Genomic DNA, 144,179 nt, shown 5'->3' with positions numbered 1-144,179 from the left:
CGGACAGAGCTCCCCATACAGCGCAAAACAGAATGAGGTTTCCTATTCCTGTGGTGTGCAGCACCTCTTTCCGCAGCCATTATGTTTTGCTTGCTGTTGATAAAAGGCTGTGTAAGAAACCACAAGTGGACACACAGCTCCACCACGCCGCTCAAAGCAAGAGGAAACTCTGTGAGACCTTTTTTGCTGCTGCTCCCGTGTTTCATCTTGCAAAGCTTTTTCAGTGGAATACCACGTATGGTCTCATTCACTAGTGACTCTGAAGCTCTTTTATCTTTGGAGAAAAGGCATTACAATGACAACTATCATATTCCAATCCTATATTTATCTCTGGGTGCCCAGTGCAGATGGAACTAGAATTTGTGTGTGTTATCCAGTTCAATAAAGAGCAATGTAGTATTCTCAGCAGATCCCTGAATGACCTTTCTAAACTGTAAAAAATTACATATTCAGGTTTGTTATGCTTTTGCAGCATCATCTTCTACTAATATTTTCTCCTTGACTGGAAAACCAATGCCAAATTACTCAAGTAAAGGAAGCTGTATGTGTTTAATAACCTTAGTCATCCCTGTCTAGCCCATCATCCTCTAATCGAAATCTCATTTCAGCCTGTAGAACTATGTGAAAACGCTTTCTTTTTTGTTGCTGTTGTTCTTGTCTGCATTTTTTTTTCTTTAAAAAAAAGTGCTTATTAATTTGTTTTTTATTATGACTGTGTATTTCCACTTGACACTAAATATCTTGCATCAATTATAGCATCTACTGTGAACCTAACACCACAGAAACCAGTTTAAACCAACATAATCCACTGATGATGTTGTTATTCTGCTCTCTAAACAGGGAGCTTGCTCTCTTTTCAAATCTACATATGCAAATTTCCTGATGAACCTCCATAGGTTTCCAAGGAGAACCAAAAACTTAGTACCTTAGAAAAGTAAGCAAGAGGCATGCATCCCTGAGAAGAACAATTATTTGTAAATTAGCAATTGTCTGCAAGAAGTAGCCAGTAAAGAAAGGCCACATCTTTCAAAAGGATACCTCCAAAGGGCACAGGTTTGGGTGGATAATAACCAGACCAATAGCCTAATGTGACACTGATGGATAGCTGCTACTCTCCTGGTAGAGATAAGGAGCAATGTGTGCCCATTTCAACTCACAGACACGAGTTCAACTGACATGCACAAGAAAGTGTAAGGTAAGTACAGAAAATCAATGAAAAAATTAATTATGACCTACAAAAGTGTCTCTCTCAGTAATTTTTAACCCTTTCTGAGTTTTTTGTGTTTCCAAACACAGATCAAGGATTTAGAGAGTGAGGGTTAAATTAGATGACACTTCAAATTGTAGTCTAACAAAAGGACCTGTACTCTTCATTTGTTGCTTTGCTTTACATTTGTGATTCACAGCTGGGGAGGTGGGGGGCAGAATTATCACCTCCAATGATCTCATTGTACTGCTGAGTTAATTTTCTGAGCCCTGCAGTCAGTAAATGTGTGTCTGCAGCGTGCCATAGGAAGCTGCACTTCCCAAAGCAGACCAAGAGAAGTGCGTCCCTTGGGCACACTCTCTCCTCTGTGTGATGGGGAAAGAGGCTGACTACATTTCACAGTGAAAGAAGCCAGAGAATTATTCCAGTAATGTAATGAAGACATTTGAATTCTCCTAAGGGGAGGGCACCTTTGGGTCAGAACTGCTGGATAGGGATATATTAGTGGAAACTGTAAGAAGCTGTCAGGCACAGAGACACTGACACAGGCAAGGAAAAGCAAATTAGAAGAATGTAATTGGTCCAAGTAAGTAGCACTGGCTGAAAGTATGGATAGTCAGACCAGCTATTGGAGTGAATTTATACCAGTAATTTGACCCTTTCCACTCATTAAGAAGTGAAACATAAGGCAGAAACCAGCCAAGATGTTGAATAAGACTCCTCATTATTCCAGTCAGTTCAAGCAGGGTAAGGAGCTGGAATGTACTTCAAAAGAGTGACAAAGAAAAAGGAAGAAGCATGAGAGCAGATATGCTAAGCTGTTGCCTCCTGTGTAAGTGCAATATGGATATATTCATATGAAGGAAAGGAAATGTGGGGGAAATAGAATAGACCAGGAAGGTCTGAGATGACTCTCTGCTCCCAGGTGGACAAGAGTGGTTGTCAATAGTTGCTCTATGTTAAGAGGGCCTTGATGCAATGTTACTTTTGGCAGATGACCAAAGGGCACAAAAATGGCTCCTGATACCCAGTAATAAAACAGCATGGCCTCTTTGATGTGCTGCTTCTTACTCATTTGGATCCACAAAACTTTATTGCTGGAGTCAGATCCTAAAACACATACATAGAAGTTAGCAACTTCTTCTTTCTCTGTGGTGAGTCAGAAATGGGACAAAAACAAGCCTGTCTGCTGATAAGATGGGCTGAGGGAAACACAGCCACAAAGAAAACATATGGCAGGGGATGTTCCTGAATTCAGCTCTCTCCTAATGCCAGGATGAACTCCCTTTTTCTCTTAGGCACCTAATCTGACTTTTGAGTGCCTTTCCTCCCCACTCTGCCTTTTAGAGGGCCACAGCAGGGAAGAAAATTGACATTTTCAGGGTAAGGAAGGGCTTGCACATAGCTTAGTGAAGAGAGAAAGGCAGGGTGGGAAATGAGTTCCCACCCTTGCTCCAAATCAAATCAAGTTCTCTTTTCGCTGGGCTGCAGGTTCACGTTGCCTCTTGCTCTCTGGTTTCCCTGCCTTGGAAATCTTCTTTGCTATTCGCTGGTCCAGCTTTAACAGGCGGACTGCATTATCTTTTCTTTTTTCTTCTTTGCTGTCAGTATCATGATAGATAATAGAAAAACATTTTTACTGTTAGGGTGGTCAGCCATTGGAATGGGTTTCCTAGGGAGGTGCTGGAGTCACCATCCCTGGAGGTGTTTAAGCGGCATCTGGATCTGGCGGCAGGCGATGTGGTTTAGTGGTTCACTGACTACAGTGGCAGTGCTGGGTGGGTGGTTGGACTCAATGATATTAAAGGTATTTTCCAACCTCGATGATTCTGTGATTCTGCATGAGAACACAGAGAGTTTAATCAAGTTGCATACATCCTGCTCTGCTGGCCCAGCAACTGAATTGCAGAAACCACTTCACTAGGCATGTCCTAAACAGCTTTGAGAAGCTACTTTCACTCTTGCAAAACTTCTGCTGATTCCAGTGCACACACCTGTACAAAGATAAAAGTCATATTTAAATATAAGTTTTCTTTGAAGAGTACATCTGTGGAATTCTAATACACAAGATTGATTTTTTTTTTTAACATGATATATGGAACTGTTAAAATACCACTAGAAAATAATAATAATAACAACAACAACAACAACAACAACAACAATAATAATAATAGTGGAAGAAAGTGTTAAAAAAATGTTGAAATACCACCTGATTGGTGAATCTATCTCTATTAGTGCACATTGTTATTTTAGTAACTAGCTCATGACATATGTTTGACCCTCTGCTTGGAAGGAAACACTCCTTTTCTGCACGATCATTTATTTATTTTAGCAGGACCTCTAGTGATAAAATCAGCTGGGCAATGTTTCATGAAGAAGTAACTGCTTTTATAACCAGTTTTCTGTTTGTAGAAATTGAACTTGTGAAATAATGTCTTAGAAAAGTGACAGTGGAAAAATGAAGAGAGGACTAAAAGAAAGGCCTAATGCATTTTTACTTTGAATCAAGTCTGTCAACCTATCAAATTTCCATTGCCTAATTTTCCTTTGTCCTGACTGCCCAGAACATCTCTCAGCATAGCAAGCAGTAGCAGACTTGGGCTTTTAATAAAATGTATTTTAACCAAACAAGACCTTGGAAAAACTTCCTCAAATCCCAGCTATCCTGGGCCAGAGCAGCAGAAGCTTTTGTTAGAATTACACAACCCTTTGGGGCATGTAAGAAAAGCCTTGTGATGTGTAAAGTGTAGCCACTGTATTTATAAGGGATTGCAAATGAATCCCTTTCCCACAGTGGCCATCTGTAATAATGTCACGTTAGAGGGATCTTCCCCTTGCTTTTAACCAGCATCGTTTAGCCATGGAGGCCGTACAACATGCACTTGCATGCAGAGCCTAAAGAAAAGGAGTTTTTGAAGGTACTTGGGTTTCATCTCTTTCAGATTCCCTCAGCAGACCTGACTGATAGTTTTCTTGCAATTTCTCTGTGTAAGAAAGCACAATGCCTTGGCTTTGTAATCCACTGTTAACACACATATCACCTGCCACAAGCAGTGCTCTGCCAATCTGCCAGGACACCTTCATCATTCAGAGGGGAGGGATGTTTCTTCATGCCTTGGCCAGGGGTGCCTTGTAGGCCTTTGGATTAAATGACCAGAACAGTGAGGCACAAGTGACAGCAGAACTTCAGAGCGATGTAGAGAGCTCGGTTTTGCACAGGAAAGAGTGAAGTGAACCCTCTGTTGAGAAAAATCCACTTGTTACATCTTTGTCAGCCACTTCTCTGAGCTCTTCCACTATTCTCCCAATAGGAACAGAATTTCTTGCAGAGCAGGGATATTTTTCATAGAATCAAAGCTGAAAAGTTTGTTTTATGCAACAATAGTGTGGTGTATCTATTATGCTACAGGCTATTCTCAGTCATGTTCGTACCAGCGCTGCTTTTCTGTACCCCTTTCTGCCACCTGAAAGTATAGAATTCCAAGTAAAGGTCATACAAAACTCACTATTTTGAAGGCCATTTTACTTAATTATCTGTGATTTAGAAACATTGGCCTATTCTCCACACTTTTTTGAATGGAAAATTCTCCTTCCCTATATATCAAAGAAAAGTCCAATTTAATATTGTCTTTATAGTTTGTGAGACCAATTCTTGCTTCTTAACAGGTGAAAAGCAATTCTGGTCTTACAGAAGCAATTTTTCAGCATTCATATGTCCAGAAACAACTGGTGACAGCAGCACCTGTTGAAAGAAAGACAGAGAAGAAAGATTTTCAGAAAGACTCTTTAACAGAAAAAAAAAAGAGAATATTTTATGTGACTGGCAGGTAAGATTTTGTGTCACCAGGCCACCGGCCACCACCATAATGGAAATGAATTGGCAGCTTTTCCTCATGGGTGTAGTTAAATTGATCCAATGATACCTAGCAACATTAATTCAAATAAAGTGTTAAATAGAAATGCAAAAATGGAGGACAATATTTTGAGGATGGCTATAATATTCCTTTTTTATAAACATCTGTAATGGTAAATTATCATAAAAGATTTTTGTATAAACTCTGTTTACTTTTTTCAGGCCAGGCATTAAGCATCTGCTGCCCTAATTGCACTAAAATATAATTCCTTGATATAAAATGAGGTTTCTCCTGTGCACAGCTTGTAATTTTTATTGCCTTTCACAACCCCAGCACTTACTGTGTAAATACTTGTGTATTTATATTTTTGATTATTCTATTCAAAAATTAACAATCTCATAGTTAATAAATAAACATTTTTCTTTTTTCCCCCACTGGGCATTTGTTACTAAAAGAAGAGATATACTTGATGTGTTAGTTAAGACACATGGATGAGACCAACATGCAGAACACCCAGAAATATCCAGACACATTTAACACTGGCAGCCACTTACAAAACTGTCAAGTGCCTGTCGGATTTCAGATGTTTTCCTTGTGAGGCCTGGTAGTGCCTATGAGCACTGCCAACAGATTGTTAAAATAACCCCAGGAACACACCCTTTCTAGGTCAAAACCAACTGTGAAGCTGAGTGCACTGTAATTATAGTGCACTTAATGAGTTACAGCTTGAGTTAATCACACCCCACTGAACTAAAAAGCTGTAATTACACAGGGAGATAATGTGAGCTTGGCAGGATCTCCTATGGCAGCCTATGGCTTTGAGGGAAGGAAGCTTCAGAGTCAGTTTGCTGGTCATTATGAGATGGGACATAACTGGGAAAATTTATAATTCAAGAGGTAAAATCAAGTTTGTGGTCAACAGAGAGCAAAACTTAGTAGCATTTACCCAGCTAATACAAAAAGGGTTTCTATTGAAAGTTTATTTGGAATTAATGATTTTTGTCAAACCAACCAATATGATACTGTTTTTATGACAGTATTGTGCTGTTTGAAGGAAACTAATATAATTTATTGGTATAACTAAATAAAGAACTGGGGCTTCTGTGTTTTTCTAGTGTTCCATCTGTTCCTCTTATGTTCCACCTATGAAAGGGGTGTCTGGATGAATAATTAAATTTAGGGCTTCACATTTACTTCTTGATTTCCTGAGTTTCCGAAGGTCTAAATTTTACTTTCTATTTCTGGAAAGGTACAAAATATTATTTGTGCTACTAAATTTTTAATTATTGGTCAGATCTTAGTGAGTGGATGGGTTTGGTTGTGTTTGTGATGCTAATGGGCTGTGTTACAAGTAGAACATTTGACATACTGGACCTCCTTAGCACCACAGAAGTCTCACAGAGAACAGTTCACAGAAATAACTATGTTAGTGTTCAATGAAATGCCAGATTGTTGTATTTCAGTATCCCATGGTGACCTCCTCTTCACAGAGGAGGAAAGCTGTGATAAATATAAGCAAGAGTGGAAGTACTTAATTTATATTTATCAAATATCAGCAGCCTGATGTAGTTGAAGCTATCCCTGCTTATTGCAGGGAGCTTTGACTGGATGATCTTTAAAGGTCCTCCCGACCCAAACTATTTTATGATTCCATGGAAGAAGAGGCTGGAGAAGGAAAAGTCATTAATGAAATGCTGTGTGGCTAATACAGCAGAGAAACCATACTGCATGGGCTGAATCCAGCCTCTTGCTGGAACATTTCCAAAGACAGCCAACGGGAGGCAGTGGTCTCAATAGTAATGATTTTTAGTCTTGATGCACTCTTTTAATTGGTGGAGAATTGAATTTAGACTTTGTATTTATTCATACTGTATCACATGCAAATTGTTCTGCTACAACAGTATCTGCTCCAAAACCTTCTGTCTGCCACAAGTATCACTGTTGCTGTTAAACACAATCTGATAACTCAGTCAACTAAAACGCAGCTTTAAATTTAGCGCCTGTAGGCACTTCTTTTTACCAGGGGATGTTGCTATGTCACATTTTAGCTGTCCCCTTTGGCCACTAGATCAGTGCAACAGGAGTTGCTCTAATTTTCTGGAAAATGTTGATGAAATGTGTACTAGAAGAGAGAGGGCTATGATAACTATCGAGATTTTCAGGATGCCCACATGGAAATGAGTGCCCATGAACTCACATCCTTAGCAGAAGTGATTAGTTAGGACTTTGGTTCATTTTTTTAAAGTCTTCTTGTTTGTTTATATGTATGAAGGCAAAAGACTCAAGCTAAAAATCTGGAGAATGAGAAGTACCATACAAATATTGAACATAATTAGGTATTTATATTTTACATTTTTATAAACCCAATCCTTTGTATTTTGGCATTAAGGCACTGCCTAAATGTAAATATTAGGTTAGTTCTAAAATTTATACAGGTATTTTTATGCTATAAAGAAGGTTGCAAAGTGGATTTTTCTTTTTTAAAATCTCCACTACAAATATCTGGCTTCATTTTTTTATTCTTAATGTCATTAGCAAAATGATCAATGTGTGAACAACGGCAGTTCTGCACTTGCCTTCCCCAGGAGTAGTCTCACCTGAACCTAAACTACAGCAGTTCCCTGGAGCCTCAAAGTGCTACAGCAGCATTGGAGTCCTGCTGAGACAGGTAATGCAGGACTAAGCCACCTCCACGCCCTGCATCATTGGAGACTTCTCTGGTTCTGTGGAGACCACTGTGTGTAAGATGACTTTTGAACCATCACTGTAACACAGGAAGGCCATGGTCATTCAGAGGCTTTCGAAAGTTTGGTTTTGAGGCTATGAGTCAAGGTGGTCAGGCGCTGGAAAATGGATCCTCCAAGATGACAGACTCTCCTTCTTTGGAGATGCTTAACTAACTCTTGATGAGATTCTGAACAATGTGTTCTAGCCAGGCTTTCTTTGAGAAGGCAAATAGACTGGGTGACCTCCAGAGGGCCCTTCTAGCTTGAATTATTCCATGACTGTGATCTTGGCAGAAAATCCCTCTCTACTGGGTCACATGTAGGAATTTACATTATTTGTAGATAGCTAATAAAAAAATGCTTTTATTGCCTTACTTGTTGGAAATACATTTGGTTTCTTGTTACTGTAACTCTTAATAGTGTCTGTACTTGTTTGACCCCACTGAGGGGGCAATAGAGGTCTCCAAGGCACGCTATCCATATACACTTTTTAATTTAAACTTTGTGCTGCAGGATGCTGCTAGCTTTTCCAATTTTCTCTTTTACCAGGGCATGCAAGCGTTTATGTCCTAAGCTATATAACATAATAAGGAAAATAGCAAATTAGTTTCTTTAAGAAATTCTCGGCATTTTAATAACAGTACTCAGGCTGGAAATTCTTTAGAGCATACAGTGAGAGTTATTTGGTGTCCAAGGCCATTATGAGAATCAATGTCACAGGTTTGAAAGCATGGAAGACTTGCATATTGTTTAGATCATTTTCAGGATACTATTTCCAATTCCCTTACATGCATGGAAGAGTAAGATATTCGTGGTGTATCAGTTCAGTGGGGTTACATCTAGGATAATGTTTTTTATCTTTCACTGTCAACTGGGGGATATTTCAAGCTGAGACCCCAATTAAGTATACAGTATTCATGAGCTATGCGTGTGTTATTTACAGGATTGCACTTCATTAATAAACGCAATTCCATATTGCATGGTTAATGACAATCAACATAATTACTGTAACCTGGGTAGAAAATTGCTTCTGAGTTATAATGAAGCATTTTACAAAAAAATAAGATTACTCCAAGTCTTGAGATAACAGCTTTAATGGAACATTACTTTTTTTTTTTTTTTCCCCTCCCTCAGAACACTTTTATCTGAAACTCCAGTACTTTTAAAGCAATTCACCTCAAATGTGCAATTTAGAACACCATAATCAGCAAAGTGGAGGACTGGAAGGCTGGAATTTATTAAGATGCTATCTTTAAAGCACTCACATGTCTCTGGTTCATCCTTACTACAGTAGTAAAAGCATTATCAAAACATAGAGAATTGTGTGCGTCTTTGTGTATGTACACAATCACCCAGACTTACACATGCAACAGCATGACCAAATACTTCAAGGAAGAAAAAAAGTAAACTATTTGGTCAAGCTATTACTAAAGGTCATTCTGTATCAACTTGGGGCATTTGATAGCTGAAGCCTGTTTTTTTGACAGGAAAGGGAAAACCAAAGGGAAATTACTGGCTATTGCATTCAGTTACATGGTCATGCAAGATTTGGGTAGCATAAAATGGTGTAGCCTCATCAGTACAAGGAGCACTTGCTTTCCTTGGTCATGTACAGCTGAAGGATGGCAGCAGCAGCATAATCCCCTCAGCCAGCAATTCCCTCGCACATGGAGATGTCACCACCTGCATCTGGACCCTGCAGCTGCTCTGTGCTCACACAGCTTCTCTCGCTGCTTTTGTGTCTCATATCAGCTTCATCCATCCAATTTTTCCAGAACTATTAATGGGTTTTAACCTTGATTGCTAGGTTATTTCCCAAACTGTATACCGAGATGTTTAATTTTAGCTACCAAGATCCTAAGTTTATTAAAATTTTTCAATCCTTGTTTCAATTTGCAACACAGCTGTTCTTTCCTGAAATCCAATTCTCTTCCTTTCCCCCTACTAAAAAAGTTAATAGTCATGCTTCCCCAATTATTCCTTATTGCAAGGAAGCAACCATTAATCTCTGAGACCACCTGTACCAGTATTAATCACTAAACCACTGCCTAAGATAAAAGTTCTAGGCACCTCTTAAAAATTATTTTATGGAAATTTGGGCTAGATTCCCCTTTTTGCTTTAGTCAGCGTAGGGCTTACTTGAAAATGATTTGTTAATATATTTTCAGGATATATCATGAATGACAAACTAAAAATCTTTCATCTCTTGTTTGTACATAGTTACAGCAGCTTGTCAATAAGCAATTTGGATTTTTCCCAGTTCTTGCAATGAAAGGCTGAAACTTCTAATTTAAGTGAAAAATATTTACCCTGTACAAATAATGGCATATTAATTACATATGGATTCTGAGCATACTCATTTAGATTACATTGATTTTCTTCCACAGCCTAAAGATTATTTTTTTATCTTATCTAGGTATCATACATCTACTATAATTTCTTTGTTATTGAGTCACCACTGAACAAAGCTATCTTTTGATTTTTTATTTTTTTGTGTGTGTGTTTTGTTTGGCTATTGTATTGCATTTGCATGACAAGTGCTCTGGTAGCAGAGAAGTGTAGAGGCTCAGAGAAGCTGATTTGGTTACATCCCCCCTCCCCTCAGGCTGCAGTGTGACCTGGGGAGCTACAGGGATGACATCAGAGAGAAGCTGCAAGAAGCTTCCCCCATATCCAACAGAGCCGATGCCAGCTGGCTCCAAGATGGATCCACTGCTGTCCACTGCCAAAACAATCAGTGATGGAAGTCATGCCTCTGTGATAACATATTTAAGAGGTAAAGTTATTGTGCAGGAGTAAATGCAACCAGAGAAGAGAGCAGTGAGACTGTGGGGAACGAAGTCTCTGCAGATACCAACACCAGTGAGGAAGGAGAGGAAGGAGATGTTCAAAGCCCCAGAGCTGGGATTCCCCAGCAGCCTGGGGTGGATGCAGTCTGTCCTTCTGCAGCTGATGGAGATCCATGGGGAAGCAGAGTTCCACCGGCAGCCCATGGAGGAGACCCATGCTGGGGCAGGTGGATGCCCAAAAACATGTGGTGGCCCTGTGGGAAACCCGTGCAGGAACAGGCTCCTGGCAGAGACAGACCCATAGGAAGAGGAACCCACACTGGAGCAGGTTTGCTGGTAGGACTTGTGACCCTGTAGGAGACCCACACTGGAGCAGCCTTTTCCTGAAGGATTGCACCATGAAAGGGAACCATGCTGGAGCAGTTCATGAAGTACCATAGCCCATGGGAAGGACTCGAGTTGGGGAAGTTTGTTGAGGATTCTGGAGCAGAGAAGGGCTCCTTTCCTCGAGGAGGAAGCAGTGGCAGAAACAACATGTGATGAATTGACTGTAACCTCAATTTCTCGTGTCCTTGCACCACTGAGCAGGAGGAGGTAGAGAATCAAGAATAAAGTTTAGCCTGGAAAGGAAGGATAGGTGGAGGAAAACTGGTTTTAAGATTTATTTTACTTCTCATTATCTTACTCTGATTTTGATGGGTAATAAATTCAGCTGATTTCCCTAAATGGAGTGATTTCCCTGTAATCAGTGAGTGATCTCTCGCCAACCTTATCTCAGCTCATGAGCCTTTTCTTGTATTTTCTTTCCCCTGTGCAACTGAGGAGGGGAGTGATAGAGTGGCTTCGATGGATACCAGTCCTTTCAGTCAGGTCAAACCACTACAGTTATACTTTGTAAGCATTTTCTTCTCACCTTTGCTTGAACATAAGCAGTGGAAGCAAAGTTAATGAACTTTCTTAATTTCCTTGCCAGATGACTCAGGATGTTCATTGTAACACATGCAAGAGAAGAAGGGTATATTCCACTTTGGGTAAGATTTAATGTTGACAGTCCATGAAGAGATAGAGAGAAAAAAACATACAAATCAAGAAAAAAGTAGGATTTTAGTTTGGGGAAAGGGGTGTCCAATATGTACAAACAGGTTTCAGAATAGTTAGCATAGTGACAATACTCAAAGCATGTTTCCATACACAGTTGCTCAAAATGGATGTGCAAGGAAAAAAAAAAGGTGAGAGTCCTGGGGGAAAAAAAATACACAATGCACACTTTAGGTGTTAGAAAAAAGGAAGTGGCACCCCTGTGCCTTTTGCCTGGGATTTAATGCTTGTTGCTTCTCAGCAGAGCCAAGTGAGTGAGCACTTTCAGGCAGGGAGCTGAGCTCTGTTCAGCTGGTTCCAAGTCAGTACTGCTACATCACGCTCCATTGTGCTTTATAGACACAAGAGAGAGAGCTGAGGGATTCCCTTAGGGAATCTCTGGCTGAAAGCAAATGGTAAAATAGATGATGCTCTGCCAAAGGGGAAAATGAAGGAACAATCGTGACGGAAGGCACAAGCGCCTACATGAAACAAAATCACTGAATCCATCTGTAGGATAAAACCAACATTACATTTAGCAGCTCTGATGGGTGGTACTTATTAATTAGTGCCAGATACAAATATCTTAACATCACTGCATCCCAGTTCAGTGAAGAATAGGAAAAGAAACAGGCTGAAAAATGTTCACTCTGAGGGTAAAACATGCAGCTGACTCATTTGCTTAGTAGCAAAAATTAGTCAATGCTAAAGAAGTTTTTGAGCAACAAAGATGAATATGGATGGTTAGGCAAGGGTCTGTCAGGAAAATGCTGGGCTGAGTGGCCAGGAGCTTGGTGACATGTAGGTTGGTGACCTGATAATTCTTTGCTAGAATCAAGTTACACTAAACCTTAAGGAAAGGAAAAAAAAAAAAAAAAAAAAAAGAGCATGTTAGGGTAGTATTGGAAGTCTCAACCACCTGTACTGGGCAAACAAAAGCCACCAAAATTAGGAGCATGAAAGTCAAACTGGATAGTTCTCCCAGTTGCTGAGGAAAAATAAATTCAAGCAAGAAACAGCTTTTCCAGTCTAATTAAGCACCTTGTTAATTAGAGAAAAATTAAGGGAGCAATGACACAAATCTTGTACATGGGGAAGAGTCCAGATCTGGCCACTGCTTTATTAGCTGCTGTTTTGTACCAGGAGATGCTATATTTTTAAGATCCCAGTAAAAAAGCCATTCAGACTCTGACAAGCTTTTTTAGAATCGATGTTATAAAGACAGGTAGTATAGATAATCTTATGTCCTTCCAGATGCTGCTAATGCTGTGTTGCACAGCTCCAGACAGGCCTCCAGATCCCGTCCATGTAGAACTTTACACCACCTTTTATTTTTTGTTAATTCCTGCTCTTTCAGGATTTTCTTAAGGCAAAACTCTATTCTTTGTGCTGTCAGATAAAAGGATGCTTACAGAACACCTGGTTGCTGCAGTTTCAGATAAAGGCAAGGACATGCAGATGGTGTGATTGCTGATACCAAGCTGCTTGCAGGCTCCTCTGTTACAAGCAAGCACCCAAGTTTACCCTGCAGCAAAGGAACCTGTGCAGTGCAGCATGGGTCAGAAAACGAAGCTGTAGCAGGGCATACCTGCTCAGGTGAGATGCTGTGTGGATCACTCATGCCTCAATGTTTAGTGATCTTCTGGTCATGAACACAGTGTCTGCTTGCTACATCTGCTTTCTGTAAATCAATATATAAGCTTACCATTTCTGTTATCTTGATATAATTAGGCAATTTTTACGAGCAAATAATATAAAATTTACCACAAATAAGAAGGAATGCAATTGCATTTTAAATAGAGAAGGTGATTGCCTAAGTCAGTCTTAGAGTTCACTTGGCAGAATTATGTATTTGGCACATGTGAAGGAAGAACTTTAACTGAACCATAAAGGTTAGAGAGGTTAAACCTTTGAAACATGGTTGCTGGCAGGTTCGGATGCTTTTCCCTGGAGACCCTTTAATAAAAAGCCCTGTATATTGGTCTACTTGTGCTGTGACAGCCATAAATATGCCAAGTGAAATGCAAGCTAATTAGAAAGCACTTATTCGAGTCCTCCAGAGTATAATAAGATGGAAAGTTTCACTTTCAGTCTACAACTTGCTCCTTTCTTACTCAGTCCAATTTTCCTGTTGTATTGCTAAGATTCTCATCTCCATTCAGTGACAAGGCAGTGTATCTAGCAGACTTTTCAATGTAGATTCCTTTCTGTGGTCCTACTGTGGTCCACAGAGTGGACTGACTCTCCCCAGTCATTGTCTGGGGAGAGTCAGTCACAAAAGTCCTTGAGGAAGTGTGGCATCAGCTCCTTTCCCATCCAAGATTGATGGATTTCTCCCCCTTCCCCAAATCAAACACACATATCTCTTTGAAACTTAGAACTGGTGGAACTGGGCTACCTCCAACTGGGACTATGGATTTGTTAGACTTAATAAAGGTATTAGGTCCCTGCTAGTGCTACATGCTGCTCCCCAATGGGATAACATGGTACTGACTCTCCTACAGCTACATTAAGACTACTCAGCCAATTTACTTGGTGAATTTGGTAAGGCAAACAATCTAATGAGATCAGCTACATTTATTTAGTGACAAGCAAGTTAGTTGGAGATAGAATAGTGAAGTTATTCAAAATTGAACTAACAAAGTTAAATGAAATTTACATTACTTATGTTTTTGAGATAAAATATAAACATCTAGAGTCCTTATAATTAAACCACTCTCTTCTACAACATTTTCCTTTCCTGTGGTTCAGTTACTTGAGTAATACTTCAACTTTGGTTCAGTCTACAAATTGATTCAAATTGACTTGCTTGAGCTATTCCTTACAAGTGAAAATATTTTCTCTATTGAAGAGGGCTGGCATTTCACTGAAGGTGCAGTTGGAAAACGGATTGTTTGTGCAGTGATCCTATTTTTCTTTATCTGTAATTAAGACAAGTGACCTCATCTCTCTTGGCCTTGTTTGAATACCACCAGCTTGAGAAGCAGAAAGTAGCCTAGGCTGGGCTGGAGTGTTTGCGTCTTAAAGTTTTTTATTTTCAACTTTAGAGAAATGGAAAGGGACTCTGGCCATTTTTGCTGCTGTTGAAGGTTATCTGGCTAGAGTTTGACTGGAATTGGAGCTAGATCTGTGGGAGGAGGGGTATTGCCAGTAGGAGAAGAGAGAAGCCTTTGAAATGTTTGGTCCTCTGACTGGCTTTTGGGCGAATATGAGGACAGGCTGCTTGGATGAATTTGAGTCAACTGTCTGGGTAAGTGTTAGTGGACACAGAGATTAGGTTTATTATTTCAGTTTTAAACACTGAAGGCCTTGCAGCTGAGGATCTACAGAGGAGAGGGTAAGCTCCTGGACTGGGTCAGGTGTAGGGACAGCACGTCAATCACTGCATTGATCATGTGACTGAGTCAGATGATGCACAAATCTCCCAGTCACTTGCTAGGTTTCTGTGAGAAGCAGCTCTCAGGTTTGACCTGGAGCAGGTAAATTTGAGAGGACAAATGAGGGAAAGTGCAATCTCATATATGCCACAAAATCTGAGCTTCTTATTCCTGAAATCCTCTATTGTAGGGGTTATTTGGCAATGCCTCCACAAGGTATTGGCACAGAGAAAGGCCTGTGATCCACTTTCTCTGACATGTAATAGGATTGGCCACAACAAGAGCTAGGTCAGGACCACACTCTGACAAATCTCTCAGGTAGCTGGCTGCAATATCTTGCTCACATTCCCAGGGCCAAACTAATTGTTAGTTTTGGTGTTTATTTGAGGGTTAAATTTTTCCTTCACATCAGATTGGCAGAGGCTCAGCAGCTATTCATTTCCTATAGGGCACAGTGCTGGGTCCATCTGCTAGAAATTCTCCAGGGATGTTTCAGTAATGGCAGTGCTGTGCCTCTCTTATGTTCTTTTTAAAGTGGTGCCATGGTGTAAATTTTGAGGCTTTTTGCCTTTTGCACTAATAGTCTTTCAACTGTTACGCAGTCTGTATGTGTAAGCCAGGATTGCTTTGTGTTATGAGGTTTAGATGAGGGAGAAGATACACTGAGGATCTATCTGATCCTAATGTCAATGCCATGACAGTGTGATTACAGGGACTTGAACTCAGTAATGCAGAGGCTTTTTCCCAGTCCCACCTGCTGCCTCACCCACTGCAAGCTCACAGATACTGTGCCCCCCTTTCTGTTTAATTTTCTTATGTATCTGATGCTCTTCAATTTTCTCTTTACATATATGCTGCTCTGTCTGGTTAGAAGACTACCTAACAGTCTCAACAGAACATTTCTGAAATAATTGAATATAGTTAATAATAGCAATCTTGGAAATTGTATTATTGTAACAATTCTCACCTATATCTTCATATTTCTGAATTAGCTTTGGAGCCAGTATTTCCACAAAGTGGTGGAGTTGGAATGCTTCATATAGCTTGGAAGCTGTGACTGTATGTTTTCAGATGAAACATGGCATTGTTTCAAACATAAATCACTTGGAGGCAGCAGTCACTTAAATTGGGTCAGAACCAGTGAATCAATGCAAGCAGAGAGGATGTGAACGTAATGTGATTTCTATCTTGAAACTCTCATGAGCCACTGAATCTAGAAAACACGCTGCTGTACATCTTTGGAAGACTGGATGGGATGATTAGCCTTCTAGTGGCAGACTGCATTGATTTTTTTGTTCTTAAAGATATCCTGTGTCATCAATAGTCAATGGATTTTCAAATCAGGCAAACACACGGGCCTTTTTCTGGACACAACAGGATGTTTTGTGCATCTCAAGTGTCTTGAACCACTTACTGGGTGTCATCATCCCTGGTGAAATAAGGACTACCCAGCAGGAGTAGTAAACTGAAAAATCATATTCAGTATGATATATTCATATCATATTCAAATCATAATCAGTAAACTGATCTTTAAATAAATACATTTTGTATTCATAGTGTGGAAGAGTAAGAAATGCAGACTTAGATATATATATGTAAGGAATTGTCTACATGGGGCTTTCTTTTTGAGAGGAATGACGGGCTTGTCTTTACAAACAAGCTGTGGGTCCGCTGATAAGATGCAGCTATCAGTGAGAGACAACAGAAACAATGGGATGGATTCCACTAAAAGATCAAAGAGGCACTGAAAGAACACTATGAATTCCATAAAAGTTAAGAATTAAGAAGGGATTATGCATTGAGGGTGGGGGGGAAGGTATCGCAGGTATCAGGTGCTCTGGGAAGTCTGTACCTGTCAAGTGCCTCAGCCTATGGGGAAAGAGAAGGGACAAGCGGAATGAAGATAAAAAGGAGGCTGCGCCCTCCAAAAATTTGAGAGACCCCAGCGGAATGCCCCATGGCCTCTCCCTTTATTTGAATAAAGAAAAAAGGACTTCTCTGTCTCCTTTTCAGACATAAACCTCTGGCGTTTGTGGATTAATTTTCCTGACATTTTCAAGGGGGTACATGTGGAGTGTAAAGCTGCTCTTAAGCATGCACTTGTCAGGCAATGGTACTAATGGCACACAATTATATATAGTGCATAGAGACATCAGTTTTAACAGCAGCCGCTTGGTTAAAAAAGGAGGTTCTTTTGCCTGATTTTCTACTTCTGTATACATTGTTTTTGGAAATATCCTTTATCTGCAAAGCCCTGGGGAAGAAAGTATATTCTTTTCTATTTTTGAGTGTGTGGGATTTGAGACACTAGAAACAGACCAAAGCTTTGATGCTATTCTTGACATTTTGAAGTCAGCTAAGCTAAAAGTCAAACACTGTTTAATCACAGAGAAAGAAAAAATTATGGCTAGTATTGCACTTCAGATGCATGAGACCCCATGGCCTTGTTCCCTTGCTCCAGCCTGCAGGCTGTATACATTCTGTAGCAGAAGATTTGGTACAGCTGAAAAATTACAAAGCAGTGACTTTATGATTAACAAATACTTCATGAAAAAGAAAACTTTGTTTCAAGAGAAAATGGGTTAGAAATCCCCTATTCTTTCCATAGCCTCCTTTCTTTTCCTCTTTAGTACCTTTCTTTCTCTACCATTTGCTGCCTGTTGTAATGGTTTGTCTGCAAATCTCTCTATTTCCTCCAAAGCTTTACAGACTCGTATTATTTCCTTTCTACTCAAGGGTCTTTTCCTGGTTTCTCACGTGCCCCCCCACTCCTTAATGGGAGCTTTCTCAGTTCCTCTTTTTATTTCTCAACGTAATTATTGAGATTGCTGCCAGGTTAAAAAAGGTTACTGGCAGAGGGCAGGACCTCATAGGTGAGCTCTTTAAGGAACAAACAACTTAAGAAGTCATTAGGCTTCAGTAATCTGCACTGTGCCCTTGGAGAAAGAACCACTGAGGTTCATTAGTGCCTAATACAATAAGCACAATTACGAGTGGCAACTTGTCACTGCAGCAAAAGGGAAGAGTAGATGCTGATCTCCAAGCATTGATTAATGGAAGTCTTAAGTGATTTAATTGATATTAATCATACTCATCATAATCAGTTATCATACTGTCTACACCAGTGTTTCCAAAGATACACACTGACCCTTTTACTTAAGAAAAGATCCCTGCAAATACTGGGCCTGACTCACAGCTGTCTGCTGAAATTTTGCACCAGCAGAGCTTTGGTGCTCTCAGTGAAGGTAGGCCAAGTTCAGTGATATGAGACCAGGAGCAGCAAACCTAGCCTGTACATTTTCTGAGGGTTTTCTGAAGTCTTCAGTTGTATTTTCAGAGTCTCTGCATTTCTGTTCAAATTCAATTATTCATGTTTGACAGAACCTGCTTTGGCACTATTGTGCTTTTGAAACTGAAAACTCCTCCAAGGTATAGTACAGAAAAAAAACCCCAAACCCACACTATTGTCCTTGAAGGAAACACTGCAAGGCTGCTGATTCTGGTATTTCAAGCAGACTGATAGCTTTTTGTCCTATTGTGTCCGTTCATAGTTGCTGAATATATTCTAAAACATCTCAATTACTCTCTATTTTACAGGCATTTTTATTAGATCTATAATCTCATGCCTCATATCCTCAGAGGGTCGTCAGTGCTCTGCCATTGCTAAACAATTATCAGGGGGATGTATTTTCTCCCTGACGGATTATAAGCTTTTCTTCCAGAGGCTAGATTTTATTGCACATTTTATGTCAGGACAGCAGAGGCTCGTTGTTTCTTCTATATTGTTCCCACCAGAAGTTAAAAGCGTAAATACAGAAAGAAGAGCTGGAGTGATAATCCAGGGAAGAGAGAGCAAGCAATTTTTGATGTCCAACATTCTAATAAAAATTCATTTCATGTTCCTGCTGACCTCCTTCTCGTTGATTCATGGCAGATAAACAGAACACATATCTCTTATTTCCTCTGTCATAATGCATCAGAGAGGCCAAGCTCCTCTATTAGCCAGCCTCTTTACTGCAGAATAACAGGCTACAGGGTGGAAGGTAATTTTGCAAACTTTCTTATTTTTGCTGTTCTTTCTGCCCATGTCTTTCACTTCATCCTCTTCATATCCTGAAAAACTTCATCCACCATAGGTAGTATTAACTCCACAAAAATCTGAAAAAGCATGTTAATGTTGTCCCCAGAATGTGATTTTTCAGATGTCTGTTGTGCTTGCACTTTCCACAGCAAAACTACACAGAAATATATTCCTGTCTTTCAGATAAAGGTGCCAAATTCATTAATCAGCTTTCTAATTAATATTAAGTCTAAACCTCCATTGTCTTTCCTCCAGTCATCACAGTAGCAATGTCATAGATAAATAAGACTTAGAAGCATTGCACATGACCTGTTTCATTCATATAATGTGCACTTCCAAATAGATATTTTAAGGAAGATATATCTTAATGGATTGAAAGGATAGCATGTGAAGGAATCAAGCCAGGCTTCTCAGTATCAGTATTTGGGAGATTTCCTACCAACTGGCTGCTATGAAGTTGCCAAGACTACAGACTGCTGACATTCTTTAGGATCAAAGGAGAAGATGGGGAACCCAGAAGTCCACAACTCTTCGAGAAATGAAACAGCAAGACAATGACAATAGACTTTCTTAACATAATTCCAGTGGGTCCTTACAGAAGCAAGAGTGTAGCATTAGATTTTTCACTAAAAGGCCAATCACTACATTGATTTTACTGATTTTGCTGAAAAAAAAAAAGATTTATGTCTGCAAAAGTCTCACAATTTGAGGCTACTGCTGCTAAGTTTTTTCATTTACTCTTCCTTCTGAACACCTTATTTGCCATGCATTTGACAAACACTTGAAATACCACTACAAAACAAATGCACACAGATTTAAGCCATCAGCCTTTTGCATAAATGTATCATCTTCAGAAACACCTACATTACTTTGGAGCCAAAACAATTTTTAAAAATATCCTTCAGAGGAGTGATAGGGTGAAATGATATCACTCTCCAAAGTGATTGCAGTAGCCTCTGTTGGGGGTCACTCACGAAATCTCCCATCTTAACAAAGTGTCTGTTAGGTTGATGTGTGAACAGTGCTATAGCTTTCACAGGCAGGATGTAGGGTCTCTCTCACCACCATAGAAACTGGCTTTTATCTACTTTGGTTGCATAAGGAAGTTGGACCAGGTCCCCCATTAACCTATCTCACCAGTAAAACTCTGAGATGCTTCATTCTTGCCAAGCAGCAAATTTCAGAAGGGGATAAATACTCATGGTCAATATTAAAATATTTTATGTTTCAAAATCATGCTTGGGTTTTCTCCTACCTAATTTCTTACAAAGAAAGTTACCTACTACCTCCTTCCCAATTCTGGCAGCTGCCTATGTGTAGAAAAAGCCATGTCTTAGTAAGAAAGGAGTTCATAACCGTAGATTTGAAGTGCTCAAGCTTGATAAGAGGTAGCTTTCAGGTTTAGAAGGACCACAACCCTAATGTTGTGTGTCTTCCTGTATTGCTTCCTTAAAAGAATACTAATTACATGTGGCTGGCTCCTTTTGCTATATTTTGGATTTCTGATCTGCCTTCCATTTGGATCTACCCGGGTCTTAGGATAGGAACTGCACATTTATGAAAGGCAAACTATGAGGGCTGACTGAGTTTCCAAGCAAACAGGACAGTGCCTTGCACAACATAGCTTGCCATGAGCTGTGTGTCTGTGGAGTGACTGCATTACAATGTCTGAAGTCTCTTCATTTTCTCCTTTTGAGATCTCTTTTGATTTGTTGTCTCTGTCTTGCAAAACTAATGTTGTAAAAATGTTTGGGACATGGTTCTGATGTGCATCTTTGACCACATGCACAGCTGGCTCTGCATGATCCCAACCCCGAGCTGGGTTCACATGAACAGGCTCTGCTAATTCTGGAGCCGGAAGCCTTAGGGTGTTACCCAGCTGGCATCTGCAGAAGTGCTGCTCAGTTACTCCTTGTGCCACTCAATCCACACAGTGGCTCCATGCTGCAGCAGAGGGATGCTTAAGCTCAGGTCAGCCCACACCAGGGCTCTCTGTGCCCTGCTCCATCCAGCAGAGCTCTGCCCATCCCTCCTTGTAATGCACAGTAATGCATGGAGAGGTCTTGGGGCACTTTAGCTGGGTTTGACTCTGTATCTCTGAGTAGCAGAACCCACCTTGTGATGGTGGACAATTGTCTGCAAAAAGTGCAGGTTTAGCTGTTTTCATCTGCTTCAGTATACTACCTTGGGCAGAAATGGTAGGAAAATATTTGCCAAAAATTGTGAGGGAAAATGGAGTCAGAAGAGAGGATTTTATAGATCTACTCAGTACATGAGGACCCCAATTGGACCTCCCTGACTGTCCCTGTCCACACTCCTGGGGCTCCCCCACACTGTCCACCCCACATCAGCTCCCTAGGGCCATACCCCTGCTCCAAGGATGTCACAGCAGCACCAGCCTGCAGCTTCCTACATCTCTGTGCATCCTTTCCCCATCCCCAGGGCAGCGACTGATGCTGGTGCCCCCTCACTTCCCCTCTCCCAGCCCAGTGGGTACCCAGGCAGCAGCAGCTCTCCTCCTTTGCCTGAAGCTGTAGGACATGATGCTAGGAAAAATTACTGAGTTAGAAACTGGGAATGCCAGACATGGGCTGTCAAGAAAAATGAAGATATTCATAAGTAACTAAGCATATGGCTACTAGGTCTGTGTTACATTTCATTTCACCTTCACAGAATTACCCCTTCTCCCTGTGAGACAGGCAAGGACTGGGTTAGTGTTGCACAGGGGAGCTCACATCTACGCAACCGCCAGAGTATTCTCAGCTGCAATACGCCGACCTGCAACTTCACAGATGAAATGATTATTTTTGCTGTCAGCCCCCTTCCTGCTATATTAAAATTCAATTTTATGTTGTAACTTTCCCTATGGACATGTTTTGTTATTTGTTTCCAAGACATGACAGAAACATTCATGTGCTTCTAGCAACTGCTGAAACCAAAGAGAAAGAGCTTATAAATTAGCAGCAGCATGCTATAGTATAATAAACTCCTTACTTCTTTTGCTACAATATATGAGCATTTGTAGCAGTTTCAAAGCCCAGATATATACTCATCTATTAAATACCATTCTGTGTGCCAAACCTTTTACTCTTTTACTTCCATTGTATTAAAGCATGAGTGAGACATTTTCTTTTTTTTTTTTTTTTTTTTTTTTTTTTTTTTTTTTTTTTTTTTTTAGGACCACTAAAAGCACCAGCAGTAAATGAAGCCCAAGGTGACCAAGGTCCTGCAAGTTCAGAAGAGTTGCCACTTTCCATTACCATCAACATGTGCAGTTAGAGTGCTGGGAAATCTCTTAAGTGATGATTCTCTTGAGAACAGGTGAGAGTCCTAAACTTTGCAGCAATTCAAGGGAAGTCTGTCTCATCAAGCTGCAAGAATCATCGATGCTATTTTGACTGTGTTACCTCAGTATCTGAAGGGAGGGAGATAATACAGTCATTGCATTGAAAATGTCTTGGCATCTAGAGACTTTTTTTTTAGAAAAGAATAATGAAAGGGGGTTAAATCATCTGCCTCTTTCTGGAATTATCTACATTGCCCACGGTTTTTTATGTTTCTGATCAGGCATGGTTTTTGACTTTGATCTGCAAGCTCAGAAAGGCAGACTTGGAATAGTGCATCTGTAGATTTCCATCCTCTCCTAACCCAGATCTTTGCACAGCAGATTAGAGCTGCGTAGCAGGGCTGTCAGCTTTAATGTGACAGCTCAGTTCGCCTGCATTTATTCCGAAAACAGTGCCACTGGTTTATTCCCCACAGCTTCAAGATTGGATTATACCAACTTTGCACCTCCTATACATTTTGATGTCTTTTATGATTCCCAAGTATACCATCTAAACATACAACTTTCTGAACTCCAGGCTTGTTTATTTTATAATCATACAGCATGATATTTAACATAGTGTATTGAATATTATGGATGTTTGAGTTTGCATTTCAGATTAGCCATTTTCATCCAAACCTTATGAATGATGTATTTTACTTACTTTATTATTTTAAAGACTGCTTGTGGGGATTATTTCTTCATTTGGTACCTTCAGTATTCTGGCAGTCTTTATATGAATCTAATAAAGGAATTTTCCCCCACTGAATCAATGAGTCAGTGGAAGAGGTTGCTGGTATGTATCCTTGCTTAGTCAAGGGCAGAAAACTGCTCCCACTCTTTCCCATTAAAACACAGTCGAATTTATATTGGCCCCTACATTTATTATACTTGCCTGTGAGCAACCGTTAGTAATTCACCATAAATTCAGCAAAAACCTAAATAAGATGGTAATTCATGCAACACTTCCCATCACATTTCTGAAAGTTTTCGTAAGTGCTGTTGGCTTATTTTGTCTGTCCTTAATTCCAATCTAATAAATCTAAAATACCTGCATGGCATGCTTTATGGACTTCAGTAAGCCAATTAATTGTTCTCTACAAAAACAAACAAAAAAAACCCCCAAAATCAAAAAAACAAATAAAACCAACCATAGAGAATTTAAATATCTCCCATGAAAAGCAAATACCCCTGAGGTGATCATGCATTTGGACTAGTTGATTATTGTCTCTTTGAACTGAGCATTTCTTGTCTCTTGTTCTTCTCTAATAATCAGAAACTTTCTGGGTTTAATATTTAATTTTCTTTTTTACTGCTTTTGATAAAGTTTCTCTCTTTTATATTTTTTCCTGTACTATTCCTTTTTTCTCTTCTTATATGAAGGCAAAGTACCTTTCATGGTCAATGAATGAGCAGGTCCAGCCCTGGCAATACACCTCCCTTGACAGTGGGCTCTATATATTCACTGCCATGATCATGATGAAAACAATTCCTGAAGAGGACTATAAAACAGTAGCATTCTACAACCATGCTATTTATAGAATTATCTTATTATTTTATGTTTGGACATCACCTTGGTTACTGAAAATTATTTTAATTCAGCTAGAAAATGCTCATTTGTAAAGGGGAAGGGTGTTAGTCTACCATGTTCCTAAGTGCTTGCTTTAGATCTGAGCAGGGAAAATATTTACTTCATTTGATATAAAGTACCAAAAATAATTCATTTATTGGCTTTCAAACAAAGATCATAAATGAAACTCTTAACTGTTATTTTTCCTCTTATTTTATCATTCAACTCACTTCAACATAAATTCCTGAGGATTCAACACTTCCATAAAACCATTGTTGAATCTTTATTGCTTCATTCTCAATGGTATCTTTTTAAAGTAGTGGAATTACTATTAATTTTATTTTATTGGTTTGTCACTGATTTTCATTTTGGCAGTGAGTTTCTGCCTCAGCAACTGCCTGTGTTTCAAAAATTCATTCTTCGGATATATTCTGCACCTTCTCCAAAGGCAGCTGGAATAATCAGCCCAACTCAAAAGATGTAAAGAGAGGTCCAGGAGAACAAACCATAATGAAAATGAGAACAAAAAAGGAAAAAAGTTCATAAAGTATAATCCAGTCTTCAGTTTCAAGTCTGTTCATTTTCCTTTACAAATATGGAGCATAATCCAGTGTCAGCTCTTGTACACGGCTGCATGACAGAGTCCTGTGATTCCCCAAAGCAAGAGCACAGGCAGATCTGTTCACAGCACAAACTGGTACGTGTGGCATGTTACTGAATGTGCCAAAAACAAGCTCTGGGGGAAAACTCACAGGAGACTAACAGACTCAGGTAAGTTAAACATTATTTTAATGCGACTATTAGATCTACCTAGTCTAAATAATGAGAACACTAAGTAATAGCCACTTTGACTATAATGAACAAAGAAAGGAGAGATGTTCCTTTGACATGAGAGAGCAGCAAAGTCATCCATGAGTATGATATAGTATCAAAATCAGATATTTAAAACACGAGTGGGAAATAAAAGATTATCATCTTAAAGAAAAAAAAAAGGTGGGAATAAAAAGTCAAGTTAGATAACCCCACTCTTTTTCTGCACTTCTAAATCAATGCAGAATTTGTCAGCGTGGAATTGCATCAGCAAAGATAATCACCTAGGGAAATAATATGATTGCTTTATGTCACTCAAGGGCTATACATATTTCATGCTAATAAGAGATATTATTTTGGCATAAAAAATATGTACAATAAAATGCAAAACCACCAAAAATTAAGAGCAAGGATGCTATGCTTAGTAGCAGCTTACATTTAGTGCTTACCCCTCTGTGTTCAAATACCAAGTAATGATTCTAAAAAAAACTTACTTGAAAGCAGCAGAAAGTGACAGAAAGAATCTCTCCAGAAAGAGATATCAGATTCACAGGCTGATGTGCTTACTGTTTTGAAAGCACAACATTCATTTAGACATTTAGGATTCAACAAATACAACTAATTCAGGGTTTTTTTAAAATAGATATCTAGCACTTTGCAATTTGTTCCTGTTTTCTCTATGTGCTTATGTCATCAGCTTTATATTTCAATAACTCTACAGGGAAATCTCCCTGAATACAACTTGATACAGGGATTTGAGGTCCAAATATATATATTAATACATACAATATAATTATGCTGTGGGAAACTACATGTAGAAAAGGCTCCCTTTAAATGAAATGGGTGACAATTTCACCACTGGAGGGGCATTTCCAGCTTCCAGTAGTCAAATAGAAAAGGTTTGTTCCCTTAAGGAAAGTGAAGGGGAAATAGTACAAATATGTTATTTACCTGATGTTTTATATCAAACATTGTCATTAGGCCTTTTTTAAGATTAGCAACCTCCTGGACTGTTTCCAAGGGAGAAAGAGACTACGTAGCAAAAGAGAAGACTTCCTTAGGCAGAGTCATCCCTTTCTGCAAAAGCACCTATCATTTGCAGACCAGCAGACAATATTATGGCTTCTTATCCCATCAAAAGAAGTTTGCCCCCAACAGATACACTCAGAAGGAGTAGAGAAGAATGTGACTTTCCCTTTCACGACCCCTGTCCATGCTGTGTATGCTAAAGGCTACAGGGAGGACCCAGACATCAGACGACAGTTCAGCTGGGATTTTTCCAACATTTTTCGCCCTGTTTTAGGAGGATTGCTTCATGGTATCTAAAACTGCCTGGCATAATATGCAGTGCTCTTTGGCAAATATTAAAGGGTAGCATAAACACAGTGTCTGACTTTCTTCTCTTTACAACAATGTAAATCAAGATGACCACCACTAGAATTCAAAAATGCACTGTTACAAAACTGGTATAAGAGAATTGCCAGGCTCTCTTTGGTGATGCTTGGGAACAAACTGCCTAACACAGCCACTGTGACTAATCCTCTGCACTGGCTGTGCAGAGAAGAACCTGACTGCGCTTGGTAGTGAGGGAAATCACATCACCCACTGCTGTCTTGTACCAGCAGCACTGACTGACATGTGGCAGCACATTACATGGTCACACGGTCGAGTGGCTGCTGTCCCCAGTCATCCTGGCTGACAGATGCTGCCACCGCTGAGTAAGGACACTTGATCCCCTCATGAATCCTCTCCTGAACTGCCATGGCTTTCAGCCCAGGATGCTGAAAGCTCACGTTACCTTAGAAGAGAGGGCTGAAGCTTGCAGTGGTTCAGGATTGGACCTACAGCGAGATCTGATGGATCTGCCTTCCAGGATACTCACCCCTCTCAAGAGGGCAAGGCAGCCAATCGGAAGCAAAACCAGGTTTAGTCACAGGTTTCATTCATATCCACACAGCTGTCAGAGCCCTGAGATACTAGAACAGAAGCAGTGCTTGCAGTTAGAGAAGGCACTGTATTGAACAGTTTCACTATTTGATTTCTGTCTTCAATCATGCATATTTAATATTCTCTTAATGCACTTGCTTTGAGAGCATTTTCAGCTGGATTATATTTTTAAAGACAAATTCTGAAGAGCTGTCATGCAAACTCACAGCCTTGCAGTCACCCAAACCGGTCCAAACCTTGATGGGGGGGATGTTCTCCATGTAGGAGTGAATGCAGAGAGAAATCATAGACTTGGATAAATCCATGCAGAATGATAGGTTTCATACATTCATTTTGGTGCACACATTTAGATAGGTGGGTATGATTTCCAATACTTTAAGCACAAGGCTCAAACAGTAACGTGATTAGAAAATGAAGCATGGATAGAAAATAATAAAATAATTACTGATAGCCCCTCTGCAAACATACTCAGAGGACAGGACCATAACATGCCTTCTCCAGAGATCTTAGCCCTGGATAATGAAGCTAGTTTTTTTGATCATTATGCAAGGGACAACTATGCAAGGGAAAATTTCAGAGGCACCTCGGTATCGTGGCAAATGCACCACATGATTTATTAATTACAATAGGATTAATCAAAACTATGTATGGAAAGTGAAGGACATGCACAACTCTTCTAAAGATACACATTCTTGTAGGGTTAGGTAAGGTATATTTGACTTACTACCTACTTACCTATTATGTACTAAGACATTCCGATATTTTCACTTTAAGTTTTGACCTGCCATGAGAATAAACACTTAGCTTTAATTGCAGTATTTTGTTGCAAAGTTAAACATTGTTTATGCACACTTTTAGTTGTTTTCAGTGTTGATAGCATAATACAAAGCTACTACTAAGAAATGTGTGTTAAAAGTCTTATTTCACTGTCACATTTCACAGCCTAGTGAAATGTGTCTAGAAGACAGAAGCTAAAAAAGCTGCAGTTATGCCTACATGTGTAGCCATGTGTACAGACACGTATTCCATAAATGTGTTTTGTCTCTGCTGAAGGGTTTTCTTCCTAATAGCTTGTTAAAGAAGATAAAATTCATCGCAGAATAGAGAATCATAAGACTTTGTGCTACTTACTTCCCAGTTCATCTGTTTTTTGGCTTACTTCAAAATTAAAAGGTATCCAGTCCTTATGCCCCTTTCCACAGTGATTAACATAAAGCAAAACAGAGGCAAGAAAATCTATGTGTCTGTGGTAGCAGTGAACTGTTCTCCTTTTGTGAGAATACGACCTAACATAATTTTCTAGTGTGTGTGGTGTTTAACCAATATTACAGACTTGTCCCTGTAGCAGGCCTAGTTAAGTAGAACTGGATAAAACCTCTTTGGTCAATACGGAGAGCACTTCACACATCAGCTATGGAGCATTCAATGCAAGCACACGGAAGGGCATTTCCTGCCATTGATCAACAATAATTCCTGGCATTTAGAAGGCGTCTTTAATCAGAGATAAAATTGCTCTGCAATGGTAATAAATTCCCAGATTACCCCCCTGAACGAGATGACAAAGTTTTTGATTTACAAGTGAGAAAAATAAATCATAGAGAAGTGAAATACTTGCTCAAGGTCAGATAGCAAATTTTTTGGCAGAGTCCAGAAAAACATTTAACCTTACAGCCTTTTAGATTTGTGGGAAAAAGGAGTAAACTTTGTTACTGTAGCAGATTGTTGGGTTTGTATCTGCCATTTACTTACTCTGCACAGACCATAACTTCTCTGTAATGACAATGCAAAACAATGAAGAATCATGTTTCCATGCAATTATGTTAGATTATATGTAGATTAGGAAAGGACAAGGAATGTTTGAAGTGCGGAAAACTTTTTAAACTTCTGAACCACTACTAGCTTTTGAATGAGGAGCTCTAATGCAGAGGCACAGTAGCACAATCCCGTATTCTAGTTCTGCTGTTACTTGGCAGTAGAAGGGACACCCATTCTGAAGAAAGATATAATAGGCTGCACACAAACTATACTCACAGATGAGGCCCCAGTTTAAACAGCAAAAATTCTCCATACAGACATATCTGGGAACAGAATTGGTTTGCTAATGTGGAGATCTGTGAAGAACAGGCTATAAATACCTAGACAGGTGTCAGAGTATTTGTTTACAATCCAGTTCAGAGCTGTGGGACAAAGCATAACTTCTTCAGAGTTGCAAGGAAAAATAATCTGCATAGTGAAAATACTATAAAGATTTTTAGTTATTTTATCACTCTTGCTTTTATTATAAATAGGAGTGATGAACTGTCATGATTAATAGGATTTCTATTTCTGGAGGCTGTAGGGGGTTGAAAACCCTCTTCCTCATGCAAATCAAATTGCAAATTATATCTAAGCCCCAGTACATTTAATAATATAGAGAGTTAAAAAAAGATCCTCTCCTGTATACTCTGTGTCTTGTTCTGCTCTTTTAGCACTTCAGTCCTTATGGTTTCAAATTTGTGCTTTGAGACCTGTTTCACACCCCCGGTTTCTAAATCTTATGTCATTCTTCACAATTTTGAATTTAAATACAGGAAAAAAAGGACATTTATGGTTTAACATTTTAATAATGCTGCAGTCAGATTTTATTAGTGCTTCTCTGTTACATTTTGCATGAGATAGGAAAGAGTAATGAAGAGAATATCATTGTAGGGTTTTAGGCTTACGAGCTTAATGTATTATAATACAACAAAATACATTATCTAAAGGTCCCTTTCTCACAAAGGCAAATGAGAGCACCATAGATATAGAAATATAAAGCAGCAGTCAAACCAGCAATAATATTCTGTAATTGCAAAGCCATTTTTGATTAAAATGTAATTTGTTAAAAAAAAAATTAAAAAAAAACGCTTTAGGATTCCTTATCTTGGCTGTATGGGCATTACACAGCCTGTGAGAACAGAAACGACCAGCTAAACAGAACCAAGCCTATTTTGTAACTTGTCCCCAAATCCGCAGCCATCTGGGCAGTGCTCGTGTGTTGGGATGCGAGGAACCAGAGGCCCAGTAGGGCACAAATGGTTGGAAGGAATTGCTTCCTTAGGAAATCCTCAGGGCTGCTGGGGGGGTTCAAACACTCCTGCAGCTGAGAGCAAAAACCTAATTAAAACTTTCTTGCTTTCTTCCCATGCTCTCTTTGCTACCCTAGCAGGCATGAAGATAACTCCCAAGGAAAAATGGATAGACATTGCTTAGTATGGAACCAAATCTACATTAAAGGTAGAAGGTGAAGGGCTCTCTTTTCACTCGCATTCCAACTTGCAATGAACCTTATTCCTCATTAGGAGTATCTCCGCAAACCCATGCTATGCTAAATATTGACTCCAGGAGAGCCGATGCAGGTACCCCCATAAATTGGGGGGTGCATATAGCCATAAGCAAGTGGCACGGCTAAAGCACGGGCAGTGTCCCTACAGCAATACACACTCCGTACCCACAGCTCGCCACACACGGCCACGGCCCTGCCGCGCGCGGCCCCTCAGAGGAAGCGGCGGCGCGCGGGGGCGCCGCGGGCACGCGCACTACCCGGCATGCAGCGGGCGCGGGGTTCGCAGGAAGATGGCGGCGCCGCTGGAGGAGTACGAGAAGGAGGCGGGCTGCGTCCCCATCCTGCACCCGGAGGTGCGAGCGGCCCGCCCGAAGGGAGCGGAGAGCGGGAGCGGAGCTCGGGGCGCGGTCAGGACGGCGTCCCGCCGTGGGGTGGGGGGAACGCGGCTCGGCGGGCGTGCGGGCGGGCGGGGTGCACGGAGGGCGGGAGGTGCGCCGCCGCCCCCCGCCGCCGGCCTGGGTGTGCGCGGCGGCGGCGGCGGCGGGCCGGGGTAGGCTGGGCCGGGCCGGGCGGGGAGCGGTGCAAGGTCCGTCTCCGGCCCTCCGTGCGCTCTCGCCGCCGGTCCCGGCCGCCCCCGAGCCGGGTGGCGAAGCAGCGGCGGGGACAGAGGCGCCCCGGGTGGTGCCGCGGCACCGGCCCCTGAGGGGCAGCGCTCGGGGCTCGGCGGCCGCCCCGGCCCGGCTGCCCGGGGGGAAGCGGCTCGGAGGAATAAGTGTTTCCCTCCCGTTTGGATGGCACTGGTCTGCAGCTCACCCGCAGGTCAGGGCTGGCCCCATCCAGCCCAGCGCTCCCCGGGTGGCGTGGGCTTATTTTGAGAGCAAGCGGTGTGTTTATTCCAGTGTGTTGGTGGTAGAAGGAATGTTTACAGGTAACATGTAGAGGTCGTTTCGTGCCATTTTTTTACCCTTCTGTTGTGGCGTCCACCTTTGTCAGCAGCATGTGTGTATTCGTCAGGACTAGAATGACTGTTTTGAAATGTATTTTAAATAGTTTAGAAAAGCTTTTACATGTGGACTTGTCCCCTGATGTGTAAAGAACTGTAAGAATTGATTTTTAGCCTACAAAACAGATAAGTGCATATGTTAGGCTCCAGTTTCTGTTAAACAGATGGTATCTTTTCCTTAAACAGTATCTTGAAAGACTGTTAGTTTATTTGATGACTGAAAAGGCTCTGTAGGCCTTTGTATGTCTTACCTACCCTACCTCTCTAAACTGTGCTCATGACTTTTTAGAATAGACCAATCTGTTCTGAAAGGTAATTAGCTACCAGCAAACCCCAAGTAAGTGTCTCGATTTTTTTTGTTGTGGTTTTTGGTTGGGTATTTTTTTTCTTTTGTGTGTTTTATTTGGTTTTGGTTGGTTGGTTTTTGAGTGGGTTTTTTTTTGTTTGTTTGTTTTTTGCAGATTTATTTTAAGGGGTGTATGTAGACTGTTGCTACATTTTTAAAGCCTAACTGAAGTCAGACTAAATGCAATACCCTTGGTAGCAGTGTCTGATGATTTTCAGAAGAGACACAAGCTTTCAGCAGTGATCCAGACTGTAGGATGTTAATGTTCTTTGAAAGAAAGTGTTCTTAGCTTGTGGAAACTTTAGATAGTCAATCTAAGACTGGAAAATGGAATAAAAAGCATTTACAGTTTGTCAGAAATCCATTGTATTTTAAAGATTGAAGTCTAGAGTTTATTAACTTTGAGTAATTACTGTATAGCAAACTAAAATCTCTCAATTTAAATTGATAGTCTAACTAGTTAATGTGGTAGAATTTTATACTGTTCCTCTGATGCATAAAGTTGAATGTGTGCACAAAAGATAAGGGAAAGGCTGTTAATATATATTGTGTGCTGTAATATCAACTGGAATCTTGTAATATGCAATATCTCTAGTTTGGAGGGAGTTTTATTTGATTTTTCCAGAAATGCTGATTGTCTGACTAGATCTTACAAGATAGTGTCTATGTGGATTTCATTGAGTGTTTCCTTACTCCCTAAAGTCCTTGTACAGACAAGCTTTAAAAGAGAAGAATGTTTTTCGTGTTGGTGGTGAGGCAGACTAGCTGTTAACAGACACTCCAGAAATGCTCCTTTAAAAACTTAAGGATTGTGTGCCATAGCAGAGCTGTATTGTCACAGACCTGCCCACTGAACAATGCAGTGCATCTCTATTCAATCGTTTTTGAATGTCAGGGGCCTTAATACATGGTGATTTCCACCTTTTAAGAAAATAGCACCATGTCCTTATGTAAGTAGTGACGTTTGAGCATATAATCAGTTTCAACATTTGTATACATTTAAAACCGATGCTTTTGATGGGACTGTCAAAATCTTAATTTTTTTTTTTTTTTTTTTTTGGTTTCATGGTGCTGTTTATTTTGGGTTTCTTTTTCAGGTGTTTCTTGTATGCCTTTTTATGAGGCTTTTGCTTATCTTTTTGTATTAACTAATTTGGATTAGTTTCAAATTGTTTGAAGTTTTTTGTTTGTTTTTTGTTGTTGGTTGGTTTTTTTGTTTTTTTTTAAGGACTGTGTTTATTTTTATTTGGGCTCGAAGGCTTTGTATTTTGCCATGAAACACTATGAATACAATATTAATGTTGTAGGAAAGAGGTTCTAAGGAATAGGGAAAAATACTTAAACACTGTCATTCTGGGAGATCTGTTTATTTGTTTATTTATGAAGGATTCAGTGTAAAGTGATTTAGTCATTTCAGTAAGAAAAGGTAGAAACTAATGGAAATATGAATTCTTTAGGGAACTTATGGTGGGAGTGCTTTTGATGGGGCTTGTGTGGTACCTTCCTGACTGAGTTCTTGGGCTTCCCTTGTTGCCTCCATCATGAGTGCAAGCTGAACTTAAGTATTAGATATTTCTTTCCAAGCATATTTATTCTGCCTTATGACAAGTTCCATTTAGTGTGACAGTGTGGATCCCACTTTGCTAGCTGTAAGATTGCTGGTGGAACAACCAAGCTTTTGAAGATAATTTTAGTGAAGAAGTACAAATAATATTAATTGCACATGTGATACTTGTAGAATGATCTTGTAGTATGTAATAAATGCTTGGAGAACTGCTGGCTAACTGATACATCTTGGAAATAGTTGTTAGAATTACTCCTGAATTTCATTTTCCTAAAAGTCTTGGAGGAGTTAGTCTACTAGACTTGGATTTTGTTTGTAATGATTTGGACATAATATCAAAATTGTCAATAATAAAACTTGGAGACAAATAAGATGGATGGATGCTAAGCAGGGAGGATGGAACTGTACAAAGCCATCTAGAATTCACGTGAAATTATGCTGGTAAAGCAAGGCACACCTTAGTGTAGCTATATTCAAAGTAGTGCACTGAAAGTAAGGAGCATATGCATGGGATTGTATCCCAAAAGTTATTGACTGATAGGATACAAATATGAACAAGCAGTTAAGCAGAAGTTCTCAGTATAGTGCTTTGTTTAAAAATGTATAAGAACAAGGAGATGATTTTTCACTGAACATGTGGTAATGCTGCTGATGAAGTGTTGTCTTTAAAAATTACTGTTAAATAGTGAAGAGTATGGGAAAGAATTAACAATTATTTTAATAATGCCTTATGGTAAAAGGCCTGCAAAAGCCCTATTCACATCAGCTGAAAAAGTGAGAGAGATCTTTTTTTTTTCCCCTACATGAATATTTTCTTAATGAAATCCAGTGCTGTGTTCAGTTTATGCTTAACAAGATCCAGTAACTGGAAAGTGAATTTGAATGGGATCAAATTGAAAAGCACAAGTGGTAAACACTGAGGGTGAGTAATCATTGTAATGAAGGAAGGAGGGCAGTGGTGGATTATCCAGCTGTTGATGTTTTCAGCTGGAGTTCAGAGATCTTTCTATAGACCAAATGCAAGTTTTTTTAATTCCGCAAATGGGTAACTTAGCAGTGTGTCAAATATGTGAATAGAGAGGACTGTAGACTGTTGGAGTGACTCTGACTGACATACATGAATTCTTCAGCAGGATTGGGAAGTGCATGGTTTACCAAAGGAGCCCCGTGGGTGTAGGTCTCGGAGTGGAAATGGCACTGGTTGACCCGCAGTGTGATCCGGTAGCTCGCTCCATTATGAGGGATGCAGAGCACTCTACGATGGCAGAGTAACACTGGGCTAGGTAGTCCCTGCTGTTTGTTTCCTTCTCCCTCTGTTTAGATTTCTGGTGACAGAGTATCTTGCTCTGCTTCCTTTTATACAGTAAAGCCCTGGTATGGGACTGCTGCTCATGCTGATTATGTTTGTTATCCTCTGATTAAATTATTTTAATAGGCCAGCAGACCTTCTGACTTTAAATTCCTTTGGTCTTACAAATAAGAGTGAATTCCTGACTCTTCTGTGGTAGGTGATGATAGGTTTGGATGTTTTATTCTGAAATTTGAGGGGTGGGGAGGCAGAAGAATCCTAGAAAATGGATTTTGCTTGTAATGCTCCTTTATATTTGAAAAATATTCTAGAGATGTGCCTAGTATGGCCCTAACTGCCAAAGTTATTGCAGCTGTTGAGAGCTGCATCTCTTCCTAGATGGTAAGAACTATTACTGGGGAGGAAGATCTGGTTATTTCAGTGTAGTGCATTTAGTGTAGTGTCAGGTGGTGTAGGATATAGTTGAGAAAGATGGAAGTTACTGTTTATTACAGACATCTCTTGGCATTAAAAAAGTCTTGTCCAAGAACAATCTTCCAGCAAAGTTGAAAAGCAATTTTAACAGTTGCAGGCTCTGTTTGACAGGAATTTTTCCAGATGGAAGCTGTCATTCATATCTTTGTTTCTCTCCTTGTGGTTCAGTTTGTAACTACCTAGGAAGTTTGAAGTATATATGTTTGTATTCCTTGTTGGTGATTTGAAGAAAACAAGTAAACCTACTGTGAATAGCTTTGCTGTAATTTTTTCTGTTCAAAATTTCAGTGAAAGGCCTGACTTTACAATCCAGCTCTATTCTCTTTGGAGTTCCCTAGATAGTGTTGGGGCTGTATTGGAGTGCAGATTGTTCTTAATTGTCCTGTTCAGATACAGGACTTACTGTGTTGTTTAGTCAGGATCACTGACTAAATTAGAAAAGAGACTAGTCTTGCATCTGTGAGCTCATTCAAAGATCAGGTGTCACTTATTATACTGCTTAGAAAGGATAAAAGAACTGTAAAGTCTCAGATGAATTAGCATACTTGATATTGAAGGTTGAGCCTTGCTTTGTGTATCTTGGGTAGCTTCAGAGGTTGAGGATGGAGAGGACTGCAGATAATTCAACCTTATATCACAGGCTGAAGTTTTTTTAACTAATTATTTTTTATTGCCAGAGTACTAATTATAAAGTAAAAAAGAAAATAAAATCCTACGGTAATAGGTCATATTGCATAACTGGGAAAGTTGCCCTCAAATTTAATTAGTCTGTATAAGACTTAAACATGTTTCTAGTCTGAATTTAATTTATTTCTGTTCATTACATCTTGCGAAATATCTATCCAAATATAGGTCTGTCTGTATCTATTTAATATGCTGATGATTATCAGATCCCTACACTACTGTTGTGGTCTGCAGTCCTCCTGACCCTTTTGAGTCTCGTGTTCATTTGTTCTTTCTGTATTTTGATGGCTTTGCTCTCAGTGCAGTATCTTTTGCAGAACTTAGGAGCAGAGCACTTTTCTGACATTCACACAGCTGTGGCAGTAAGCAGCCTCTGGATGGCCCATCCCTGGAAGTCATCAAAGCCAGGCTGGATGGGCTCTGAGCTTTTGTGACAGGTGTCCTTGCTCATGGTAGAGGGGTTGGAACTAAATGGGCTTCAAGGTCCCTTCCAACCAAGGCTATCCTATGATTCCTGCTCATCATTCCCCATACATATATTTGTACTGGTCTTGTTGGGAACTCCATCATGCTAGAAACTTGTACTCAGGTAATGACCATCCCTTTGAGATAGTTTCTAGATTAGATCTTTATTTTAGATAGGACTTTGGTTTTGTTGATATTTAAAAAACCCTAATTTTGTTCTGTCCCAACGTACCCCAAGTTGTATCAGAAAGAGAAGTATTAGTTATTCCCCTTTATCTCCCTCCACACACTCCCTGCCCTCCCCTCCCAGTAAGAATTATCTCTAACTGTTGGTTTCTTCTAGGTTCCAGACAATGGTGAAATAGGGTGGGCCAAAGTACAGCCTCTGAAGGATGCTTTGTGTTTTCACATTGACACTTCTCTGGGGATTTAAAAATGGAAGCTACTGAAAAAAACAAGATGGGTTTTTTTTGGCATATTCCTTAACTAGGAGAGTATGTATAATAGTCCCAAAGCAAATCATAAGAATAAAGCTTGCTTACCTGTAGTTTTTAATTCACGCAAGATAGACCACATTAACTTTCATTGTATTCTAATTTCTTTAGTCCAAATATCAGACACTACTAACCCAAAAACTTGGGACATTAACTGTGTTTGACCATTGCTACTAATTTATCCAATGAAAGTGACAGATTTAATTTCCTGTGAAGCCATGGTATTAGTCTTTGCTAGTCTGCTATATTATTAGTATTTGCTGTTTTGTCACTTTTATATCAAAACCTAGAAGAGCCAGCAATTACTAAGAGTGGTAACAGTTTATAACCCATGTCATCTTGTATCCAGACTGCTGGAGTTTGTTCTGGCTTAATGAATAGCAATATTCACATATTTTGGACTATGTGATTGACCCAACCAACCTGTATTTTACAAATGTTTAATACTTGTTTTTCTATAGAAAACATTTTATTGGGGCAATTTAAATTTTCTAGCCAGACTTCCTGTTTTGCACTTACCGAACACTTTCAAATTATGTGGGTTTGTGTTTTTATGACAGTTCTGTCATTCTTACTTTATAATCTTGACAAATTTTGTTAATTTCTTTTATTGCTGGGACAGTGCTTGCACTTCTAGGGGAAGGAAGGTATTATATCCTTTTGCTAGCATTTTGTTTTTTCATATTTTTGTTATTTGTCAAGCTCATTGCCAATGCTTCACTTTCCATTCTTACAAGATTCTTTTTACAGTTGTTTTGTTACAGTTGCCTTTGTAAGTGGTGCAGCTTTCACCACTCTGGTCTTTTTCTCAATGGTAAAATTCTGGCTTCTTGGACATCTGGTAAAACACTTAAACTATTTAAACTATTTACAATTTTTGTTCTACATACCTTCTTCTGATTTGGGCAGTAATTGATTTTAAAGTTAAATTTTGTTTAGAGACAGGCTCTCTTAATGCATAAGAGAAAAAAATGTCTGGTTTGACTCAAATTTGTGTTGATTCAGTTTGCCTTTACTTATTGAGCACAGGCCTTATTTCTCTCAGATTTCACAGAAGATTAGTCTTTAAACAGTGTTTGTTTCACTGTGTTTGCCTGTTTGCTTAGGAGAGTACTGAGACTTTATGAATATGTAAGAAAATTTACAGAATTAGGGAGGAAAATGTTTGCTGTTTGCTTGAAAACTGAATGATATTGCCATCAGTACTGGCATGTTTAGATAGCAGCAGCCTTAGTAATTGATATTTCAGCATGCACACTGTCCTCTGTGGCTTTTCAAAGACAGTATGAGATAAAGATTTGACTTTCATGGTATTGGTCTAGTTGAGAGAAACACTGGAGTATATTACAAATGAGACTGTGGAGTGAAGTAGAAAGCTTCCTCTGGAGTCAAAGGGAGTCTGGCTGAATTGAAGCCTCAGGCCTGCCACACCCAGTATGTGGTGTGACATTAGACTGCAATTTGTCTTGTGCAATTCTGAAATCTAGTAATTTCTTCCTACACTTGTAGGATGCCCTGAGGTATGTAGAAGTGTTTCCTTGGTTCTTTCTATAAGGGAGAAGGTGCCACAAGTGGAGGGTAGTGGGAATGCTGTGGTCAGAGCTTGGAAAGCCGCTCAAGATCTGAGTCTGAGAAGTCCGAGTCAAGATCTGAGAAGATGACTCAAGAAGGAGGAAGGACATTAGAGCATACTCTGAGAACACTTGCATTGCTGCCTCTGGAAGATGTGATTTTTATGATTGAGTATAAACTGATCTCAAGCCATGGTGGAATCCAGACACAGCTCCTCACCCTTCTTGGGGTGAGCTCTTACAAGTATGTGGGCAGTAGGTGACTTGGGGTGGTACATGCTTGAGTCTGTGGTGGTACATGGTGAGTCTGTGACCTGATCGGACACCTTTACTCTGCTGTTGTGAGAATGGGTAAGAGGTAATGGAGAAGGTGTAGCCAGGACCAGGAGTGTGATCACCTGCCTGATTGCAGGTCACTTTTAGCTTGTCTTAAGCTGGTTGTGATTTACATGCTTCCAGCTGCACTCATATGCCAGTGATGCTAGTCTGGTCCCAGGATGAGCCAGTTCAGGGAAGTAAATCAGTAGAAAATGCATCCAGTAAAAATCCTCTGTGAAACAACTTTGTGCCAGTTCACTAAGATGACTCATGGAAGGGTCAAGTGCACTAAAAAACTGACAGAAGGTAGATGGTAAGCTAGCAGTCCTGGTTTGAAAAGTGAGAAGTTGGAGGGAATGGGACCCTTCTGCAGTGTTAGACCATGGATTCACTATCTGTCTTATTTGCTGCGGAAGATTGTCTATCAGCATGACTAGAAACACCTTTCATGCACTTCCTAGTTGTGGTGGGTTAACCAGGCTGTGTTTATTAGTTGTGGGAGTTTGCTTTGCTGGCTGTTGATGTGAGGCTTCATTGGCTGCTAAACTGTTGAGATGGGAATGGTGAATTGCAATTTTTTTGTGAGGATCAAGAACAATTTGTACTAACTTTTTTCTCTGATTCTGCCAAGGAGGAAAGAACATCTGTAGCTAGGCTGATTGCTTGTTCTTTTGTGTGCTCTTGCTGGTGATCTAATAATTGATGAATGGAAAAACTGTTTACCTTTGAAAAAGACTTTTTAGAATATCCTTATCTGTGAATTTGAAAAAGAGGACTGTTTTTTCTCCCAGTAGCTGAGTGTCAGTGTTGAGCTCGACACATACTTGGGTGCATTTTTGAAGTTCAGTCCTTTTTAAAAGAGTGAAGTATGTAAATGGTTTTACATTAATCTCATGACTGACTCAATGCTAGGTCTTTCAGGGATTTTTTTTTTTTAGGTTGATGGCTCTGTAAGCTCATGTATTGTGAGACCTAGACCTGTGTAAATCACTTGGAAAAAGAATAGTTTCATTTTTGCCAGAGTCCTGAGATTTTTGGCTGAGAACATAATGTAACACTCCTTGAAAAGAAAGCCAAGAAGATAAATGTACATGTTAATGTAAGTTGCTGACTAAGCAAAAGCTTTATTGTGAGCTTTACACCACAGCATTTTAAGCTTTTACTTTTTTTAACCTTTATAAATGCTAGTAAATATTACTCTTTTAAGTAGCACTTGCTTTTGATGCTGTGTGTGCAAATACAAAGCCTCTTGAAAAGCCTATTTGTGAAGTTATGGCTTCCTAAAGCATAACACTGTTCAATTTTGGAGCATCTTCAGGAAATTACTAGAAAACAGTTGACTTGTTTTGGATGTTTGTTTTGAAGAAACAAAACTTGCCATGATCAGCTGTGCTTTAAATCCTATGAGCTCTGACCTCTGCATAAAGTGGTTGGATTAAGGGCTCTGGTTGAACATCTCTAACATGTTATGTAAAATATTAGATCTATGTTGGCGAGTATGCAGGGTTCTGCTCTCTTTGTGATGCTGACTTACATGTGGGTGGAAATCTGTAGCAGCAAAGGGACTGCTTTATGGTGTTTGAGCTGAGGCTTTTCTCAATCTATTTCACTGCTTTAAAAAAAAAATTGTCAAACTATAGCTTGATTAAAAAAAGACTGATTATTAGGCACAGATTTATATCTATTGTTTATGTATTCTATAAGTAGCTTCTCTAGGGATTTTCATAAATGCATCTTTTCTTTTAGTATGTCAAGAAACTGCAATTAGACCAAAATTATAGGACGTAAAATGAACAGACTTCACAAAATGCAGTAAAATGTAAAAAATAATGGAGATCAGTAACAGAAATACCATTGAATGGAAGTTTATTTTATCATGTCATATTGTGTCATTTAGTGCTATGATAGGGGCAGGGAGAATCCTAATGTTAATGGTTAAGGATTAAAGTAAGGTAAGTCTCATGGTACATATTTGCAAGCCAAACACTGAACTTTTTTTTTTTTTTTTTTTTTTTTTTTTTAATGCATAATTTGATCAGTTAATAAAGTGGTATGCATGTTCTGGGTTGTTTTTTTTTTTCATGGAGAATGTAGTCTGATTTAGGTGGAAATTTTCTAGCATGGATTAGCTAAACTGAAGGTGTATATGAATCATCCCAGTCCAGACAATCTAGCAGCTCATAGCCACTGAATACTCTGGCTCCTCAAAGTTATTAACCTACGTAGCTCTAGAGAATTCTTAATTTTCTGGGCTAGGTGTTTGTGTGAATATGAGAAGAATCAGACTGTCCCTGCTTGATGACCGTCAACAATTAGATTAGCTGTTGCAGCAGTAAATATTGGGAGAAACCTAGTTTCTAGAGAAGAAAAATCTACTCTTTTTATTCCTCTAAGGAATTTATTGTGATTCTCTCTAAAACAAAGACATTTTGCTTCTGTTTTTGTGGCTTTGTGTGTTGCAGAGTTAGCTAAAAGGGTAGGGGAAGGAAGTTATCATAAACTTAAGAAGAGGATCTTCCATTAAAAAAAAATACAAGCAGTATCTCTTTTTTGTTGTTGTTTGTGTTTGATTGATTTCCTTGTATTTATTTTGTGAGCAATTTTCTATTAATGTTAGCTCATGAGTGACTAGTTTCTGTGTATATAAATGAATGTGGGTGTTTATAATATGCAAATAACTAATATAATTTTGTCTATAGATTCTTGCACCTTTTAAAAAGTAGGAGGAAAACTGGGAGAGCAAACTAAAAAGCACTTATTGTAATAAATGAAGAACAGGGAAATTGAACACCCCAAATATGGGGGAGGAGTTCTTTAATACCAACCTCCAGTAGTCCCTGCTAAATGTAACACAGATACATGAGGATTATTATTTGGCTTCCCTGAAACAGTTGCAGTCATTTCCAATTTTATTATGATTATCTGACTACAGCCAGATACTAAAATAGTGCAGTCATCAATTAAAAAAGAAATTATTTTGTTTCTATTAAGAAACAGAGGAAATGGTATGCAATATTTATGGAAGGTAATACTTCTATTTTGAAGTTTTTATTTTAAAACTTGTTTGTATTTTCTCTTTAAGTCTCAGTGCTCTTGGTCACCACTCAGGATTTCTGTGTCTGATTTTGATCGTGGTATCGCTTCCTTACAGCAACATTGTATAACGTGGAAGGAAAAGCAGTCCTAGCCATCTGTTAATGCCTACCAGAGCCATGTGTGGCAGCTGTAAGCAGCAGTTCTTTCCTCCCTTCCTTATGTCCAAGCAGGCATATTGACCTATTCATATCCTCTTGCTATGTATAATTGTGAATTATGAAATTGCTATCTCAGAATCATTCAGTCTTGGTCATCTTATTCTTTAATGCATAACTTATTTCTTTTCTATAAATACTGTTCTCAGAATCCTTCTAAAGCTTGTTTCATTTAGGCTGTTTTATTGGAAAAGATAAAAGCTTTTAGTGTTGAGGGGAAATGAGCATAACTTTACTTATGTGCTTGGTTATGAAGAGGACTGATTGGAAATGCCGATATTAGCAGAGCTTCCAAACATAAACACTTATCCCCTCTCCTCTCCCTTGTGCTTCATACTTTTTCCTTTGGTGTTATATTTCATATTTTGCATTATCTTCTCTTCCCCCATCTTACTGGTCCTGTTTTTCAGAGGAGGTTTGATTTTTTTTCGTGTTGTTCCTTTTTTACAAAAAAAAAAAAAAGTCTTTTGTTGTTGTTTTTAAAATGTTGTTCTCTTTGTGTATTTTTTTTCCCCCCTGTGCTGCATTACTTGTGCATCTGTGCAAGCAGTCTGCACACTTTGTGACTAATGAGTAATGACAAAATAGTCATATGATGCATGAGTGATTAGGGCCTTGTTAAAGGATAGTCACTGAAGTGGGAAGCTCATCTAGAAGTGATCCTTGGTAGGAATGGCAGGACCAAATATTGCTCTTACAGATGAGCAAAATTTGCATTTCTTGCAACCTTCCATACCAGCCAACTCTAGCAATTTCTAAGCAGAATAATTTTCTTCAGCCTGTGAGCCCAACTTCTTGGTTATATAAAAGATGAAATGTCTTGTCCATGATTACTTGATCAAAATAACAATTAGCAGGTGCAGAAATGTTCCTGCTACCTTCTGTTGGCTTGCTTTCCCTCTGTCAGTGTCTCTGGAGCCTGTGTTTTAACAGGAGAAACAGATTCACCTCGCTGTTCTACTAAAAGATTGAGTTTTTTCTGTTTCTTGTTGATCCCCACTGACCTTTTCCTCTAAGGAGAGGAGTGGGTGTGGTGTGACCGCAGCTCCAAGTACCAAAGCTGACTTGAGTTAGGTAGCAGGAGCATGGAACCAAGAGCAGTGGGGAAGAGTGGGCAGAAAAATGACCTTTCTCTTTCAGCAAAGGTAGCAGTTTTGGCTCAAGTCCTGCTTCAAAATGGTTCCTTGAAACAGGATGAAAGAACTAGAAATCTAGTGTTTGCAGCTTGCCTATTTTAAATAAGTGACATAAAGCTCTGCTACCTTCTCACTGATTTTCCTGACTCAGCTGGGGAGAGCCATTGTCACTAAAGATCAAAATAGCAAAAAACAAATGCACTTGGGTTTCAATTAGCTTTTTGTCTTTTAATTGGCTGTTAAGGTTTTTTAACAGCAGATCATCATTGAAAAATTTTATTTTCCTAGAATAAATATTTTCATCAAAAAAGCGAAAATATTTTAACACTTGGGAAGTGTTGTTGAAGCCATTTGTGAATGCAGTTTATACTCTGGGCTCAAAATGTTATGTTGCTACTTTATTATCAATCTGTCATATCATATGTTTTTAAAAGTCATAGTAGTTTCAAGAATTTAAAGTATATTCCTAAAATTTGTGTGAGGGTGTATGAATTTCGGGGAGGTTCATTCTTTTAAGTGGGAACTTAAAAGCCTATGTTCATAATTTTTTACTTTCTTGTGCTAATTTCTGTTCCTTTAATATAGTGGGAGGCAGGTAATCTAGATCATTGTAGAATTTTAAAGTTGAGCTTTCTCTTCTATCCAGCAAATTGGAGGAAGTAATCTCTATTTTGTGTGTTACTATTTTTTGTGAACTCTGAAAAGAGATACTGTGTAAATATCCTCAGTGTGATTTCTTTCTAGTTCAGCTGCCAATGCAAAATGACCCACATGGGCAAATTACCCCTGTTGTAGTAGCATCACTGCAGTTGGTCCTGCTGGGCTGAGCAGGCTGTGTGATGCCTGGGCACAGGGAGCTTTGTTCAGGCAGCCTGCTGTCCAGTTAGAGAGTTGCCTGGGTGTGTTACGGTAGTATCTGATGGTTGTGCCTGCTGAAACCACTGTCTGTGGTAGCAATGCATAGAAATAGAGATTGTGTTTAATATCGACAGGTTTTTAAATAGCGGTCTTTTAAATTGCTATGCTAAACGCTTAGAAATGGGAAATGTGCACCCTTGAGCAGATCTCTGGTTTTCATTCACTCATTGCAGGTCTTCTAAAGGTCTTCTACTTCAGGCTGTCAGTTTTTTCCCTGTTACTGGTAACTTGCCCAGTTAGTGGCATAAACCTTTGTTGCATTCTATTAGTTTTAGTCTTTTCTTTCTAAAGTCTATTCTTTCTAAATAATTCTTGCCAGAATATTTAGGAGTACTCTTCTACATTTGTATTCTGGTGCCCTAGCCCTGCATGAGAATTTCAAAACCTTGAAACAATTATTTTCAGTTGCTAGCTGCTACCTTGGTGCTTTCATTTTTGCCTTGTGTTGTGTTGTGTGTAACAGCATTATTTGCACTGACTTGGTCCAAATCACCTATCGCCAGGTGTATCAAGTATTACTGTGATTCACAAAATCCAGGTTTTCTTTTCTCCTGATTCCTGATAGCTTTTTGACTTAGGAACCCAGAGGTTACTCTGCAGTTGACGGTCATAAACTAGGCACTCATAATGCCAGGTAAGAGTTGCCCCTGTAGAATGGCACTTGAAGTGGCCAACATGCTACTGTGAGCCAGCATGCAACTGTCAAGTTGCCTAGCTAATAATGAGTGATCTAATATTGGGAATCTATGTCCAGGCTGCAGAAAATTGACTGTATTGGATGAGAATTCAGATTTTATATGCTTTGCTGTGATTTACTGTTAAAGATTTACTTCCAAAATGAGCAGTGTCTGCATATTCTTCTTAGGCACATCTAAAGTCATCCTTTTTCCACAGCTTACACTGTGGTATAGAAGACTCCATGATGTGATTTTGGAGGTTGTAACGTTCATAAAACTTCAGGGATTTTAGGAATTGTTTCAACTAGTCATAAACATAAAATATGAACTCAACTCTCTCAATAAATTATGAAACATAGGGTTCATTTTAAGTTTATATTTGTTGTGAGTCTTAATATTAAACAAATTGATTGTAGCTGCTTATGTTTGTACTGGGGGATAAAAGGGAGAACTGTTTTTTCCTTACTCATGTGTCATGCTTCACCTGTGATCACCTCAAATGTTCTTTCACTTCAGCTATTTTTCATTAATGTATACTGAAACTTTCAAACTCTGTTAAAAAGTGTAATTCAGAGATACTATTGGTACAAAAGGCATATATATTTTTTAAAGTTAAGGGTACTGTCATTAGCTTTAAGTTATTAGAAAACTAGTATAGCAGGCGCTAATATCACCTCTCACTTTTTTGAATTTATGTGGTGAATTTATTAATTAACACCTAAGGTTTTGTTGTATTCCCGTAAACCTTTTTGTGAAAACATAAGTATCATAAGTGATTTCATGATCATTCTAGGCTGACATAAATGTACACTGCTTGGGAATGCTCTCTTCACTGGCTAGTGTAGGCTCAAGGGAACAGAAACTGGGTTTGCATGCTTGAAGTGGTCAGGAAAAATCTCTGGTACACGAATATGTGACTGAAAAACAGCCCGAGTTTCTCAGTTTGTTTTTAATAAATGTTAGATGAGAGACTTTTTCCCCTTCCAGGAGCTGTGGGAAGCTAAAAATACATCAAATTACTGTCTCCTCACCAAGATGTTCCAGGACAGTGAATATTTTTTTTGTTCAAGTCTACTTATTCTTAAAGCATTTCTGGGTCTGAGCGTTACGAGTTGGTACGCTGCCACAGCTGTGTGGTGTAAGAATGGGTTAACAGAGATGGTATAAATCCTGCTTTTTTCCTAATATGATGGAAAAGAACAAAAATCATGTGGGAAAAAGTAATGAATATAGCCTTCTCTTATATTTCACTTTCTCTTTTAAATTGTAAAGAACTCTGATATCTTTTCCAGCATCTTTTACTCCAGATAACACTCTGGCTTATCTAGTAGCTGGGTTAAAAAAAGGCTTGGTTAAGCTGTTGCCTTTTTCAGATACAAAGCAAAGCTATGTTTCTGCATTGTAAGAGGATTGGTTGTAACATACAATTTGGATGACGGCAGATGCCCTGTTACATTTTTAGGTTGGCTCTCCTGTAGAGATGGCAACAGAGCAATCTTCCTGCTGGGCTGGCAATGCTGAATTGGTTCATATGTGTAATTTTTCAGGCTAGGGAAGAAAAATTAAATCCCGCAGAATAACACTGTGGTCAGAAAATATATATATAATCTGCTGATCACTTAGGTACTGTGTGAAATGGAAAAATTTGTTTTTTTGAAGAAAAGTCATGCATAAGAATGTCTGTCTTGAAAATGAAGACTTGCTTAACTGTGTTCTGATTTTAAAGCTCTAAATGCTACAATTCACTGAAATATTTTTTTTTAGTGTATAGATTTTCATAATTTTTCTAACTATATAAATTACTATATGAATTTAGTGCAACTAAATGTACTTAATGCATTAGTAATTCTTACTTGGATTTGTTTTCCTCCTATCTGGAATAGGTATATTGCATGTTAGGAATACAGGCATGCTCAACTGAAGTTACTCAGTTTTTCAATAAATATTGAAAGTTTTGAGATTTGCAACTAGACTAATTTTTTGATATCTGAAGTTTTAACTGATACTCAAAGTTTTTAGACTTCTGTCGAAGTGGTGTTTCAGCATGTTGAGATCTAGAAATACTTTAAGTGCGGGATTCAGACTTGGTTTTATTTTTTAGCCTCTTTAAAAGAGATGATTTCTGTATTCATTTTAGAGTAGAAATTGTTATTTTAAAATAGCAGCAAAGATGAGTAACATCTGTGAGTTAGAGGGCAGTTCACTTAAACTCCCATCCATTCCATGGAGAGCCAGTTAATGCCCCAGGAAGTATGAAAACACTTTGGCTCACTAGGCACAACTGGGCACAGTAAGAAGTTATTTCACATTGTGCCCAACATCTCCTTTTGCAGAAATTACTGCCCAGCTGAGTGAACGTGAGAAATAGGAAGGCCTGCTCCTGCTGGCAATTGGAACTCTCCCTGGCTGTAGTGCATCCCTTAGGCAGTTGAGCTAACAGGGTGACTTACATCTTTAGGGAGAGATAGTAGTGGAGATTCGTGACTGTGAATCCTTGTTAAGGTTAGGTGCACTACATGATCTTGACTTATTTATCTTTATTTTAAAAAACAACTAGGATCTGTATAGTATAATAATGAGCAAGTTGATCTCTCATTTCAGTAACTAAGTGGAAGTTGAAACTGTTTTAATTAAACACCTTTCATAAGATGTTTAAAAGTTTTTCCAGATTTAGATTAAAGATAATGATTTTTCTCATGGAAGCGCATGTTGGGGAAAACTGAAAGTAAACAATATATTTTAATGAAATCATCTGAAATGCATTTTTAGAGCTTGCAGAGCTTGCTCCTTTATTTTTGCTTTTTCACCCATGTTGCAGTTTTCATACTTTTTTTATGTAGCCATGCAGAATTGCATGGCTGATGCACAGAGGCAGTCAGCTATAGCATCTGCAGCACTAGAAGACTGTCCAGAAGTTGTATAAAATTAATTGTTCGGTTTCAGCTTGCTGAGCTTTCATGTGTTTATAAAGAAAAATGGTGTGTTGCTGCCCTAGTGATGTGTCAATCCAGTGTTTGGATATAGATTCCACAAAGGGAACCACTGAGCCTGGAAGTGTTGCCCTTCATCAGCAGAATTAAGTCAGGGAGGTGTATCTGCTGAAGAACACGTCATGATCATGCCATTTACTTTTAAGACCCACAGTTTAAACATCCACATATAACCTCTGCTGCTTGAAACGCAACATTTATTTGTAGTAACAGAGTGAGACTTGGTCAGTTTATGGCAAATGGCTTTTCTACCTATATTATGTTGCCTTTATAAAAGCAAAGTAAAGCTAACCCAAAAATAAAACCCCGAACCCAATACTATATAAAGAAATGTTCTTAGTTTTTGTTAGCCTTCTGTAAAAATACAAGTAGGAAAAAAGTGTAGGATTTGGCAGAACCCTGTGATTACAAGTTGTGTTTTCTGTAAAGTGTTTGAAAAGTATACTGGGGAATATGGTGGCCTGCTTTTTAGAATGTAGAAATGTACCACTCTTACATTTAGGTTGCTTTATAGTATATTGAACTGTGTACTGGTTTTAGTTTTGCTTATAAAATTAATTTTTTTTTTCTCAGAAACTTGTTAATTTAGGTGTTCTAAAAGCAAGTTTGTCTTTTTTAGGAGATAAAGCCTCAAAGCCATTATAACCATGGATACAGTGAATCGCTTGGACGGAAAAGCCACATTGATGATTATAGCACTTGGGACATTGTCAAAGCCACACAGTAAGTTTATTTTTGAATGTTAGATTTGTCTGTCTGTATCAGTTAGAAATAGTAAAGCAGGTTATTTTATTTGTGCAAAGTGGAAGATAAACTGTATTTTTCAGCCCAGTAAGGGAAGATTTCAGAAACAACCCCTACAAAATTGCTGTTATGACAAATTTATGATCATTGTATAAAGTATATGGGAGGAATTGTGGTAAGTTGTAAATATAGGTGGTTGCTGGACAGATTGTTGGAAGAAATTGTTGGTCCTGTTTGCAGTGCTGAACCATTCTTTCTGCGAAGAATATTTTCCCAATACGTAGCCTAAATTTCCTGTGCTGCAGCTTGAGGCTGTGTCCTCTCGGACACACCTTTATTGAAGCATTTGCTAGGTTTTGAAGGCCGTGTTATAAAAGACATCTGTCATAAAGGGAAATACCTCTGAAATGTAAGGTAGAAAATAAATCCACCAAATATCATAAGATGTGCAGTAAAATAAATAATGCTGCACTAGATTAATTCAGTGTTCCTGAAAAGATACACTTTTTCTACTAAAACCATGTAGCTATTTGCATTTATAGAAGCATAATCTATCACATCCATGTAGAAAAATAGGTGAACTTATCCTCTACCCTTTGTCCTCAAATATTAATATTCATTGAGATTAAAGTGCCTGCTAGTTTTTCCTTTTTAGTTCAGTGCTAATGTAAGAAAGACGCCACAAATATTTTTTTTTTCCACAAGGGCCACTCATGAGTCTCCGAGAACTCTTCCCCAGGCAGGTCAGTAAGTTGAAGCAAAATGTAGCAAAATATAAGAACTGTTTCCAGTCTCTTGGCTTGGGTGGGTTTTTTTCTCCCAAGTCCAGTTTCTCATGGAAAAAATAATTAGTTATTTATTGTTCCAACATACATGAAAATTGAGAGCATAGTTCCTTAAACCTTAGAGATTATGGTGAGAAAAATGGGATGAGAACATTTAAAGCTCATCTGTATTTCATATATGCTGTTTGAGTTTAGAATTCTATTTTGACATGTTTTTATTGACACTAGATTACACAGAGATAAAACAGTGTTCGTTAAATACTGTGCTCAATTTTGTTTTTCAGCAAGTAAAAATTAGAGCTTGTAAACTCCTCCTGTTCTTCCATAAGTATTTGTATGTTGCTTCATATCTTACTGAACTGTTTCAGTGCTTTATCGTCTTAATCTGTAGATTAGACGCTAATTAAGTTAACATGCTCATACGGTACGAGCTACAAATACAATAACTTCTTATAATCACATTAAGATTTTGTATAGAGAAGTGGTTTGGCTCATTGAAAAGAGTTTATTGGTATTTGTATTTTTTTATCCACTATGCTCCTCATAAGTTCTCACAAAGACCTGAGGCCCTAAGCATATTTTGTATCAAATATAGTCAGCCTCTGTATTCTGTAGAAACTTCTGCTGGAGTAAAAATCATAGTGTTTGGTTTTAGTACCTATTCAGACAAAGAACACTTTTCACTGACTTTGTTGTAAACATGTCCAAGAGCATCTAGGCAGCTCTGAAAATTGCATTGTCTCGGCCCTTCATGTTGCAGATGTTAGAACGTGTGTAATTTTTTGCCATCTTACATTTGGTTATAGCAAAATTGTTTGGTTCATAGGAAGACTCTACTGTGTTTCTGAAAGCAGAAGCAGGCCACTCATCTGTATTTGACAAACTATTTTCAGTTTAATAGTAAGAAAGTCATCCATTCTTGCCTAGGGTTTTGTTCCTCTGTGTTATTCAGAGCTCTCACTGGAGCTCCAGGGAGGGAATGGAGTCTTGTTTAAAAAAACAAACAAACAAAAAACTGTCACAAGTGATTGAAAAGTGAAATTTAATGGTGCTCTGTTGGGTACATTTATTTCTATTGTCTGGCAGCAGCAGCCCTCTGTCATCCAAGGCAGCAGTCATAACTTTTAATGTGATGTCTTGGGAAGTGTTCTGTGTTAACAAAGTTGCTACCTTTGTTTTGTTTTAAATCTTTCAAGCTGAGAAACTGGTAAGTAGCTGAAGTTCTCAGGTAGAGAAGCATGTGATGGGCTATCATTAGGAGAGCAAAATGTGAGACACATTAATCCTCGCATTGTGTTCCTCTGTTCTGTTGAGAGTGAATAGACACTTTTGCCTTGTGGGGAGTTCGATCAAATTCCAGCTTTGTTGAAAGTAAGTTAAATGACCATTATGAACATGAGTATTAAACATTAATGGTATTAATAAGTGCTTTTGTGACGTTTAGAAGATTGATTCCTTGTGCTCAAGTATTATGATTTCATTATCACAAGATTAACTTTTCTGTTAAGTTTTATTCAGTGAGATCATTCAAAATGAAGTCATGTGCGCTGTGAAATAGTGCAGCATAAAATATGAATTATGTTGAATCTCGCCAAGGAAAAAAATTGTTGGATACATGTTTTTTTCATTACTATTTCCCATCAGTCATAGGGTAACTGATTAAAAAAAAAAAGTATATATGGAATAATAAAAATTGGTAAGGGTTGGCCAAAGGAACAGTTACTCCTGGCTCTTCTCTACTACTCACAGGAGAGAGTGGGCAGACTGTGACGCAGGTACACATCCAATATTTCTAATTATTTGTGCCTGTGGGATTGATTATAATGCTGAAAGTGAAATGTACCTGACTTACCTTCATGTGGAAGGATGGGACTTTTTTAACGACATCAGTAATATGGCCACAACTGTCTAGACAATTTAGGGCTTTGAAACAGTACTTAAGAGATGGATTTCTTTTGTCTTTCAACACTGCTTTTAATGGTCTTAAGCAGCTCTCCAGTTAAACATTTTCTGTTGAAAACAAAACTGTCTTACTGTAAACACTAAAACCTTGAGAAAGTGTTAAAGGCTTTGTTAGTATTTACCACCATTATTTGTGGGAATGAGATTTCCAAAAGAGAAAAAAGATCGTTTTTCTGTTAAGTGCATTTCCAGTTCAAACAGCTTTGATCTGAGTTATAAAGATAGCAAGATGAGGGAGTGAGCTCCTGGTTTACCTACTCTTTGTTGGCATGGTGATGTGCTCACTGTAGAGAGATTCCTTCCTTTTATTGTGGCCAGATTTAATGTTAATCATACTGCAAAGCTGGCAGTGTCTATTTTCAAGAGTCTATGTGTTTGTAGACAAAAGAATAGAAAATGGATTACGTACTTAAAATGCAGAAGGCAGTAGGGTACTGTTTTTCAGAGTATTAAGGTCAGAATATCTTTAACCTGCAATGACAAATAAAATGTTACAGGTTAGTTATGGAAATAGCTTAGAAACTGTGGTAGCAATATGAGCTTGCACAATAGTATTTCTGTCCTGGACTAATCCTGTTTCTTTCAGAACAAGACAAGCTCAATAATATGCTTTAATTATGCTTCATATTGATGTTTACTGCATCACCCTCTAGAATTCACTCAGATGCTGGATATTTGTTAGATTCATGTATTAGTCTCCTGTGAATATTTCAGTCTTACTCTCCATTACTCTTGAAGGGCATAGAGCCCTTTATAACAACATTGTAAGTGTGATTATGCTCAGTGTCTGAAATAGGTGACTTTGTCATTTTCTAACCTAATAGTGCATCATGAACCTTTGGGGAAGGCAAGGTGAAGTCAGCTGCAGCAAAGTCATGGAACAAGACTGTAGGTTGTATGTGAGAGAAGAATGCTGCACTTCAGGGACAGAGCTGAAGAAACCATAGCTGCAGCAGATTTAGTGTTTTATTTAATTGTAGAGAGCCTGCTGTTTCCAGGAGGAGGAACAAATTGTTGTAAATTCCTAACATTTTTGCCAGGCAGATTTTGTCTGTCAAGATCCTTAAGTCCTCTTCTGACAATAAATTGAAGATTCATGAAGTTGTACCTTGTGTGCAGCATCTTTAGTAAGCAGTTATGATTGAGTTCAAAATACCAAATGTAAATTGCTAGGAACACACAACCTGAGGGTGACTTAAATTAAAAAATTGCTGTATACCTCATTCTCAGTATCACTTTTGGAAAAAACCTTGTTTTCCTGTAAAGGCTGTTCTGATGTATTGCAGAGTTTGATCTGTTTTGTGGCCAACTAGTACTATGTACTGTGACTTACAGATTGCCTTCTAGCGGGAAGAATGGGAAGTCTGTGATGCTAAGCCCAAAAGAAGGAATCCATTCCTACTATTCCTTCTTGTGTCTGAAGCCATGGCAGCTGTCTTTGCCCAGGGCCTCACCGCAGTGTACAGGTGAATTGTAGAAGGGGATCTTGTTAACATCAGTGGAGCATAATTGGAGTGTTCTATGGGAGCTGGCAACAGCATTCTGCCTCAACAGGCTGCAGGGTCACCTGTGACAGCTTTCCTTTGTTTTCATACCTCTTAAACCATGTTCTTTAGAAAGTAGCATCACTTCTTCTGTAAGACTGGAGTTTTGCTTTTAATTAAATAACCTGACAAATAATCTCTCCAACCTCTTCCCCACAAAAGCCCCTAAAGAATAATCACCCCTCTTCCCCCTTCCCTCATGGTGCTTCCTGGTTGCACCTATCTTGGCAGCATAGTCTAACAGAAACTTGGGTAGCAATCAAAGGTTTCTTTCAAGGAGGTTCATTTTGTGTTGTGTAGTCAACTTAACAGGGCACTCATCTTAAAGCATATGTGCAGTTTGCTGTAGCTGGCCAGTAGGGATGTAGTGGTTTTTCTGCTGGGCAGCTGAGCCCCACACAGTTGTTCTCTTGCTTCCCTCTGCTGGGATGGAGAAATTGACCAAAAGGGTAAATATAAAGTTTAAATGATAAAGCAAAAGCTGCACACACAAGCAAAGCAAAAAATGGAATTCACTCACTGCTTCCCATGGGCAGGCAGGTGTTCAGCCATATCCATGTAATATTTACTTGGGAGGACAAACACCTTCACTCCAGATGGCCCTCCTTTGTCCCTCAGCTTTTATTGTTGAACACACTGCCATGCAGTATTGGATATCTCTTTGGTCAGTTGGCATCAGCAGTCCCTGCTGTGTCCCCACCCAAGTTCTTGTGCACCCCCAGCCTGCTCACTGGTGGGGCAGCTTGAGGAGCAGCAAAGGTCTTGACTCTGTGTAAGCACTGCTCAGCAGTAGCTAAAATATTGGTATGTTAACACTGTTTTGCTCACAAATACTGAACATTGCCTCATAGGAGCCACTCTGAAGAAGAGTAATTTAACCCCACCCAAAACAAATGCATGTAAGGAAAATCCTAATCCATTGCATGAAAGTTTTACGTGGTTGCTTCTTGCATTTTATATGAAGTTAACATTATTGTATCCTTGTGTTCTTTGTATTTTTCCAATAACTCAGAACATTTTATTTTAAAAATTTGTAATTGTTGTTTTGTACTGCTTACTTAAACAGGATGAAAGTCAGCTATACTCAGCCTTAGGTAGTACACTTTTTAAGCTGGTGACTGTTAAACCTAATAGCAGAGCTTAGGTGAATTATTATTCACATTATGGTTTCAATATGTAGTTTAAGTGAAGGCAGCAGGCTATCTCCAGCAGGAAGGAGTGTCATAACAGCTGACTGGAGTAGAGCAGCTTGTCAACAAATAGTTGCATTGACATTCTATATGACTCTCTTTTCAGGCTGCCTTCAGACACTGTAATATGGCAGTGTGATACTGTACTGTAGGAAGATCAGAATTTGCTGTCCTAGTTTTGGGAGTCCTTATTTCTTCCATCTCTCCTTTCTCTTGACTCCTTGTTCTTGCCTGACCTGCCTTTTCTAGTTGTAGCCTGTTTCAGTGGCCCTTCACAGCTGACATGAGAAGTCACTTAGCCCACTTAGAACTGTACCTGTTTTCCTAGCAGTTACATTTGTCTGAGTATGTGTATCTTGTCTAGCTGGTTGCATATTTTTAAGTCATCGTAACACAGACTTCTTCTTTACACCTGCCCCAACATATTAAAAAAAAGCTTTGTTGTCAAAATTGTTCATGGCTGCTGCTTTTTTACTCAGTATGAGGGGACACATTTTAGCAGTGTGTTACCAGTTGGCATATACTGTATGCAATAGTCTCTGTTCTGATCTCTTGTAAAGTTTGAAAAGACAGTATGACAACGATTTCCAGCATTTTTCTTAGTTTCCTATGCATCTTTCCTAAGAAATTGAAAACAACATGATCTAAGTGGGCTGTTATATCTAGTACTTTTTTAATAGTATCTAACTAATTTCTGTGCTTCAAATCTGTGATAGGCTTAGAAAGCATTCCTGAGTTTTGTTGGCTTGAGTCATTTGATCAGTCATTATGGGAGCGCCATCCAGATTGAGGTTCTATTCAAATACATGAAAGAAAAAGTAAGAATGGTAACTACCCTAGGAAGAAGGTCTCTGCATCAGTTATGCAAGCTGATCAAGTGGAACAGAAGAGCTTTTTCTAAGGTTGTCTCTTCAGAAAGTAGAACATAGAAGCAGCATGAGGAAAACTTAGTTAAGTCCCAGCTTTGAGAGGCTGTTAAAATTCTGTTTTAGCCAAAGTCAGATATCACAAGGCATTGACCTTGATTTCAAGGAATTCCCACATTCTCCTCTTTGAGACTTGAGAAATCCCTATGGGATGCACAGATTTTTTGAAATGTAATCTTTACTTGCTTTTCTGCACTGCATTTTTGACACTAAAAATAGGTGGTAATAACAGTGTAAACACCAAGGCAAAAAATATTTAATTTTGGAGTTACTCCTCCATTAAATGCCTGAGTGATGTTTATGCTTCCTGATTTGTTTCAAGTTTCAAATACGTGCAGAATATTTTTTTCAAATAGCAGTACATCACATTTAATACTTCTCTGTAATAAAAGAAAAAAAATTCGTATTAATGTACACAATTTCAAAGTGTCCTAGAAAAGAAATGGTACTAACTTGTATAAGAGAGATTACTATTTGTTGTCTTGAGAAGACAAATGGGAAATACTTGAGCTGCTAGTGTTTGTAATAGTCTTGATGCTTTTACCTTCTGAATTTTAGGAAGATACTGCCAAATCAACTAAGTTTTATTGGTTCTTCAAGACTTGGAAAGGAAGGAGAACTGAAATGGGAGGAACAAATGTAGTGGAGTCCCTGGGAAGTGAACAGTTACTTAAATTTAGTATACTGTTGGTAGATATTTTGCCTTGCTCTGCAGTACAGTTTTCTGTGGACAAAAGTTTTCTGTAATACCTTGATTTGATTAATGTAACTCTTGCCAGTGGAAGTTTCTTGTTGCAAGACATTTGTAATCATATAGAAAAGGAAAATAAAGTTGCTTCTTAATTTCTCTTCTGTTGAAGATTTTGTATTGTCATCAAAAGTATGGTATTTACTGAATGCATTTTAATCTAAGGTAAGCATTTTGATAAATCTTATTTTTTTTCTTCAAGATATGGAATATATGAACGATGCAGAGAGTTGGTGGAAGCGGGTTATGATGTTCGACAACCAGACAAAGAAAACGTAACTCTTCTCCACTGGGCTGCAATCAACAACAGGATAGATCTGGTGAAGTATGTATTACACTTTAAGTTAAACAAAAATTAATTATATCCTTAAAAATGTTGATTTCTTCTATTAAGATAACTGAATGTCTTCAAATTTAATGTGTCTAATTTGTCCTTTTTTCCTTGACAGTATGTCAATGCTCTTGTCTGTTACTGCATCTCTACCGCTGAGACATGCAGCATTGCATTGTCTTACTGCTGTTTACTGGAGTGCATGTAGCTACTGGTGTGTCTAACTGTATCTAAAATTTCCTTCTCTTGATGCAGTTCTTGCACTTCAGATTCCTCTCTCTAGGGGATCTTGAGATTTTTGTTTATATCACTCACCTTATTGTGTGCTCGATCACTCTCTCTTTTCAAGGCACTAGTTAATTTTATTTCCTCAAAACTAAATTATTTAGTGTTTTTTCATTTTGTTTAAGCCTATCACATCTTTCCCCGATGTTCTCAATTTCTCCTTTATGTGCAGTGAATAATTTCATTGAATATGTTGGCTATTAAGCTTGGTACTACAGGGATGAAGTTGTCTCTTCTTGTGATGCTAGATCTCAGTGCTTAGTGGGTGACTATGTAAGTTTTTTCCAGAGAACCAGCTTAGCAGCTTGTCTGTGAGGAGTGCAGGCTTGGAATTAGACTTGTCTTATTTTCAGTATTTCTTCATCCCATCTATTGTGAGACTTCAGGTTCAGTGTAGATAACCGTTAAACCCATTGATAAGGAAAACTACAGAACCTTTTCATCTTTCTGTAGAATCAGGGACGAGTGTTTACAATAAGATTCTGTTGTCATCATGACACTGATCTATTGGTATCTCTTTGACTGAGTTTTGTAAAAATGCAAAAAATGGCCTTACGTCTCTGTAGTTACTTCCTACATTTCCCAATGCCCTGTGCTGAGCTTTCTCCAGAGAAGGATTTCTCTTCTACTTTTCCTTCTTCTAGTAACAGTGACTGCATGCCCTTGGCTTCATCAAGCACTGAATGCAAGCTGAGATAGTTTTCAAATGCCTGCCAAAGACTTAGTGATCCTAATGTGGAGATCAGTGGAAGTATTTTCTTCTTAAGGCGACCTCTTACGAGATCTGCTTGCTTTGAGTATAAGTAGTTTACTTAAATAGGACTTGCATGCCTGGCATCTTCTAGTGGAAGCTTAGATGACTCACTGAGAGTGGGATTGCCCAGTTCTTTCTTTCTGCAGGGACCTTCTCACCTAGCACAAATTTCCTTCTGCAAGTTCTGCTTTAGACAAGGAGATCAAGTTCTCAGTCTGGTTTTGCAGAAAAATCTTACTGTTTTTGTATACTGGAACCAAAATGCAGTGATAAATCTCAACCAAGTCTAAAAACAACCTTAAAGAAACATAAAATGTTATTCAATGCACCATCTGGCGGGAGATTGTCGCCTTGTCTTATCCGAGTTGTCAAACTGCAAATTCTTCCTTCTAAATAAAACCTACTAACCAGTAAGCAGTTCTGCTGTCAGTAGAATCTGAATGTATTCTGCCTTTCTGCAAGGACCAGTATTTGAATGAAGACAATCTGTTTAGTGTTCACCTCCCTATGAGTGGCTGTCACATCAGAGAGATGAGTCCAAGCTTTGACTGAATTTCTCTGTGCTGTCTCCTTATCTAGACTAGATTTCCTTTGGAGCTCCTTTCCAAAGGGGAATAAATAGCTCCTCAGTTGGTAGCTGATACTTCGTTGTAACAAAATCACTTTGTTTCTTGACCATATAATGTGCTTTGTGTTTTCACCTACGTGGGACCAAGACTTTCACAAAATCTTTGTTTTTTTCTCATGAAGAAATAAAAAAAACTTCTGCAGAAATATGTTAAAGTTCTGTTCTTTTGATGTTGGAGACCAGTGGAGACTGGCCTGCATCAATCAGAGCAGATCTTGTTTGTCTTTTACACTGTTTTTTTCACTTTCGCAAGTCTGTTGAAGTACTCCATTGTGTCTGATGGCTGTAAAGCAACTGTATAAAAACTCCTTTAGATGTGTTTAGTCTGACACGCGTTTTTCCGTTTCAGTTCATAAAGTTTCCTAAAAAGGCTGTTTTTGAAAAATCATTCTCTGAATCAATAAGCACTCTAGAAAATGAAGATAGTTACTTAAGAGTAGCGTTTTTTCAAGTTGTTCTGTTTGTTGCCCTTCTTCTTGCCATGTCTTGAAACACTTAGTAGAGTTTGAGATGCCAGAAATTCAATGCTGAGGATTTAAAGGACAGCTCATGTAGGTATGAGAGCAGTGTTCATACATACCTGACAGTATTTTCAAAGTGAAAAGTCTCTAGGCACAGGTACTAGAAATGTGCAAACACTTAAAAATCTATAGCTAGGTAGTACTTTTCAAAGGTTAGACAGTGGTGAATGAAAAACTAGAAGCTTTCTGGGAAGGCCTGTATTTAGAAACATTAATTTCTTTCTAAATTATGCATTTTCTTTCACAAAGGAAAAGTAATCTTGCCAGTTTAGTGTCCCAGATAAAACAGCAATGAAAACAGTTCACAGAAATATTACAAATTACTATGAATATGAATTGTTGCTGTTAAAAATAGGTAACTTCTTTTGTTCTTACAGATATCTTTTAAAAAATGTTCTTGAGGGAAAAATAATTTCTATCCCACCATTTAGAAATATTTTTTAAGTACTCAGATAATTTTTGTCCTTTGATTAATAACAATTGCAAAATATGTGAAAATCTCAGTCTTTCACTAAATGTGTTATTTAACTTCTGGGATCGATGACTTCAGCAGGGTTATTCCACTGATGATATAAGCTGCAAAAAATATATAATGGTATATAATTTCACTATTTAGCCAAAATTCTCTAAAAATGATAGCCTTTTAGCACCATAATCTTTTACTAGTAAATCAGAATTCTGTTTAATGGAACAGCCCCATAATATTTAAGAATAGTTTATTAAATACTTCTGTGCTAGCACAGTTTGTACTACTGTATATAGCAATTATTCTGTTTTACCTTAGAATAAAATTAGGAAATAGCATAATGTTTGAAACACAGTAGGAGGCATCTCAAGTCCCCCAACCCATGTCAGAAATGCAAGAAAGTTGAAAGTACATGCATGACCTCTAAAAAGGATAGGTTATATGAGTGCAAGAAAAGATTCTGGTCTTCTGATCTCCAGCTGTCTATTTTGCATAACATCAAATGGGCTCATTTGTGTCCTTTTATTTAACCAAAAAAAAGCAATAATGTTTACTATTTCTGTTATTCCAGATACTATATATCAAAAGGTGCTATTGTTGATCAGCTTGGAGGAGATTTAAATTCTACACCACTTCACTGGGCTACACGGTAGGAAAAAATCTGAAATTTTCTTCTCATGGAGTACTGATAGTTTTATGAAATTTTTGTATTTTATGGGAATAGTTTGTACTAGAATTTATTCAGTCTTTGATAACTGGGCTCACTGTGAATGTAGTAAGTTTGAACTGAAGGAGCTTTCAGCATTTTTGATATAGATGAGGATGATTGCTACAATAGGAAAACAAGTTAACCTTACTCTTACTTCTGAGATCTTATTTTTGTCAAGTCATATGAAGTTCAGTGTCACTTTTGCAGATGGGTCGTGGGATGATTTTGTGTGACATTGTCCTTGCAGTGTTCTATTGCATATGTGGATTCTTTTAAAGATGTACTTAAAATCAGGTTTCTTGTGAAGAAGATGGTCAGAGAATGATCAGTGGTTTGAAAAATTGAAGACAGCCTTCAAGCAGTAGCTGCTATTACAGACAACCACCTGGAAATAGGTGGGAAAGGAACAGTGTCCATATTAATATTTTTAACTATAGATGGCAAAAGGAAACTTGGAATATTAGCTTTTAGAAGATTTAGTGTATCAAAATAATGTTTGCTGAAGGTGAGGACTTGCTTGTTAGCCTTTATTAAAGATTTTAGCTTCCATATTTCTTTTTGTTATAGAACACAAGTCTGTGATTCTTTGTTAATAGCACGAAATCTTGACTGAATTTCCTGGTGTTCATTCATAACAGTAATCAGTTCTGAGAAGCATTGCCCAAAGCAGCTTCTGCAAAATTGAAAATTTTGTTCATGTCGGAAAATGTGTACTGGCACTTAGGCAACATGTCTAAAAGAAGGCTATGCCTATGCTCATTATGCCAAAAAGATACATAAACTTTTAAGATAGTGTGGAGGAAATGCAGACCTCGAGTTTTCCTTTTTTTCTCCTATTTTTGTTTTACTACAGTTTTTAATCCCCACAAAAGTGAGAGTATCTAGCGAGTTTGACATCTCTTAAAATAGCAGGTTTCATATGTGATTTGTAACAAGTCATAGTAGACTAGATTTCTCAAATATAACTTGATTTTTTTGTTGACTGTCTTTTTTGCTATGCACTACAGTTAAGCAAATTGCATGTGATGAGTGCACTATATGCATAGAATTTCTCATGTGAATGAGTTTGCTTACTCACTTGGAGACTCAGATCGTGGCAGTCGCTGTTTTTAACGTACGAGTTAAAATGTGGGAGTTCTGATAGTGTAATTAACTGCTAAACATACATGTATTTCATTATTCAAATTTTAATAGTTTTCCTGCTTATAGTTATTCAGTTGTTTGTTTTTTGTGTTTTGTTACATTTAGACAGGGTCACTTATCCATGGTTGTACAACTGATGAAATATGGGGCAGATCCGTCGCTAATTGATGGAGAAGGATGTAGCTGTATTCATTTGGCTGCCCAGTTTGGACATACTTCGATTGTTGCTTACCTGATAGCAAAAGGACAGGTAAATTTTAAGTGATACCATATTTAAATAGATTCTACTAAAATTTAGAGTAGGAACACAATTAAAACTTAATCCTGTCATTAAGGAAATGCAAAATACTTGCTTGAATAAGAAAAAAAGTAATTCCATGTCCTTTTTTGTAGACTGCAGTGTTGATGTGCCACCTATTAAATTAATTCCTGCAACAGTTGTCTGAGTACTTCGGCTTTATTCATACCTGTTTAATGTAGTATATAGAAATTATAATTCTTTATTTCTAATGAATTTAATAATTAAATGTAACTCTGACAATGGTAGCAAGCATTGTAGAATTCTTCATAGAATCACCAGTTTTACATGGATAAAGAATCTAGTAACATATCAGTCAACAACTTCTGATTTATTGCTGTTCCTAGTTATTTACATCTATAAATAGAAAACAAAACAATCCCAAACCTTCTTCCCAGAACTCTTGGCCAGATGCCCTCTGGCTTTGATTGGAAGTGAACCCACTTTCATGCCAGCAAGTACTACTCAATCACAGATAATGAGTGACTATGATGTTGCTCATAGGGTAGTATCATGTAAGAAGTATTCTAGTTCTGAAATTACAGTTTAACTATTTCATACTCGTTGTTCAGCTATCACTCTCATAGTTTAACTAGCACTTACTCATCAAGTACATTATTTTTTATTCTCGGAGTTGCAATTTTGTATGTTAACTACTGTCTCAAGCTGTGTAGGGTCACCTGCTGAGCTAGGGCCTAGAAGTAGGTGGCGTCTAGGTTGGGAGATGCCAGAGTGGTACCAGCAGCCCTGGTTAGTGGTGCTGTGATCCATGAGCAGTAGATACCAAACTACCACATAAATGCCAAACTACCACATGCTCCTAAGCATTGTCACCTCAGTTGCTGAGGTGAGGAATGCACTATATGCAGGAGGAAGGAGAGGCTCCTTCTCTCCACCAAGTTCAGGCCAGCATTAAGACACTGAACCAAGTGTTTGATTTCCTAGACCAACTTAAAGCACATTGCTTAGAGAGTTCTAAGTCCAGTTGTGTTCTTTGTTATGGCTGTCAAGACTGAATGTGTGTTTGATGGACTAGGTATTGAGAACAGAGCTTTCGTTTGAAGGAATGAAGTAGGTTTAGTTCTGTGTGTTATCTTCCTTATTGGTCTGTGCTCTGTTCTGTGGTAATTTTACAAAATCTCTGCTTCTGTGAAAATGTTACAAAATCTCTGCTTCTAGTCAGTAACTAGCACATTTTTTCTAAATTAAGAAATATTGTCAGACTTACATCAGCCTTACTGATAAATCTTCTTTACTATATGCTTTTAAAGCCTTTTTTACTTTCCCTGGGAAGCAGTTCATGTGAAAGGGATCTTTTCCTTATGGAGAATAGGATTCTGAACAAGGATGTGATGGGTCTCTTCTGTGAAGGTCTGTGTTTTGTGAAATAAGCTGTAATGGTTCTAAAGAGGATCAAACTCCTGGTTTCTTTCTGTGTGATTTAATGTAATTCTGAGTGGGATCTCTTGATGCAGTATGTGCTTTTGGAAAGCTGTATTTTATCACAGTACCAGTTTGATGGCTGCTTGTTAAATGTCCTGGTAAGCCTAATGCTGCTCCAATGTCTAACTGCTCTTCAGAATCCTTTCTTGTCGAGGCTTGCTTTCAGAAAGTAGTTTTAAAAAGCAGAAGAGTTTCTGCAACTCCTTTTCATGCAGAAAACTTTCTTCCCAGTATTTTTCCCTCTGAAAACTTTTTGTGCAATCTTGTATTAGTATCGTAGGATTGTCTGGTTATCTTTGCATGTGCAAAGCCTTTTCTCTTTCAGAACCATAGTTGTTCTGAAACATAGTTGTTGTACTTTAAAAACAAGAGTGAATTTTGCCAGTTATGATGTACAGAATTCACACTTGAACCACATGCAGAGGGCAGCAGTATGTGCAGTTCTTCATCATTGCATCACTTATTGTTGGAATCTTTGGTTCTTGCAGTGCTTTTAGCTTGTCCTAACAGCACAGGCGCACCCCTCCATGAGCAGTGATCTGTCACTGAGAGTTAAACAAGTGTTGGGACACAGCAGAATGGAAGAGGAGTCTCTTAATATGAACCACTTGCTGAAGGTTTACTTTTTTGCCTCAGCCCTCTCTTTGGTAAAACACAGGAACTGAGCTTCCTTTCTAAAATGTCTCACTTGATCTGTGGTTATAATAATGATCTGGAGAAATAACAAGGAATTTTTTATGAGGGGTTTGTTGGAGTGTGTGTCTGCTATCCACAGCTACATCTTTGTTTCAGCTGTACAATAGTGTGCAGGTCAATCTTAGCTGCTTTGCCTCTCATTAAAGTTCCTTGGAAAAGGTATCTGCTTCAGCCAACAAAGTAGCTCAATATGAGTAGTAGCTGTAGCATGCCTAGGTATTTTATGTGCAGGGAATACTCTGGAGCTCATGGGTTTGGGTTTTCTCTTTTAGCTGAGTGTCACCTAGTGTGCAAAGTGTAGTTTGGATTTGTTAGGTGGAGTCATTGAAGGAATTGTTCTACTTATATCCAAACACGTTCCTACTGTCACAAAGAGGTGCTTTTCTATATGAAATCTAAAGATGAAAGAAATTGTTCATGTTGCAGGAATTTGTACAATCCTCCAAGTATGTTGTTCACACTGTGAGCTGTGAGTCGGTCGTGCTTCTCAAGGGTGAATGAACTTGAGATTGGGCTGTGGTTCTAACTTGCTTCGTGACTTCAGCTACAGGGAGTTAAAGGCAATGCTAGCAGTTGCATGGTCCTGGTAGGCACACAAGGATCTAAGCTGTACAGGTACTGCGGGTAGACAGAGTTGGATACTGATCTCAAACCATGTTACTCTTCTGAACAAACAGTACAAGCAAGTAAATCAAGTAACTGTTCTCCTCTACCAATGGTGGTTTTTAATTTATTTTTTTTTTAATTAAGCAACAGGATAAAGCTCATAAATATATACTTATCTGCAGGCTAGAGGTGTTTTAAAAGCAATTATTTGGAGGAACTAAATTGGATTTTCTGGGAAACAACTGCTAGTAGGTCAGGCTAGTAGCAGCATGAGTAGTGATCCCAGGGTGCTGGGCATTTTGTAGACTATTGGAGCAGAAGAGGTTCTGGGGATGACAGAAAGCAACATCAGTCACTTTCTGGGTTTTTGTCAGGAATTTCTCTAGCAGGAGACTTCATTGAAACACTTCTCAATCTTGTTTTCCTAGTAAGAACTGGGGGAAGCGATGTAGGAAATGCTGTCATGGCTCTGTTGCCTCTAAGGGAAGCTCTTATCCTGCATTAAGTTCATGTGCACTGATTTTGTTAGTGCTGGTCTGTGAAATGCCCGAATGTGCTTGAGAGTCTAATCTGCCTCAAAGTATTTAGGAATTACCAACTTCCCTAGTCAGGAGAGGAGCGAGATTGTAGATCAGTTTTATTTCTGAGGAGGTTGTTTTTATTAATGCCTTTTTTTCAACCTTAGAATTCTCTGGCACCCATTAACTGGATATCCATAAATACCTTTGGAATGCAGTGAGCTAAGGAAAATTGCTTTGCATGTGGAAAAATAGGTGCAACTAGCATTTAGTAGGATGTAGGATTCAGACAGTGGTATTTATAGTAATTTATCAAGTATCTTTTCAAATATTGGTGCATTATTTTAATTTTCTTCTGCTTTTTAATGCAATAATACACTACTATTAATCTTCAACATTAAAGATATATATAGGTAAATTAGAAATTACTGGTAGTACACAGTGTGACTGTTTCATAGTTTCCAAAATAGACTGGAACAGTTATTTTTTGGCAATGGTGGCGCTAATGTTTGTTTTCAGTTTTTTAAATACTGTTTGAGTGCTAAAAGCTTGCCAGTTTTTCTTCCAATTCAGATGATTAGTCTTAGAACACTGTTTCTCATTGCAAATGTTGCATCTGCTGGATCTTGAGTATGCTTACCTCACCAACTTTTTTTTCTTTTCTTTTTTTTAGGATGTAGATATGATGGATCAAAATGGAATGACACCTTTAATGTGGGCAGCTTACAGAACACATAGGTAATACATGCACTTTTGACTTTACCTTAGTGTTAACCAAGTGGCACATAGTAGTGACTGGTTTGGGGGGTTTTTTGGAAGTTTCTTTTTCTGTTCTTTCCACAGTTGCCATTTTATCTTTTTTCATTTATGTTTATTATGAATTCATCCCACTTGGTAGCTCAGTCCCACACAGCCACTTCCTCACTCCTGCTAGGTGACATGAGGAGGAGAATCAGGAGAGTACAAATGAGAAAACTTATGTTTTGCAATAAAGATAGTTGAATAGATAAAGCAAACGAAGGAATTAATTTGTTGCTTCCCATCAGGAGGTAGAAGTTCAGCCATTTCCAGGTCAGCAGGGCTCTGCCACCTGTAACAGTTACTTGGCAAGGCAGGTGCTGTAACTCTGAATGTCCTCTGCTTCCTACTTCTCTTCCCCAGCTTTTATTGCTGAGCACACTGCCATGCAATATTGGATATCTCTTTGGTCAGTTGGGGTCGGCTGTCCCAGATGTGTCCTTGCGTGTTGCGCTATATTAGGAATGGCAAGAAGTACAACATGACCCTCTTAGCTGCATTGTCCAAGAGAGCAAAGTTTATTACTCTTGATCTTCTTTTTATAGACAGGTTCGAGAAAGTCTGAGAGGTAAAACTCTCATTGGTCATTAAAGCAACACATAACCATCATTGGTTAAGTGGAACACCACCCCTTGGCTGTTTCCTAAACGCCACCTGCAAAGACTGTTGTCCTTTACCAAGGACTGTTTGGATTCTTTCTTATGCTTTCTCAGGCCAGAGTGAGAAGCCTGTGTGACTTAGTTTCACACAGGCTCTGTTCCCTGCTTGCTTTCAGCATCCATACTTGTACACCCCCAATCTGCTCACTGGTGGGCAGCATGAGGAACAGCAGAGGCCTTGATCCTGTGGAAGCAGTGTAAGCAATAGCTAAACCATCCCTGTGTCATCAATACTGCTTTGGTCACAAATCCAAAACACAGCACCATAGGAACTACTGTGGAGAAGATGAACTCCATCTCAGCCAAATCCAGTACAGTGACTTTTTCAAGAGAGAAGGTACTATGAAGTGCTCACTAATCCTTCCTGTGGTGGTGATTGGAAGAAACTGATGAAAAATAACACTTCTCCAAAGAACAAATGTTTGAATTAGATTCCTGTTTGGAAGGGCCTATCTCCATCAATTGTTGGGAGGAACACAAACTAGCCCTTACCAGTATCTGCCATTATCAACATTCTCATCCTATTTTATTTTCACCTTCTGAGTTGTGAAGTGGAAACATAACATGTTTTGAACTAGCATTTTTAAAGTATATAATTACTATAAGTCTTTTAGTAGTGTTAGATTTTGGTAAACACACAACCAGAGTTGTAGAACAAATTAATCTTGATACCCCAGAATGAGATGTCTTAGAGAGATCCTTAAAAGTCAACAGAATGGTGGTTGGTTTTGGTGGGAAGAGATTTTGAGTCATTCATAATTGGCAGCAAAAAATGTCACTTTATTATGGGTGTACACAAATAGCACTTTGCCAGGTAGTGTACCTGATCAACAATCTTCATAGAAATTGAATGCATCAGCAGTAAGTTAGGATGTATTTGAGTTCGTCTGTAGATCTAACAAGAATTTTCTTTTCTAGTGTGGATCCAACGCGATTACTACTTACATTTAATGTTTCGGTTAATCTGGGAGACAAATACCACAAAAACACAGCATTGCACTGGGCTGTGCTAGCAGGAAATACTACAGTTATTAGTCTTCTCTTAGAAGCTGGAGCTAATGTTGATGCTCAAAATATTAAGGTAAACGTTTGGTCTGTTTTAATTGTAAGTGGTTTGAGGCAGAAATAACAGAGCCTATGATAAATCTCAAGAATAGGTTATTTTTGTGGGTATTGTGGGATCGTGAAGATGGAGCAAAAGCAAAGATGCTAATGTGTCTTTTGGCGTTTTTTCCTAACAGTGATGCATAACCACTAGATTTGCACCATAAAAGATACTCAAGTAAATAATGTAACAATGATTATTTGTGTAAATGTAGGGGAGTGGGGTGTGCAGTTAGACTGCATGTGTGAAGATTGGTGTATTTTGTTGCAAAACTGGAAACCTGACTGAATATTTTCTAGTGAAGGGGTAACTTTGTTGGAGTGAGATGTGAGACATCTCTGTCCTCTTCCAGAGAGCTGACAAATGTTCTAGTTGTTTTCCCAATGCCAGAAAGCAAACTGGAGGCCTGAAAATGCCAGTAGGAACAAAATAAGCAAATGGGCTTTTTTTATTTGCATGTGAATTTAACTTGACTGATTACCAGAATTTCTTAACAATGAATCTAGATTCTGTACTAACAGCCTATCTCCAGCATATGCTAGAGCAGTGAAACAGCTCTTAGAATTTCTGCCATAGACTTGGAGCTTCTCCAGCCTTGGAAGGTGTACCTTTGGAATGTGGTTCTGTCTTATTACTTACAGATACTCTGTATATCAAATTAGCTGCATTTTGCTACCCAAGCTGTTTCATCTGTGGTGTCAGAGAAGAAATCACTTTTAGAAAAAGAATTCTCTAGTCAGTTTGTCTTCAAATATTTGTATTTTCCACTTACAGAGTGTTACAAGCAGAGTGGTTATGCTTGGAAATACAGCTGTAACTTAATTTACTTTTCCTTTCACCGTTTTTCCTACTGATTAAGATGGCCGGGGCCTATTTTGCTTGGCCATGAGTGATAGAAATATATATATACATCCATACATGTATATACACACACACACACATCCATCCATGTATATATATATATACATACATATATATATATATACACACATACATACACCCATGTATATATATGTATATGAAGTACACATCAGTTTTCTTTTTAAGGGAGTAGCCAAATTTTGCTGGCATCTTTCTAGATTTTACATCCACTTCAGAATGTCAGAAATGTTCATAATCAGGAATGAAAGCTCATTAGAAGAAATCACCTTTATACACATCTAAAACAAATCAGCTACCTCTTGCATGCACTGAGGTGAATATATATTAATTATTCCTGGTCTGTAAGGTCAGCTGTGTGCAGGAATTATGCTTCTAGTCTCACTTCTTGTGTTGAAAAGCTATTTTCCTATGCCAACAGTGGTAAAAAATGAAGGTATTTTCATGGAAAAAAAAAAAAAAATTAGTATGTCATACCGTGCTTGTCTTGACAGACTGATTAGTATGACAAGAGTTCTGAAGTCATCACCTTACCTACATTTCTGGACTCTTAGGAAATCTGTAACAAAAATTTGTGTTTGGCTATATGAAAGAGTATCTGCTAGCCTGAAGTAGTTCATGGTCTTGCCTTCCTTATTGACAGACAGCAGCAGTCAGTAGAAAAATAGGTTTTTGAACCTGCTGGATCATGATATCTTTCCAGTCATGCCAGAAGACATGTGTCTGGTTTCACTGACCACTGCTTGTCTTCTGCAGTGAAGCTAGGTTTCTTGCATGCCTTCCCAGGTTTTTAGGCTCTTCAGAGGATCAAAATCATTTGAGCAGTGGCAAATTTGCCATCCAGACAGTGACTTTATAATGGATGCTGATTTAAGTGGTAGTAGGTATATAGGAAATAAAAATTAGGTTGATTCTTAAAGTCAAATAGGAACTCAGTTTGGTACCCCTCCTTTGACTGTTCAGCAAAAAAGTTTTTTTGAGCCAGAGACTAATTAAGTGTTTGGCTCATGTTTCCTTAGAAATAAAAGGAGTTGTGAAAGGCTTCCTTCTGATGCAGTCAGTTCCAGATTTCTGCAGCACTAGCTAATGAAGTCCTTTTCTCAGATAGTCCATGGAATTGACCAAGAATGGTGGTATGACAGCTGAGATTAAAGAAATAGATTGGCTGAAAGCTGTTCATATTCTTCAAATGATGAAGTGACTGAAATATTAGATGTGAGCTTTGACTTTGTTATCAGTTCTAGTCAGTCTGTATTAGAAAGGCATGTGCTGCTGGCTGCCTAGGCTTGGAACAAATTGGGACCAGTCATCTCAGTAAGGTGTTCTTTACTTTGCATGACAGTTTGTGAAATATTTGAACAACAGCACTCCTATTCTAGAGCAAAGCCTGATACAAGCAGCGAGTTAGTCATGTTTTGTTATTTACCCTCTTTTTATTACGCTGTACAAGAAATTAATATTTTCCTTTCAGTAGTAAGATACTACTTTTTTGTTTTTGAGAACTAGATTAATGTTAGAGTTGGAAGCTGCTTTTCAGTAATCAAAGTAGAGTGGGTTTTTTTGTTTGGTTGATTTTTTTTTTCTTAAGGAAATTATCTTGCCATACCAGTAGACAGATAGGACAGATGAGGACAGGATTTCCCAGGGAGCTGGGTTATCAGTGGAGATTTGGGGAAAATGTGTAAATTTAATTTAAGTATGAGCAGAAACTCCTTTTTTTTAGTAGCAAGATATAGAGACCTCAAAGAGCTCTTATGGTCTTAGAAAGATTTTTTTTTTTTTTCCTTTTTCTGCAAGTGAATCATTTATTGAACTCTAAATGTGGTATCTTGATTATGCAGTGTATTGTAGGCTTATCCATGGAAGTCTACATGTACAGCTTCCTATCATAATGACTCTTTAGATTATTTTTTCTATCTAAATATTTTAAATATATGTTACTGAAGTCTTAATGCTTGCTGGCAGTCTTAAATATGTTACTAGATTAAGTTCCCCAATACATTTTTTTTTTAATTTTTAAGCAAGTTAGCCACCCACTACTCCTGTTAAGACAAGGAAGATATTAAAATGGCCAGATGATGAGAGGTGTAGTCAAAGACTTCTTTAAAGCTCCCTCAATTTTTTTATCTAGGCAGTTCCTAGGTGTCTCATGGCCCTCTAGTGGAAGGGATGCTCAGCTGGACCCCAAGACAACTTCAGGATTTACTTGGGAGATCAACTCCCAGAGGGGATTGCTTGTTCACAGGTAATCTTTACAGTCGGGATATATAAGGTGATACTAAAACAACAGCATCTCTGGAGTTTCCCAGGTATTAGAAATACAAGGTGCTATCAAACTTGTGATGAATCAGGCACCAATAGTTTGATTTCAGGCATTTCTGTTGAGAATGGAGTTAATTTAATCTGTTTTTGTTTTAAACATCTGGCTAAATAACTTTGAAGCCAAGTTAAGTCAGAGGGTTATTCTTTTTTAACTGATTTTGCTAGTTAAACTTCTCGCACAGAAGGTATGAATGGTGCTGTTAAGTAGCAAAAAACTTCACCTCATAATTTATATTCTGTGCTATTTATTCTCCTAAAGATTTGGAGCAAGATTTCAAAGGAAGAGATGACAGTTAAGTACTCAGTTCCCATTGTCTTTCTGTGGGATATAGGTAGTTAACTGTAGTTTTAAATCTTTGAAATCGCTTCTGTCTATAGTAATTATTGCCCTTTCTGGGTAGTTTCAGTTTCTAGTACCTGTCTCACTTTTTTTTTAGGAGGGGGCCGAGCGATGGAGGATTCAGCCATTTTTCAAGCCTCCATGAATGGTTTGTTTAGGAGGGGAGTTAACTCCAGTAGAAGAGAGGAAGAGTCAAATGCAAAACTGAAGCTGGAGGTACCTGCAGTTGGTTGTCTCTTGCCTCCTCTATAATTTTAGACTGAGTCAATAACTTTTTCATTAGCTCTCTTCCTAAGTGTTTAAAAAGCAGTAAAATCAAATCAGTTCGGTAGGCACTTTTGGTCCCTGTATCTTTCGCTCTGTGTTTCTCTTTTGCTTCATCTGTTAGTCCTTTTGGAAATTACAGGAACAAAAGCATGAGCCATTGCTGGCTTAGCACCCAAAATACATGAAACACAAGCCCAGAGTAAAAGCTCAGAGTTTTGAAACAAGTTGGACATGAGCATTTGGTTTATTCTTTCATGTTCTCTTCCTAGGACTTCCGTAACAGAAATGAACCTAAGAACATTAGGCTTGTAGAAAAAATAATCCTAGAAGCATTCTGTAATATTAGTAACTTCAGTCTGCCAAAAGGCAGAGGATTAACTAAAAAGTCAGGCTTTAGACTTGGGAGAGTTTCCATGATCCAGTGGGTCACGAGTTCTTATTCTTTGCTTGATTTCTGCTGCCTGTCAATAGCTGAGGGGGAAGCAGTCTTTCATTTACAGACTAGTAGACTGTGTGTAGAATAGTGGAACATAGATTTGTTCTCTGCCAAAGGCAACAGTTTTTACTGTCAGGACATACATCTTGTCAGGATCATACATTTAATATGCGACTTGTCCATACTTATATAGTTATGAGAGTGAAAACCAAAAGGAATGAATGATGTTTGGTGTCAAGTAAGCTGCAGAGCAAAAAGTATGCCAGGATGTAGTTAAACTGGTTTAAAATGTGTTGGTTTTAACAGCCAATCTTCTGTTTCAAAAGTGTTCCGAATACATTTTATTTTTTAAATTGGAAGCTTCCCACATTTATACTCTTGACAGGGAGAATCACCACTTGATCTTGCAAAACAAAGGAAGAACGTTTGGATGATCAATCATCTACAAGAAGCAAGACAGGCAAAGGGGTATGATAGTCCGTCCTTTCTGAGAAAGCTAAAAGCAGATAAGGTAAGTAGTAGCTTCATACCTGTGTAAATCAATCTTATGGCTGCTCTTGGTTTGGGGACCTGTGTTTGTTTAAAAGAAGTTCAGGATTGTGGTTTCCTCACATTTAAGCTTTAAGGAATGTCTTTTTGTTATGATTAAAGTAATTGCAAAAGGAAAAAAAAGTGCTTTATTTAGGGAAGGAGGAAATAAGACCCTGAGCTTCCGTACACTTACTTTTAGTTTTTGTGCTAACTAAAAGAAAGTGTTAGGAAAATATCAAGTGGTCTTGTATTGTTGGGGTTAGCTAGGATGTTCCAAAGCTGACTCTCAGGTAGCTGAGGAAAGAACTATTTTGGGTATCCTAAACTATGATCTCCTCTTTAATTATATATTGTTTATTGTTATTGTGTTGAATGAAAGAAGCAGTCAGTCTAAGCAGTATAAAGTAATACATAAATCTCTAATGAGGCATTCTTTCGCTTCTTGGAGTACTGTTTAATACTGCAGATAGGAAGAGGCCATAACTGAGGGTCTAAGGGTTAACATACTGCTCTAGCATGAAGAACAGTCTTCCTGCCTATTGATTGATAATTTAAAAAGAGTTAATGTTTTCTTAGTATCCATCAACACTCAGGCAGAGTGTTGTGCTAGATATTAAGTGCTACCACTGATTTGTTACAATTTCTTGAATTAAATATACATTGCATCAAGATGCTACAGTCTTGGCTTTAACCCTGTGGCACTGTAACTATGCAGTGATTATTGACCTGAAGTGGTTTGTACATGTCACTGTGCTTTGATTATTTAGAAAGAGTTCAGTGCTCTCATCAAGAGTTGTATCCACATAGTGTAAGACAAAAAAGATCTTATCTTTATTCATAGACGCTTTGGTATGACTTAAAAACTTCAGTTACATGAGTAATAACATTTACTGACATTGTCATGTGCGGTGTGGCAGTTCATACACTTATGGATTCTTTAAGAAGGGCTAATGCTGCCTTGATTCTGGATTAGCAGCAAAGTTTCTAGAAGACAGTTCTGAAACAAATTTACTGATTTGTAATATAATTTTAGAAGGGTTTCTTTTCCTTGCAAATTTATTGGAGGTGTGTAAAGACAGGAAATGAGAAAAATTTATGAAGATTTATCCCTCACTGTCAAGTTTCCTGAAAATTTTAGTTTTCATCACTGTCCTGTTTATTATACAATCTGTTCCTGAAAATATAGTTACTTACTGGTGTTTGTTTCTATATAGGAATTCCGTCAGAAGGTGATGCTGGGAACTCCTTTCCTAGTTATTTGGCTGGTTGGTTTTATAGCAGACCTAGACATTGATTCTTGGCTCATTAAAGGGCTGATGTATGGTGGCGTTTGGGCTATGGTACAGTTTCTTTCAAAGTAAGTGTTTTACTGGGACACTATCTGTTTAGTGTGCATGCAAGAAGTATTTTGCTGGCTTCTTTATTGGATAGATAACCTTAAATTTCCATTTGTTGGAATTGGTCTTTATTTCTGCGAAAGATCTTGTGCACCTATAGTTCCTGTAATGCTCTATTGTCTTGTGAAATGTGGAATTATCCTGGGTGAGTACCACTAAGCTAACAGAAGCTAACAGCAGAAGAGAAATTCAGTCACTATCCAGAGGAGGGTGCTGAATGTCTGTCTACAAAGAGCTATCAGCATGAATATTGCAGAAAGCAGGCAATAGAAAAATTGCTATAAAGTAATAAAGACAGTGTGCAAGTGTACTACTAAAACTGTTTTCTTTTAATAAATTAAAAGCACAAAGACATCTAAAGAGATTTATGGAGAGAAATAAAGTCAGAATCAGATTTTGTAGCTTTTGGTTTTTTTGGAAATTAGTGACTAAAGAAAAAGGCTGCTTTCTAGTAGTGTTTTTTGTACATCTAGTTACCCAATCATAAAGACTTGTAGTTGTATTTATGATTACTTTAAATGTCTGTAAATGCACCTACAAATACACACACACACACATGTGGTCATGTTCCAGTGCATTTTCAAGATCTGTTGACTACACCATCTCTCGTTTGCTTTTCATTGTCATGTGCGGCCAAAATTGGAGAACTTGTTGTATCCCCATGCTTAGGAGCTTTCTGCTTTTCTTTCTGTGCAAAGAGGGAAATACATCTGCTCCTTAAACCAAGCGCAGAAGATTTTAGTGAACTTAGTAGACCAGGAGGGAAATGGAAGGTTATCAAGCTTTTGCAGGATCTTGGAGATGATCTGTTTAGTCTTTTTGTCACCTCTGAGGCTGTGTAATTTCCTGGCCTCCTCCCACAAAAAAAAATCTATTTGTCAATGCAAATCCTCAACTGTGCCTCCTACAGAAAGGAAGGACAGGATTTGTTCCAATCTCTTGAGATCTGTGTTTTGTCAAGTTTCATATTTTGGCCTAACTGACATGAGTTCAGAATCAACATCTTTATTTTCTCTTATCTGTTGCTTAATGTTTAGTATAAATCCTTTTTTAAGTGTTTGACTTAAACTTGTATCCAGGTTTGACTTAAACTTGTGCTGTTATTCTAATAGTATTTTCTTTCCCTATAGAATTTTAGCTAATCTGCTTGGCTGTGTTTTTCTCCCTATTTCAACACACACAAAAATGCACAGAAGTCACTGAAAGAAAGATTAGTGCAGAGTAACTACTGTGTGTCCAAATGTGTATTCACTTATTATTCATCAGTTGACCTCATGATCCTTACGGGGTTTTCTCCAAAGACCTAAGGAACTTCCACTAGAGAAGAGAGAGATACTTTAAGGGAGTAAAAACGTGAAATGGAAACTACTCCCTGCATACATTTGTGCCTGAGGCAATCACCAGCACAAAAAACAAAATGGATCAGTATCAGAATGCTTAGGCAGATTATGCAGAAATTTTAGGGAAGTTAGTTGGTTAAAGTGTCACTTTCCATAGCTTTTGCAGCAATTTCTTCTTGAATTTGGAGTAGCCTAGTCATTCACCTAGTTTGTCTCAACTGTATTCAGCTTTATTCAGAAGAGTCTTTAAAATGCAGAAGTGTAAAAAAGTGAAAATAATTCTGATGGCTTTTTTTTTTAAGCAATGTAGCAGCATTTTATCTTAGAACTTGGCAAATGTAGTGACATATGGGAAATTAATTAGTCTGGATTGGGTTTTTTTTTCAACTTTTAATGGCAACTGTAGCAGAAGTAAAATATTGAATAATCTGAAATATTTCAAGTATATAAGGTGATAACACCAAGGTCTCTTAAGCTTTTTTCTTAGTGAAGTAATTTTAATGTCCAGTTTTCATTATATGGGTTTCCAAAATGTCTTTAGCACTGGAATCTCAAAACTTAATACAGTTTGTAGCCACTGTCCATGTTGCTAAGAATCTCACAGGTTCCTAACTGCTTTCACGCTGTAGTTTTAGCATGAGTATTTAGTCATTCTGCCTGTCTTGGCAGGTTTAAAAAGGGAATTTCTCATGAACAGAAAAGTGAGGAAAATGTATTTATGGCATATTTTACAATATCCCATATAGTACATATTTTAATAGGAACAGTTTTCTTGAAGCATTAGTTCAGGATTTTTAATAAATCAAATCTTTATAAATCAAAACTTACCATGTGACATTTTTCCTACATTACAGGTCATTCTTTGATCACTCCATGCATAGTGCACTGCCTCTTGGAATATATTTGGCAACAAAATTCTGGATGTATGTGACGTGGTTCTTCTGGTTTTGGAATGATATCCTTTTTTGTGTACAGTAGCATTTTTTTCATGTTCATAGTATGACAAATTACACAGCTATATCCTGCATATAACAGTAAGTAAACTAATAAAAATTTGAAAAAGGGAATTTCCACTAAACATTGTTTTCTATATTAATGGTAATTATTTTATTGCTTTAAAAATGTGCATGCTATTGCTGTGCTTTGGTAAGTAAAAGATTTTCCTCAAAATTTACTTACAGTAGTCTGCAGAATTTCATGTGCTTTACCAAGTTCTTATGTGGAGGAAATGGTAGCAACTCTTTAAAATATTCTCTGGCTGTGAGGTACACAATGTAATTGACTGCATTTTTTAGACACTATCCTGAAAACCAGTAGGCTGCTTCGTGGTCTGTCTCAATTCCAGTGGAATTGGTTTCATAGTTAAATCTTCCTAAAGATTTTGAAAATTCCATTTTGTACAAACTTCAGATACATTTCTTAACTGTATTTTCAGTTATTTTGAAAATATGTGTATTAACAATATCGATTCACTGTATTATCATATTTTTGTGGTTTTGATTGTCTAGATATGAATTTCCCTTACTCATGGTGGTAGAAGTTGCTTCAGAGTTAGTGGGGAATGTTAATTTTCCATGGCAAGGAAATAGAATCAAATTTTTAAACAACTTTCTTGGGTACTGTAATTTCAGTAGCCAAGAAAACAAAGTAGAAATTCAATGTTTAATACAGTTCTTATAGTTGTAAATAATTGAAATGAATTTTATGAGGATGTTGGTTTGGATTTTATAGAAATTGGTTTTCTTTTCATCCTGAAATGAATTCCTATGAAATAGGATAGTGGAAGTGCTTTTGTTTTGGCATCTTCTTGATTGTTCTGCAAGCCTAACTAAATCATCTGTGTATTTTTGGGTTGAGAACAGAGAGGAGAGCCTGCTTCCATGCTACCTTTGGCTTCCATTCTGTCAGTGTTTGCAAAGATGCTGCTGTGAATAGCAGTCCCATGCAACTGGAAATGGCTGTTATGGCATGTTTCAAAAAGAACAAACCCAACAGCTTAAAAATTAAAATCTAGTTGCTGTTAAGTTAAAAAAAAAAAAATGATACCAATATTAGTATGTCTTGAAACAGTTATTTAGAAAAGTTGGTCCTACTACCAGTCTGTCTGCCTGGCCTGAATTTTGTGTTTTTACTCAAATTTACTTGTGGCTACAGAATAAGAAAAATGAGTACAGAATGAATATGAGAAATATTTTAAAAAACGGTAGTTAGAAATAGCAGATTATGTTAGCGAAAGCTGTTATGTGTTTTGGATTGCAAGTGTTGAGGTACTGTGAAATGCATTCTTGTGCTAACGTAACATCAGCTTGGACCTAATCTAAGAATGTGTCCAGCTTTGATTTAAAGTCCTTGACCACATTAAAATGGCTGTACAAGCAATACAAATTGATGATGGCCTGCATCTTGTGTCCCTTAAAGCTGGCAAATCTTGAGGTTTTTATCCTGAAGCTCATATTTCATTCATGTATCTACCAACTTGCTTAGATTTTAATTTCTGTTAGTCATTCTGATTAAATAGCTTGAAGTTTGGCGTAGTTTTTTTAAAAATCATAGAATAATCTTAATTGTTCGCTAGATGTATAGACAATTACCCTAATAAAATCTGACTTCAGAATGTTAATAAAATACTGTCCTGCTTCTGTCCCAAGCTGGTGTCTCATAACCTCTGTAAATGCATGTAAGTAGTGGTCTAAGACCTTCAGTTACTAATTACTTTCATTAGAGCTGACACAGTTCTTTGACAAGCAGTTTTAGAAACCAAGTGCTTGGGGCCATCTTCCTTTAATTGGTGATTTTTAATTGGAGGTCTTTGTAATAAGATTCTAAATTCATTCTTCTTCTGGAAAATTGCCCTGTAGCTTTATTGCTAGAAGGAAATTGCATTCCTCCTCTATTTTCATAGTATGAGGCACAGCATTGTGGTTGGATGAAGAATTCCTGTATTTTTACAGCTTTATATGATTGCTTACAGCAGACTAGAGTACTGCTTTATATTTTGTAGTGTTCAAGTGATAAAACATGTCCTGGTAGTTTTCACAAATTCAGACTGTCTTTTACTTGGGGAAGTGAATTTTTAACCTCAGACAGCTATCAGGAATTGCCTTACTGGAGCTTTATATTATAAATAATATAAAGATCTTAATTGCTCCAAGTGCAACTTTTAATACTTAGGTGTTTGGTAAGAATTTTCTTTTCTTGTAGATATGTTGAAGGTGTGTGGAAGATCATAAACTCTTGTGTGTTTAATCCTAATGGGACAGAAAAGGGCAGTTAATGCAATGTATCATAAAGAAAAATAAAATCAAGGATTTGCAGTGCATTTTCTTGAATTTAGGTATGGTCACATGAAAAATAAATCTCGAAATTTTAAGGTTTAATTATGTGTCTTTCCAAAAGCCAATATTGAAAATGTACTGAATTTTTTGTAAACGTTTCTATTCTATTGGTATTTCTCAGCAGCTTCTGAGTCTGGTGTATCTGATAAAGTAGAAATCCTGTTCTTGCAGGGAATGAGGAATATGATCTGTGTATTTTTAAATCTGTATATGAGTTTATGGTCCTATGCCTCCCTGCCACTGTTTTGTTGTATCCTGTAACTATATTTTGCCTATAACAAAGGATGGTTATGTCTTGCATTAGTGAATTCTAATTTTCTAGTGTTTGCAGAGTAGGACCATAAATGCCCTCAAAAATCCTACGCACTAAGTCACTATGTTTTATTTTAGTTCTATTTTTAAAAGAAAAGAAAATTATTTAAAATTACACTTTCAATAATGTGAGGCTAGAATTTCACATTTCATTATTTTTCTTTAGTATTTATAGGTAGAACATTCTCTTGTGTCCTGTAAATGTCCTACCAAGATTATATCTCAGTTGTTCATGCAGTCTTTTCAGTTCCAGCTGAACAAATACTGCTTGTTATGTCAAAAAGTTCTTACACTGGTCTGTTTTTCTAAGATGTCAGTTTGTTGTAATTCACAGTATTCACGGTGGTCTTTTTTGTTTCTTCTGCTTCCATTTGATACAAATGGGAGTGTGCAGTTTTAATTAAGCAAGCTTTATTGCTGTCTCATCCTATTTGCAATGCTGAGATTATGAGATAAGGTAATTTGTATTTTTTAAAATAATTTTTCATTGACTAATACTGTATTGATTATCTCATTTCAAATATACTTCACCAATTGATGGGGTCTGGCTTAAAGAACACAAACATTGTACACTTCTTCAGTTAGGGATCATTTCAAAACTGGGTGTAAGAGAATTCATGATTTTTATTCTTCCACAAAACTGATACAATTGCATAGGATTTTAAAAACTGTAACAAGCTAATTGGTACAGCTAAGCAGTTAAAAAAATTATTACCAAATATTAGTTTCAGTAAAAGAGCAAAAAGTTTTCATGCAGAAAAAACCACATCAGCAGTCATCTTACTACAGGAACCAAAGACCCCAAAAATCCAAACTCTGGGCCCAGTTGTCCAGAATTTCTATTCCCATGTCTAAATACTTCTCCTAAAATTAAAAAAAAAAAAAAGTTTAAAAAAAATAATTCTGGCATGGAGGAGATGTGCTGAGTTTATTTGCAAGCTAAGGGATTCTTTTATGTCAGATAGAAAAGAAGTTAAGGAAGAGGGTTTTTGCAGAGCTTCAGTTAATTACAAACTGATTTTGTCTAATAAATGTCTAGTCAAATGAGGCTTCTCATATAGCTGTCTGCTGTGACCTGCCTGGACTCTTAGATCCAGATGTACAGCTCTTATAAACTGGGGATTTGGAGCAGCTTTCTTACAAGGAAAGGCTGAGGGAGTTGGGCCTGTTGACCATCAAGAGGAGATGACTGAGAGGAGACTCCATCAATGTCTGTAAGAAAATGAAGGGAGGGTGTCAGAGGATATTTCCAGACTCTTCCTAATTGTGCAGAGCAGTAGGACAAGAGGCAGTGGGCAGAACCTGATGCACAGCAAGTTCCACCTGAATATGAAAAGGAGCTTCTTTACTGTGAGGGTGAGCATGCACTGGAACAGATTGCCCAGAGAGGTTCTGGAGTCGCCCCTCACTGGAGTTATTCCAGAATTGCGGACACAACCCTGTGCTGTGTGCCCTGGTATGACACTGCTTGAGCAGGAAGGTGGGACCGCATGATCCACTGTGGTCTCTTCCAGCCTGGCACATTCTGTGATGCTATGATTCTGTCAATTAGCAGGTTTATTAGCATATATTTGATCTCTGACAGCTTACACTGGCTGCAGATTCTTCTGTGCAGGAGAAAAGGATTTTTGGTTAGTCAAAAGGGCACATCTGGGTCTATAATGTGCATTTTTGCTTGATTTCAGACTTGCATGATGCCTGATAGCAGGAAGCTGCATGTATTGGGGCCTTTTAAATGGACTACAGTTCATGATGAAAAATTAACTTATCCCATGTTTACCTGACTTAGGGGTTGTGTGGTGCTTGTTTGATTTTAATTTTCTTTTTAATGAGATGACCTTTTCCATTCCAGTTCCTGGAATAATTTTCAGCATCTTATACTTGTTTTAATAATGAAAGGATGTCGATCAGGATTGAAAGTAGGAAGTGTTTTGGGGTTGTTTCTGCTTTGTCTCTCAATGAAAACTGGGGAAACTGCATAAAAGGAGCAAAACTGGTGGCAAGGCTGGAGGTGCGAATACCTGATACATTATGCATTTTGCAACCCTAAATAATACAGCAATGCACTTTGTCCTTGTGTAGCTGTAAAGTAGTATGTTACCAAAAAGAGACACTGTCTCTAGAGAACTAATTCCCTAATCTGAAGCTATTGCAAACCAACAAGGGTTTCTTACATGTGAAGAGTTTTGAGACATGTCTCAAGTTGCTTAAGATCTCTTTCAGAGTAAACTTCAGGGGGGAGTTCAGCATGATTTTAGATACCTCTAGTGTGGGCATCTGTATTGAAGATTAAACATTCTTCATAGCCAGTGACAAAAACTAGCCACTAGTAAGCCTCTGCTTCACTTATATAATTTAAATATCTTGAAACTGAAGATAAGATTGGACATGGCTTTTTTTCCTTCCTGATGTCTGTGAAGCCATACTGAGTGGTTTAAAGTGGGTGAGATGAATCCTACAGCTGAAGTTGTTTATCTATATCACATGCTGGAAATACCCTGGAGAAGAAAACTTTAATTGTCCTGTAGTCTCCCAGCTCTAGCACCGAAGACCTTTATCTGCCATTATTTACCCTGTCAGCATTGCACTCATCTGATACCACAGTGATAAAAGGACAGGGAAGACAGGCTCTGTGGAGCATCTCTTACGTTCTCGCTGTATTTGTGGGATTAAAATGGGGGAGGAGTAAGTTGACACAATGGACAGCTGCTTTGTTACAGGTTATCCAAATTTAAGTTAGTAGAAAAACAATTCTAGTAGAAAAGCATTAAGGTTATAAAAACCCTCTTAGTCTTTTCTCACATCTCCTTTAAAAGTCTAGACATGACGTATGGTATGGGTCATAAAATTGGTTCCAGTTGTATCTTTATTGTTTGTAATGGTTGTCTGATTAAGGTACATTTAATGGAAAACTACCTTTCACTGTTAAAAACCCAGCGATTATTTTAGTATTCTAAAGAAAATGTAATCTATCTCTAGCTAAGCAATTCAGTTGCACCAGTTTATTCTTGGCATCAGGTAGCTTTTGAAAAAAAAAAAAAAATAGTAAGAACTTGGATTGTATACATTTTGAAGTTGGAGCTTTTCATCTCTAATGTATAAAATAGAGCCATGAGTGTTTAGGTTACAGTATAGTTGATGTTTTTTCCCCCCAAGTTATAAACTTGCAGGAAACATCTTGTTACTGAAAAGATTAATTTCCTTTAGTGAGCTGATACTAGCACTCTACTATATAAGATACATTATGAAAATTTTAATTTAACTTGCCAATATTTTTTATTAGAAATTCACAGCAAATTCCTTGCCCCAGTAGGAGAAAAACAAAAATAATTTGCGATACACTTCAGATAAACAACCAGACTTTCTTAGCATTTTAGAAATCAAAGCCTGCTTGTATTTGTTTGTATTTCAGGGTTCTTTTGCATTGCAAGCTATTTAAATCTGAATGTATCTAAGTTACTCAAAATACAGTGTAATTTGGGTGTGTAGTGCTTTCTGCCTGAGTACTAGGTGTCCTTTTTGTTTGGATAATGCTGTAGAGGCTGCCACCACAGATTTGTCAAGTAGGGCATCTTCTTATAACTGGCAGCTTACAGAAGGTGTCTTTAGTCAGTTTTGTTAGGTCTTTTGTAGGTTTATGGGAATAAATAATTTTCCTTTTGTGGAAGAGAAACGTCTGAAGTATTTGGCTTTTCAGCATCACTGCTAAAAATGTTTTAATTCTCTCAAGAAATGTCAAGTGCTCTAAGACTAGCATGTTACATGGCAAGGCATTGAATGCAGGAAATGTATTTTAAAACAAATGGTTATTTTCTGTCTTTATGGTAAGAGATTTTATAAACACTAACAGAATAATAAATCCTGTGGTGTTTTAAGTATTAGACATATTAGTATGTTAAAAATAACTTCCAGTGATGCAAAATATGTGTTTTGCCTTATTACAGGACCCCAGGTTTCAGACAGTACCTTTCTTGGAGATAAGTGGCGTTGGGACATGATTGCCATGCAACAGTGGCCATTACAGCAAAATTCCATTTATGGATGGAAACAGCCCGTCCTGTGATATCACAGGAATGTCAAGCCACTGAAGACATAGGCACTCAAATGTCTGTCTTATAAATAGAACTCCAAAATGTTTATTCTGAAAACAGGAAATAGTTATTAAGAAGATAAATTTCATGGGATTTAATTTAATTAAAAGGAAAACAGTTACAAAAAGAGAACTGTTGTTATTGATCTTTTAGAAGGATAAATGGTTTAGAAATACTTTATGGAATAGATGATTCTTAAAAGTGTTAAAGGTTGAGCAATGGAAAATGCTGAGTACTGAACTAGTTCTTACAGCAGTGCTGAATTTTTATTAATTCTGAAGACAGTGACTCAAGGGCATTAGTAAAATTTAAATTTAGTTAAATTTTATTTCAGAATTATCAGTGAGAATGTTCAAGAGGAAATTCAGTTTTACACTTGAGATTCCTTGACTGTAAACACATCTCAATTTTTTCTTTATACATCTTCCGTTCCTTGCTAATAGTGTTGCACTTTTCTACAATTTTGGAAAATCCTGGAAGTCAGATCCAGGAATCATCAAAGCCACGGAAGAACAAAAGAAAAAGGTAAAGCCAAGAGATACAAACTTTTTCTTCAACAGCCTTCCATCAGCTAATTTGCTGTTCAGTACTTTACATTTCAGTAAGTTGTATAAGGTTTAAAATGTTGAAAAGCCTTCAAGATTTTTTTTTTTAACATGTGGAATGCAGTTCAAGTCGTACCTGGTGCAAAATTGCATATTGGTCATATTGAGGAGCAAAATAAAATTGTAACTTGAGTTTTCAATTTTAAAAGTTTAAAAAGCTGTTAAGTGAAAAAGAAAATGTGAAGTTTCAGGCTTTTGCCCTACTGAAACAAATAGCCATTATGGGAAAAGTGTTAGTTAATTTTCTGAAAACTTTCCAGACTTTTAAGCACCTCTACTTTTCTTTACCTTTGTATCTGAAAGTATTAGACTGACAAACATTTTGAGGCTAAAACAGCCAAAACCCCGGGAAGTTTGGGGCTGGCTTTTATTTTGGTATAAATGTCAGAGAAAATATGAGTGATCTAATGATATCTAAGACATTGTATCATTATTAGCATCTCATATTTTTAATCAAGTGCATTGTTTCCAGCAGCCAAACTGAGCATTGAATATGCCAAAACTTGACAAGCAGCAAAAGTGTTTTAAGTTTCCTGGAAGCCAGCATTCCACCTAAAATGAACTTTGAGCTTCTACTTCATGGTTATTTGGGAAAAGACCTGTATGGATTAAGATCAGGCCACTTGGAGTTATATCCTTATGTAGGAATGAAAATACAATAGCCATTAAAAGGATAGTGTAGATAAAATGATTTTTGTATTCTGCAGTAGGTTATAGATGAGTTCTTAATCAACGTGCAGATTTGGATTTACTCTGAAAATTCCATTTCTGTTATTGCTAGCTTGCCAAATAAATTCCCAACTAAATTCTTTTCCTTCAACTGGACTAAATTATATAGAGTAGTCAGCTGTGACACTTTGGATTGTATTCAGCAAATTGCACAAATATGCAATTTATTTGATCTACTTGCTTAAGTTAGGCAAGCGTGCTTCCAAAAGCTTTGTTGAACTGGGCAGGAATTGCAAAATGCAACTTACTGAGGCAGATGCATATGGCTGTGAGTGTTTCAGATTTCTTACATTGCAGCTAACCACATGGTAAAATGTTCTGTTACCAGGGGTATGAGCCACTGTAGGATGTCTATGTTACCTTCATGCAGTGTAGCACTTCCCATTTTCATAATTTGTCTTCAAATATTTATTGCTGAGTTAGCCTTTAGCTTTGAAATAACTAAGAAAATTCTTTTCATTTCAGATAACCATGTTAAGTATGCTTAGAAATGTTTAGTAAGCAAAAATCTCAGATGTTTGTTGTTTTAATGTGTTATACCCTTTCTTTTGTGTTATAAAATAGTCCAAGTCCCTCTTAAAGTGAGTGAAGAAATAAATAAAATTCTTCTATGGTTCAGAAGCATAGAAGGTTTACAAACCACAATGATGTGGATCTAACTGAAGTGATCCTGGGTCTGCACTTACATTTAAAAGTAATTCCTCTGCTCTTGTTAAGTTCTGATCTCCTGAGGTTTGGGATATTGCTTGTGGACAATACTGAACTCCAGTGTTGAGTGTCAGACCATGCACATTCCTGTTTGCATCCTTTCCTTAGTCTGTAGTGTAGTGTTACATTCCCACTGAAATCAGAGAGACTAATTATGAAATGGTCCAGGTAATCAAAAGTCACACCAGCAGCACTGAAATCACAGTATCTGACTAGGAGTAAGTATAAACTAGAATTAATTTAAAAGTAAATATGCATATTGGTTTAAGGAAGTAGATTCAAAATCAGTTTCATTGAATTGAATTTGTTCCTGTGTGTAGAAAGTACCTGAAATAAAGGGCTCACAGCCACAGGTCTGAAAATGCTTGTCACCATTAGTTTATATGCTAAATTATAATTTTTCTTTTTCCTGCAGACAATAGTAGAACTTGCAGAGACAGGAAGTCTGGACCTCAGTATATTCTGCAGTACTTGCTTGGTAGTATATTTTTTAATCAATTTCACCACCGATTTTTTTTTTTATTTAATGCTAAGCCAAAATTAGTGTTCCTGTAATGAATACATATTTGGCCTTATTATTGCTGTTTCAAAGGCAGAATTTATTTGTACTATTTAATCTAGCCAGTGTTTAAAAAAAAAAAAAAAAAAAAAAGCAACAGTGAGAGAAGAAAAATTTTCATTATGGAAATAACTTGCCAATATCAAAATTCAGGTATCCAGTATGTCTACCACGTTGGTTGGTTATACACTAGCAAGTTATAAAAATCACACTTGACATTCCACTACCTCCATAATTTGCAGTAAAATTATGTTGTGCATAATTAAAATGATGTAAAATATTCTTTTCAAAAATCAAGTATTTCTCTATCTGGGAATAGTCAAGAGGGGGCAAAAAATAAATGTTGTAAAGTAAATATGCCATGTCTTTTCTGTGGAAGTTGACTAGCAAACACAAAATGCTCAAGTGTATCAGTGTTAACACTGCCAAGCTCTGATATATGTGGAACATGAATGATGTTTGTATCTCCAAATTTGAAGCTGGAAAATTGTATACAGATGTAACGCCTTAAAAATTATGTGTTTTTATATTCATATATATCTCAGACCACTTGTTTTAAGACATAACCTTTCAAGAAAAATTTAGTAATTTAGCATTTTAAGTTTCATCGAGTTCTGCTTGTTGAGTCATATTTCTGTCTTTAGAAAATAACCTGACAAGTTTATGTTAGAGCTCGGTTACAAACCATACAGAATTGTGGAACTCAAGCTCATTCTTTTTTTTTAATTGTTAAAAGCTGAAATTATTCTGGTTGAAATGAGCTGTACAAAGCTCAATAGCTGGAGGTGATAGAAGAAGTTTGTATTAAAAAAATAATTCTTTGTATAAGAAAAATAATGTGAAAATCATTTCAGTGCAGTTGTACTGATGTTTGTGTTAAACAGTGTGTAGATTAAGCTAAATAGATAGGTTTGCCTTAAGAATTACCTTCAAGTTTTAAGTTCTCTGAGGAATTAACAACACCTCAATTAATTTACATTTAAATTGAGGGTTTGTGTTTTCTTCAGTTTAAAATATATCAGGGTAAGTTGCTTTTCTAAACAAACGTTTATTATCCTTTACAGATACGGAAGCCAGTGAGGTCCAAACACTGTGGTGTTTGCAATCGCTGTATAGCGAAGTTCGATCACCACTGCCCATGGGTGGGGAACTGTGTAGGTGAGTTGTCTGCCAAAACGCTCTGCAAGGTTTTCCCTGTTCTCATTTCACAGTGGAAGTGACTTGGCTTCTTAAGAGAAGCTTTTCAATATTGAGCTTAATTCTTTTTCTACACGTGATTCTCTGCATTATTCTCATTTGTGTTGTCTCTAATATGCCCATCCTCAAAACTATTCTGTGTCTAATTCAATTTGCTACATATGCATTTTTATTGACATAAAGTTTAGTCATGAAACGATGCAAAGCTTAACTGCTGAAAAGGCATGTGCCAATTCCACCACTGATTATTATCTGTTACATAAGCCAGAAACTTTAATTTAGACCAATAATATTCAGTGATTTATTGGTAAAATATACATATTTGAAATTGTTATAATTATAGAAGTTAGATACAGAATTGCTTCCTAATGAGGTATTCTCCTCTTTTTGACCATCCAGGTTGTCTTTTGTTCTCCCCAGTGATTATGAAATGAATGGATGTAGAGTAGAAATAAAGTCTCTAAATGCTGCTATTCCCAGTCATACTTTTTGAGAAACTTATTTGAAACTCATTATTACACAGGGAGCACTGAAGACCTCTCAGCTAGGAAATGAGTGCAGCTTACTTCACATGTTTAATTTTTTAGGACACAAGTAGAGGTAACTTTAATCTTGGGGAGGAATTAAGACCTGGCTTCACTGACAGTTAACAGTTCATAAATGTTTCATTGTAGTCCTTTCAAATAGATAAAATAATGACTAATCAGAATAGTTTGGTCCGAAAATCAAGAGTAAAATAGTCGATCCTGGCATTTAAATTGTAATAGAATGTCTTTAAAGTCTCATTGACATCAACTTAGATCACCCCCTTATGTTTTATGTTTCCTACAGATGTTACTATCTGAGATACTTTTGGTTTATATTTTAGATGTTTTACAATGAAAAACTAAGAAAATATTAATTCAGACAGGCAGGGGAGCATGGGCTTATGTTTTGCAAGAGTACTGAGGAATACGTGTCAATGGGACAGAGAGACCCAGTATTTTAATCGGTAACTGGAAAAAATCCTAAAAACAAATGGGGGAGGAAAGATCTTTGTGTGTATTGAGAGAGTCTGTGAGTGATGGGATTAGGGTAGGTGGAGGAAATGGATTTTAAGTAACAGTGATGATGGAAAAGTAGAATCTGTCTTTTAGTGGTGGTGTACAGTGTGGGGAAACTGGAGGTAAAACTAAACATCAGGGGCCTTGAAATTATGCTGGGAAAAAGCATTAGAAATCTCAGTATGGGAGCTGGAACTGAACCAGAGGGAGTGATAGTCTGAGCAGCCTTATATGGCTTCTTTGTCTCAGATTGGTGCGTGGTCACTCTAAGCATGGGATTGCAAAACAATCCATTCTTAAAACAGCATTTGTGGTATGTTTGCCAAAAAGGGAAACATGAATCATGCCTTTCTGGAAAGGTGGAATTTGGATGTGTGTGGAATGTGTTAAAAGGATAAGAATGTTGCTAAAGATAGGACTGAGAAATCTTGTAGGAGTGTTTGCAGACACCCTAAAATAAGTCCTTTAGGGATAAAACTTGGCACATTAAGAGACTTAGAATATTTTTACCATTTTGAAAAAGTTGACAAAAAGTGGAGACTATAATAAAATAAATTAAATTAATATAAAAATTATTAATATGATGAATATAAAAAAAATAAATGAATTGGCAACTAGGGAAAATTGTTTTCCTCAAGATTTTAGTTAAAATACAGCAAGCAAGTCTCTGGAAATGACTATATTTATCCTCTAAATGGAGTATCAAAATGGCAGTATCAAAATAGGAGTATCAAATTTTTTTTCTTTTAACTGCAGAGAATGACTCTATTCCTGCCAATCCAGGAGGTGACTGTGGAGCACATTACTGTGTTTTGCCTAATACTATTCAAAATACATTTTCTCCAGTTTATTTTTTCCACAGATGTTTTTTAATTTTTAACTGCTATCAAGATTGTTCAATTTCATTTATAGTTTTAAATGCTGTACCTTACTTAACACATATGGCAGAATTTGGTTTAGTATCATTAAAGATGTTGCTGTAAGAAGCATCCCATCAGATGCCTCTCAGATGGACTTCTAGGCCACTGCTTAACATCTGTGTTCTTTATAGAATTTATTTTCTGGAACTTAGCAGAAATTTAGAATGTAAATGAAAGCAATACCTTATGGACATTCCCAACACTTTCTCATATGCCCTTAGGTGATTGAAGGCAATATTACAATGTAATTTTGTGGTTTTGGGCACTTGTTTGATTTTCAGAGAAGTGTCTTATGTTTAGACTAGCTTGTGTTATGTTTTTCCTCATCTCTTATTTATACAGTCTTTCAGCTCACTTGCTAAAAGCACTTGATTATTTTCTGCCTCCAGAGGATGCTCTTGTTTTAGCAGGGAAAACATTTGACATAATAAAGAAGTAAATGCTGTGCTGGTAAATGATGACAGCCAAATCTTTTGTAGCCCATTATCATCTCTGTGGGTTTAGTTTACAGCCTGGAGCTGTTGGAAGGTTGCAACACTGGACATATTTTACAAACAGAAGGAAGGCTGAGTACTTCAGAATTATGATGTACTCTCATAAGAGGCATATTTTTAGCTTTACTACTGTTAAAAATAGATCAGTCTTATAGTAACTGAATTTTCTTGCATTAGAATTCTAAGGCAGAGTTGTTTTTATCCCATTCATTGTTGTAGCTAGGTTCTTAGGCCCTGTCTGTTCAGTTACAGGCATTTGTTTTACAAGTTTCACTAGATATCTTATTTTTAGCTAGCTTCATCAAGCATCCAAACATAAGATGTGAGTTAGCTTATTATCAAGAAAGGCTGTATATTTGTTTATATTTCTATTACTTTTAAGAAAGTGAACTCTGCAGTTTGGTTTTTCAGTGGCTTTAAAAAAAATACTGACTAATGTGTAATTCCTAGCTGTTAAGGACTCTGCAACATCTGTCACCAGCATTGCTCTAAATACTGTCTATCAATAATTTCAGTAGTTCATGAAAGAGGTTACAAATGAATTAGTGAATTGCAGTTGTAATGTGACAAATTTGAAGTTGCTTTGTTGTCTGAGAAATAAAAGAAAAATCATAAGTAAATCAGCTAATTTCACTGTCTTGAAGTTATAGTGGCATAATATTGTAGAGTAATGTTTCTATGTACAATAATAAGCAGTACTACTAAGTAAGCAATTAAGCTTTCTGGCGTAATGTTGTCATTCTGCTGCTGAAAGTGAAGTAATTTGGTCCCTGTTTTGCAACTTTAGGAGCAGGGAACCATCGCTATTTTATGGGATACCTGTTCTTCCTGCTTTTTATGATCTGCTGGATGATCTATGGATGTATCTCTTGTGAGTAAATGTGATTTTTTTGGCTTTTTTCTTCAATTGCTTCTATATACTTTATCTTCTTGTATTTTTATAGATTTTTATAAATCTTTGCCTTATCAGAGTTTTGTGTTTTTATCCTGGAATTGAGCTGCATGATAATATTTGACTGTATTTTGTATTTTAATTTAGAAGATGTTTTTCTTGTCCTTGATCTTTATTTCTTCATCACAGACAAGTATGTGCATGTGTCCTGTATTCAAGGAGTTAGGAAAGGAAGAGAGAGCAAGTAAAGCTCTTCTGGCACTTGTAATTTTCTTACTTAACTGAATGCATTCTAATGTGGGCATTATATGTTGCTGTACAATAAACATACCTTAAATCTTATGTATATTTTTTGACATTTTTTTTTTCCACTAGACTGGGGTTTCCACTGTGAGACAAGTTATACAAAGGATGGATTTTGGACCTATGTTACACAGATTGCTACCTGTTCTCCATGGATGTTTTGGATGTTTCTAAACAGTGTGTTTCACTTCATGTGGGTGGCTGTGTTACTGATGTGTCAGATGTACCAGGTACGGAAGAGCATTTCACTCAAAATGCTGTCTTGAGAGTGATATAACAATATCAAATAGTTCTGTCATTTAAATTTTCACATCCATTGTGCTAGACAAAGTGTTTAATCTCTCAGCCTTGCTGGAGGAGGCAAGCATCTGCTGTCTCTTAGTATTAGGCATCATTCAGTTCTAATTCACATGGCCTTTTTTTGGTGCAAGAGGTTAAAATACCTGCCTCCTGCTTTCCATTCTCAGAATAACAAAAACGTAAGACAGACCAGAAAAGGGCAATAAAGACTAATAGAGAATAAGAGCTGTGGGGCCAACTTATAATGATGCTGTATGTTATTAACAGAAAGGGAGTGGTAGTTTGACAGAGGATGCAATCATTTCTTACGCTGCTTCAGTGTGAGTTGAGGTCATACTATTGAACTCTAATCTGACCAAACCCAAGTTTTCTTTATCCTTTTTGAGGAACAAAAGTCATACTGAAAACCTTGAAGTATGACTTGTTGTTAATGAACCATGCAACTTGAATTCAATCTTATCAGAAAGATTTCCTGGAAATAGGAATTATTCTCTAAGGCTTAGGTAAAACTTTTCAGTAAGTTTTTGTCCTCCAATTTTACAATATTAATTACTTACAACATATATCAATTTCAAACTCTTATGCTTTATGTTTGCTTCTGATAATTTCTACAGTCAAAAACTTGTTTGTCAAAAGAAGGACTTTAAACAGTAAATTTGGTCTTTTTTCAGACTGTCTTGTGCAGTACTTGGTTAAATGTTTTTATGTAAGCTAAATTACTTATTCTTCCTGTCTTAAGATATCTTGCTTGGGTATCACAACAAATGAAAGGATGAATGCAAGAAGATATAAGCACTTTAAAGTTACAACCACATCTATTGAAAGCCCATTCAAGTAAGTTTTGAAGCATATACAAATTTCTTGTATACATTTGAATCATGTTGCTTGTCAAAACAGAACACACCTAAATACTTTCAGAATATCTTCTCTACTTGGAGTGCTGAATCTTGTCAGTTATTTTCACAGTCACACATTCTATCCAGTTAAAGGAAGTGATTAATGCTTTGTAGCATACAGTGCATAAACACAGAAAAGAATGCTTTCCAGCAGTGATTGTATTTCATCATAGAGTTGATGGGGAAATAAATACCCTCTTTATAAAGCAGATGCTCAAACCAGAGGTAGTTGCTTACTGCAGCATGTCCGTGTTGACCTGGACATTCATTTCCACACCAGGCACTTTCTCCTGAGTAATACTTACTGTGCTGTTGAATGTGCTGCTCTGTGCTGCTCCCCTTTCTTCTACTGTGAGAAAAGAGGCTTCACTTTCTTCCTATTCATGAGGAAGAGCATGGCTAAAGCTGTTTGTGGGGAAAGGGAGCAGGATGTCCCAGGAACTGAAGTGGGTGTTGCATGGGTGAGAGCAAGCTGTTGCATACAGTTTTTGGGCATCAGTACTTAAAAGGGTAGGTTGGGATTCTGGTTTCTGTAGTGATGAGGATGCTAGATGAAGGATGGGGTCCTGGGGACGAAATAGCACTGAGATGGGAATACAGGGTCATAGAGCAGCTTGAGCCAAAGCAGGACATAAGTGAAGGCACAAAGATGATATATTGATGGTTTGAGAGCATGTTACAAAAGGAGCTGGATAAAGAAAAAACCACCTCTCATCCTGCTGTGCCTCCTATGGGAGCTGCTGCTCTTTCTGGTGCCACGCAGGGTAAAGGAGATTGGAGATGGGAACTGTGATCAGGAGCAGTCAGCATGGATTCACACAGTCCTGTGCAATGTGCTCTAGGATGACCCTGGTTGAACCAAGGACCCACTGTAGTCCTTTTCAACCTTGCCCATTCTGTGATTCTGTTAAGTAGCAGATGGATTTCTGTGCTAGACATTTGTGTGGTTTTTTTTTAATATCTCTTCATACAGAGCTTGTAGTGAGAAGCAGAGAAGCATCTCTGTGTAGTTGCAGTGTTCCTACAGATTAGAGTTGTAGCAAATCCAGATAATTACTTTGCCTGGAAAACACAGGATAGGAAAAAAGTGCTAGTTTGATCCCAAATTACTGTCACATTCACAAACCATTTTAACTGAAATGGCTGCTATTATAAAAATTACACACGAAAATAACACCAGATGTCTGAAATAATTGACTTAGCATCACCTGTCACATGAAGCATTGACATCAAATAGTTTCATCTCTTTTTTTGCTTAGACCTGCTCTCACATATTACATGAGCTTCTCCTCCAGAAAACTGATCTATTCAGCCCATGTCTAATTAAGTTAAAAATCCCCCTCATGTTGCGAGTTTTTATGTAGGTTTCTTAGATATTTGACAGTTAATTGATTCAGCCACAGAAAGTACTTGAATAGTTCTTTTAATTCAGACAGTGCTTTCTTAATTTTGTGTTGTCAAGGGACCTGGTTGATCCTAGACCTGCAGCTGGTGAACCAGTATGTATGCAGAGGCAGATATCAATAAATACAGAAATTAGTCTAGGAAAACATTCACTTCATGCCATCTGTACAGTGCAACTATCCTCTTAGAACAGGATCTGAACTATCAGGTTGTGCTACATAGATGGCTAAAAACATGTTTTGGTAGATAGTGGAAGAAAGTTGGTGTCTTGATTATGCCTAAGGATCAAATATTCACCAGTCTGGTGACCACTTGTTATTTCAGAACGTGCTCATCAACTTGCTTATCAAGTATGAGAGCAATTCTGAACATACTTGGTTGTCTAAAGTTACTAACTTCAAGGGTGAAGGACCAAATTTTTAGGTAGGCAAAAAGATGATGTACTTTGTTAGATGAGCTATGATATTCCTTGCTAACGTGTGTTTTTCTTTTGTTTTTAGCCATGGATGTATAAGGAACATTATAGACTTCTTTGAATTCAGATGCTGTGGTCTTTTTCGGCCTGTTATTGTGGACTGGACAAGGCAGTATACAATAGAATATGACCAAACTTCAGGATCAGGCTACCAGCTAGTGTAGCACCACCTTCATCCTGTGAGCATATCATTCTGAGTGGTGCCTGAAAAATTTTCTCTGTCTCTCTCGACTCCGCATCCCTTGAAGAGTAGCATGCTATGTGTAGGGCTGATGATGAATCATAAAGGTACCTTCTCTTCATCAGAGTTTTATTAACAAAAGTATAAATGGACAGAATAAACTGCCAAACCTGATCAGGAAGAGGAGGAAGATCAAAAAGGGATTTTAACAGTTCTTAACATGAGAATTATTCATGACAACATATTCACAGTATTTGTTATCGGGTTTTTTATTTAAGATCTTTCACAATGGAGCATGAGATTATTGAAGTATTGACATAAGTAGTTATATTGTGCTGAGCAGAAAAATTTGTATCCCAATATCAATAATTCCACTGAAACAAGAATCTAGAATATAAAACTAAATTTCATGATACAGAGTTCACTGATCGCTATGTTGTAGTTCCTGTAATGTGATTTTTTTAATACAGATTTTCTGTAGTAAGATGTACATTGAAAAATGTGCTTTTCAGTACTGTTATAAACATCCTATGTGGGGATCCCCTGTAACAAGTTATAGCAGTAGGGCACGTCAGTTAATGTTGAGTAAAAATATGTTGCCCACGTTATTTTGGTGATTGTTTTTGCCACCAGTTAGTGGTACAACTAAATACTTGTAATAACCCTGTTCTGAAATAATGTAGTCTGAAATAAACAACTGCGCCAATAAGGAAAGCTTTTCTGTCCAAGTTAAAGCTCTGCTTAATTGCATGACACACCTGTAAAATTAGTTTACAGTATATAATGTTCAGGGAAAAAAAGTGGGGAAAAATAATTATCTTTGAAGTAATTGTATAAGCAACTTACAAACTAGCAATGTTTTAGTATTAGGTTTGGTCCTCATACAGTACAGTGTAGTGTATTTGGAGACACGCTGGAAGAGAAATTACATGGGGCATTACCACAGATGTAAAAGCAAATGTCTCGGTTACAAAAAGACAAGATAGTTTCAAATTGAATGCAATTGCAGAACCCAAAGTTGCCTGAAATGCTTATTTCATTTGGATGTGAAATAATAGAACCCAAACTTTAAAAAAACAAAAAATTAAGAATCCCCATAACAGCACGTGCACACAGAAAATGCAAAGCGGTGTTCTGAAGATGATGGTGTATTGCACGTGGAAATCGCCCTTAATTTCTGTTTTTAAGTTCTCATGCTACAGATGTGTTGGAAGGTAAGGAATGATCTGAAATTGCATTCCAAAGGGGCTTTTCTTGAATGTGATGCACTGATTTTTGTTATGGTGTTTTCATATACTCATAGTGAATTGTTCACTGCTTCCTTAACTATTGTTTACAGAGAGACTGAGAATCAGTTTAGTTCTCTTCTAAGTGCTGTAGCAACCCAGTGGTTCGAGGAACCTGTGAGGGGAGTTTGGGGAGGGACCTGAAAGCAGATGTCTGAGACCAGTGTAAAGAATGTGTATCTGTATATAAATAATTTATCAAATAGTTTTCTCTTCGTGAGTGTGTGTTTAGTGTATTTAAAGCTGCTCATTTTCATTTTATTCAACCAAAAAAGTGTAGGAAGATATCTAATGAGCTTTTAGTGATGTTAAATATTGCTGTTAATAGGCATTATGCCCTGCAAATTCACTGCATGTTTGATGCTTGGCAAAATTAGCGTTTTCTGTAATACGCAGATTACAGGTAATAAAGCAATCTAGTGGTATTCCCGGCCCTTGCCTTAGTAAGAGGAGCAGTGAAACTGTAAATAGTTGATGTTCAGTATTTGCAAGTAAACATTTTTTCTGTAGCTGTTCATTGATCTCAAGACACGCACTTAGTTTGCAAGTACCAGATATCAGGATTTACAGAAGTGCAGCATTAATCCTTGAATGTTTAATACTGGAAAAATCAACGTTGTCTTGGACACTTAAGAGGAGAGGTTTGGGTATAGGGATGGCAAGAAGCTTTGGCTACTGGTGTCAGACAAAATTTGTAATCCTAACAAAAACATGCTCTATTTCTGTAAAAACAATTGACTTATTAATTTTTTTTCTAATCAGAAAATAGTATGAAAGCTTTACACTATGGTTTGTTTTAATCACCAATGATGCTCTGCATATTTCTTCATTCATTTCTTTTTTTTTTTTTTGCATTTTAGTTGGGGGTCGGTTGACTTGAGGAGCTTCAATACACTTTATTAAGTATCATCCAGCCACCAGAAGAGCAGTTCAGTGCATGATGCAAGTTTCGGTCATATCAGTAGCATTAACTGCCATGAATTGCATCATGCACTCCATGTCAAAAATGTTTGCAAAAGAAGAGGTAATCCTTGGTAGCATATAGCAGGTTCTGCACTATTTACATGTCAGTAGCTCTCTGGTGACAATTTGTTGAGGCCTGCAGAATCTGAGCGATAGTAGGTAGTTGTGAAAATTAACATGCATATCTGGATTTGGGATGTATGAAGTTTCCAGTGCAAAATGTAACTTGTCTTGAGTAACACTGAATTGTTGATGTGAAATCATAAAGCAAGCAGGGGGGAGCCAACTATGCAGCATTTTTCTGTCAAGTTATCAAACTTAAAATTCACTTGTTGAACCAAAACTGCATTGCTTCTGAAACTTAAACTGATCCAGACAAACAACAGATCAGACCAACTTAATCTGACATAGGTAGAATAAATAGGAATTTTGTCTTGGCCCTAAACATGTGCTGTTTCTTTGCAGGTTTTTGTATTCTTTGATGTCCACCAGATTTTTTTTTTCAATTAATGTGTAAAACAGCATCACTACATTTTAAGCTGTGGATTTTTTTGTATATTATTTATAACTGTGCCAAGTATTATTTTAATACTGTCGAGATCTTGATGTGTATTACATTGTGAACAAAAAAAAAAAATCTGTAAAATGTTTAATAAACTAGCTCTCCTTACATAAATTAAATCTGTTAAATTTTGTAAGTTATTAATCAAATAAATATTGACTCTTAGATGCAGTGTTTGTATTGACTTGGGGTGTGATTTCCTAGAGTGTAGTTTCTGACCAGTATCAGAAACCTTTCTGGAAAGATGTATAAGTGTCTTACAGATGGCACACACCCAAATCTGTACAGATGTGAAATCCTATGAGTTACTACACTGTTGTGGTAAATTACACCTTTGCACTACCACTTAAAGTTAGCATTTGCTAATTAAATAGTCCTGTCTTTTGATTGAAGCATGCTGGCAAGGTGACATTTCTGAGGGGAGAACTCCATCTAGGGAATGTGTTGTGTGGCCCTAATGTACTTAATGACATTTGAAGTATTCTAAGGGTCAGCCAGACATCTGCACAGGGCTAGGATGTGTCACACACACACAAGATGTGTGCTTCTGGGTGGCACTTGAAGGAGACAGACTACCTTGGCTCTTCTGGTCCATGCTGAAGGTTAGAGTTTGAGTAGAAACAAGGTAACAATTCAGGTTTGAATTTAATCAGGATATTTATAACCAGCACCATGTATTAAAGTATAAGGCTAGGATTTAGGAGCACATTTAAAGGAAAGAAAAAAGTGTTTTCTACTGAGTCTTGGTTTGGCATTGACACTGAGAATTAGTGGTGGTATTCTCCCCTTCCCCACACATTGTTCCTGGTGAGGCTGTGTCCAGGCTGACCACCCTTTGGCTTGTCAGGAAAAGACCAGGGAAGACTTGACCTGTGCTGAAGATCTCCATCCAAGATTTGCAGTGCTCCATCAGAGGAAGTGTTGTGCTTGAGAGTCCTGATGATTTGAAAGCTGGTTTGTGGGCCTGAGTTTTTCTTTGGAAAGAAGGCAGCCCTCTGCACCCTCATTGTGCTTTGACTAGAGTTCAGTGCCTTGTATATCCCATTAGCTGTCTTTTAGTAAAATCACTTTCTTGCTATGAAAGCAATGTCAATGGTATGACTAAGTAGCAGGACTGAGAATTTTTCCACAGGTTTCCTAGGCTGTGTTGTTGCTTGCTGCCTCACTCATGCCTGAAATGTGTTGCTTCAGACTTATTATCTTCTTCAGCTCTAATCTTTCTTGCTCTGTGAACTGGATGAACTCTTGGGTCACATTTTGAGCTGGCTTGTTTTTCCTCCTATCCACATGGTTCCTTCATAACCTGTACAAAATGCTCATTGTGTATTATTTTGAGTAGTATGTATTTTTTTAATTAGACTTTTGGCTTGAACTGCTTCACTGCCTCAGACCATGGTCAGAGATGTTGCTTGAAACTGCTTTAGACTGTGCTGATACACTTGCTTAATGTTTTGTTGCAACATTCCCAGTCTTGAATGTGTTTCCATAAATTCAGTGTTGTGAAGGGTTCTTTTATCCCAGAAATGTATCAGCCTGCTTCCCAAACCAGATAAGAGTTTCAAAGCTTGTTTTTTTAAACCTAATAACTTCTTAATCTGCAGCTGTCTTAGTGGAATATTCCTGTGCAGTTAAGTTCTGTGCATAACAGCACCTCCAGACTATTATGGTGAAAATGGTTTTTCATTTGCTAGAGACTCTGTGCCAGAGACAGGCAGCCATTTAGGCACAGTTACCCCTTATCTATCACTTTAGAGCTGTCACCATGCACAGCTGTAGAGCAACACTCCCCTCACTTTTTTTGCAGACAAAGTAGGCAACACTTAGATTTATATATATCAAGATCTATGTATATCAACAAGCAAAGCTTTATTGATTAGATTTATGTATATCAAGATTTATGTATATCAACAAGGAAAGCTTTATTGAATTGATACTCAGTATTAAAGGTGTTACAATGGGATACACAAGGTGAGAAAAAAAGCAGTGTGTGTGTTTTTAAAATCATCAGCTGAAGGTACACTACAGTGACTAGTATTTGTTTCACAGTAGTTAGTAACATTTAGGATACTCTTCTTCCTTCTAGCAGGATCTCAGCAGAGCTGGAAGGCGTTTTTAGCCCCCTCACTGGGCGTGAACGAGGGCACCTGCTCCCTGGCCATACCCAAATCCCTTGGGGCCAAAGTTCTTTGCGTAACAACCTGTGAGAAAGATGAACATGCAGTAGCTTAATCTTCTGGCACGTTAATTAAGAACAGCACTGTCTAGGCTAATCCTCTCAGCAGCTCCTCCTTAGTCACTAGAATATCCCCCTGGGAAGTAGCACTTAGAAACATTTTGTTAAACTACATAACTAACAGGACTGAACTCAGTAGGCAGGACTGTTTGGTCTCTGTAGCTCCCAGCCCACTCTGTGAGAACAACTCACAGGTCGGTTCTGGGGCTTGGTATCTGTTAAGGCATTTGTTGTCATCAAACCACTGTGTGGATCAAGTTTATATCCACAATGACCCAAAGCAGAGCAGGATGCTTGCTGGCTTGTTTCCTTACTCTGATCAGGCAGAGGGCAGGGCTGCTGCTGCATTTATCAGTATGTGAGGTTTTACTCAATGCAGATGTCAACTACACTAGCAGCTTCAGTAATATCTATTTCATATTTTACTCTATTCCTATGACATAGAGAGCACTTTCATGTGAACATAAGCCTGAAAGTTTCTTATATCAGCCATATATTGGCCATTTATCCTTGTAAGACATTATCTTGAGCCATAAACAGTCTTTACTTTTTTCTCACCTTTACAATAGATTTCTCCCTCTTTTTCAGTTAGGGTTGTAGATTCTAAGCTTTTTCCACACTTGGCACATCGGAAGCAGTTCTTGTGCCATGGCTAGAGAAAAAAAAAAGACAGTACTAAAACACAGGATGCCAAAGTTGGTAAAAAAACACATTAATTGGATATATCTGCATCATTGTTGATTAGAGACTGAAAGTGCAGCTGAAGAGAAAATCAGCTGAAGTGCACCAGTAGCAGACAAGAGCATCTGCATTTCTGTGAGCAGCACAGCCCAAGATTCCACCCAGCATCCTGCTCAGAGCACCATTCTGAAAGATTTGGGCTTGCTGTGATCAATTGAGAGCACAGCTTGGCTCTCTTTAGAGCGAGTCAGACAGCTGGCAGACTGACATGCAGTTTTACGTGGTATTTTCAAGAGACCATCCCCTTTTTGCTGAAACATTCAGCCTCCCTCACAAGCTTCACACCTCAAGATTGTTTCCTCTTCTGGGTGAGAGGGGCTTCTGTAGTCTGCTTCAAGTCTCTAGCATGAGACGATATTAAATCTTCACCTCTGAAATCTAAGGTGATCACTCATCACCCTGCATTTCAATGGGTTTTTTTTAATTAAGTAGATTGATTTTACTATTCCCAGTGCAAATAAATGCAATTTTAAGGTAACTGCCCTGCACTTGGTTCCCTGCTGGGACCAGCATAACACACCTTACTCAGTTAAAAGTCCACGTAGCAGGTACAAAACAGCACATGCAGTTCCTTACCTTTCCAGCTCCTATTACTTTCTCTGCTGCATAAACAGAATCACCACACCTTGAGCATTTCTCTGTCCCTCCAAACTTCTGAGCAAACTTGGAAGGGTTTGGATTTGTGGTGGGCCGGTGGGGAGAAGGCGTGCTGAAAGAAATGGGACATTTGTTTTCTCTACTCTTTTACTAAACAATCTCTCACTCTGCTTAGCAACATAAACAGACTAGCATCCGGCACATGGTACAGAATACAGTACTGCTGCAAAACTGGAGAAGTAAGTTACCAGCAAGGCCATCCAATTACATTTGGTAGGGAAAAAAACCAAAGCCACAACAACAAACAGAGAAAGGCCATGCTTTAAAGGATAAAAATAAGCTACTGTAAAGGCTAATTTCCTGAGGAGCCTTCCCCTTTTCACTTAACTAGAAGAGCTGAACTCTATCAGGACATGGATTTTTCAGATAGTAAGCTACAAATAATTCTGTTAAGGTTCTGTCCACGGATTATAATCAGGAGCCTGAATGGATCACTGAACCTGGCTAGAGAGCATACATGATATAAATGTTAAGCAGTAATTTGGGAACTTGCATGAAACAAGTTCTGAGACATACCTCAGCTTCTTTCCACATGCTTTGCTTTACAGCAATAACTTAATCAGACTAGGAATGTTTACTATTTAATGTGACTTTTGGTTTTGGCTATAATTAAGTACAAATGGTTCTTCGTTTGCTAGTTAAAAATTCATTCTGCTTGTAACCCCAGATTCTCAGCTGTCCAAGTCCATCCCTGCAAGAACATGTTGAGCATTGCCATTTCCAACTTATTTAGGAGGGCAGTGTGAGACCCACAGTCACTTCTGTGAGCTTATGCGATGCCATCAGCAGCTCCATAATCCAGTCCCCTATGGCTCATTCATAGGGTGTGTCTTTGCTTGCACTAACTCCTACTGTTCCAGCTCACATAGTCACCAGTGGGAGCTTTGTGCACTGCAGGTTCAATGCCCTGCATTCAACTAGACTGGAGTATTTTGCAGCATTTCTATTCCAAACAGGAATATAAACAAAATCCAGCCTGAAAGACTCCTCTGAAAACAGTACTGAAGGACAAGGGCCATGCACCCCCCAACTCAGTTGACTCACTTCTCAGGCTTGATGCCTAGTCTCTCTCCCCTGTCCATGTTCAGCGTGCCTGCCCCTTGGCCATATCCATAGCCTTTTGGGCCGTATTTCTTCCCATAGCAAGATTTACAGTAAACTTCAGCATCATGAATTGCTACAGTTGTGCTGTCCAAGTTTTTCCGGCAGACCACTGGAGAAAAAAAAAAAAAAAGTTAAACTGCCTTAAGGGACTATATCCATCAGCACACATTGTAAGCCAAAAACCAAGTGAGAAGTGATGTTATGGGTTTCCCTGTCCAAAACTCTTCCCATTAGGCTGTGGGACCACCAGAGATTAAAAGGAGCAAGTTGCTGTTTGAATCTGTGAATTATGCTTAGCCCTGTAAAGGGCTCTATTTCCCTCCCACCTCTTCATGACCGTGACATTTAAAGCCTGAAAACTTGCTGTTGTTTGATGAATGAGGCTGCTCAGAAACCCAGAGAGGGCAGTCAGCAGTTTCCCTTGACAGATGCCATACAGCAGAAAGAAAAAGCCTATCCTATAGTACAGAAAAGCCCCTGTCCTGCCCTTTGGGCCAGGATGGGGCTGGGAAAAAAAAACAAACCTTCAAGGTTCTCCCCCCACCCCCACCTCAATACTACTTCTGGGCAGAGCTGGGTCTGGTTCACAGCTGTCACCAGAGGGGCTGAGCTTTGCTGGCATTCCTACATTGCCCTTCAGCACAATGCAAGCCCTCTCTCTACTCAAGGTTACAGTAGAAGGGAGGACTATTTCCTTCTTGAACCTCCTTTTGTATGCCAACTGGCACACTCTTTCCACCTGCAACAACATTATGCCCATGAAAAAGAATTTGGGGAGAAATAAAAAACAACACCCTCATGAATTTTTTGTTCATAGATTTAATGCTTTCAAAATACTGGGTGACTTTTGCTTATGGCAACCATTAGCTCCATTCTTTTTATAAGCCACTAATATACAAGTAAATCAATTAATGCATGTTTGTTAAGTCTACAGACTTTAACCCCAACAGAAGTATGCACTAAGGAAAACCATGTATTCAGACACACTAGAGCCATTGTTTGACTGTAAGTTCCAGGTTTCTTTTAATAGTAACTCCCATAAAAGGCTGAAAGTGAGGCAGCTGAGGCATCTAATCTTTGTTTTTTGTAACCACTGGTAGAGCTCAAGGAAAGGAGCGTAGGTGTGCCAAGGCTCCCAATGCCAGCACAGCACACCAAGGTTAGGCAGCAGACTTAACAGCAAACTTGTTTGAGGGGCCCAGCTGTAACTGCAGCCAATGTAAGAAGGCTAAACCTAGCTCTGCCCATATGTATTAATCACCAACAAGTAGGGCAAAACAGTACCTCATGTTTGCAATAAGGTAAAATTATCTTGATTCAGACACAGAGGCTGTCTGTTTGCAAAGTTGGAGCTTCCAATTCACAGGGACCCTTTGTTCCCTTCATCCAAGCAGAGGTATTTTCAGCAGAGAAAGTGATTTTCAATGCCTCACTAGGCTTGTTGGTTGGACTGGAAAATAATGCTTTGGACTCCTTTCATCTGAAATAACACAGGCCTCTGTGCCAAGAAAGTTTAGGCTTTTGGCTGTGCCAAAGCATCAACAACTCGGCTGTGCTCATGCGCACTCTTGTCCTGGTCTGCACAGGACTCCAGGGCAGTAGTTTGATAGCTGTTCCTTCAGCTTCTGCCAGCCCCAGGACCATGGGGAGAAGCCCAGTTGAGCTCAGATCAGTGCAAACAAGGCTCTGCCACTGGCCTTCCTACTCTGCATGAGCAACACTTAAGCCAGGTTTCCAACCTCAGGATCCCTTAGACACCCAAGGAAAAGGCTGGCAAGAGTACAAATGTCTCTGCACTGAGACGTACATCCCAACCCCTGATATGATAAAAACCTCTCCAGGAGGCGAGTTCTCCCCTCGAGGATGCCAAGCCCAGGAAGCACATGGGGAAGCAGGAATCAGCCTCAACACGTGATGGACAAAGTCACCTCTGGCCACTGCCATCCCCAGTGCCTCACACATACCAGCTGAGTCTGGGATGCCTCCTTTGAACCATCCCCTTGCTGCTGTGACCCCCACAGCTACACCAGGAGAGATTTTTGGAGGAGAATACTTACTGCAGAGGAAGCAGCACCGGTGGAAGCTCCTCCCGTCACACTGCACCTCCTCAGCATGGTAGACGGTGCGGCCACAGGCACCGCACTTGTTGCCACCTCCCCAGTTCGGCATGGTGGTTCTCTGTGCCCAGCCAGAGGAAGGGAGAAGGGGAGACATTTGTTAAACACAGTGTGCTCCACCATGCTGGTCCCAGAACAGCTGGGGTTACAGGCTCCTTTAAACCAGATCTGTGAAGTTTGTGTGGCATCAGAGCATAACCCTGCAATTTCATCCATTGTTTAAAAACGTGACCTTCCACTGCATGAGAAGTTTTTGGGACCAGTTCAACTTCCCAGCTCTTCAGATGCCAGACCAGACTTAAAGGCTTAGGCAGGCTCTCTACGGCTATTTGTAAAAGCAGACGAACTGGCAAGAGGAACAGAGACCACTGCTGCTGAACAGCAAGAAAAACAGAGACACGGTCTTCATGGGCCATGTCCTCTGTCCCTGCCTGGGGATTTTGAAAGTTACATAGATTGGATATGCACAAATTACAGTTTCATGCACAAGAGCTTTACTGTACCTGGAACGAATGCCCCCCAGATGGATATAATTTCAGTTTCTATGCTTCATTACTGCTGGGCCTCTTGTCTGATAGAAGCAATCCAATTGTGCCAACAATGGTGTTTTGTTTTACTGCAGGGATGTGGTACAAGCCAAAGTTCACTTCACCAGAAAACCACCTATTAGGGGTGTAGGAACATTCTGAACTCCTTTGAGATCACACCTGCACTTCAAAGAAGCTTAAGGGGGATTATTTTCCAGGGATTCCACCTCTGTTACATGAACTGCACCTTTACCAGGCAGGTATATCAACCAAACCAAACTGCTCAAGTAGCCACAGCTGATTTAAAAGGATCCTGCATTACTTGCAATGGACACTCACCAAACTGGGGACAGGCATCTCACTCATTGTGTTAACCCATAGCTTTGGGAACAGTCTCTTACATTAAGCCAGAAGCAGTGGCTGTCCCATCTCAAGGTGATCTGCTCCCTCCAGAACTCCCCTGCACTCCCTGTCACCACCCCCAGCAGTTCTCCCCAAGCTCAACGAGGAGCTCCTCCTATTAACTGTCTGGGGTTAAAGTTTCAAAGCAGAGCCCTACCCATCACCTTCGGGATGTCTGGGGCTTTCCTCCTGCCACCACCACCATAAGCTAACACAGCTGTGTTTGCTGAAGGCTCATCTTGCTATCAGCCCTGAACTGCCCTTGGCTTGTGACTGCTGTTCAATGCTGGTTTGCTCTCCTGCAGCTCAGTACCACCACCTCTCACCAGCACAGAGGCCAACAGCAGCCAGACTGCCTCCATGAACTTAACCCAGCAGAGCTGCTCAGCACTCATCACCCACAGTACTCCTTACTGATCCTCATTTCACACAGGGTTTTTGGGTGAGGACCATGGTTTGCCCACTGGAAGTCCAGAGGGCACCTCCTGCCACCCTACCCCACCAGCCAAGAGCATTTCCTCCCTGCAGAGTTCCCACAGCCGTGCTGAAGTACAGGTCAGCTACTAGGGAGGAAGGCTGGGAAGGAATTTCTTGGGAGCTTCTGACTTTTCTCTGCAAAATTCACCTTCAGTCACCCTGAGAAGCTCTCCTAGGCCTGACAAGGAAAAGATACACACAACAGCATCCCCACACAAAGCCCACAGCCTGCTGCCTTCCTTCAGTTAACTCTGCACGCATCCCTTAGAGCCAGAAGCAGAGGACTACCAATCTCCAGTTGCCTCCCTCATCAATAGTGAGGAGCTGGAAGTGCTACCACGGGGAGCCAGAAGGAGCACTTTGCTTCAAGAGCTCCTTTCTCTAAGGGGCTCTTCTCCCAGTGTGTGGGACATGCCTCAGCGCAGAGCAAGCTGCCTCACACCCCAGGCAAGGTGGAACAGGCTCACAAATCACAACTGAGAGCAGCAGTTTTGGCTAAGCCTGAATTACGTGACCCATCTTGCTTGGTAAAGCAAGCCTCCTGCCCCAGCAGCATGAGCAGCAGTTCAGCAGTTTTAGGAATGCAAGGTAGGACGTGTGGTTCCCGAGTAAGACATGCTTCCAGGTAGCTGCTACAAGATCTTTGTCCAAGACAAGCAGACAGCCATTCATGGCATGTGGGAAAATAAGATTAGTTTATTAACCTAAATTGGGGCACCTTAGGTACATTCCTAACCAACAGCTTAGGAAACTTCCTCAGAATGGCTGAGCAGTGCCATTTGCACACCGACACCAATTACTGAGAAAGCCCTTTGTTTAATACTTCCATGGGATTAGCATCATTACTGCTCTGTGGTTTAGCACTAATACCCTGACCCAGCTAATAAAATTAGTTTTATGACATTTCCCACTTTGCTTTTGTCATTCTTGGCACAACTGTACAGTCTAAAAATCGAGATTCCATTTCTTTTATTCAAGTGCTTGGCTGTGCTACTGCACAGCAGCTGACATCAATCACAGCAAAGAGCGTCCTTAGTTGACGAGAACATAGGCTGCACAACACTTTGGAAAAGGAATGCATGGATTGGGGGGGAAAAAAAAAAAAGAAAAAAGACAAAAAAAAAAAAGGAGAGATTCCTTTCCACTCTGTATGTTTTCCAAAATGTAAATGGTATTTGGTACAAGAGCTACTTCTGTCTTTTCCTCTCATCATCCCCGTGCTCATGTTCTTTTGTACATTTCCATGAGCCTACACTATTATTTTAATAATTTTGTTAGCAAACAATAATTTAGTTTTCACGCACACTAGAGCTGAGGACCTGAATCATGTTTCCCCAGCTTTGCCCCAGATTTCACATGCAATATTGGGCAACACAGGGTGCAGCTCCAACCTTTCTTCCTGAGCGAGACAAAATACTAGACGACCCGACAACCATGAGCTAACTCAAAACTTCTGATAAGGTCTTTGGGAATTCATTAAGTGAAAAACAAAAAGGAACTTTAGTCAGCCCTTCAAGGTGACCGTATTCTCTTCCAGAGAAGGTGTTTCCATTTATCCTCCCATGATGTTCCTATGGCGGTCTGCGTGGGAAGAACGGCAATATTTCCTCAGTTACTCAGCAGCAGGGGCTCTCAGGCCGGTGTCCCGCAGCAGCCGTGCCCCGGCACAGCACACAGCGCTGCTGCCCGCTCCTGGGCAGCGCTGGGCCCGCCGCTGCAGGCTCCTTCCCCAGCCCCACAGGGAGCAGCTGCCGACCTCCAGCCCCGCCCCAAGCCTGCCCTGCTCCCTCGGGACTCGGCGGCTACTTCATGCAAGCCTCCGGGGAGCTCAAAAGCAGCAATTAGACATGCAGGTGATCTCACTGCCGGCACCAACAGTCCCGGCTGTCGGCTGCGGCTCGATGGCAGCCGCTTGTACCCGCACGTCATCCACAGGACAAGCCACGGCAGCCGCCAACTCCTTTCCGACCCGCTTGCTAGCGGCAGCTCTAATTCAAGAGACCTAAGCCAGCCGCAAGACAGACACACGAGAATTCCAGGCTATCCGGTTATCCTGGACGGCTTTTTCGGCTGCCTGTCGGGGAAGCCCGGTGCGTGGCAGCTCCATCATTAGAGCGGCCAAGCGGCAGCAGCGGGTGAGCATCGCCCGCCGCCGTCTCCCCCTCACCGGCACCGCCACCCCCGACCGCTGCCGGGCCGGCCCAGCCCACCGTACCCCGGCACTCACCTCACCTCGGCTCGGCGCGTTTCGGCACGGCGCGGCCCCGCGGCGCCTTAAAGGGCCGGGGCGGAGCCATGAGGGCCCGGCCCGGCCCCCGCTCCAGGCCCCGCTCCTGGCGCGGCGCTGCCCGCGCTGGGCCGGCCCAGGCCGAGGGACGGAGGGGTCGGCCCTGCCGTGGCCGCCCCGGGAGGCAGCAGGAGATGTCCCAGCTGAGCCTCGGACCACAGGACCCCAGCTTGTGGTTCTACCCAATTTTAGGATTTTGCTTGACGTTCTCGCAGGCAAATACGGGCAAGGGACGTTTTCCCGAGAGCGGGCGTCGGGAAAGAGGATTCCCAGGACGTGAGGAGCGGGCGAAGGCAGGAGCCCGTGCCCGGCTCGTAGGAGCCTCGGGGCACTCGGCACCGCAGCTCCCGCTGAAACACTGCTCCCGTGGGGACTGATTAGGAGAGGCCTTAATAGTTTTCACAAAAGGCCAGCAATTAGAGCTGTCTACAGCATGCTGGAGAAAACTGCCCGAGGCTTCAGCTGCTTTTTGTAAGTGTCCCCATCTCCCAGTTTCCCGGGGTTGCTGCACACTGCCTCTGTCGGTCTCAGGATTACGCACGGGACTCCCTGTGTCTAGCGGGACGTGTGGGTTTATCCCCTGCTCGTTATTAATCCAATACCAAATCACCTCCTCGTTGCCCACAGGAATGCCGGGCAGCACGGGCACGACTTTTCACACGCACCAGAGACAGCCCCAGGCATGGAGCCCAGCGAGCTGGGTGGAGGCAGCACCTGCGAGCCCTCCTGCACAGGCACTGTGCAGTGAGATGGGCTGTGTGCTGGCCGGGCTGGAACACGTCCCGCCGAGCTGTTGGCACAGACAGCTGGGTGACACTCAGCCTGAGCCCAAACTGCCTGTACTGTGAGGTGACTGAAGGGGAGCTCCACACCAGGTCAGAGAATGAGAAGGGTTACCTGTTCTCTCCCCTTATAAAGTTCTTTCCATGTTCTGCAGCCTGTGTGCTGTCAGCTGCAACTTGCTGAGATTTTTTTTGCTTTCTGGTTTTTTAATTTTCTTTTTTTATTTGTAATGAATTTTGAATGATCAGACTGTACATGATTTATGTGCATCTCAGAGGCCTGCTCCATAAGGTATCTGTTCCTGTGGAACAAGTTGATGTTCCCTGTAAGCAAGACCAAGAGTCTGACATCAAGCAATATAGCAAAAACTTTATGCTAGGCTTTGAGGGAAGCGAGCACTAGGAGAAGTAGAAGTGTTAGCAACTCATTTCTCGAATTGGAGGTTGCATGAATCCTGACAAGTAAGAGGTGTATGAGTCAGAGCAGGCTGACTCCATTTGCTGCAAGAAATGCCTGTGCTCTCTTGTCCAACCTGTCCTGCTCCCAGCCCTGCTGGAACTGCATGTGATGATGCTAAGTTATTTACCATGTCTCCTCGGGTAGCCTCCAGAGCTAATAGATTCTGTCTTTTGATAACATTTCCTACAGACTATAAAAAATAAACAGCAGACATCCCAATGGGAAGAGAGAACTTAGCAGACCTAGTAAGGTCTGACCATACCCAAAGAAAGGAAATTCTCACTGTGACTAAGAGGCCACGCTTGCATGAAATAAAATACTCTTCAGTGGTGAGGCACTGCTGAGTGAGCTAGAAGACAGTCTGATATCCTGTATTTAATTTTCTCTTGTTTAGTACTTAGATTGTCAGAAACAGAGTAACTCTGAGAGTAAGACATGAGTATATCAAGTAAGTCCATTACTATAGGAACAATATTAAGGGATACATTACTGGAATGATTGGGGATAATACCTTGGAATGAAGGAAAACAAATGAAAGAATGAAAACTTTTACCACATACTTTATTGATATACTATTTTTATTAATAAATCTTATAAATATAAGTATGCATATGTATATTTGTGGTCTATAAATACATAGTTGTTTTATTTATAAGCATACTTATACTATCTTCTCTGCAGGTCTCATTTTCTCTATTTCTTTCCTGAGATCACAGTTCAGAATTTAAGATAAAGCCTGAATCCAGCCCTGCTGCATTCCTGCTTCCTGTCCTGCACTCCTTCAACCTGCCACCCTGAACATGCCTGCCATTGCCCAAGAGCCCCACTGCCCCCTTCACCTTCCTCAGCATCCTCCTGACCTGATCCTATCCCTGTGTTCCTGCCTAACTCCTGCTGTAAACTACTCTTTCTGACTCACCCAAAATTTCAGATGATACTCACTGGCCTGGGGAGGAATTCCCACCTAACCACCGTGGCAGGCCCCTGTAGGCAGCCTGGCTCCTGAAGTCTGCCAGCTTTTTTTTCTGGCTTTTGCCATTTTGATCTCAGCAGGTTATAATTAGGACAGTTTATTTCTGAAAAGCAGTGTTCGAGTGTATTAACAGCTTCTGTTCCTTTCCCCTGCTGATTTGGCAGCTCAGGGACAGGAGGGTGGTGTGTATGTTTCCTCTCTGTTCTTCTGCTTTCCTAGCCATGGGAAAGCCCACAGGCTCCACACAAAACTAGTTCTCCCTTCGCATGTAAAATTCACCTGAAGCACGTTTATCACCTCAGAACAAATTTCTCAAGGTCTTAGCCATGCCGTAATTTTATGCAAGAGTTGTTTTCCATGTTTTGAAAAGCTGAGTAAACCATCAGCTTGTTTGACCTAGTTACTTCTCAAAAGACTTGGCACACATCAGTGTACTCAGGCCTTTTGCACCCACTAAGTACCTTCTACTCACCTGGGATTATCTTATCCTTGTTTGATCTTGTAAACATGGCCCATGTCTACTTATGGCAGAGTCAATCCACTCCGCTGGTAATCTTTGCTGTCATTTTCTGAAAGTTTATTCTCGTTAGTCTAGGTTTCACTTTGCAGAGGGTATATTCATATTCTGACACTGTTTTTTGTCAGAACTATCTTTATCCAAATACTGTTACTACTGACTAACTACCTTAAGTATGTTCTCATAAGACCATAATTTTTGCTTTTTTTCCTATTAGGAAAGCTGTTTTGAAGCTATCATTAGAGTTTATTGTTTACCAGGCTGGGAGGTCAGACACTGTGCAGTGTTTTCCATGGTACATTGGTTAATTTCTCACTGGCCATCCCCCAAACATGCCCCAAATGAAAGGGATTTTCAAGTGCAGTATCAGCTAGTGAAAAATTACTTTGTGCCCAGCACTACCCAGATTTGTCCTATCATAGAAGGAACTATGTGTTTAGCTAATTTCCTTGGGATAGCATCCATGCATTTCAAGAGTGTTATACGTTTATTCTACCATAAATACAATAATGATAAATTAGTGAAGTTTGCACAAATCAATGAAAATACAACAGACAATTCTAGAGTTTACCAGAGCTGTGATTTTTTGTTTTTTTGTTGTCTCTTGAAGTCCAATATACAGATACAGAAAACATTCTCAGTATGAGAAGATTGTGCCTTCTAAGGTTATTGATTTCTTTATTATTGGTCATGTTTTTATTTTGTTTTGCTTTGGGGGCTCCAGGCAGAAATGGAGGCAGCTGCAGAGCTGCCCACTGTTACAAGTGTGAGTGCTGGTTTTTAAAGAGATTGAGCAGTGGGTTTTGACTCAGAGGCTCTCAGATTCCTCTCCAGTTCAGCAAAGTTTTTGGGACCCAGTGTGCTCCTGGTCCACTAGGGAGATGGATCCATTTATTCTGAGGGTCTTGTATGCAACAATTCAGCCTGATGTGAGACTTATCTAAATGAAACACACAGTTTGCATCTAATCCTAAATACATTTAGTGAGGTAAGGCACAGTGTAGGCTGCCAGTGATGAAGTTATCAGATCACAGCACTGTAAAAACCCAGCAAAACATTGAAGTTACTATATTGAAGTTCTAAGGGTTTGAACAGAGGTTTCTGAAAAATCTGGGGAAACATGAGCTCTGTTTTAGATGCCAGCTCAGCAGAATATGAATACCTAGTCTAGTAATGATGTCACCTCCCTGGCAGGAGGCATAATCTAGGCTGAAAGTATGGATTTCTTCAATAAAGCTCAATTTTTTCACTGTAGCTCACAGGGCCAAATTATCCCTTGTGTGCCATGGAAAAACCTGCAGGCAAGAGCTTCAGTAATCTCAACCATGTACAAGTTCTGTTGCAGACTGACAGGATATCATTAGCGGATGACAAAATTTGAGGACCCACACAGCTTGTTCCAATAATGCTGTTACTGATTTTGAGGAGGGAAGGGAAATGTGTTTAATATTAGATATAAGGCACAGAGGGGATAGCCAGGTGAAATGGTCTGACTCTGCTGTTTTCAGAAAGTTTCCTAGCTCCATCAGGCTGCTGAGGGAGTTACCCATATAGCAGTGTCTCCAAATACATAATGTCAAAAAGCACTGGTTGGGCTGAAAAAAAGAGCTCATATGATCTTTTTTCCCCCATTGTCCCCTTTCCCAGTAACTCTTAGGACTCTAAATCCTTCTGCACCATGTCAGCACCTCTGCATGCAGCTTCTTGTCCTGATAAGAAGAGGAAGCTCAAAGACAAGTTATGCCAGGGCGTTACATCACCTGTGAGCAGCCTTCCTCAGAGCCACTGGCAGTGTTGTGCCAGAGCTCCCTGCTAAGTGTTGTGAGAAAGAAAAGGGCGGACAGTTTCCAAGTTGCATTGTGTTGCCATTACGTGAAGTTTCCAGCATCCTTACATCAAAGGAAAAGCATTTCAGACTCCACAGAAACAGCTAGGGGGTGGTCAGCAGTAAACCCAGCAACGTGCTGATGCTTGCTGCGAACCATTGCTACAAAAGCTGTCCCTGCCTCTGGCAGCACAACACGCTAAGATGCAATGATGCTTTACCTTTCCCAGACTAGGAACATCAGATGTAGAGTAAGGAGGTAAGAAATTTGGCAGGAAAACTGTCCCCCCTGAAGGAGAATAAGCTATTGAGTGTGGTGGGGCTGGTGGTTTCTAAATATGTCTCCAGCAGTGCTTTAACTACCCTGACTCTCTGCAGCAGGGTTTGGTGGGATTTTGTTCTCATCTGAACAAAACACGAGCATCAAACTCCTTTTTACTGACTGTAATGCTGGTGACAAGCACGTGTCATTTGGGAATGTATGAGCATGCTGTGAAGCCTGTTTTTTTTTCCAGCAATAGAAAAGGAAAAGGTAGGTAAACCTCATCTCACATTGAATCTCCTGGTGGGAGAAAGTCAGGAATCTCCATAAATATGATTGTGCTTCATTAACAGCCAGTGAAGGGGAATAGGTGGCACTGGTCACCGCTTTGGCGGTGCTTCTAAGACTGGATGTAGGAGCAGCAACAAAAGCCAGCCATAAGATATAGTCCCCTCTGATTCCCTTGGCCTGAAAACTAAGCACCTGAAGCAGGCTCTGTCTAAAAAAGCAGGGGTATTCTGACTGCAGGCAGCTTGCCAAGGGAGACCTGTGCCTGAGAGCTATTCCCAACCTGCAGAGCTCCTGGTTTGGTGCCTAGCAGCTGTGATTCTGAGCCCCTGTGGTGAACCAGCAGCAGCACTGCATTTGTGTGATGCCTTTCTCCAGTGGATACCAGCTACAGGTGAGGCTGCGTTAGCTCCTGCCATGAAAGTGAGCTTCCATTAAGCTCTATTTCTGTCTCTGACGTATTTCTGGTGTGCAGGATCCATGGCAGCAGCTGTGTGGCTGTCTTGATTTATAAGACAAATATCTGCCAAGGAAAGTGGAAAACTTTCTGGAATGGAAAGACCTCCAAATTATTGTGGCTGTGTGACATAACAGTAATGCCTCACATCTGCATTTTGAAGCTGAGCTGCTCAACTCAGTGCCATCTGAGAAGGAAAGAATACCTTGTCAGTTCAATCAGCTAATCTAGTTATTAATTAATTTAGTTATCATCACTGGTTGGAGTATTTTAATTACCTCTATCAGTAAATAATTATTTGAACCAGTAAAACCAGGTAATAATAGTACTATAAGATGCTGATGTATGCAAGGGTTTCAGCACGGAGAGGATGTTGAGACTGAGCACAAAAGCCATTGTAGTGCACAGTGAGCACCTGATGCGAGCTGCCCAGCAGAAACTGCTCATTTGGGATGCTGTTTCACCCCATCAGCAGATATATCCATCAACCAGCCAGCACTGACACTGGAACTCCCCATGTCCTTTAGCCCCAGTGCTCATTCCTACTCCCATTCCTGCCCATGCTTTATCCCTCTTACTGGCCACAGCTCTAACCAGGGTGCTCAACAGGCCCCAGATAAAACCAGTGGTGCAAAAAATCCTACCTAGCAGCAATGCTGCATCATCAGGAACAAATCATCGTAAGGCACTCTGCTTGTCTGTGGTTTCTTTGGATAGCAATTTATGACTCCTTCCACACACAGCAAGTGAAAACAACTGTGCTTAGGAAGAGCTCTTTGGCCAGCTCTTGCACATCACAGTCTTGGCAGTGATCCCTTTTTTCTTGGCACAAATACAGAAGCTCTAGGAGGCTGGGGGTGTCAGAACCTCGTCTGCACGGCGCCGATGGTCAGTTTTCAGTGCTTGGCTTAGTCATTATTGTTAACACTGCATTCAAATTATGACAACCACTGTCATGCAATGCATGGTCTGTGACAGCCACACACCATCCTGCTATGATAGACCAGCGCCTGTAAAGTACAGATCTCTTTTGCTGAGAAATGCGGGCATAAAAAAGCAATGAAAGAGCTGAAAGGATTTCTATGGTAATTTTATCACTTGGAAAGAAGATCCAGCATCAACAACAGTGAAATTCCATGGTCAGGAAAAAGCCCAAATAATTTCCAATATTTTCCTTAATTGGATTACAAATGTCACCTTTGGAATACATTTTGAAATCAATTACTCTTTTCTCTTTGTTGTGCTGTCAGTTTGTTTTTTGCACTTCATTAAGCAAGGCAATGAAATGAGGCTGTTTTGTTTCTTATTGATTCTGCTTTGTGTTTGAAGTCAGTTTATCTTTCTAGATATTAGGCCACAGTAAACTGTTTTCTTTCCTAGCACAGATGAGATAGCTGTCTGCACAACCTTTAAAAATAAGGGAATTGCCATTGTCTACCACAGAGTAATTTCTGGTCTTCCTTGAAGTCTATATTCTTCCATACATTTAATTGAAAGACATATTAATCATAAAAGAGATTGTAGGGAGGTTGGGAAGACAGCCTTCTTAACCCAAGCCCAAGAGGAGATGTACTAACAGAGATTGAAGGGGATGTGGTTGAGATTTATTATCTAAAGGGGGGTGATTAAAAAAGGATTTTAAAAAGTAATATTCTGGAAGTTGTTTTGTAGGCATAAGTGGGAACACTGTGGCAGGCAGAAGAGAAAGAGTTAAGCTCATAGTAAGCGTAGGAAACAAAGAGAGTGAACAGGGTAAATGTGTAAATAGGGGAAACAATATGAGTGGTGCTAAGGGGAACTGGAACAGAGATAAGAAGGAAGATAATACGCAAGATCCTAATGGAAAAGTTTGTGGAGGAGGACAAAGAACCAGCATTTAATGCTGTTTGTTTGAGACTGGAGACTGACCTAGGAAGATGGTCAGCAGCATGAGAGAGGTTTTAGTATTAGGTTAAAAAAAAATTTAAAATTCAGAAGCTTATTAACTCTAAACTGACTATGAGATGCATGAATACATGTATTTTCTATATTCCTTGAAAGTTATGCTACTATTTGTACAATTTGATTTATCTTTGATTTTATTTTTTTGTCCAAAGATTTTTTTCCTGCAGCAGTCCAGATGTTCTTTACTCTTAATTAATGATACATTAATTGGAATTTAAGCATTTAAGGGTGATCTTTTCTTGCCACTGAAAGGTTTGTTCTCATAGCTGGAAATAATTTGCACATTTTGTCAGAGACTGAATTTTATGTCAGAAATGTATAAACTGCTATCTTTCTATCTGTCTATCTGGATATAGATGTGGACCTGTTGGAATGGGTCCAGAGAAAGCCAGAACAGTGATCAGAGGTCTGGAACACCTCTTGTATGAAGGCAGGCTGAGAGCTGTGGTTGTTCAGCCTGGAGAAGACTCCAGGGACACCTTTTAGCACTTTCCAGTGCCTAAAGGAGGCTGACAAGAAAGCTGGAGAGGGACTTTTTTACAAGGGCATGTAGAGATAGGGCAAGGCGAATGGCTTCAAACTGAAAGGGGGTAGGTTTAGTTTAGGTATTAGGAAGAAATTCTTTACTGTGAGGGTGGTGAGGCACTGGAACAGGTTGCAAGAGAAGTTGTGGATGCCCCATTCCTGGAAGTGTTTAAAGTCATGTTGGCTGGGGCTTTGAGCAACCTGGTCTAGTAAAAGATTTCACTTACTCATTGCAGGGGGTGTTGGACTAGATGGACTTTAAAAGTCCATTCCAACTGAAACTAATCTATGATGCTATGATACTGATGCCTGTGGTTTTTTGATCCTAGGCTATACACATTATTATTTATTCTCTATCATTTGCTCAGCACAGGTACACACCCACCAGTCCAATGTAAATCACCTAAACATTTCTGCTCTCAATTGAACACCTGTAAGCTACCATGTTGTACACCGCAGTTTAATACTTTTTAATGCTTTGTGTGCACATAACAGCCTCAGTGTCATGGTTCAGAGTGGGAGGAATGGCAGAAGGTTTTTGGCATTTCTCTCTCCCAGGGGCTGGTGTAGGCTGTGCTATAGCAGCTCTGGCTGCCGGCTCTTGCTGAGCTGCAAAACCCTCCTAAGGACAGGCTATGCCCTTGTCTAGCCAAGGCTGAGGCCAAATCAAAAACCCACCAATCACAGAATCATAGAATGGTTTGGATTGGAAAGGAACTTAAAAGTTTGCCTAGTTCCAACCCTCCCCCCACCATGGTAGCTATAAGAAGCCCATGGATTTCAGTAGGTTTTGGATGGTTTTTTGCTCCTTTTCCTTGGCCATCTTACCCCTGTCAAGGGAGGATGGCAGCTAACATTGTGATCACTGAGCAGGGACAGTAAGTTTTAGAAAGCCATATCCCTATCACAGCTGGTTGCAGCTATAATCAAAGGTCACTAATTAAAGGTCAACAATCTAGTCTGAAGATGAAATGTTAGGCAACACTGTTATGGTGCTGGTCATTTAGCAAGCAGCCTGCTGTCTGTCTCTACCATACGTGGTTTCAGTCTTGTTCCTGCAGTGAGCCACATCTTCTCGTTGTCCAAACAGCAAATTGTCAGCACAACTCAGGCCAAACCCTGCAGAAATGGCAGTGAAACAAAAGTTCAACAAACACTGAAAAATTTCAGTAGGTATTGCAGCATTAAAAGCTTATTAATTTTTCAATGCAAAACCTAACTGCTGTGTTTGCTTTACAAGAGAAAGAAAATACTTTAGTTTCCAGCCCACGATAATTTGGTGTGAATCAGGCCTTGTAAAGGCCCCTTGGCATTGTACGCGTTCTTCCAAACCTGGATTTTAATGTTCTGAGAGCAATTACGTGGGCCTGAAATTCACAGCTAAAATTTGTTTTGATTTATTTACATGTAATTGTTGTCAGGCAACCAGATACTGTTTTCAATTAGGCATTATGTTCCTAGCAAGAGGGTTAAGGAAATCAAAAGTAATTAGCTCTCCTAAAAAGCAGCCATTTTATGCCAAACAGGAGAGGATTTTTATTTTTGCAAAAGATGTAAGGTAAAATAGAACTGCTTTGCAGGCTAGCAGTTTTTACTGTTTGGTAATACTTTTGATGGTCTTTAATAATCAGAGAAGGGAATGGGGCAATTCCATTGCCTGTGGTGAATTTGGAGTCTGGTGGCAAAACCAGTATGGAAATCAGCTGAGAGATGAGCATTCAACCATTGTATGAGACTCTTACTGATAATTTGGGGTAACCAATGCTGCTGATTTCCAACAGCTGTTTTGCTTGAGCAGAGGTCTTCCCAAATTTAGGGCAAAGAGCAGAAGCCCCCTCATGTGCATATTGCCTCCTCTCTCAGCCCACCTGGCTTGCTCTTACCAGTCTGGTACTTCAGGAAAATGTTCCCTAAGAAAGAGCTGGCATGCTTCACAAGTACATCTCTTGCTTGGAGAGATGGCAGGCAGGCTGGTTAGATACTCAATCAGTTTTTGGACATGCAGATTTACTGTAGGGCACCTGGACACCCTGGACGCTTGGAAGCATTGGAGATTCCTATCAGTTTCTTTCCTTGCTTCCAGCCCGTATTTTCACAGCCCAGCAATAAGTACAAGGCTGGCATGGCACTCAGCCAGTCATTTTTTTAGCCTGTTTGCCCAGGTTTTGCTCAACGTGCTGGGGTCTGATTGTATGTGGTTAGGCCTGTGACAGCTCAGTGAGGTTTCACTGCTGAGGATGGAGACCTTGCACTTGCCTATGGATGTTTGTGGAGGTTGGCACATCACTGGGGCTTTGTTTGAAATGACTTTGTGTAAATGAGGATTGCCTGGTCCTGCAAGTGGAGACCATTGACAGCTTTCCTGCCATCAGGACACTGCTCTTGTTGCTTTGGACTTGTATAACCAGACAGTCCCTCTTAAATAAGGAAAGTTGGTGCTTCTTGGAGTTGTTTATTTTAGCTACTGTAACTTCGTATGATATTCAAATCTGTGTGAATGTAATCCTTGTGTTTTCTATCCTAATCACCTTAGTAATGTGTGTGGAAGTAGTTTCCAGGGGCTGTTCACTAACTTACACAAACATTTCCTGATACTCATTTTGCTTGCATTGCCTTTTTACTCCTCCTGCTCTTGCTGTATGGAAAATGCAGGACATAACATGTTGCTTAATCCTTTATTTTCCCCTGTGCCTGGCAGTCTTTTCTGCCACCTTCACTCCAAAGCCTTAATCTGACATATTTTACTCCTCCTTGCCTTAGAGCAGCCCTCAAGTTTGTATGGAATGCACACACATGCACAGATGCATGTGCACGTATGTACATATCTATATACAAATTTATTATTTTCACATGGAACGGGAGGACAATGTGGTTTACATCATCTCACATCTATTGCCCTGACCTTTTCAAATAACTCATGTGATTTCAGTGCTATTTTGATTTGTCTTAGTAGTACGTTTGCAGTTGAATTAATATAGTATTTTATAGTTTGAGTCTCTTTTCCCCACTAATATACAAATATATCATGCAAATACTCTAATGTTAGAATTTCACTGTGCTGTAAATAATTTCATGTATAGAGGAGGAACAGACTTTTGATTTACTACTGTCTGTCTGAATTAGTCATATATGGTAAATTTCTCTAAAGGGGTCACATTTGACCGAAGGTGTCTGTTATTGTTGGCATTAAGTGCTATGCTTTCTAGAGCTGCTAGACTGCTCATGGCACTAGACCAATTTGTTATTTTGGGAGTAGATAAAGTCTTTGTTTATCCTTCTGGCACTCAGTGTAGCTCTTAAAAACGGTGTTCTTTGTTTTGCTAAGGTTTTCTGTTCCTCTTAAATCTACTCCGGTCTATGGGGTTTTGTCAAAGGAGACAAGAGGCCTGAGTATTAGGTGTTCTCTTTCTTGGATGTCTTCCCAGAAGGCTCAATTTCAGGTGGGTGGGAGGGGGACAGGAGCAGATAATGTACAATACTGTGCTTGTACATTGCAGTGTCAGCACTCCCGCATTTGTCTAAAACCAGCAGCTGTCACTGTTGCTGACGTTCACTAGATGTCAGATATGATTTTCATACTATACAATAGTACCTGGAGAAGTTGAATCATACTTTTTTCCATGTGTGTGTGTTACCTCACTGTGTACAACTTAGAGTCATGTCCTGTAGGGGACTTGGGCAGTTAAAGTGTGGGGACTTTTACCTGTGGCAAAATGTCCTCAGTTCCTGATTTTAAGATGGCTGGACCTGCATGTTTACACAGACCCATGGCTGCCCCAGCTCTGGCACAGATATTACTTCGGGGTGTGGAGGATACCGGAGACCAGCTGGGATCCTAAGCAAAATGTTCCTGCCCCGAAGCCATTGCCGTGCTTAGTACACAGGCAGGATTGTTCTCACAGAAATACCACTGCCAGCTTCCCTGAAGGCAGCTTGTGGTGCTATTGTGTGCCACAGCCTTGCAATTAGAGCAGTTAACAAGAGTCTGGGAAACCTGGATTTAGGTCTCTTTCCAGGCAGAAGGGAGGCCAGCCATCCCTTGCCAGGCTCCAAGCTACCCTGTGGGACTGTTACTTGTGGGTGCAGAAGGAACCGGCGCTGTTGGAATAAGAGCTTATCCACCCTGCTCTTCCTTATGCCTAGGGCTGCTTTAGTTCATCACTGAGGAACTGCGTCCTGTAAGAGCATCCATAGAGGTCTGAGCATCTGTACTGCTCCGGGGTCTGTGGGCTTGATCCCAGCTGAGGCTTTCATCTTGTTACACAGCTGAGACAGACTTTTGTGAAGCTCAGGATGTCAGTGGGCTCCAATGATTTACAGTCCAGAGCAGTTTTCTAGACTCAGGCTCTGTACTTATGCTATTTTTATTGCAGAAGTTCCCAACAATGCCTTTTGTTTGGTCAGGGATGAAGTAAGTAAGCTCCCTGATAAAATGCCCACTTAAGGACATACTGAAGTCCCCATCATCTTGAATGACTCTTGAGCGGGCACCCTGTAGCTGTTTTGTAGAACAGAGCTGTGACCCATAGGACCTGATTTCACTGTGCCTGCTCAAGCATTGTAGTCGGTGGGATGAAGGGCTGGTATTGTCATGCTCGAGTCTTGGAGCTGAGTGAGGGTTTCAGGCTTGAATTCTTAGTAGAAGACACAATCACCCCTGCAGATGTATAGCACAGAAATGGCACTGTGCTGTCTTTCCGTACTCTCCTGCCACGGCATGCTTTCTAGAGAGTTCAGCAGAGATTGTAGACTTAAAATATTTTTCATTTGAGGCTCAGAAAATATCTTCCACTCCTCAGCCTTTTGAACTGAAACACTTCCATATTTTCTCAAGGCACTTATTAAAATGCCAATCAATGAAAATATCTCCAGGAATCCAGTTTTCCAGGAGACACCTCATTGATCACCAGTTCCAATTTACAATGCAAAAGGCCCAATTCAGCAAAAGTAAACCCAAAAATTTACCTTAAGTACCAAGGGAGCCTTGCTGGGTACAATTCTGGCTTACATTAGCATGTGTTTGAAAACTCTGAACACAGGGACCCAATATTGGAAATATTTGTGATGGTTTGACAGCACTTATTTGGAAATGTCACTCCAGCAGCCTGTGGATCTCAGTCCAGCTCTCAGGAAAGCAGTAGGTGGGTGTCACTGATGCCCTGTACTACAGGTGCTCTGATAACAAAAGTTTAAATTATTTTTAGAGGCATGAAAATATATTCCAGCACTCGGTTAATTTAATTAACCTGTGCCCAGTCTGTATGATTTAGATGGCTAAATGCCAGCTTGCAGTGTCGCTTAAACATTGGGCTGTACTTTGTCATCTTTTAGTGGTTACTTGAGGCTTAGACATCTGGATCTTCTGAAACTCAGGTGAAGGAGCTGATGTGGACAGTCCTGTGTCACAGGTATATGCAGTACCCCCAACATCCCTGTTTTCCTGAGACCTGGGCTTCTGGTTTTACACCTAACCTTTTGGGGGACCTGAGAGGAAGGACATGCCCCAACATCCTTGTATATAATCTCCTAATTCTGGAATCAAGGCTTTGAAATCTCAGAGATGCCCTTTGGTTTGTTCATGTGAAGAGGCAGGACAGGGAGTGTTGGATGCAAAGAAGGGAGGCCATCCAAAGGGAGCAGCACTTAGGTGATGGGGGCAGGGTGGTGAGTAGCATTGAGGAGGGCTTGAAAGGTACCAGTGTGCTATTGCTGGCCACACCCTGAAGTCCTTGTGATACTGTTTGCTCAAGCAGGCTGTTAATATCAGATGGTTTGTCCGTATAAGGTGAGGTATACACAGAGTAAGAGCATTGGTATTTGATGTCTTACAGTGAGGGAGGGAACTGTGAAACTCTGCAAGTAAAGAATATGCTTTGAACACCAATTTGAAGGGCAAAAGGAGGTGAGGGGTTGGACAGGATAGCAGGTCTCTTGGGTTATAGCTAGAATGCATTTTAAAGCAGAAGAGCACTGCGGGTACAAGAAGTTTCAACTGCTTTTGATTCAGTGCTTTGGCCAAATCCTCACTTTGCTTGTTTTTGGCTGAGTGGCTGTAGTGGCTTGTTTCCATGGTCATCATTGGCTCATCAGCTTTGCTCAATTCTTTGGCATTTTCAAAGGGACCAATTAAGGCCATTTCCTTAAACTTCATCATTAGAGACAATGCTCAGTTTGTGCATTCTGGTTACTTGCCAGATCTGGTGCAGCTGTCCCATGTTTGGGGACTTGTGTACAGCTTCATTTTGTGAAACTGGGATTTCTCCTGTCAGCAGAAGAAAAGTTTTCTACCTGACTTGAATTTACCCAGGCCTAGAATGATACCCAAGAGGAAACTGGAACCCATGTTTCTTTTATTTTGAATAGATCTGCACAAACGTCTGCTATAAAGGGGGCTTTGAATTACTGGGAGCAAGGGCAAATGGGAGCACTCCATATGGTATGGGGACATTTTGTAATATGCAGGATTTGGGTCTCAATTTGAGTTTAGCCAAAAGAAAGGTGTCAAAATATTGTTCTTTCCAAATTCTATGCAACATGTATTAGAGTTGGCTGCTGAGATTTTACTTCAGTTTGCATCAAGATCATTGATACAAGTCACAAGTATAAACATTACTAAAAGGTTCATTTTTCTCCTTTAGCATGGCTTCTAGTGCTCTGGTGTTTTCAGTTTCACATTTTTTTTCTGACTATTACTTACTAAAAATACACATTTAATGGGTTACCTTTTTAGCTAGATAGATCTTTTATGATGTGCTCAGTGATGTTTATTGAACAAAGCTATAGCCTGGGTCAAAAGTGGTGCAAAATTGCAACTGTGCATTCCTAATATCTTTTAACAATAAAGCAATGTTGAAGAAATATAGTCACCATCCTAGAGTACCTGGCAGTGGATGCATTCTCCTACTTGAAGGTTTCTTAGCATCATATCTCATGTGAGGAACTGAAACATACTAGATTTTTTTAGATGAGAAGAGAGGTGTTTGGACATTTAAATTGGAGTTACCCCAGCCTGGAGCCAAGCCCCACACAGCTGCTCATTCATTTCCCCACCAGAGGGATCAGGGAGAGAACTGGAAGGGTAAAAGCCAGAAAACTCATGGATTGAGATGAAGACAGTTTACTAGGGAAAGCAGAAGCTGTGCACACAAACAGAAGCAAAGCAGAACAAGGAATGAACTCCTCACCTCCCACAAGCAGGCAGGTGTTCAGCCATCTCCAGGAGAGCCCCACCAGGTATAAATAACAGTGACTTGGGATAACAAACACCACCACTCCAAACATCACCCCCTTCCTCCTTCTTCCCCCCACTTTATACACTGAGTGTGATGTCAGATGGTCTGGAACATCCCTTTGGTCAGTTGGGGTCACCTGTCCTGGCTGTGTCTCCTCCCAACCTCCCAGGCACCCCCAGTCCCCTCCCCAGTGTGGCAGCATGAAAAGCAGCAAAGGCCTTGGCTCTGTGTAAGCCCTGCTCAGCAATGACAGAAACATCTCTATGTCATCAACCCTGTGTTCAGCACAAATCCAAAACACAGCCCCACACCAGCTAATGTGAAGAAAAATAACTCTACCCCAGTCAAAACCAGCACACTGCTCAGGAAGTTAGGATCAAAGAGCAGAAATGATGCTTCATCTTTGCTTTTTTCTTAATGAATTAAACAAGTTATTTGCTCCTGTTCTGTGCTCTGTCTGGCAACCTAAACTGCATGGATCTGGAAATGACAGCTTTGCAGTAACAGGTTCCTTTTCTCCTTTTTCCTTTTCCCAGCTCACTTATTTGTTTCAAATATGTCCATCAATTTCTCTAAGCCCTTATAACTGGGTTTAATTGAAAAATTCGGAAGTTGTCTGTTTCCAGATAGTAGTATAGGTAGGAATGAAAATTCAGATTGGCCCAGGTTATGGTGTACAAGCAGTAAATGTACTGCTACAGAAAATCACTCAGTTTGCAATGTTTTGAATGAATGAACAATCAAAGTGATAAATGTCATGTTTTTATAGCTTTTGTTTTCCTCAGAAAGGGCTATTAAAAAAAGAACGCATGCATTTATTTTTAGTTCAGTACTCACCTGGATTCTGTTCTGAGATATGCAGAAGCTGCATCCTACTTGTGTCTCTGGTACCCATTTCAGCAAGTCACCTCAGCTGAAGGCACTGGGAGTTATACCACAAAAATATGTTGATTTATGCCCAGGACTACATGTATATTCCCCATGTACTGTGTACCAACACCCTGTGGTGAATAAACACTTGTCCAAGGGTTCCTATTAAATGCAATCATTGACAGAATTAGTTTTGGATAAGGCAATGAACTCGGGCCTCCCTTTGCATCCATGAAACAATCTTCTGCTTTTGGAAAACTGACTGAGAAGCTTATTTGCCAGTAGATTTCCATGCTGAACAAATGAATGCAGGAAGTAAAGAGAGCTAAGTACAACAGCAGATGTAGGTAACGAGTTAATAGCCCAGAAGGAGCAATGAAAATTTTAGGATGTGGAGGTTTTTCCCCACTGCAGTGTTATGACTCTTTTATATTGTGAAAGGGAAGATGATTAACCATAGCTGTGTTGCTATAATGTTATAAAATGGATGGGAGATGGTCTTTCAAGGAGACTATCAAATGATCCAGTAGCATGGATAACTAACTGCAGATTTCTCTGCATGACAAGACTAAGTAGTAATAACAGCTTGGGAATAATTCTAGTACATTTTTCCATTAATGAAAGTTTAATTTCTGGAACTTTTACAGGTTTTTGAAGTAACATAGACATTTCTTACCACTGAAACCCACATCTTTATTACAAAGCCAAACTGTTCTCTCTGGAACCACATTATGCATGTTGTAACAGTACTCTCCCACAGATGATGAATACTTAGGACATATTTTTCCATGTGAATCATCCATTCACTTAAAAATAAATTCTCTTATTAAACAAAATACAACCATGTGGCAATTTCTGTCTCTCCTTTTCATTAGCTTATCAATGTTTTATTACTGCCTCAAATAATTTTCTGATGAATGTATTATTTTTCCTCTTTATCCCTTCCTCCTCTTCCTTTCAAAGTAATATAAAGCAGTTTCCAGCCTCACTTTGTTGCAAGCATAGCTCAGTAAAATCAGTGACCAAGAACTGATCCTGCAGCGAGATGAGTGTAAATAGAACTGTAGAGTGCCTTGAAACCAATGGTCACACAGCTGTATATGAAATTGCCTGACTGCATTTCTCTGCTGGATAAAGGCCTTAAAGAGAAAGCCATCATTGCAGTTCCTGAGCCTGATCCCTGAAGAAAACAGTCTCCACAAATTGTTCAGATTTTCTTCAAAAGTAGAAGATTACAAGGGGGCACGAAAAGTGTATGTTGTTGTAATGCTGGTGCTCTGGGTGAGCATCCATCACCAGATGCTAAGTCTTGCCACAGGTGACATGGTTTTCATGGTTGTTATTGGACTGTTTCACAGCCCCAGATAAAAGATAAACAACATCCTAAGTTCCAGAACTGATTAGTTTTTATAATTGTTCTGCTGCTTGCTTTGTGTAATCTTCTTCTATAAATACACACTAGGGGAATCATTTGTCTAGTGTACCATGGCACAGTAATTTCCTATATAATTTCATCCAACTGCTGCAGGAACTCATTTGAGCAATTGTTAATTAATCATTAGCAGTCATTAACTTTGGGTAGCAATGATTGCTAATCAAGATTTTCATGCTGCATTTTTTATTTCTGAAGGTTCCTAATTAATCAAATTAGTAACATTTTTTGTTATTTGAGAAAAAGAAACAGTATGTTTCTAGCAGAACTGTTAGTTGCATCTTTGCCTTTAAAATCCTTGCATGCCTTCACTCTGGCTGCTTTTTTTGCTGCATAAATTGCTGGAAAATATTTTGCAGTTTAAGTTAACAATGCTCTCCCATTGTTCATGCTGTTGGTAATTATGCTGCTAGGAATAACCATGAAAGTAGTGACACCACTCTATTTCCCTCATGGTTAATTTTCTTTGCCTCATCTTTATGTCTTTGAAAAAAAAAATTAAAACCCCAGATATTTGTAGCACTTTTAATGCCAGCTTTTTTCAGTGGGGTAGCTAATAATAATCTATTCTTCTGTTAGTGTACTCTTGTGGCCCATCACCACCATGCTTGTAGATGAGATGGATGTTGCTGCATGAAGATTTTGTGCGGCTCCTCAATAGAGGAACATTTAATTCAAATTTTCTCCTGCACTGAAGTGACTTTGCACTGACTTTGAAGTGACTTAGAAAGAATAGGGTGATACAACCCATGGATGACACTGGGATGGAAACTTTCCCTTGGGAGAAAGGTTCGCCAGGTAGCTCTGCTTTCCTTCCTCCACACCTTTGCCTACCAGCCTGGATAGCAATGGTGGTGGGAAGGAAGGAGTAAAGGTTGAGCAGAACTGCAGCTGGGCTGTATCACATCTCCAGCAAGGACCCTCTGTAGCTTGGCCAGGCTGCACCAGACCCATGTAGAACTTAGGGTGATCACGCAGGAGAAATTTGACTTAGAGAGTCAAATATTTCTCCTGAGGTGATGGAGAAACAGCCCAGAAACTGTCAGGTTAACAGTGGAACCTTTGCAAGCACTGGGAGGACAAGGACAGTAAGTTTCCTAAATTGGAGACAGGATCAGCTCCAGCACCCTGGCTTTAGGCAAGCAACTCCCATATATATGCCTTCACTCTGACCAGAAATGTTAATAATTAACTCACAGGGCTGTGAAGTACTTGAACGAGAAAAGAGCAGCATATTTGAACAGCACCTAAATGCAGCTGAGTCTGCTTCCGCTACGCCAGAGCGAGCTGCTGGATGGGGTGTGACCCACCAGCCTTGGGATGGAGAGATTGACCACTCCTGTCACTGTGGTTACTGAGATAAACTGATCACACATTCACCTCACTGGGAGCTGAAAAAAGTAAGGCTGGCAAATCCCTTGACAGTGAAAATGCTATTGAACTGTGCTAACACTTTATCACTGCTGCTTGCTGCACAAACACTTGTTAATGCATCAATTATGAAAACACATTTCCTATGGAGCTACAGATTGTAAGTCCATGAAAAGGAAAAGGCTAAAATCAGGGTGATCTTTTTTCAAGGAATTCCAGAAGAATGAACAATAATTTGCCACTAATTGCAAAGAAGCTTTGATAAAAACTCTAAACAGATTCCCAACAGCACATATTTTCCAGAGGCTGCCTGGTAATTTTCAGTAAAACCCAAGAACAATGTGACCATTAACTTGTACGTTAAATGTCATCCAAATTTGTTCATATCATTCTCCTCTGCACTGCATCTTTTCTAGGCATGTTTTCATAATTTATGGTGTGTGGCCACATTTGGGCTCGCTCAGTTATACACCCATGGAAAAACATTAGATGAAGGTCAAATGAAGCCCACAGAGATGGTGATTATCTTTCCCATTTGACTCCTCTTTAAAAAGCACCAAAGTTACCTTCTAGCCTTTGGCTTCATTTGTAGACAGATTGCATCTGCACTGACCTCTTCCCACATAAAGGTGCAGTCAATACTTCCTTGGAAGGAACAAGATCAGGAGCAGTGATGGCATTTGATGGCATGGTGAGCCCTTCATGGATGGTTTGTGGCATTGTCTGTGTGAGGGTATGTGAAATAGTGGGACATGCTTGTTGAGAACAGCCCCAAACCTCTTCATGCTTGGCTAGTGCTGCTGATGGTGTTTGATGGCTGCAACTGTTCAGCAAATTGCCAGCTATTTGTGAGGCTGTGCTGATGGCTTCCCAATTCTAGTAATGCTGTTTCATTGTTGTGGGCATTATACAAGGTACAGGTTTGATCTGCTTAGATTCGTTGCTTTAAGCTTCCAATAGCAATAATCAATAGCAGATGACTTAAGTTACCAGCCAAATAAGACCAATGGATGACTGAAACAATTTGTAATAGCTCATGGGAAAGTTAATTGTTCAAATCATTCAGTGAATATTGCAAGTTCTCAGACAAATAGAACATTTGAATATTTTGTCATCATTAAAGATCTATGTCTGTGCAGAATATTATTTTAAATTAATATTTCAACTGACTCATGTTTTATTTCTTCTGTGTAGCTGGCCTGGTTTTGTCCTATTGATAGAGGAAGTAAAAAATGTATGAATGTGTTCTGATTCCCCAATTCCCTATTTAATAAATCTTATTAAAAAATTAAAAGCAAGCTTTAAGGCATGTCCTGCTGTGTGGTTAGTTCTCTTAAAAAGATTAGCAGACAATCCTAGCTGTGCTGTGATCCCAGCTGCCAGTGGCTGAAAAGTTGGGATGCACAAGTCATTTAAAAATATAGCTGTTGATATTTTTAAGTTACCTAAATTAGGAGAGGTCCTGATATTGCCTAAGCTGGGAGACATGCGCAATAGTCATTAGTTCAAATTCTTTGCTGACATAAAGTCACAGAAAGAAACACAACTGACTCTAAAGATCTAGAAAGATCTTTGGCACAAGACTTTATTTCAAAATAAAAATACCAGCTATTATAGTTTTGTGTTTAAATACTAAGTGCAGATGAGATTCTTTGTATATATAAGATATACTGTACTTGCTAAGCGTGTAGGTAAGGTTTATTTTCTGTGTCCTGCTTTAAGGTGCTCTCTCCACTACTTTGGTGTGCCCACCGCTCTTTCTGGCTCTTTGTTGGTCTGAAGGTACCAAAGAGAAATATTATATGAGTCTCTTACAATTTAAATGCCCTCTGACTTAAGATGTAGGGAAATGGTAGGTGCTGATGTATATTTTCCCCGAAAAATAAGATGCAGCTTGTAATTTAATGAAGCCTTCTTGAGAACTTTGTATGAAAGAAAGTGGCTTGTACCCCAGCAAAGCACTGACACTTTGCTGGAATATGTTGGTCTAGATTTTTTGTGGATGAGAATGTGACCGGGTAGAGCAGCAGGCTGTACCAAGAGAGGAGAGTGTGTTTTTCCTGGGGACAGCAGTTTTCCCTCTGCATTAAGTTACAGAAGCTGGTTTGTGGGATAGAGCTGAAGAGCCAAGGTGTCTCTCTGGTTTCTGGAAGCTTTTGCCCAAAAGGACGCGCTGGATTTAACTGCGCTTGAACATTCAATTAGATGATAACTCAGGCTTCCTAAAATACCTGAAAATCTGATGTGGATGCTTCCCACATACTTGATCAAAGGTGCATATCTTACCCATGGGATCAGCACAGATAAGGATTGAATGCTTGAAAACCACTGCAAATGTTTGCAGCTGGTCTTTTTTAATGGAAAATCCATTATAGCTGCAATTCTGGGGCAGGCAGAAAGAAAAGATGCACAGGTGGGACTGTGAGACAAGCCCTGGCAAAGGGCTGAGAGGGTAAGAGCACGTGCATCAGCTTCCCCCATTCACATCTCAGCCTCTGAGTAGGTTCTTCTACAAAAGACAATGGTCACTGACATATTTATTGAAGTGGAACAGTCAAAGTGCAATTTGTCAACTTTAATCTAAAAACAGGAAAAAAGAGCCAAATAATATGCCGCAATAACACCCACTATTAAAAAAAAAATGCTTTTCATCAAGACAAATTATAAATCTTCACCTAAATTCTCCTATTGTCAGAAAGCAATAAGGTGACAAAATGCTTACCCTTTCAAATATTTATGCAAAAGGACATGGATAGCTCTAGTATCTTCATTTTTGCTGATTTATATCCTTTAGTGTAATAAACTATTTTTAAATTACACCCTTCTGATAACTTTATAGAACAGCTATAATTTCTCCCTTTTTTGCTGTGCTTTGTAAAGTCACATTACACTGCAACATTTAAAACATGGACAGAATTTGACAGTATCTCATACCAAATGCACTTTTCAGGAACAAAAATAATAAATGCCAAGGAAATTGCTGTTTTTACTGTTATTGTCCATTAAATCCATGGGAAGGGATAAAAATACACTGTGAAGTTGGTAAAAGACCCACCAGCTCCATCTGGTTTTTAAACACAGGGGAAACTTCAGTGATGGTTTCTGCAAGCAGGAAATTCTCAAACTAAGAAAATTTCATTTAGAAACCACTAATATAAATGGTAAACTTATTTATACTTTTCCCTCTATTCTGAAAATAAGTTTTCCATGTTTTTGTTCTTATATTAGGTGTTCCATTTGAGGTCAGGCAGATTTTGTAAGGCCAAAACATCAGTTGTCATTAGATTTATGAATCAGTTTTGCTACAATAAGGAGTTCTAAAAGAAGTGAAGTAATCTGATATTTCTGCTATAGGAAAGAAATAGTCTCCCACAAACTCAAAAGCATATTTTTTTGGTTGCTTAATGATAATATTCTATTCTCTTCCTGATTTACATGTTTTGGCCCTTCCAAATACCCTTTATCTTCCAATTAGTTTCCCCATTACATGCATAATTAAAGACAAATCAGATTATGGTGATTAGCATATATTATAAGTAATTTTACTAATTTCTGAGGGCATATTCCTACAAGGGATAACATAGAAATTAGAAGACTAATTAGGCCAAAATTACCTTTGCTAATGAATCTAAGCAGTAGCTAAATCCTCAAACAAAAGAGACATTTTTGCACTTTGGAGGTTGAAGGTATGATCCTCAGGAACCAACTCTTGGGATAAATCTGTGGAGTTTCAACATCTAGAAAGGGTTCAGCTCCAAAACACCTGACGTAATTCTCTGAAAATCTGCTGCCATTTGGTCTAACTGTGCATGCTTCCATAAAATGGCTCTTCGTGAAGTACTCTTTCCTCTGCCCTTGGGACTCATAAGAAAAAAGAAGGGTTCAGCAGCAGATGCCAAATTTTATTTGTGATGTGAGGTTATGGTCAGGCAAAGCAGCACCCCACCAGCAGGGTAAATGTGAGGTGTTTGTTCATGTGCTTGCCCCTGTTTCCCAGGCAAAGAGATGTTGCATAAGCAGTTGATGCAGGGTCGTAATCAAAATGTCAAAGATGGAAACCTGCAGTGGAGAAGCTCCTTGTGCCTGTCTGTCCATGTTATGTGTGTACTGGTCCTGCTCCCTTATTGAGTAAGAAAGAATTCTGAACTCAGAAATAGTTGTAACAGAACAAAACATTTCTAGGTGTTGAAAGTCCAGAGCTCAGGAAACCCACTGTGATTTGAGGCCATGCAGTGGGTACACAGCCTCTGAAGGTTTGTTAATCCAAAACATGCATTTGTGTTGTTGAATCTCCTTGAAATTAGGAACCAAAAGACCTTTGAGGGCTCGAATCTCGGTATCCCCATCATAGAGTGTTTGGTCTGTAAAGAGGAAAAAAAATACTTTCTGCTTCAGATATGCTAAGTATGCTGAAAAGGGAGGAGTGGCTCAACTATAGAAATGAAAGGCAATGAAAGTATTTAAGATCCACCAGCTAAGGACTGACAGAGCTGTTGCTGGCACAGTCCTTCCCCAGGCTTGGACTCACAATGAAGTGGCCCAGCTCTCCACTGGGATGAGTATCTGTGCTCAGCCTGGAACAGTGTTTCTTCCTCTCATTCTTAATTGGGATGTATGTTCGTTCCCATTTCACAGCTCTATTTTCTGATGATAATTACCTACTGAAAATTCGGGCCTCTGAGCTTAAGCTTTCCAGACCAGGTTTTTGCCCCAGATTCATTTTATTTAGATGTGTAGTTAACAAAGACCAGCTATTCCTATAGGCAGGGAAAATCTCCCATCATCTGAAGGAAAAAAGAAGAAAGTGATAGATTGTTTTAAATAGCTTTAGTGTAAAAATGGGTGGGAACAAGTAAAGACTGAAATAGTACAGGAAAATAGTCCTTGGAGAGGTGACAAGACTTTCGGAATTCCAGTGAAACTAGCCAAGGTTTGGGTATGATAGTTTCCATATGTATAACTGGTTTGCACAACCATTTTCCCATTTTCTGCATAAAATGAAGCATTTCTGCCTGTGGTGATCCTGTTCTTTGCAGGCACTGGAAAACTTCCCCAGCTGGTGAGGCGGGCTATACCTCCAGCGCTCTGCAACAGGTGAGGGTGTGGGAGGAGGGAACATGTAGAAGGGAACAAGCTTTACCTTGCAAACGTGTCCATTGGAAGTGATGGGGTTTGGTCTGTCCAACAGCTTTTTCCTTAAAAAAAAAATAGGAAGAGATCTGCTACTGCAGTCACTGAACACATACATATGTGTATGTAGGCTGAGCTGACTCCAAACTGTGTGCCTCAAGCTTTTAAGACTGAGACAGCATGAAGTATCAAAAAAAGTGAACTATACATTTCAAGAGGAATATTATGGACTCAAAAACTGAAAGGGGAAGAGAAGTAGGTAAAAGGCTGTTTGGAGGAATTGAGTCATGAGGGGCTTGTAACTGTTTTTCTAATTTATCTCAAGTCCAAGGGCAGTCTTCAATGTGACACTGGCAAAATAGCCTTGAGTTTGGAAATTAGTTTAATTTTCAGCACATTAACATAAATATTTTATTACCAGTTTGGATTTTAAGGAAATGAAGATGATTAAACAGGGAAACACCTTTCCTCCCCATTCTCCTAACCCAGTTTAAGCCACACACCTCCCAAGCCTCAGATTCCGTTTTTTCCACCAGCCCTCACACCCAGCCCCTTCCAGGTCCTGTGGTGAGATGACAGGCACAGCTGGATGGTGGATCTGTGCGTAAGGGTTTCTTTCAACTACTAGTTCTTTCTTACTTTTTTTTCATCTGTTCACCAGCTGCAGGAGTGTCTGTGCCCTGATGTGGGTCATGAGCCCTCTGAGGTACTGCCCCAAGCACAGAACTTCTCCCAAAGGTGCATCACCAGAGTGCTGCCAAGGAAGGGAGAACAAAGTACCAAGAGTGAGCAGTAGGTCCAGAAGAAAAGCAAGGGAAGGTCAGAGCTGAATGCATGAGTTACTTGGCAGTGGTTTGGAAAGAGGAGGTAACATCCCTGGTGCACAGCAAGCAGTGGGTCTGAGAGAGGGGTACACACTCCTGGCCTGACAGCAGGCCAGGAGGGGCTTGAGCTGGAAATCCAGCTCCAGGAGTTTGCAGGAAAACATCCAAGCCCAGGATGAGTGTGACGGGGTTAGGTTATATTACGCCCTTCCTTTAAGCATTTCCTGCTGGCATAGTCAAGGTCTGTAAATCCCTGTCTGGAAGGCAGCCAACTGAAAACCTGGTCACTACTGCAGCAGCTTGGTGTGATTTTAGGTCTGTTTGCCTGTTCAGAAGACACTACTGGCATCTCTGCTCCATGTACAGTGGTCCCCAAGCCCAGTTTTTGTGGAAGAAAGCTAAATCCTAGCCAGAATTAGGTGAATGCTACTATGCACACTATCACTTGGCAGGAATTAAGAGACTATATAAAAAGAAAAAGCTGAGAAAGTCCTGGGGATGTAAAGCAAAACTCCCTTAGCGAATTTATTGCCTTGTATCCTGAGTGATGAATGGATGGGTTCCCTTCCATTTTCCCTTGGACACCACTGCCATTCAGCACCTGTGCTTCCTCTTCACCACAAAATCTTCCTTCCTATGGACTTGTACAACAAGTTTGTAATTGCGCCTGTGAGCTTGGTGGTGGCCCTTTGGCAATGGCATAAAGCAGCCATAAATCACACCTTCGGCTGAGCTCTCTGGCACTGGAAAACCTGGCCACAAAAAATTACTTTCTTCATTTGGAGGGGACCTGCCTTGAGGCCAGCATGAGTGGAGCAGCTGGAGATCTTCTAAGACATGTAGTTCCCAGTCTTTCTGACCCCTGCCTGACTGTGCTGGGGGTTGCTGTTGTTTGATTGATCTGTTTGTCCTTGTTCTCTGAAGTGAGTACCCCTCTGAGGGGTGTCCTTGAGCTGCAGGTAGCTGGCCTTGTTCACACTCACTGTCTATAACCATCACTACAGCACATATTTAATCTCTTTAGAACATTTGCTTAGTCTCAGAAAGGTTTTCTGTTAGTGCAAGCCATAGGAGATAGCCTGATTAAACTTGAGTGAGCGTAATTTTACAGCCTTGGGAAGAAACGGTTTCTGCAATGTAACATGCAACAATTTAGAATGCTTTTCTTTCCTGTGGCACTTAGACAATATGTCAAGTGCAAAGAATTTCAGCCAAATATAGAATTCAAAACACAAAGAACCTTAATTAATTTTCTGGAAGAATTTATCATGGGGGAATCAGTGGGAGAAGCAGAGCTTTTCTCTTGATTTTGTTTTCCTTAGCTGTATATGACAGTAGCTGTCTGTCATCTTGGGTCTTTCTCGTAAGCATGCTCAGATGCAGCTGGAAGCTGGTTAGACTGTGACAGATGGTGACAAAGCTCTTTTGTTTGGCTGGAGGTGGGTGTTTTGGAATGGTTTTGCTTTGAAAACAACTCTCCTTCAAACTTTCCATTCTCTCTGAGGTCCAGGAAAGGTTTCCAGTGAGGCAGGAATCCCCATAGTGACGTAATGAGTGTAAATCTACCGTTATTCTGAGATCATTTCTATAGGCTGAAAGATGGGAAAACTCAGAAGCATTCCCATGCCTGATTGAACATTACTGCTGAGCTATTGCTAGAACATCGTGCTCCATGACAAGGATTTTACCAAAGAGCAGACAGACTCTGCCGGTTGCGTACGATTACAGCTGGCTGGGAGCTCCAGCTAGGCTTACCCTAGAAATGTTGGCTGCAGTAGGAGTGTTGGCTGGGGTAGAGGCATGTGTTTTAATAGAGAAGATCAGTGCCAGCAGCAGCCGTAGTGTAGATGCAGCCATGCTAGCCCAAGTGCTCTCGCCAGCACAGTGTGTACAAAGTATAAGAGCCACAGACTCCCTTTCCAGTGCTTGGCATCCACTTGGGGAATTGAACCAGAACCTCCTGTGCAAGCTGCAGAGCTGAGCCCTTGGAGGAGGAGTAATTGTCTCTGAACTAGGCATAACACACCTGCCAGGGGATGGAGGCTACTGCTGCTTTCTTGAGCACAGCCCCAGAAACCGGTGGTTCCCACTGGTGGAGCAGGTTGCACCGTCCAACAGAGACAAGCTTTGGGTGCAGAAGGAGCTGGTTCTTCCTGTGCACTGGGGATTGCATGGATGTGCCTGTACTGCCATCTGGTCTCCTGAGAGCTCAAATCAGGACTAATCTCCATTATTGGTAAGTCCTTACAAAAATTCTGCTAAGAAGGGTAAATCTTGGTAAACAGCCATTTCACTTGGCAAGACTCACGGCCAGCTGGCTGAAGCAGGCTCATATAGCTGGTGCTGACTGCTTCTTAAACAGAGTACCCGTAAGGCCCTTCAAAAAGCACCCCTATTGGCATGTCTCCAGAACCAGCATTATGCAAAAAGCAAAGGAATCTTGGGTAGAAGAAATTTTGTTTATTGCTGGGGAGCTTGACATCTTGTAAGAATGGCTTACCTTGTTAGAGGCTAGCGGGTGCCAGTGGGAGGGAATTTGTGTTCGCTAGACAAATGCAAATTCCAGTGAGGAGATTAAATTTGTAAGAGTCTTATGGAAAATAAACATCCTGGTTAGGGAGGGAGGCTGGAGAAACAACGCTAAGTATAACCATTGAGTGCTTAGTCTCAGCAAAGAGTATTAATGGATAACTTGATATCCAAAGTGCTAAAGAAAACTTCAAAAGCTCATTTGAAAGGAGTTAAAGAAACTCTGTGTGTGTATAAGATAAGGAAAGAGGCCAACAAACACAGCACTGTTGAAGGTGCTGGGAGTGATTTAAGAGACAGGAAGAAGATCCAAAAGGCTGTTAAGGCTGCAGAGACCCTATTTGTGAGGGTAATGGGATTCTGATTTTCACAATCTGAGGTGCAGGATACAAGCAGGAAAAAAAGATTTTATTCTCAATGAAAACATAGCCATTTGAGTAGAAAGGAGCAGAGCCAAAGCCCTTACACCCTTACTTCTATTATACTCTCTTATTTTTCTGTCTAAAGCATATGCTTTTGGGAAGGAGTAGGATAATAGGGCAGAGGGTAAGTCCTGCCAGACCTTTCTTTGAGAATCACTCACACACACAAAAAAAAACAAAAGAAGAAAGAGGAAAACATCAAGTATTTTGTGTCTTTACAGATTATGTAAAAACGAAATACTGAACTACCTAGACAGAAGACGGATGTGGGAAAACTGGTAAAACTCTGTGAGTTCCCTGAGGTTGTATCTATTCTATGATCACACCAAGTCTTTGCACACAAGGCCTAGATGATTATGGCCAGGAGAGGGTGTGTTCTTGCTCCTTATTACACTAGAGAACTTTTTCTCATATGCTCTACAAGTAAATGCATACATTCTTATAAGTATCCTTTAGGAATGTGATTTAATATGGGAGGCCTGATTCTTCCTTACTCAGTGCTTGAAAGCAGAGGGAAACAAAAATGAATAAACATTGCAATGACTCCTTGGGTTTGCTAGTTTTTTATTTATTCAGTCAGATTTGTACAAGCATAAGTGACTACAGAATGTGCAAGGCACCAAAATCTGCAGTGTAGTAAGGTGTCAATGTTACATCTTAGGCCATACTTTCTTGAGACAGCATCAGGAGACAGAAGCAGACAACTACAGAGCTGTATTCATCCTACCCATGGAGGTCCTAGGGCCTTGTTTAGATAACAAACGGTTTATGTTATTAAAAGAGGGTATGCTTTGGAAGTGGTTCCATGTCAGTATTCAGGATGAAAGCTGATGAACTACACACAAAAAGGAATATACCAGGTGTTGATAGAAGGGAAGGCAGCAAAGGAGTTGTATGAAACTATTGCTTGAATATGTACACACAAAATCGGGAAGGCCAAATTCCTGGAGCTGATATTAGTGAGGGATCTTAAGGATACCAAGAATCCTACAAGCATGCCAGTTGCAAAAGTGGATGCAGGTCTGTTGGAGGAGATAAGTTAGGTTTGGGCAATATGGAAAAGGCAGAGAAACTCAAACAACCTTTTGCTTTGGTTTTCACAAGCAAAATTTTCTTCCAGACCACTGTGCACATCAGCACATCTTGGAGACTGGAAGGACAGGCGGGAGTGGGGGAACAGCACAGTCAGCACTGCCTGGAGAACCTGGATGTATTCAGCCCTGAGGGGCCGGATGGAATTTTCCTGAGTGCTGAAATAACTGGTTTATGTGATATCACAGTGTGTTAATGGCCTGTTCTCCCTAACAAATCTGGTGATTGGGAGAGGTCTGTGACAACTGCAAAAAATCTTGTAGTATATAATTTAGAAGTGGAAAAAGGAAGCAATTACCTAGGAAATCTCACTGTGTGAAGGCCAGCTAACTTCACTTTTGTTCCTGAAAATATTATGGGATATGTCTTGCAATCCATTTACAGACATGAGATGGGCAAGGAGGTACTCAGAAACAGTCAACACGGATTGGCTTCTACAATAGTGTGACTGTGGAGAGGGAGAGAGCCATGTAGGCAATGCACCATGATTTTATTAATAATTTTGGTGACATCACCCACAGCATTCTCATTGGAAAGCTGAAGAAATATGGGCTAGACAAACAAAATTCTTGGTGGACTGAAGAGTGGCTGAACCTCTGGACTCAAAGGGTGGCTCACAACTGATTAGTGGTCATTTATGAGAGGAGTACTGAAGATGTTGTTTAACATCTTAACATTTTCATCACCAGCCTGAATGATTACACAGAATGAACCATCAGTGAATTTATACAAGGTATTTAATTAAAATAAACATTTGACAATCTGAGTGGGAGAGCTTCAATCTAAAACACGTTTGTTAAACATAAGGACCAGGCCAACCTAAACATGTCAAAGAGTTTAACAAGGAGAAATGCAGAGTTTTGCACCTGTTGCAGAGTAACCCCATGTATCAACACAAGCTGGGAAGTGACTGACTAGGGGTAGTCCTGCTCCAAAAGTCCTGGGTGTTTATGGGGCATGGATGCTGACAGGGCATTCTCATTGTAGATAAGTCAACCACTTTCTCCTTTGTAAATAGACGAGACCTAATGTAACTTACCATTAGGAAGAGTCTTGGGATGGCAACAGTCCTGCTTTGAGCACGAGATTGGGGTTGATGGCATTTAAAGATTTATTCTAACCCACATATACATGATTCTATAGCTTCAATATCAACAGCAGCTTAGCCTTTAGCTCTCTTCACAGCAAATATGTATGAAAGACCCCACTCCCTAGGTATGCTTCAGTGTGGAATTTAGACAGTACTTCAGTTTTCCACATAGAGTCATCTCCCTCCCCAGGCAAGAACACTTGCCATGAAATCATAAGGTAGACAGAAAAATATGAATGTGGTGTGAAAGCTGGGAGTTGGGCCAGTTACACTCCTACACTGGATATTCCTGGTTGTCTTAAAACTATTTGCTTTATAGCTTAGCTAATTGATGTTGGTTGTTATGAGTCTTGATAGCTGGGAGGGACTGAGTGATAGTACTTTCTAGTTTTCATTACTGGCCTGTATAATTACAGTTAATAAAAGCAATAATTTCTTAAAATGTACTTTGTGTTTTGCAGGTGTCCTCAGACAAGAGAACAGTGTGTCTTATTAAACACTCAGCCTTTACAGCAGCAGCATAAAGTCTGATGTTCTCCTCTGAAACATGGGAGAGGATAATGGAGCACAATCCTTGCTGAGAACAGGATTTTGAAATTATTTTCTCCATCTTGTTCTGGTTACCCAAAACCCATTTTGGTGTACTCATTTATACACCCACTCTCTTTCTAAATTGAAAATGGAATGCTTTGTGCTTTTGGGGATTAGTGACTTGAGCAGAGCCACTGAGATGAGATCAAAGCTCATGGGAAAATGATGAACTAGACTTTCTCCAAATAAAAATACAACAGAAACCTTCTCAGAGTTCTGTTGCTGCAGTTGCATGAACACCTTTGGCCCAAATTCATCTCATCACATCATAGGCAGTTATTGAGGCATCAAAATTAAGAGTCTAAAATCTTTAAGTTCTCTTGTTCCTGTAGCCCAGGGACTCTGGAATGCCATTTATTCCTCTTACAACCTGAATTACTCTTTCAGACTGTCTCTCACTGGATGCTCAGGAAGCCTTGGGTGACTCAGGGAGGCACTCCAAAACTTTTATTTTGGTATGAAAGTCAGGATCTAGATATTTTTCTATGGAAAGATCACAAGCTGTGGTTAATTCTGTTGGATGTATGATTTGATGCTGTGAGCCAGCCTGGAGCTAACACACTGCTGATTTACTCTATCCCATCCAGAGGATTCTGCAGAGGAAACAAAGGAGTCAGTAACCTCAGTGACTCTGCTGTGGACAGATGGGCAAGAGATTAGCTAAGGGTGAGATCTGAACTTGAAGAATAGTTCCACAGCTGAGCCTGCACATCAGCCTAGCACAGTCAGTGTGCTGCAGCTGTTCCCCCTCCATTTTCTTCCCTCTCCTTCCTTCTTGGAGGTGTCAGACAGGCTGTGAGAGCAGTATGGTTTGTTGCATTGGTCTGCACGTATTGAGGGACTGGGCTTCCAAGATTTCCTTGAGCTTCTCTGTACATACAAGAACTCTGTTGCTAGCTGTTTGAGACTCTGAGATATAAATTATGTGGGAAAAGACCTGAATAGAGATCTAGTAGCACTTATCTTCTTGCCTCTCTACCTCTTTTACCTGTGTCTTCTTTCAGTCTCTGGATAATCCAATCCCTCTGGACATGCACGTGTTAAGGAAACTCCCCAGTCTGATCATTCACATGGCTCTCTGGCCATCACACTCCCAAGAGATTTGCACTGCTGGGAACAACATCCCTTCACAGGGGCAGCTCCAGTGAACCCATAGGTGCTCTGCTGGACTCCCTGCACACCCCATTTACACACAGACCAGATTACCTGACTGGTTCAACCCCAGGTTTCCCACAGCAGCATCTCAGATGTCTCATTCCATAAAGCCATAGTGCAGTAACACAGAAACAGTCTGAGCTGGTGCCTCTGGAGAGAGACCCCCCAACCAAGGAACGCCATGGCTTTTATACCCTCACAGCCTGCTTGGGCACAAGCCTTGCTCTTCTCCTGAGACCTCCTCTCCTGCTCTCTCCCTCAGTGTCCATCCACCCAGCTGATGCCTCTGGTCTTTGTGCACTTTGTTATCCAAAGGGCTGGCAGTTTATGGCTTCTTGTCTTGGGCTCCCACCCAGAGCTCAACCTGCACCTCAATCTGCATCTCTACCAGCAGCGAGCTGCCTGCACCAGATGTATTCCTCAACACAAATGTGAGCTGACCTGACCCTGTGCCTCCTGTCAGCTGGGCTCTTTCAGAAGACTGTGAGATGGTTAGGGTAACGTCCTTCCATGCAGCACTTTGCACACTAAGTGTGCTGAGGAGAATAACATTTAGCTTTCCTTAGGGTTGGATTCCTCCTGCTAATGGTTTCTTTACCAGCAGCTTATGTGGGCTTCTCTTGGACCTGAGCTGATTCAGTTATGTTATTTCTCAGCATCATCTCCAAATAGCTCTGAAAGATGGCACTGCCTTTCTTCTCCCATTCCAAGGAATGCAGTGATGTCTCACCATCCATTTATCACACTCTGGATTTTTCTGGACATGTTAATTGTGTCATACTTGAAGAAAAGTATTTATTGCCAGTGTATCAACAGAAACAGAAAGGGCACCACAGAGACAAGCTTTTGCAATTACATCAGGGAAGACTTTTTAAAAACTCTACTAAAGACTCCAGTAAATCAAGCTAATTCCAGGTGGCAGTTGGTATTTTTTAGCTTTCTTCAGGTTCCATCAGAAAATGTCCATCTTTCTTTACTGTTCTCCTATCCTAGACCAAGGCTGGACTGTGCCATGACTCCTGAAGTGCCAAAGGAGGTTGTCTGCATCCTGGAAATCCTCTTTCCTGCTGTCAGCCTAATAAACACACCCCAAGCCTCAAGAGTTGTTTCTATGAAATAATGGTGTTGGTACCCATAAAAGATGCTGGCTTTCCTGTTCAGATGTCCAAATACACATTTAGCTTTTGTTTCATGCAGCTACCCACTTGTTTGAAGTTGCAAGCACATGCTGAGTGCTAGTTTCCTTCTTTCCTTGTTTCAAAATGTACACTCTGTCTCTGTATAAAAGTATCTCTAAGTGTAGGAAATCCTTCTTCCTTTCATTGTGCATCTATTGGACATGCAATCCATTTGCGTAAACAAAAAGGGAAATTTTGAAAAAGTGGAAGGAAAATCCCAAGCACATTTGAATTAACATATTTTTGCCTTTCAATATATTGTATTTACCTTATTTTCCAATGTTACACTCCTGAAAATTTCCAGACATTCCTGGGGGACCCAAATTTTCCTCTAGAGACCCAAGGTATTGGATTAATCAGGGATGACTCAGATGGCTGTGTAAGCCTGGCTACTGACAGAGTGGGCTCCACCTCACTGGAAATCATCTGGAGGATGCATATTACATAAAAGAAATAGAAATTCATAGTTCATCTAGGCAGAAAAAGTAGTGCAGAGACATGTAACCATTGCACTGCTCTGAAGAGCTCTTCTGCAGGACTCCAGCCATGGGGAGAGCCAGCCAGGCTGGGCAGCTGTGGCTGCCCATGTGGTGCTGCCAGCTGCAGCATCCAGTCTTTCAGCCACACAACACCAGGAACCTGGAGCAGCTGCACAGCCTCCAGTGGCCAGAGCACAGCTGGCCCACCACAGGGGCAGTGACAATGGCCACTGATGGGTAGCCAAGTGTTTCCACAGCACTTTGAAGTGCTTTTTTTCTTTTTCATAAATAGCTTGCTGTCTTGTTTTCCCAAAGAAGCACAGAATGTGTTTTACTTCCCAAGGACACCCATGTGCCCATGGGCAGGAAGGAAACACCTGTGGAGGTGAGCAGGCATGGTGAGGAGTTTTTGCTCTGTGCTGGTTTGTAGGAATGTATTGCAAGCCACTTGAAGGTTTTGTACAAAATGAGTAGTGTGCTAATGTCCTGGCCTTCAGAAGTATTTCAGGGCTGGGGTTTTCCATTTGTCTTACTTTTTTGCTTGTTGTGCACGAGATGCCGAAGTAAATTATTTGGAGGGGCCAAATCCGCACCGGCACTGTCTGGGCAATGTCCACCAGCCTGCCTGGAGCCCAGGCCTGTGTCTGGTGAGACTGAAGAGCGTGCCCAAACTGATCAGATGCAGGCTGTTTCCAGGGCACCTGTCAGGACCTGGAAGGCAGCACCTTGGCATCCCACTCTACAATGCCCACACGTTGTGTGACACAAGCAGCGGGGCCAGGGGTCCAGAGCCTCGGTGCGCTCCCGGCTGCTCCAGTCCCCAGGGTGGCCGGGCACAGCCCGGGCAAATGAACAGCTGGGAGAAAGAGGCCACAAAGATGTAACACAAAGCTACTGTTGGAATGCTGGCTGCCCAAGCTGGTTCTGGAGAATGTTTTGGAGACTCATGGAGATTTAAGTTGTGGTAATTTAACATTTAAAAGCAAATAGGTTCTCCCTCCCTACATATCTTCTAGACAACAATGTTGATCTGAAGTGTTCACGGTGCCAAAGGCCTGCTCAAAGTGACTGGGGCTTTGACTCCTGCCTGTCAACACTGGGTCTTAACATATGTCTCCTTGGAAGTCAGTGCTACAGGCCTAACCTGGCAGGCATGGCTTTGGAAGAGCCCAGATTTGTAAAAGAATGGCAGGAGGGTACTCTGTGGTGTTTCTAACCCCAGTTACTAGAAATTATAACAGGATCTGTAATGCTGTAGCTGTTTAGATAGGTGCCTTGGCAGTCGTTTTCTTCCCCTGGCATTTTCCCATTATTTTTTCTTGACATGCATATATAAGAAATAATACTCTATTTTATGGAATTGGTCAGAAACTTAAAAAAACCCCAACCAATTAGAGTAGGGGCTGGTCCCATTTTAAAGTAACTTCTCCCCATTGCTCTCTCTGCTCCAGGGCTGGCAGCTTGCTTCATTCCCAGGCATTCTCTTCATTCCCAGTTTGTAATGTCAGAGATGAAGTGCTGTTAAATATATAATTAAATACATTTAGGAGACACAATCTACTACCTTGGTGATATCTATAGGAACAGGTGCTTAAAAGCTGCGTGGAAAATGAGAAGTCCATTTTTCCAAGTGTAGCAAACCTACTGCTCGGTAATGGTTTTTGTCAAACTGAATCTCCATGCCCTACTGTTAAAACCCAGGAATCTGGTAGAGTATTTTTTTCCAGAAAACCATTTTTTCCTTACAGTCTGAAAATGGCCTCTTAGTTTTAAATGATGATTTTAAAACACACCAGAAATTTATTTTCCTGCATTGGTTATTCATTCTGCCTTAAGAATAAAAAACAGATGGGACTCATTTTCTCTTACTCGGTCCAAACATTTCAACAAGTGGGTTATTTTTCTTACCAGCCTTTGGACTCCCTGCTGTCCTTAACAGGATTATTTGGATAAATAAACTGATCCAACTTTGACCCTTTACTAACCATTCACCTGAGGCAGAACATGCAGAAATTAAGGGAAAGAAAGGATGTCTGTTCTGGTGAGAAGCAAGCTAATATTGCTTTACTATGAAAAGACATAAAATTATTCTTGTCTGAAAAGAAAAATCATGAATTTTTGGAATAAATATCCTGTTTTATTTCTGATGTAGTTGAACAAACACTAAAAAGTTAACAGGTTGGAACAGTTTGGGAAGGAAAAAGAAGGAAGGCTTACTCTAACTACCTTATGGTTTACAGATGTTTCAGGTAGGCATATAGACATCTTTGTTTCAGAGTTATCCCTGTAGGACTTTGCCAGTGTTCCAACTCATTTTTCCCTTTGAGGCTTTGTCTACCTTAACTACAATTGGAGGAAAACAGGATATGGTCTAGCATACAGCAAAAGCAAGATAAAAACAAACAGTGAGACAAAACCAGTATCCGCTATAGACAGGAAAGGAATATTTTCAAAAAGTGAAATTATTAATAAAATAGGACCAACATCCTCCTTGTTCTTAGGGCTGAGTGAATTAACAATACAAAGATGCAATGAGATACCTTTATCAGTGATAAGTTTCAAAGACAATACTGAGGTGGAGATGCTGAACAAGGGAAGTTAAAAGCTGAGCAGTGTTGTAAGTATGCAGGTCACAAAAGAGGTGCAGGTTAAATTCACACATCCTTCAACTGCTTCCCAAGCTCTGATCACCAAATGTTCTACCAAATTCTATCAAATGTAGTAAAATGTTCCAGTGGGATATACCTACCTTTAGGATTAAATGTTTTGGTGCTGTGAATGACAGCCATGACTAAGGTCCTCTGACATGCAGACTGTGTAATGCTTCTGGCCTTCTCCTCACAACCTGATCTTTTAGTAGAGGGGTTATAGGTGCAATGGAAGTGATGCTATGATAGAATGGAAGTAGGAGTTGGACTGAAGCATCGCTTCTGCCTGGTGACCAAAGGTTTAAGTGACGTTGATGTGTTGTCCCAGTGTGCAAGGAAGCACACACTGCAAACATGCAGCAGTGGAAGAGGATGTTACCTGCTCCTTTTTTGTTTCTGCTGGGTCGCCGAAAGCTCCTGTTTGCTCAGATGTGCTGGTAGGGCTACATGTGAAACTCCCTTCCTCCGTTAAGTTCCTGTGAGCTAACTGGCACCTCTGAATGGAATTGTTTGGACTAAGAAGGGGTTGAGGAGATGCTCTCCTGAGGAGAAAGTGAGAGTGGTGAGGAGTGGTTTGCAGCAAGCTAAGAGCACTTGTCTCTTTGGCTGTCAGTGTTGCAGTCGTCCTTAGTGTCAGGCCCTGTGAATTTGGCCCAGTAATTTATCACCATGCAAACAAGGAGCTGGTTACAACTGTGAATTCCAAGAGCAGGCATATAATTATCCTGTTTTTACTGACTCCTTCAGCTAGAACTGCCTTAGGACAGTTAACTGTGGCAATCGAGAAACCAGACAGATCTGTAAAATAAATTTTTCTCAAGCAATCCTCTTATTTTATACACAAAGTACTAATTAAAAGTAATTCAAGTTGTGAAAGAGTGTGTAGGCAATTTCACTTTACTATAATTTCTCTTTATATTCGATATTGTGGGAATAAACCAAGGAGACAGAGCAGTATATTTGACAAGAGGTAGGGGAAATGACCCTACACAAGATCATTTTGTTTCTGTATCAGACATATGTCACAGCTGCAGTAGTGTTCTGCTCTGGATAAGAAGGGTGTGCAATGTAATTTTAATGAATATTTAAGACCCTGTTCCAAATGTGAATGTGGTCTAATGAACATTGTGTCCTGGTCTCCATTAACTTTGACTGTGTAGTGACCTTGGATAAATCATTGCATTTCTTTGTGCATATGCTCATCTACAGATGTGCCTTCCTCACAGATATGTAGTGAAGATTCATTAGTTGATGCTTACAAAGTTCTTTGAAGACATAAATAAATACCGTTATTTAACAATGCTGAAGCTTTGAGACCAAGAGGGCATTTTACCCCACTGCCAGTTGGGAGCTACAGTGACTGTCCATAAGTAAATGCGTCTTTCACCTTGGTGTTTGCACATATTCTGCTAGGTGTGGTTATGAATCCACATGATCACTGTCTGTGAGTGCCCAATCTTTTATAGCAATTAAAGAACAAATTGTAATCATTTTTGCAGAAACTGTACACTAGAGATGAAAATCTTTTGTATGCACTGGCATGATTTGGCGCTCCAAGCAAATACAGGGTGATTTGGTTTCAATCATTCCTTCATCTAATTCATCTAATCCATAGCACTTCATTTCCCAGGCAAACAGCAGAATCGTATCTGGACCTGGGGATGCATTAAAATGAAACAAGTTTGAAATTCATAAATTTATTTCATGCCAAATCCCTGGAACACATTGGCATTGTTGTGTCTTTTCTGAGCTTTCAGATGAATGTTCTAAACTGATATACCTACACTTCTTATGCTGTAGTTTAATATGCAACAGGAGATCTCTCTAGCACAATGAAGCAATAGAAATCTTGATCAGAACTATTGAAAAAATGCATTCTCATAAAATCTGACTAAAAATAGTATAAGTTGCTGAATATTAGATTTCCACCAATTAAAGTTAAATTAGACTTTGTCCCAGATTGGTTGTTAACATATTTTTGGGGTATTTCTTGCCAAAAGAAACAGCACTGTCATGGAAATAAAGAGGAGCTAAAAACTGTTAGAGTCATTCTAAATTGTTTCCAGGTTGATAAGCACACAGTTATTATCATGGCTCCATTTCCCTGTGTTCTCTCTTTGTATTGAGGCTAAATGGGTTCATTTCCACCATGAAGGGTGACACACATGGAATTGTGGGGAAAAACAGCTGTGTGTCCAGAATGGCATGAAACAGACCGTGAAATAGTGGATGAGGGTACTTTGCTTTACCACTAAACGTTAATAGGAAGGAAGGAAGACTATGACAACCATGAGCATCATTCACTGATGACAAAACAAACAGTGAAGCCACAGGTTTTTTGTCTTTGCTGCCATCTAGCAGAAGATGGACAGCCTGACATCCATCCGCCCACTGGGACAGAGAGGAATATTAGAATGCTGAGGCATGTGGGGGATAATGTGGATTATGGTTCAGGTCTGAGCTGGCCATTCTGGCTAGCTGACTCTTAAAAGGTGGCTTGTTTCTGGAAGAGCAGATTTAAAAGTAGAACTAGCTGAGACTCACTCCTGTTGCTGGAGGAGTTAAAAGTCTGGGCTCCCCTGTTTGCACTGTTGGACTGAAGGAGATGTACAGCCAAAAGACTCAGGAAAATTCAGATATGCCCTCTAAAGACAAACCTTCTGAA

At 39.5% G+C, this 144,179-nt stretch overlaps 2 protein-coding genes across 2 annotated transcripts; one reads left to right on the top strand and one right to left on the bottom strand.

Moving 5' to 3' along the window:
- Positions 1-30,338: 30,338 nt before the first annotated feature.
- LOC131572914 (palmitoyltransferase ZDHHC17) lies at positions 30,339-95,058 on the top strand. The gene is made up of 17 exons (XM_058826348.1): positions 30,339-30,420; positions 47,887-47,990; positions 55,369-55,491; positions 58,723-58,800; positions 60,109-60,253; positions 64,238-64,302; positions 65,940-66,102; positions 70,756-70,881; positions 72,116-72,258; positions 74,493-74,595; positions 81,779-81,901; positions 83,834-83,896; positions 85,042-85,135; positions 88,419-88,502; positions 88,899-89,056; positions 89,866-89,960; positions 91,927-95,058. Exons 1-17 carry the CDS (start codon positions 30,358-30,360, stop codon positions 92,063-92,065), a joined length of 1,869 nt encoding a protein of 622 aa, XP_058682331.1. The 5' UTR covers positions 30,339-30,357; the 3' UTR covers positions 92,066-95,058.
- Positions 95,059-96,792: 1,734 nt separating this feature from the next.
- On the bottom strand, positions 96,793-101,837 carry LOC131572915 (cysteine and glycine-rich protein 2). The gene is made up of 5 exons (XM_058826349.1): positions 101,686-101,837; positions 99,569-99,737; positions 98,444-98,576; positions 97,685-97,778; positions 96,793-97,091 (listed from the first exon to the last, which is right to left on the bottom strand). The coding sequence occupies exons 1-5, from the start codon at positions 101,795-101,797 to the stop codon at positions 97,015-97,017; spliced, it is 585 nt and encodes a 194-aa protein (XP_058682332.1). The 5' UTR covers positions 101,798-101,837; the 3' UTR covers positions 96,793-97,014.
- Between the last annotated feature and the right edge of the window lie 42,342 nt (positions 101,838-144,179).

Source organism: Poecile atricapillus, chromosome Z (genome assembly GCF_030490865.1).
Source record: "Poecile atricapillus isolate bPoeAtr1 chromosome Z, bPoeAtr1.hap1, whole genome shotgun sequence".
Taxonomy (NCBI): Eukaryota; Metazoa; Chordata; class Aves; order Passeriformes; family Paridae; genus Poecile; species Poecile atricapillus.
This window is presented reverse-complemented; position numbering and strand designations above follow the sequence as displayed.

Excerpts from the sequence above, each read along its gene's own strand:
- LOC131572914 (XM_058826348.1), top strand. The coding sequence starts at position 30,358 with ATGGCGGCGCCGCTGGAGGAGTACGAGAAGGAGGCGGGCTGCGTCCCC. Across the intron at positions 60,254-64,237 it reads ACCTGATAGCAAAAGGACAG|GATGTAGATATGATGGATCA; the intron begins GTAAATTTTAAG and ends TCTTTTTTTTAG. Across the intron at positions 85,136-88,418 it reads ATGGGTGGGGAACTGTGTAG|GAGCAGGGAACCATCGCTAT; the intron begins GTGAGTTGTCTG and ends TTGCAACTTTAG.
- LOC131572915 (XM_058826349.1), bottom strand. The coding sequence starts at position 101,797 with ATGCCGAACTGGGGAGGTGGCAACAAGTGCGGTGCCTGTGGCCGCACC. Across the intron at positions 99,738-101,685 it reads CCGGTGCTGCTTCCTCTGCA|TGGTCTGCCGGAAAAACTTG; the intron begins GTAAGTATTCTC and ends TTTTTTCTCCAG. Across the intron at positions 98,577-99,568 it reads CTAGGCATCAAGCCTGAGAA|CACGCCTTCTCCCCACCGGC; the intron begins GTGAGTCAACTG and ends CATTTCTTTCAG.